This window comes from Macaca nemestrina, chromosome 15 (genome assembly GCF_043159975.1).
Source record: "Macaca nemestrina isolate mMacNem1 chromosome 15, mMacNem.hap1, whole genome shotgun sequence".
Lineage (NCBI taxonomy): Eukaryota > Metazoa > Chordata > Mammalia > Primates > Cercopithecidae > Macaca > Macaca nemestrina.
The window spans coordinates 39,725,380-39,869,558 of NC_092139.1; the positions used below are offsets into that span (position 1 = coordinate 39,725,380).

Below are 144,179 nucleotides of genomic sequence, written 5' to 3' on the forward strand. Positions count from 1 at the left end.
CACCAAATGTATAAATAAAGACCAAAACACTTCTAATGTTAAATATTCAAATAAATGGCCCGGTGCGGTGGCTCACGCCTGTAATTCCAGCACTTTGGGAGGCCAAGGCGGGCAGATCACGAGGTCAGGAGTTTGAGACCAGCCCGGTCAACATAGTGAAACTCCGTCTCTACTAAAAATACAAGAAATTACCTGGGCGTGGTGGCATGCGCCTGTAATCCTGGCTACTTGGGAGGCTGAGGCAGGAGAATCACTTGAACCTGGGAGGCGGAGGTTGCAGTAAGCCAAGATTATGCCATTGCTCTCTAGCCCAGGTGACAGGGCGAGACTCCGTCTCAAAATAATAAATAAAATAAAATAAATGTGAGTTATACATATATTTTATATTTAAGAAAGATTAATAAAAACAAGATAATTATTTACCTGCTTATTCTAGTTCAGGGTAGCAGGTGGCCGGAGCCTATCCTAGCAGCTCAGGGTGCAAGGCTGGAACCAGCCCTGGGCAGGATGCCATCCCATTGCAGGGTGCACTCACACACACATACATGCTCACTCAACCTTGAACCATGTAGACACACCAATGAACTTGATATGCACAGCTTTGAGATGTGGAAGGAAACCAGAATGTGGAAGGAGAAAATCCAGGTAGACCTGGGGACAACCTGCAAACTTCACAGAGACAGTGGACCAATTTTGTTTTCTCATCGACATTATAAGAAAATGATATTGAATAAAACAATATGATTTGAGGACCTGCTGTATTCGATTCCACGATTTTGTGGGTTAGGAATTTGGTTAGCGACCCCCTAGATGATTGTTTTGCTCCATGCAGCATGGACTGGGGTCATTGGTGGTAGTCAGCTGTTGAAAGGGCTGGTTTTGAGGGCTCAAGGTGGCTTCACTCACATGCCTGGCACCTTGATGGGGATGACCAGAAGCCTAGGCTCCACCAGGACTATTGACTGGAGCACAGACATGTGACTTCTCTAGCATGGTGGCCCCAGGGTAATTGAAGTTCTTGCAAAGTGGCCTCAGGGCTCTGCAAGGGAGCTCCAGCAAACGGGACAGATGCTGCTTGGCCTTTCATGACCTATGGGTGGAGGTCACATAGTATCCCTTGTGCTGTACTCTGTTGGTCATTCTCGCCACAAACCCACCCAGATTTAATTAGTGGGGACGTAGATACCTCCTTTTTTTTTTTTTTTTTTTTTGACAAAGTCTTGCTTTGTCACCCAGGCTGGAGTGCATCGTTTTGCTCCATGCGGCATGGACTGGGGTCATTGGTGGTATTCAGCTGTTGAAAGGGCTGGTTTTGAGGGCTCAAGGTGGCTTCACTCACATGCCTGGCACCTTGATGGGGATGCAATCTCAGCTCACTGCAACCTCCGCTTCCTGGGTTCAAATGATTCTCCCACCTAAACCTTCCTAGTAGCTGGGATTACAGGTGCACGCCACCATGCCCAACTAATTTTTTGTATTTTTAGTAGAGACAGGTTTTGCCATGTTGGCGAGGCTGGTCTCGAACTCCTGAACTCAAGTGATCCACCCACCTCGGCTTCCCAAAGTGCTGGCTTTACAGGAGTGAGCCACCGTGCCCGGCCAGATCCTCTCTCTTGATGAGAAGACTGTCAAGGAATTTGCAGCTGTGCTTAAACCCCCCACAGATACAGAACATGTTTACAAATTAGATAAGAAGGCACCAGGGAGCGGGGAGAGGTGAATGATGCAGAAGAGAGAAGAGGAAACTGCAGGAATAAAGTCCTTCAGAGGCCACAAGGGGACAATACTCTGAAGGCACTCCTCACTGGGACAGGAGGAAATAAGATATGGTGAGGACAGGTGCACAGTGAAAAGATGAGGCTGTTCCCATAGGATGACTTCACGCTGCTCGATAATGTGCAGGTGAGCTCAACAGCTGATGGGTGGATGTGAAGGGTTGAGAAGAAAAGAGGGTAGGACAGTAATCTCGGAGAATTGGAACATTAGGTATTTTTTTGAAGCAGATTTTAATAGTGATGACATTTTGTCATTTCTGAAATGATTATAATACATGATTATTAATCCTTAATAATATATTAACACAATCTCTTTACTAGCAATTATTAATTATGTCAAGTATTTATGGAACCCATGAGACATACTCCACATTCTAGGTGTTGCTGACCAACTCTTGTTCACCACACTTCTTTTAGGAGGGAGGCAAATGCTATTATTTCCATTTTATTGCTGCAGAAATTATATTCAATTTCATAAAGCAAACCTGATAAAAGACCCAAGATTAGAACTCTGAGACCATTTTTGAGGGAGGAGTATTGAGAACATGGAGAATACTTGCTTGTTTTACTTGAGAGAATGTTTGGATTGCCAACTCTTAAGGGAGATAAAAAAGATTATCTGGCAAAAGTTAGTGTTCAGCAAAATTGCTTAGTAGGTGAAATCTTCTTGCACATGATGCCTCCAGTGTTAAAAACATGTTTGTAATTCATGTTCTGGAATTGCTTTCAGGAGGAGTCTCTGATACACGCACGCACACACACACTCCACAATTATCAGGATTATGTTTATTTATTAAATCACTCACCCAAATATTTTATTTATCCTAATCTCACAATTCACCTTACTTAGTCTCAGATATTTCAAAAAATCAAACCCTTATGAAAGTACTGAAAAATCATCAACAGTGAGGAAATTATAGAGAAGGTGAATCAGGCTTTGCTGAGAATTTCCAAAGGGGGGTTCCAAGGATGTTCTGAGCAGCTCCATTGCAAAGGTCCACACATACGTCACAGAATCCCATTACGTCAGGCATGACTGAGGTCTTAGAGTCACCCAAATAAAACTTATTTATGTCCTCTGACCTCTCCTCCTTCTGACACTCTTTATATTTATCTACCAATTGGGTTTCCATTCATTCAATTAGTCAAACTAAAGATTGTAGGGTCAAGTTGACCCTCTGCTCCATTACTCTAAAATTCATTTGTTTCATTGCTCATGACGACCAGTTAGAAATAAGTTCAGCTATAAGGTACAGAAACCCCACCTAACAATGGCTTAAATACATTCGTTTATTTTTCTTACATAACAAAAAGTCACATCCACATTCAAGGCAGGAAGAACAGGAAGGTGAAGGGTGAAGCCAGCTGACTTTCCCTTTTGTTAGAATAGAAAAAGCTTTCCAAGAAATCTCCACAGTGTACTTCCCCTTAGGCCTCATTGGTCAGAATTGGATCCCACGGCCCCTCCCTGGCCCCACCAACCTGCAAAGGAAACTGATAAGTTAGGGAATACAATTGTGATAATTGGTATAGACCAGTATAGATCACTGATCTGGACACATTGATTCAGCCCAAATCAAGTTCTGTTAGCAAGGACGATGGGAAGATGGTTTTGGGTAAAAATGGTGTTGGCCACAATTGCAATCTGCTCATTTTAGTTCTGAAGCAGCTGATTTTAGGTATGGCATATTGGCTCATGCCGTATATAAATGGCCAGGTGTGGTGGCTCATGCCTGTAATCCTAGCACCTTGGGAGGCTGAGGCCAGTGGATCGCCTGAGCTCAGGAGTTCAAGACCAGCCTGGGTAACATGGCGAAACCCTGTCTCTACCAAAAATACAAAAAATTAGCCAGGTGTGGTGGTGAGTGCCTGTGGTCTCAGTTACTTGGGAGGCTGAGGTGGGAGGATCGCTTGAGCCTAGGAGGTGGAGGTTGCAGTGAGCTGAGATGGCACTACTCCACTCCAGCCTGGGTGACAGAGTGAGACTCCATCTCAAACAAAACAAAACAAAAACCAAAATCACAAATACTAAGGGCGGGCCTCACAAATCCCTGTGGTCTCATATCTGACCAACTGTGCCCACGTATGTTTCTTACCCCCACTCACAGTAACGTGTGCAGCCCCTTATCTTAAAAGGGTGAACTTTGCTTGAGTTACATGCAATGGATTCAGCAGCTTCTTGCCAAGTGTTGGCTGCCTGTTTGCTCTCCTGATGTCTACCTGATTAAAAGAACCTTATAAAAGGAGGAAAAGGTCAGGGTAAAAGCATTTCATGCAGCCTCTAGAAGCAGATCTCAGTCCCTAAGGAAAAGTCACCTCTCTCTGGTGGGCCTTGGCACCAATGATTGCCATGCACGAGTAACAGTTGGGCCAACCAGTTGTAGGGGTGGAAAGGTCTCTGGTTTGGTGTTGTCTGTTGTCTCTGTCGGGTAAAAGGCAGAACTCTTCCCTCCCCTTCTTAACTCCACCTTTCACCCAGATTTGCAAGCAAATGTCAGAGAGGACCAACCCAGTGGGAATCAGAGAAACTTTTGGCAGAAATTTTCACTATTTTGGCATTTGAAACCTAGTGTAAAGTAATTGGAAGAAAAAAGTGTCTATGGAGTTCTGTAGGTCTTTCTCAAACATGTTCTGAGAAAAACCAACTCAAGGACATTGTCACGAGTAAAGGTTATCTAGGGTCCTTGGCTCGGGAGGCCTTGCCATTCTCATGGGAAATTAAGAGTAGTGCTGAGGAGCATGCTCAAGTCAGAAGATTTTCATACAAATCCTTGATTCCCACATACTAGCTGAGTGACTTTGACAAGTTGCTTGACCTCTCTGTGCACAGTTCCAATGTGTGCTGGAGCTGGTTTATCCCCACTGGAGAGACGGATGTTTGCATCTCTTCCCAACTCTGTGTCCACTGACATCATGTTGGCTGTGGTGGGAATCTTTACACCATGGGAATTGGCAAATCAGTGTTCCCCCAGCCCACAGAGTTGTAAATATTTACTGGTGTACCACTGCATGTTTCCTACTTTGTACAGTGGGCTGATAATACTTACCTCACCTAGGGGATGAATTGAGAGAACTCATAGGAGAAAAAAGTGATAGCCCTTAATACACACGAGCTTTCTAATTCTTTTAGCCATGTAAATGTTTGCTATATTATCGTTGAGACTGCTTTTTGGAGAGGTGGGAGCTAATTTCACTTGCTCTATCATTGGTTTGCAAAGCCACTTACCCTTTTGGTATCCCTGTTGCTCCTGGGGCCTGTTTGACTGCTATGGCAATCTGTCAACCCACGCTGAAATTTGGCAAATTACTTAACTTCATGGCCGGCCGGAATAATGGGGTTGTGTTGGCAGAGAGACACCGCAGTCTCTGAAGAAAACACATGCATGGTACAAAGGTCCCAGATTATTACACCTGAGTGGCGGATATATCTTGACCTGATTGTGGTGCAGATGGACTGTAATCGATGGAGAAGTACAATGGCATGATCTCAGCTCACTGCAACCTCTGCCTCCCGGGTTCAAGTGATTCTCCTGTCTCAGCCTCCTAAGTAGCTGGGATCACAGGCACGCTCTACCTCACCCGGCTAATTTTTGTATTTTTAGTAGAGATGGGGTTTCTCCATGTTGGTCAGGCTGGTCTCGAACTCCTGACCTCAGGTGATCCACCTGCCTTGGCCTCCCAAAGTGCTGGTATTACAGGTGTGCGCCACTGTGCCTGGCCAATTTCCATGAATTTCAAATGGCTTAATAGATAGCTTATTCAAATACAAACACAAAAATAGGAGACAGGATGGTATAAAGATGAGAAAGACACCCTCTGAAATGCCATCACCTGTGTCTTAGGATACTGCTATGCTAGAATGGGATGGATTTCTTATTCTCCTTTTTGGGGATATCTCATCCTGCATTAGTCAGCTATTCCACAATGATGCTGCTTAACACACTACTCCAGAACTCAGTGGCTTACAATAACGAGAATTTGTTCCCACACAAATTGTCTGTGGGCCAACTGATCTAGCTTGGCTTGGCTCCAGGCTGTGGACTCCATTTAGATCTGCTGCGTGGATTCCATTCAGTGGCTCAGGCGATGACCTGGGGAATGCTGTTCTCACAGTGGAGGCAGGAGTACGAAAAGATTGCAAAAGCACAGTGGAGGCCCCTGCTCACATCACGCCCACTAACATCCCATTGGCCAAAGGAAGTCAAACGGCCAAGCCCAACAGCAAGCGGGCAGGTAGTACATGCTACCCACAGTGGAAGAGGAGAGGGGAGCAAATATTTGCTCAACAGTGATCCAAACTGTCACACAAACCATCACACTTATTTGAAAATAAGCTGATAAAGTACTTTTCTAATTAAAAATATGTTGTTAAAAATAACACTTTACATTTGTATTGCATATTATGGTTTTAAAAGCATATTTGCATCATTCTCTCACATATTGCTTCCAGTGACAGAGTGGAAAGGTGGCATCCCCATTTTTAAAGATGTGAAGTTTCTGGCTGCATTATTTTCCTAGAACTGGTGTAACAAATTCCCATAAGCCTTGTGGCTCGAAACAGAAATTTATTCTCTCACAGTTCTGGAGCCTAGAAGTCCAAAATCAAGATGGCGGCAGGGCCATGCTGTCTCTGAAGGGCGCAGGGAGGAATTCTTCCTTGCCTCTTCCTGGCTTCTGGTGTTTGCTGGCAGTCTTTGGGACTCCTTGACCTGCACCTGCATCACCCTGTCTCTGTCTCCATCATCACATGGCCTTTCCTGCTCTGTACCTCTTTTCCTTTTTTTTTTTTTTTTTTTTTTTAGACGGAGTTTTGCTCTTGTCACCCAGGCTGGAGTGCAATGGCACGGTCTTGGCTCACTGCAACCTCTGCCTCCCAGGTTCAAGCGATTCCCCTGCCTCAGCCTCCCAGTAGCTGGGATTACAGGTACCCAACACCACGCCTGGCTAATTTTTGTATTTTTAGTAGAGATGGGGTTTCACCATGTTGATCAGGCTGGCCTGGAACTCCTGACCTCAGGTGCTCCGCCTACCTCGGCCTCCCAAAGTGCTGGGATTACAGGCGGGAGCCACCGCGCCCAGCCTATCTTTTCCTTTTTTTAAGGAAGCCAGTCATACTGAATTTAGGACTCACCCTGATCCAGTATGACCTTATCTTTACTTGATTACATCTGCAAAGACCCTATTTTCAAATAAGGTCACATTCACAGGTTCTGTGTAGATGTGAATTCGGGGGGACACCATTAACTCAGTACACTGGCTGGCAGAATTTATGGCATCTATACTCTTTCTTGACAATTCCTCTGGTGTCTGGCATCCTCCCTGCCAAATCCATGCCACATCTCTAAGGCCAGAGCTTCTTAAACTTCTCTGGGCATACATATCGCTGAGAGTCTTGTTAAAAGGCAGACTCTGACTCAGAAAGGTCTGGGTGGACCTTGGTGCTGGGACTAGGGTGAGCTGAGGAGGTGCCCCGTATGACTGACAGTGAGAGCCTCCTTAAATGCTGTGCCTGGGGTGCTCACCTGTGCCACCCTAGTCCTGGCCCTGTGAGATTCTGCGTTTCTAACAAGTGCTGCTGGGCCAAGGACCACACTTTGAGTTGCAGTCCGCTTGGGTTTAATGCTTGGTGTCTCACCCTCAGTAGTAATGAGGGTGTTTCCATTTTGAAGTTGGATGTCTGTAACTCCTAGAAAGGAAGCAGTGGTTCTGCTACATTTTTGTTTTTTTTAAAAAAAACAACATTGGATCACATGGGCTGGGCTAGTTACCAGTAATGTTGGTTCTGTAGTAGCATTTCAGGAAATTAAGTTGGTAGCACAGAGATTCAGGGCCCCTTTGTAAGCACCTGGTCAGACCTTCATCCCCGACCCTCCTGGGTTCCCAGAATATCTCACCGTTAGTTCTGCCTCCTGACCTCTGTAGCACTGCCTGGAAGTGGTCTTTGGTCTCTTCCAATAGCCTCCCCTACCAGCCAGGGGCTGGGCCCAAACCAGCTACCCCATCACCAGCAATAGAGCCTATAGAGCCTATGCACTGAGCCCTGACCCCAGGCCTTGTTGCAAGTCTTACTCTTTCCTTAAAGACATATATATATATCTTTATAAGTATATATTCCTTAAAGATATATATATATAAAGATATATATATATATCTTTATAAGTATATATTTATATACTTATTTAACTGTTTTATTTTTGGAGACAGAGTTGTGCTTTGTTGCCCAGGCTGGAGTCCAGTGGTGCAGTCATAGGTGTCTATATTTTTGAACCTCATTTGCCTTCCCTGTTACTGGCCCCATTTATGTCCATCAACACATCTCTTGAGTCAGAGGGCACAGGCTTGGGGCATTGGGCCCTCCCTCCTCCAGGTCCTCTGCTTCTCTTACACAGGTCTCTGCCTTCTCTCCACGGTCCACTTTTCCATCCGAGGTATGTCAGAGAGCAGCCAGAGGCCTCCCTGCCCAACTTCCAGGGGTGAAGAAGAGAGACACTCTCCTGTTAAGACCCCACACAGCGTATGTCATTTGCAGTGGCTGGGGAGAAGTGGTTATAGGATTTTTTCCTCTGTAATGACTGAAGATACTGAGGCACATGGGGAATTTTGGGTGTTTTTGGAACTCACACAGTGAGTTGGAGAAAGGGGGTAAATCGTTATAGCGGAAAGTATCTTCCCCACAGGTGTTGGGAGCATTCTCATTCAGGTTTTTAAAAAATTGGGACTCCTCTGAGATAACTGAGCCTTTACAAAAATTACCATGATTATTTTAAATAGAGACAGGGTCTTGGTTTTGCCCAGGCTGGTCTTGAACTCCTAGGCTCAAGCAATCCTCCTGCCTTGGCTTCCCCAAATGCTGGGATTACAGATGTGAGCCACCCCACCCGGCCAATCACTGAGTCTTGATGCAACATGAAATATGTGGGCAAATGTCAGGGTAGCTTTTTCTTTTCTATATTTATTTATTTATTTTTATTTTATTTTTTGAGATGGAGTCTTGCTCTTTCACCCAGGCTGGAGTGCAATGGTGCGATCTCGGCTCACTGTAACCTCTGCCTCCCGGGTTCAAGTGATTCTCCTGCCTCAGCCTCCCGAGTAGCTGGGATTACGGGCATGCCTGGCTAATTTTGTATTTTTAGTAGAGACGGGGTTTCTCCATGTTGGTCAGGCTGGTCTAGAACTCCTGACCTCAGGTGATCCGCTCGCCTCGGCCTCCTAAAGTGCTGGGATTACAGGCATGAACCACTGCGCCCGGCCTTCCCTCTTTCTGATAGCACTCAATATTTCCACACAACTCCAGTGAGGTTCAAGGAATTGGAAAAACTAATGCAAGTGAGGGCCAAGGGCTTCACCTTTTCAGATTTTCCAGTTATGATTTCCTGGACTTCAAGAGTCCTTGGATGTAGGGTGCATGAGAAGGAAAGATGGGTGAAATAACAAAGAGGAATGCTCCCCTTCTTTCTCCTACCACTGAGAGATTCTGGGGTGACAGGGATGGAAGGGGAGGAGGCAGGAAAGTCACGCTATGTGAGAAAATAATAAAAATGAATATAGAGATATTAAATGTAGACGCCAAATTTTTTTTTTTTTTTTTTTTTTGAGACAGGGTCACTGAGGCTGGAGTGTGATGGCATGATCATAGCTCACTGCCACCTTGAACTCCTGGGGCTTAAAGGATCCTCTCATCTCAGCCTCCCAAGTAGCTGGGGCTACAGGCATGTGCCACCATGCCCAGCTAATTTTAAAGTCTTTGTAGAGATGTGGTCTCGCCATGTTGCCCAAGCTGTTCTTGAACTCCTGGGCTCAGGTGAGCCTCTGTCTTGGTCTCCCAAAGTGCTGGGATTACAAGGTGAGCCACTATGCCCAGTCCCAAAAAAAGAAACCTTGTGAGTTAAAAAAAATTTTTTAAGTGATTTTAAAAGACAGATATTACAAAATATCTTGACTTCCTGTATTAAATGAGTTTTCAAATTAAAGCTTCCTCATTTGCTTACTTTTCTGACCTTGGGACTAAAAATGAAACTTTCCCAGAATTAAGTGTGGTGGCTCACGCCTTGTAATCTCAGCACTTTGGGAGGCTGAGGTGGGCGGATCACCTGAGGTCAGGAGTTTGAGACTAGCCTGACCAACATGGAGAAATCCCGCCTTTACTAAAAAATATACAAAATTAGCCAGGTGTGGTGGTGCATGCCTATAGTCCCAGCTATTTGGGAAGCTGAGGCAGGAGAATCGCTTGAACCCGGGAGGTGGAGGTTGCGGTGAGCCAAGATCATGCCACTGCTCTCCAGCCTGGGCAACAAGAGCGAAACTCCATCTCAAAAAATGAAAACAAAAAACAAAACAAAGAAAAAAACCCCAACACTCTAAGCACCTCATTTCTCTGGCTCCCAGACGTTTTCGGTCTAGCCTCTCCTCCCACAGCTAACTGCTGTTAATGCCCTTGGTTCTCTTTTACTGGTGGGAGCCTGAGTTTGGGAACGCCTGCTCTGGAGCTGGGGTAAGGGGCATTTCAAGGCTGGGCAAGGCTGAGGAAGGAAGGCTGGGGTTTGCCGGGTTAAGCTTAGTAGCTTCTGGAGTCAAGACAAACACTGCTCATTATGAGGCGGTGTGACCCTGGGCAAGTTCACCTTCTGAGCCTTTCTCCTTTGTAAAGCAAGCCATTTCTACCCTCTATGGGCTGACATGAGAATTGCACAAAGGGATAAACTGCGTGTCACTAAAGCAAAGTGCCCTCAACATTCAGCCATCAGAATCAGAGGCTTCTGCTGTTCTATTGCCGCTGGGGATATTTCTTTGCTTGCTGGTGTGTGTGTGTGTGTGTGTGTGTGTTTTAATATGGATCTGGAAGGAGACAAAAGCGCACATGATAAGGCAGGATATGCCAGGAAATCTGTGACCAAGTCAGTGAGAAAGGAGTTGAAACCAGCGGGTAAGTGAGGTTTCTAAGTGGCCCTCTGAGGACCCCCGGAATCTGCCACTCCCCACACCACGGGAGGGAATGACCTGGAATCTTGGCGCTGTGAGGAAGACACATGTTAGACCTCAGAGTTGCAATCCCTTTTCATAATAGAGGAAACAGTCACCTTTTTGGAGACAGTAGGTTGGAGAGGACACAACAGGACCACATACTCAAGTCCATACAGATCTTTTCTTAAAAGTCATATAAAATAATAAAAAATGCAGATTTCTCAATCAAGTGTAGATAAGGAAGCAAATGATGTTGAAAAGTGCCCATTAATTTAAAATTTCATCATAGGAAGCTGGGTGACCTTTTGCACTCAATATTAAAAAAACCGTTAAGTTGCTCTTTGGAACAGTAGCATTTAGGGTTTTTTTGTTTTTTTTTTTTTTTGTCACGCTTGTTTATTTCTTTGGGATGTTGCTATGTGTCACAGAAGAAATGCTCCCCTGAAAATTGTAACCAAACAAAGTTTGGTTAAAACCAGTTAGTTCCTTTGTTTTCATGGAAATGTCAGACAACTATGAAAGCTAAGGAAGCGCGTTGAATGGAAGGTCTGGCTTTGGTAAATTAGGCAGAGATGTTCTCAGCAGCAAACAGGTAAAATCTGACATCAAGAAGCATTATTTTAATGTAGGGCCGGTTATAATCTTAAAGAACTGACTAGGTTCTAAAATACTAGAACTGAGAAATAGGACTGAGAAATGACCAACACCAAGTATAACACAGTATACTCAGCACTTGTTTCTATAGAAAACATTTCAAATCAAGTTCTTTATGATGTGAACCAGATTTTCCAAATGCCTAAACCACTTCCGAGCTTTAAGCAAGGCCTCAGAAATTCAGCGGGTTCCTGAGAGGCTTCATTCACATTCACCTCTAAGGAGAGGCTAAAAGAGGAATTTCCAGATGGCAGCTACTGGCTCAGAACCAGGGGGTCCCTTGCCAAGTCTGTCTCTATGTGGCCCCCGGAATTGCTGAGGTCTCATTTCTCAGAGGGCTTTGCTGGAAAATAAAGCAACAACTGACGCTCGTGGGCCTCGGAACTCTGGCCAGGCCCCCTGAGGGGATACATCCTAGGAGAACTGAAAAATGGGATTAGGGCTTTTGCCTTATCCTTGCAACCTGAGTTCTTTGTGTGGCTGAACATCTATGAAAAAAAATCAAATATTGTCTGATATTTCCCTGTACTTCTGGTATTGCTTTTAACCTCAAAACCCACCCCTCCCACCTCTAACAAACCAAAATGGAAAATGACAATTCAGGCAGCTGTTAATTGGCTCACTCGCTCAAGGCAAGCGCTGTCTCAAGGCAGAAATGACACAGCAAAACACAGAGGGGGAGAAAAAGTCTATTATTGGCTCATGATTTACAAAAGCCAAAGGCCTTTAGAGAAAAGGCCAGGAGTCATAGCAACACAGATCCCAAATCCAGGAGAACACAGACCAGCAGTAAGAGGGATGCTTCCCGTCAGACCTTGGACATGGTGGTCTTTGAGAATAGGTCTGCCCTTCTCTCCCTGACCAGTTGGGATAGAGACCTGACTGGAATCCTTGACGCTGACAGGTGTTTCTATGGACAGAGAAGACTGTGCCTGTCTTCCTGAATCCCAACCCAGAGTAGAAGCAGTTGAGACATGGATCTGGGTTGAGAAATGGGTTTTCCTGTCCCCCTGTATCACCCACGTCTTCACAAAGGACTTACAGGTGGCTGAGAGATCTGTAGGAATGGAATGGGGATTGCAGGTGGCCCAAGAAACCTGAGGAGACCAATGACTAAGACCAGATGTGGGTCAGCGGTCATCTTGGCAGGTATCACTGTGGACAGACGACACTGAGGGCCACTGCTCTGACCTTGGGTCGTCAACTGCTACCTGGTAGCCCCACCCCTCCCCTTTCTACCCCTAGACCTTCGCCTCCAGGGAAAAAGTGTGTGTAGGAACTCCCTTTGCCATTTTGAAAAGACAAGAGCTAAAAGCAGTTTCATGAAGGACAGGCATTTAGTTTCATACCTGAGTTTGTGAAATAAGAGTTGTTCTTTCTTCACGTGATTTTTACCTTTCTGTCTTCTCCACTGACTTAGTAATGAGACAGATCAGGACAAGGATACTTGTAGCCATCCACCTGGTAGGTTCTGCAAGTCACAGAACTGTAACCACATACTGGGCCTTAGAGCAACCTTAGGGCACCTCCTTTTCTCCTGCTCACCCATTTTCTAGAAAAAACGAGAGGCTCCTTCCATGGCTGGTAGCACAGAGCAAAGTAAGGAAAGGGATGTGCCAGCAGTGGGTTTGAATGAGGTGAGGACCTGGGTGACCAGCGGTGAACGTATGTTGTCTGTTAGTCCAGTATCTACATGCTGGGCAAGTTACGGATCCCATCCCTCCGGGGAGGGGCGCCTTTGGCTTGCCCTGTTGGTGTGCGCCGAGCACGCATGCTTGCTTCAATCCTGACCGCCGGTCAATTTGTGGAACAAGTCCTCGTCGAGTGTTTCATTCTGGTCCTTGGAGCGGGTAGACAAGAAAATGTAGCCACCAATGTACTCATGTACAATCTTGCAATCTGCACTCAGGCAGGTGAATGCAGTAAAGACGTTTTGGTCAAACTCGATGACCACCTGGAAGAGGAAGGCACAGAGAAGCTTAAACTCTGACAAGGAATGATGAGAAAGAGGCGCTTTGTTGGACTGGCCCCTGGAGCTGAGGGCTGCTGAGGTGGATGACAGATGGATATCCCCCTAAAACGCACAGAAAACCATCACTTCCATTAAACACTTCCAGAAAGCATCTTTGCTCTCTTTTGCGCCCTCTGGTGGCGTCGACTTTGCTGCACATCTGGTTTTAAAAACTCCCAACACATTTTCTGTCTACAGTTTAGATATAAGGATTTTGCCCAAGCACTCCCTATGTTGGGGAGCAGGGTGCTTCGCAGGCACTTTATTTTTATTTATTTTTTTTGAGATGGAGTCTCTCTCTGTCACGTAGGCTGGAGTACAGTGGCACGATCTCAGGCCACTGCAACCTCTGCCTTCCAGGTTCCAGCGATTCTCATGCCTCAGCCTCCCAAGTAGTTGGGATTACAGGTGTGTGCCACTACACCTGGCTAATTTTTGCATTTTCAGTAGAGACGCGGTTTCACCATGTTGGCCAGGCTGGTCTTGAACTCCTGACCTCAAGTGACAGGGTCTCAATATGTTGCCAGGCTGGTCTCGAACTCCCGGCCTCAAGTGATCCTCCCACCTTGGCCTCCCAAAGCACTGGGCAGAATGTTTTAAATTAGCGGCAGGATGCTAAGGTGCCTCTAACTTCATCTAGAATTTTCCATGATACAGGCTTGGCCTGAACTTAGCTCCTAGGATGGGAGATGATGGGAGGCTGTAACACAGGCTAAGGGTTTGAGGGCTCCTGGTTTTAAAAGGTGAAGCTTTTCTCAGTCATCACTATGGACCTCACTTGCTGCTTCAGCAGTTTTTCCCTTTTGAGCCTGGAATGCTCTCCAGGTGAGCAATTGAATCTTCAAGTCCTCAGTCGGGTTTCTTGACAGCGAGTCAGATGAGGGCTTTTTTGGATTTATTTTGCATAGCAGTTACATCTCCAGTAGTTTCTGGTAAGTAATTATCAACCTAAATCCTATATAATCCTATGCTGAGTCAATGAAAATTAATGAAACTGCTCAGTAATTTTAGAACCTGTCTGTATTGACAGTCTGCGTGGAGACTACGCCAACTTACAGTGCTAATGCAAGAGCATTTGGCCTGTGCTTGTTAGGAAGCTGCCCAGAATTGCATATAATTATTTTAGCAGACAGTTACCACATGCTTGTGGTTTCTTAGCTCAAATAGAAGAATACCTTTCAAAAATCAGAATAATCTGCAATTCTGAGGGAACACACATTTATAGGCTCAACACTGAAGAGCAAAACTTTCACTTTACCTGACGGGTTTCCCAGTTTACATTCCACTGTTTGATATTTGTGAATCTCCATGTTGTCACTGGAATCCCGGTGGCTGCATCAATTTTAATCAACCTGTTATATGAAACTCCCAGAATGTCATCTTTTTTGCTTCCTTTAAATCTGAAAAGAATCATAATATTAGTTAAGAGAAGCAACTGCTTCCTATAATACAATGTTCATTCACATATAACTTCTTAAAAATACTACCAGTATTTCTAAATCATTTCAGAGGAATGGAAAATGAAGAATTAGCTTTCTGCAGGGGGGCATTTTTATTGGGATATAGAGAACATGAAAAAAGAATGAAGGTGATCCTGCAGATGGTCTTTAAGTAAAACTGACATCAGAGAAAAATAAAATAAGACGGAATCAAATACATTCATTCAAAATGATTACTGACTCTGTAGGGCACTCTTCTAGGCATGGGAGATATCGTAGTGAACTAAATGGATGGAAAATTTCTGACTGTGGGAGGGAGAAGATCATAAGTAGGAGGTACATATGCCAGATAAGATGAAGGAAAATAAAGTTGGAAGGGCTACAGGGAATACTGGCAATGAGGTGGCTACAGTTTAAAACAGCAAGGTCAGTGAAAAGGTGACATTTGATCAAAAAATGGATATGCATGAGAATGTGAGACACGTGGATATCTGGGGAAAGAGTATTCCAGGCAGAGGGCACAGCCACTTAAAAAAAATTTTTTTTTTTAATGTGCTTAAGGACCGGCCAGGAGGCCCATGTGGCTGACACAGTGAAGGAGGGGAGAGAAATGTGAGTTCAAGAGCAAAGGTCTTGTAGGCCACTGTAAGGATCTGGCTTTTACTCTGAGTGAGATAAGAAATCCTTTGGATTTCGTGTGTGTGTGTGTGTGTGTGTTTTAGAGACAGGGTCTTGTTATGTTGCCCAGGGTAGTCTTGAACTTCCGAACTCAGGCAGTCCTCCTGCCTTTGCCTCCCAAAGTGCTGGGATTACAGGCACGAGCCACCACAGCTGTCCCAGATGGTTTTGAGCAGAGACTTCACAAAATCTGATTTAAGATTTTAAAAGGATCCCTGTGGCTGCTAACTTGAAAACTTAGGGGGACCAGGGTCGAGGCAGGAAGACCAAGAATGCTTTAAGAACTGAGGCCTGGCTGGGTGCGGTGGTTCACACCTGAGATCCCAGCACTCTGGGAGGCCGAGGCAAGAGGATTACTTGAGGCCGAGAGACTGAGAGCAGCCTGGGGAACACAGTGAGATCCCATCTCCTAAAAGAAAGTTAGCTAGGTGTGGTGGCTCACAAGTCACAGCTACTTGGGAGGCTGATGTGAGAGGATCACGTGCGCCCAGGAGTTTGAGGTTATAGTGAGCCATGATTGAGAGAATGGAAGAAAGGAATTGGAGGTAGTGGGTAAGTACAATACATTCAAGAAGTTTTACTGTAAAGTAGGGCAGTGAATGGGGACGGCAGCTGGAGGGGGATGCAAGAAGGGGATACTGATGTGAAAATTGATGTTGCAGGAGACAGAAAAGCATAATTTAAAAAAAAAATCCTAGCTGAATATGTCACTTTTCACATCATTCTTTTCTGCATGTCACCCTTGATTAAAATTTACTCCACTTTTTTCCTTCATTTCACCACCTTAATGCTTAATATCAGAAGTTAACCCACTTCTTACTCCATCTGCTTCTCTCTAACCTATGGGAATTCCCTGGGCTGCTCTCCATTATCCAGGGAGCGGTGAAGCAAAGACCTAGCTTTCTCGGGTGTCAGAAGATCCTGATTCTGCCAGCCATCTTATACATAGCAGGGCTGCTCCAGCCTTTGACTCTGGCCTTGGAAAAAGCAGATCTTTGCCATACCCGGGGCTGCTGCCTCAAAGCCTCACCTCCATAAACAGGTGTTAGAGATAGAGGGAGGCGCAGAGGGGAAATAGCTGGTAAAGGAGGAGTTGTCACCAGAAACTTGTTCAGGCCCACACCACGCTTCACCACGTATCAGGCACTTTGCTTGCAGGCTGCACTGGATTCTCTCAACACAGTAGGTTCGGAATGCCCATCGAACACATGGAGAAGCTGCGGCTTGGGGAGGGCAACAAAAATGCCCAGGCCACAGAACTAGCAAAGGCAGAGGTGCGACTGAAAGCTGGGCCTGGTCAGTTTAAGTATTTTTGTGGTTTTCACTATGCGGGCTTGACTTCAGGGTTACAGGTAGGGGTGTGTGTGTGTGTGTGTGTGTGTGTGTGTGTCTGCACATGGACATGTATGCACACACATAGTGGGGATCCAGTATAACTCTGCCCTTCCTCACTCCTTTGTTGGAGTAAGTAAAGCAGAAAGAGTTGCTTGTTTGGGACAAACATTGGGGACTGATGTTAAATGAGATATTTCAGTGAATAGGAAAGTCCATTTTTTTTTTTTGTTTTGTTTTTGTTTTACAGACAGTCTCACTGTGTCACCTAGGCTGGAGTACAGTGGCACGATCTCAGCTTACTGCAACCTCCACCTCCCAGGTTCAAGTCATTCTAGTGCCTCAGCCTCCTGAGTAGCTGGGACTACAGCTGCACACCACCATGCCCAGCTAATTTGTTTGTGTTTTTAGTAGAGATGGGGTTTCGCCATGTTGCCCCGGGTGGTCTTGAACTCTTGAGCTCAGGCAATCTGCTCACTTTGGCCTCCCAAAGCGTTAGGATTACAGGCGTGAGCCGCCGCGCCCGGCTGGAAATTCTGAATAGACTCCCCTGTTAGAAGTAATGGAGAAATGGAGTCTTTGGAAAGGGCCAAGAAAACAAAAACTGTCAACACTTAAAAATACAAACCAATTTTCCCACCCGCAAATTATAAGACGAGAAAGTGACAGTATTTGCTGTACTGCAGGATTGGGTGTAGATTTTGCTTAAGCATCTGTCTTCTTTACTGAACTGAAAAATGTAATCTGATTTACAAGCATGCTGGTGGATATGTTTTGGGAAACCATCCATTGTATACAGTGGGGCAGAGCCGTAGTGCTGGGCAGGGATAACAAATGAGGACACAGGGCTTTATGCCAAGGTGTGCCCTGGACTAGGGGGTGAACTTGGACAAGTCACTTAAGCTATCTTTCTGGGGGCAATAGATGGGCCTCGTATGCATCCTTCAGATCCAGAAATCTTCAGAGACCAGGGGGAACAGGGTTGCTACCTGATAAAGCTGGGTAGAAATAAGACAGAGCTTGCTGGGGCCTCTCTAAAAACCTAAAAATTCTGCAAAGCCACACTACGAGACACAGTATGAGACACAAAAATGAGAAAGCTGACATGAAAGAAAGTCATAGCCAGGTGTGGTGGCTCATGCCTGTAAACTCAGCGCTTTGGGAGGCTGAGGTGGGAGGACTGCTTGAGATCAGGAGTTCGAGACCAGCCTGGGCGGCAAAGTGAGACACCCCCAACCCTGATCTCTTGGGGGGAAAAAAAAAAAGAAAAGTTACAGATTTCATAAAATCAATATGTGATGTTTACCGTCTGGTTTTGGAAATGTAGTTATCCTAAAAGAACCTCCTTTTAAAATTTCCTTTCCCACATCTAGCTGAGTTTCAGGGGTGTTGGCACTTAGAAGGTATGGAAAATGTTTATGAGCAGCCCAAAGTATCAGGGCTATTTGTAAAAGGGCAATATTCTCAAATAAAAAGCGTTCTGTATTCTACACTAAATGAGAAAACTGGGGCTCCCCAAAAGCCACTTAAAATTGGATGGAAAGTGTGAGAAACAAGTGAACATTGTAATCACCTGACAAGGTAGTAGGTGAGGCCGAACTCAGGCAGTGACTGCCACGCCTGGATGAACCGCAACTTGGCTTCGACCAGGGGCATCTGGGCCACGTTCTGGTGCGCCTCCAGGATCCGGGCAGCCAGCTGAACAGAAACAGGCATCAACCTCTCCTCACAGGCACCAGCTGCTCTGTAATCACCCTGTTAGCTCTGGATCCCCCGTAAGAACAATACACTCAAGGCCCGACTGCGGCTCTACAAAGACAATCCATTCTCATTCATTCATTCTCTCTTTTTCTACAAGATACAACAATCACTGGGAGAAGCAGGAAAAGGATCACCCGACACATAAACTTCTAAAGTTGGTGCAGTTGGAGAGCTCTGGGGTCCCTCTTTCTGAGGTCTGCGGAGCGGCCACAGACAATGGTTCTACATGAATCAGCTCATCTGTGCAACTTTTAACCCACTCCTATAGAAGCATAATTTTAATTATTAATTTGTGAGAACTAAAGCATTAAGTTCAATCTGGGAATACCTGCATGTTTAGTCAGCAGTACAGTCACCTCTAACAAAATTAATAATTTCATAACATCATCTAATATTCTGGACATAGTCAAATTTTACCATCAACTGATTTTTTCATGATGATACTCTTAATCAGATGGAATTACTCTTTTTTTTTTTTTTTTTTTTTGGAGACAGAGTCTTGCTTTGTCACCCTGGCAAGAATGCAGTGGTGCAATCTCAGCTCACTGTAGCCTCCACCTCCTGGGCTAGAGCAATTCTCCTGCCTTAGCCTCCCAAGTAGCTGGGAATACAGGTGTGCACCACTACATCTCACTAATTTTGTATGTTCAGGATAGAGATTTTACCATGTTGGCCAGGCTGGTCTCAAACTCCTGACTTCAAGTGATCCGCCCAACTTGGCCTCCCAAGTGCTGGGATTACAGGTGTGAGCCACCATGCCCAGCCGGAAATCCTCCTTTTATTTTTGTTTGCATAAAGAATTTACTGCAAACAATTGCCCTAACACGATGAACAGTACCTGTTTAGATTTGTGTTTTTTTGCACACCGTGGTGACACAAAACATTCTGGGTTCATATCCATGTTTTCGAGACTGGAAGCCACCTGAGATGCAGAGTTCCTGTTTTTCATCCTCAGAAAGGAAAGGATGTTGAGGACCTCTGGCTGGTAGGAGCTGTCTGCCATGGTTTTGCCCTTCGATGCCAACATGCAGGCAGCCATCCATTGGGCGTATTGATTCTCCTGCAGCAAACAGCAGAAGGTTGAGAAGCGCGCTCAAGTGCAAAGCCCCCCGCTGCACACGGAGGCTGACTTGGACTTTCTTCCCCGTTACATTGCAAAACCATCACCTTCCAAGCAAGAAGTGAAGTGGCACATGTTTTGAATGACTGCTCATCACCTAATGTAACACCTGACAGTAGCTTTTGAGTCCTGCATTAAGTTTCTAGATGCTGGGAGGCTAGAGGATAGGAATGTCAACTTCGATAAATTGCATGCAGGGAATTTTGCATTTAAAGATGATCCAAGAGCCGGGTGTGGTAGTTCATGCCTGTAATCCCAGCACTTTGGGAGGTTGAGGTGGGTGGATCACTTGAGGTCAGGAGTTTGAGACCAGCCTGGCCAACAAGGTGAAACCCTGTGTCTAGTAAAAATACAAAAATTAGCTGTGCGTAATGGCAGATGCCTGTAATCCCAGCTACTCAGGAGGCTGAAGCAGGAGAATCCCCTGAACTCAGGGGATGGAGGTTGCAGTTAGCAGAGATTGCACCAATGTACTCAAGCCTAGGCGACAGAACAATAGTTTGTCTTAAAAAAAAAAAAAAAATGCTGGGCGTGGTGGCTTACACTTGTAATTCCAGCACTTTGGGAGGCCAAGGCAGGTGGATCACGACGTCAGGAGATCAAGACCATCCTGGTTAACACGGTGAAACCCCGTCACTACTAAAAAATACAAAAAATTAGCCAGGCGTGGTGGTGGGCACTTGTAGTCCCAGCTACTCGAGAGGCTGAGGCAGGAGAATCGCTTGAACCCAGGAGGTGGAGGCTGCAGTGAGCCGAGATCGCACCACTGCACTCCAGCCTGGTTTCAGAGTGAGACTCCATCTCAAAAAAAAAAAAAAAGAAAAAAAAAAAAAGATCCAAGGACACAAAGAAATGCCATGGGGCACAGATAGGTGGTGAAACTGTAAACTATCAGAGAACTTTCCTTGATATGTATTTCCATTTTCGTATCACATCTGATCTCTATGACAAAAGAAAATGATGAAAAAAATTAGCTGATTTCCTATATTATTTGTACCCTTGTCTGTCCTTGGTAAAGACTCTAACTCTAAGGTTAGAGTCTAAGGTTAGAATCATGGCCATTATGGGATCTTAACAAGTCAGTGGTGGCTTCTATTGTTGTTTAATGTCTGTGTTTTATTTCTGACTTCAGGGAGTAAACAGGAGTGGTCCTCAGAAGTGCCCGGGATGCAGTTAAAGATGGGCGTTCTTCAGTGCGACAGTAGGTGAGCAACATTGAATTACTGGCCTCAATCTTTACTGCTGCTGATATGGTTTGGTTCTGTGTCCCCATCCAAATCTCATGTTGAATTGTAATTCCCAGTTTTGGGGGAGGGACCTGGTGGGAAGTGATTGGATCATGGGGGCGGATTTACCTCTTGCTGTTCTCGTGATATTGAATGAGTTCTCATGAGATCTGATGGTTTAAAAGTGTGTGGCACTTCCCCCTTCACTCTCTCCCTCTCCTGTCACAATGTGAAGATGTGCTTGCTTCCCCTTCACCTTCTAAGATTGTAAGTTTCCTGAGGCATCCCTAGCCATGCCTCCTGTATAGCCTGTGGAACTAGGACTCAATTAAACCTCTTTTCTCTCCCAGTCTCAGTTAGTTCTTTATGGCAATGTGAGAATGGACTAATACACACCTGCACTGCCATCCACAACCTTCGCTATATAATTTTACAGTTCCTCCCACCAGGGACAGTGCAATTCCCATCCCTTGACTGCCGGCTAGTCATGTCATCTGCTTTGGCCAATGGAATGTGGGTGGAAGTGACAGTGTGCCAACTTCACGCCTAAGCTTTAGGAGGTGCATGTGTTGCCATGTGCCCTCTCACACTTCTGCCCTCATCAACAGGAGATCTTCCCCAGGCAACCTGGGACCCAGAATAAATAAAATCAGCTCAACCAGAGGCACAGTCCTGCCAAACCTGTGTCTCCAAACCCGTATGACGAGCTGACACCACCCTGGATCATCCAATCCCCAGCCTACCTTTCAGCACATCTTTCAGAAAACAATGTTTATTGTTTTTATTTTTTTGGGGGGGGGGAACAGAGTCTTGCTCTGTCACCCAGGCAGGAGTGTAGTGGTGCCATCTTGGCTCACTGCAAACTCTGCATCCCGGGTTCAAGTGATTCTCCTGCCTCAGCCTCCCAAGCAGCTGGGACTACAGATGTGTGCTGCCATACCTGGCTACCACTGCAACCTCCACCTCCCAGGTTCAAGCAATTCTCCTGCCTCAGCCTCCCAAGTAGCTGGGATTACAGGCATCTGCCACCATGCCCGGCTAATTTTTGTATTTTTAGTAGAGATGGGGTTTCACTATGTTGGCCAGGCTGGTCTGGAACTCCTGACCACAGGTGATCTGCCCGCCTTGGCCTCTCAAAGTGCTGAGATTACAGGCATGAGCCACTGCATGGCGAATGTTTACTGTTGAATGTCATTGTGATTTTGTTACATTGTGATTGTTTGTTATAAAGCAATAGCTGACTGACACAATAGTGCTCTAAATTTGTGAAAACATTTTTAGGTTTTGCTCTTAGGCTTAGTAGAGGTGAAGTGACTTAACATTCTTGGGGTTTTACTCACATGGTCACATCTCAAATACATTTCATTCATACCATCGGCAACAGGGATTAGTAACTTGATTCCAAATTTTCTCCCTGCTACATTTACATCGGGCACAACTTCGCAGCCTGAAGGACAAAGATCAGGGAAAAAACTGAGTTCTGAGGCATCTGTTAGATAAACATCAGGTGTGTATCTGAAATAAAGACTTTGAATATAAGCCCCTCAGATTTGGTTCGGTTTTGAAAAATGGAGGAGCAAGCTGATAACATTAATCAATGGATAACTAGATAAATCTTATGAACAATTAACAGATAAAGAAAAATGCTTTTCTTTTATGGTTTTCTTAAATCAAAAAGTCAATTTAGTTCATTTTCAGGTTAATGTTGGCTCTCCAAACTCATAGAAAAAATTATGTAAATGAACTTTAAATCAAAGCAGAAGGAATTCTCTGATTGCCACAATAATGAGAGTTGAGTGTACTGGTTAATTAAATATTTCAATTCATAGATGGTCATCAGGATGCTCACAGTGACCTTCAGAAATTAGAATAGGCATTAAAGTGACACTGAATTAAATATAACTGTTCTGGAATACAGAAGGCTTTTCAGGATCTTGCAGCACCTCATGTGCTATACTCTTGGAGATGAATTACCACCACATCATAAACTCTGGACACACCGGGAAAGATGGAACAGCAAAATGCAAATAACCATGTTTACTAGACTGCATTCAAGGCCTATGCTCTGAAGAGCAGCTGCAGCCAGGCTGTCATTTGGAAAACAGTGACATGGTTATGGTGGTTCCTCTAGAAGTAAACAATGCCTCATTGTGTGGGAATCCTGCCTTTAATCTGCTCCTTTTTTTTTTTTTTGAGATGGAGTCTCACTCTATCACCCAGGCTGGAGTGCAGTGGCACGATCACGGCTCACTGCAACCTTCGCCTCCCAGGTTCAAGTGATCCTCCTGCCTCAGCCTCCCAAGTAGCTGGGACTACAGGCATGCGCCACTATGCCTGGCTAATTTTTGTATTTTTAGTAGAGATAGGGTTTCACCATGTTGGCCAGGCTGGTCTTGAACTCCTGACCTCCGATGATCCGCCCGCCTCGGCCTCCCAAAGTGCTGGGATTACAGGTTTGAGCCACGGCGTCTGCCCTGACTTACGATGAGCCACAGCAAGATATAGGGTACTCTTACCTCTAAGATTTAGTTTTTCTACTGGTTCTCCTTGTTCAAGTTCCTTATTTTTAAAGTAGGCTATGGATGTGTCTTTAAAGACAAACCAGTATTGTTTGAAAGCTTTTAGTAGTAACTTCTTGGGCCTGCAAATTAAAGGATAGTAAACGTTTAAACCACCATCCAGAAATGTAGGACACACTGCAAATTTCAAGCAGATCAGATGCTCTGGAGGTCCTGTCAAACAAAACACACTTTGTTTTTCCAAAAATAATTTTCAAGTTGCTAATTTCTGATTACTAGAAATGAAATGCTGATATGAGATGTAGGTTTTAACACCAAGGCTCCACCTGGGGCCACACCTGGCTCTGCTACTGTCTACACGTGTGCCCTGGGAAAGATCCTGCACTTACCTGGGCTGCATGCACTGCCTCTGTGTGATGGGGACAGCTGTAGTCTGGGAACCCAGGGCTTTTGTGAGGACAGAATGAGGTCATTTACATGAAGAGCTTATCACAGCGCCTGACGCAACTGAAGTGCTAAACTGTGATGGTGTATGTGAGAAACTGACATGAATCTGGTGACATTTGGAATCTCGGCATACTTTTTACATTTGAAAAAGCTGTCCATGTGGACAGCCCAAGCTTCAAGTTATCATACATACAAGTCAGATACAAACATGAGCAGCATTTTCTGTAGTTTCCACTTGACTCTTAAGAGAAACTATGAGAGAATTCTCAGTGAGCCACGGAAATCGGCGATATCTACAGCTAGTCAATATAGACTCTACTGTTATTAAAAACTATTTTGGGGGAAGGTATCCAACAGTGGTATTGGTATCTGTTGGGGCCAGAAAACTTTATACAGTGGACTAGACAATGTTGGTGGTGCCAATGGCAGGCTTAAAGGTTGGGTCCTTCAAAATAGGCAATGTGAGAATGAATGAGGGGCAGGACAGGGGTTGGAGATAGGCAGAGAAAAGAAATGATTAGTATGCGGTTCCATGGAAGAAATCCGGCCTTGGGGGCAGATCAGGGCATCTCATGCCAGAGGGGTGGGTTTCTGCATCAAGAATGAGAGAAGAGAGGAACCTTGGTGTTCCTCTTGGAGAAGAGAGGAACCATTCATATGTAATTTGGGGCAATTTTTTTTTTTTTTTTTGAGACGGAGTCTTGCTCTGTCACCCAGGCTGGAGTGCAGTGGCCGGATCTCAGCTCACTGCAAGCTCCGCCTCCCGGGTTTACACCATTCTCCTGCCTCAGCCTCCCGAGTAGCTGGGACTACAGGCGCCCGCCACCTCGCCCGGCTAGTTTTTTTGTATTTTTTAGTAGAGACGGGGTTTCACCGTGTTAGCCGGGATGGTCTCTCGATCTCCTGACCTCGTGATCCGCCCGTCTCGGCCTCCCAAAGTGCTGGGATTACAGGCTTGAGCCACCGCGCCCGGCCAATTTGGGGCAATTTTTTATAACATGTTAGTACTAGTCTTTCCTTAGCTAAACATATGTTATCCTTAACACAAAGATATGAAAGAAGGTGCACATTAAAAAAAAAAACAAAAAGTATATGCCGGGTGCAGTGTCATCACCTCAGCACTTTGGGAAGCTGAAGTGAGAGAATTGCCTGAGGTCAGGAGTTCAGGACCAGCCTGGGCAACACAGCAAGATCACATGTCTACAAAAAAAGAAAAATTAGCCAGGCGTGGTGGTGTGTCTTTAGTCCCAGCTTTGTGGGAGGATTGCTTAAGCCTGGGAGGTTGAGGCTGCAGTGAGCTATGATCACACTGGGTGACAGAATGAGGACTTGTTTCTAAAAAATAAATAAATAAAAAACCCAACAAAATCCCCTCAGTGTATTACAGAAGAATATTACATACAAGTTATAAAATAATTTCAAAAACCATTTTATGAAGTTAACATTTCCAGGATTAAGAAAAAACACTGTATTAAAATAGCATTTATTTGCTGGGTGTGGTGGCTCATGCCTGTAATCCCAGCACTTTGGGAGGCTGAGGCAGGTGGATCACTTGAGCTCAGGAGTTTGAGACCAGTCTGGCCAACATGATGAAACCCTGGCTCTACTAAAAATACAAAAATTAGCCAGCTGTGGTGGCGTGAGCCTGTAGTCCCAGCTACCTGGGAGGCTGAGGCATGAGGATCACTTGAATCCAGGAGGCAGAGGCTGCAATGAGCCGAGATTGCGCCACTGCACTCCAGCCTGGGTGACAGAGCAAGACTCCCTCTCAAAAAACAAAAAACAAATAACAACAACAACAAAAAACTAGTATTTATCATGTTGTGGGCTGTAGTTAAGACAGCTCTTTTTTTTTTTTTTTTTTTTTTGAGATGGGGTCTTGCTCTGTCACCCAGGTTGGAGTGCAGTGGTACGATCTTGGCTCACTGCAGCCTCCTTCTCCTGGGTTCAAGTGATCCTCATGCCTCAGTCTCCTGGGTAGCTGGGACTACAGGTGTATACCACCATGGCCGGCTAATTTTTGTATTTTTAGTAGAGCCGGGGTTTCATCATATTGGCCAGACTGATCTTGAACTCCTGAGCTCAAGTGATCCACCTGCCTTGGCCTCCCAAAGTGCTGGGATTACAGGGGTGAGCCTCCATGCCCAAGCAGTTCTAAGGAACATATTTAGAAGGTTGTTTAATACTCAGATTCTCCAAAATGAATAGTATTTTCAGAATAATAAAGACACAACCTTTAACCAAAAGATATAGGTAATAAGGTCTTGGTTTAATCTTGGGCAGCTACATATTTTTCTTTAGGCTTAAGAATGAGGCCCTACTTCTCCATTTTACCTGGACCTTAAGAGTATCAAGCGATCTCAAGTTCCTTCTCCTGTCTCCTGCCTGGAATTTTGGTTCATCTTTCAGGATGCTTCTGACACATTAACAAAGCTAATCATTGCTGCTGTTCTATGCATCAAAGCCTGGGCAGGGTAGGGGAAGGGGGAGTGGAGGAGATGCTGAGTGGTGAATGATGTGCTTAAGAACGAGCGAGACAGGCTCTCATTAGAAATTTTCTTTTTGGTTTTTTTTTTTTTGAGACAGGGCTTCACTCTGTTGCCCAGACTAGATGGAGTGCTGTGGTGCAATCTTGGCTCATTGCAACCTCTACTTCCCAGGCTCAAGTGATTCTCCTGCCTCAGCCTCCCCAGTAGCTGGGATAACAGGCGCACGCCACTACCATGTGGCTAATTTTTGTAGTTTGAGTAGAGACAGGTTTCAACATGTTGGCCAGGCTGGTCTCGATCTCCTGACCTCAAATGATCCACTCTCCTCGGCCTCCCAAATTGCTGGGATTACAGGTATGAGCCACTGTGCCCGGCCAGAACTCTTAATTTGGATGATATTTAACACAGAAAAGTTCTGTCTCCAAGTTTTAAAAGTGTGTAGATTTAAAAAAAAAAGCCACTGTATTGAGGTGTGATTGGCATATAAAGAGTTGTACATACTTAATGTGTGTATCTCAATGAGTTTGGGAATAAGTATACACTTGTAAAACCATCACCACCATTAAGACCATAGACAGCCAACACGGCTCTAAGTTTCCTCCCACTTCCTTTCTTCTTATTTTTTGTGATAAGAACACTTAAGATCTACCTGTTTAGTAAACTGCCCTATGCAGTACAGTAGATATCTAGAACTTACTTATCTTTTAAAATTTTATTATAGGCCGGGTGTGGTGGCTCATGCCTGTAATCCCAGCACTTTGGGAGGCTGAGGCAGGTGGATCACGAGGTCAGGAGATCGAGACCATCCTGGCTAACGTGGTGAAACCCTGTCTCTACTAAAAGTACAAAAAATTAGCCAGGTGCAGTGGCGGGCGCCTGTAGGCCTAGCTACTTGGGAGGCCGAGGCAGGAGAATGGTGTGAACCCGGGAGGCGGAGCTTTCAGTGAGACGAGATTGTGCCACTGCACTCCAGCCTGGGCGACAGAGCAAGACTCAAAAAAAAAAAAAAAAAAAAATTTATTATTATGATTTTTTTAGAGACGGGGATCTCACTATGTTGCCCAGGCTGGTCTTAAACTCCTGGCCTCCAGTGATCCTCTTGCCTCAGCCTCCTGAATAGCTGGGATTACAGGTGTAAGCCAGTATGCAGAGCTCAGAGTTCATTTATCTTGCATAACCGAAACTTTCTACCCTTTAAGCATCCCTTCCCCAGAAGGCATGTAACCACAGAAACATTTCCAAATAACTTTTCAAAAGGCTCTCTTCACAGCCTTAGTGTGTGTACAGAATTAATCTTTCAAAAACCAGTTACGTTCTCACTTACTTTATAGTAACCTTTTCTTAAAGGAGAGATTAATGTGTTTATTATTTTGAAAACATCAAGGGTCTTACTACTGATGGCCACATATCATCACAGAAAGGTCATCAATTTGAAACACTTATTTTTTATGTATTTTCTTTTTTTCTTTTCTATTTCCTTCCTTCCTTCTTCCTTTTTCTTTTCCCTCCCCTCCCCTCCCTTCCCCTTCCCTTCCCTTCCCATTCTTTTCCTTTCTGACAGAGTCTCGCCCTGTTGCCCAGGGTGCAGTGCAGTGGAACGATCAGGGTCACTGCAGTCTCAAACTCCTGGGCCTAAGTGATTCTCCCACTTCAGCCTCCCAAATAGCTGGGCCTATAGGCGCGGGTCACCACACAAACTTACAGAAGTAGAGAGTTGAATAGTGGTTACTAGGGGCTAGGGGTAGGGAAACTGGGCTCAGACCAGTCCTGCCTCAGCCTCCCAAAGTGCTGGGGATTAGAGGCATGAGCCACTGCTCCCGGCCTTATTTTTTCGGAAAAACAAAAATGTATAACCCTCCTTACAGGTGATTTTCCATATGAAAACCAGTGATCCTTACTGTGAGGCCAAAGATTTTCATGATCCCTCACCATCTTTTTATTTATTATAAAGATTCTAGTATATTTTAAGACTCTTGTTTCCATAAAATGAATCACTCTGATATCTCCTGTAGCCCACTGTGTAAGTCTGACTGAAACAGTAACTTGTCTATAAATGACTCAATGAATGGACATTATGTGTGGTCTCTCTCTATAACCTTGTGGCGAAGTCATTTTGTTTATTTCAAAGTAGTTTCTCCAATAGTGGTTACCTTACAGTTTTGGCATAAATGATTGTTGATATTAAATATGTAATTTACTAGTAGGATTGTATCTTGTCTGGTTCATACCTAGGGGTGTGCACAAAGCAGACTCTTGGGCGGGTCGCGGTGGCTCACGCCTGTAATCCCAGCACTTGCGAGGCCGAGGCAGGCGGATCACGAGGTCAGGAGATCGAGACCATCGTGGCTAACATGGTGAAACCCTGTCTCTACTAAAAATACAAAAAATTAGCGGGGCGTAGTGGCGGGCGCCTGTAGTCCCAGCTACTCGGAGGCTGAGGCAGGAGAATGGCATGAACCCGGGAGGCGGAACTTGCAGTGAGCCGAGATCGCGCCACTGCACTTCAGCCTGGGCAACAAAGCGAGACTCCGTCTCAAAAAAAAAAAAAAAAGACTCTTGAAAGATCGATTGGGCACAAAATTTTAGATTGACGGTTCTCTTCTCTTAGCACTTTCTGCATATCTCCCAGCCTACATTTATTGCCAATGAGAAGTCTGCTGCTCACAGCATTGTTGCTCCTCTGTAAGAATTTTGTCTTTTTTTTCTTTGTCTTATTAATGGTTGGCATTACCAAGATGCATATTTATAGTAAATTTATTTTGAGATCTGTGATTCCTAAATTTACAGATTTTTATTTTTAACAAATATGGAAAATTCTCTAGCCTTCTCTTCTGAATGCTTACCTCTCCTTCATTTTTTCTTCTGGAACTCCTAGTAGATGTTTGTTGAACCTTCTCCTTCTGTTGAAATCACTTCTGAGTCATCTCTTCAACTGTGCTTTTTAACTTGATGTTTTTAATACACCCCATCAATTTTAAATTTCTGTGATTATATTTTTTATTTCTGGAATTTCTTTTGGTTCCTTTTCAATACTGCCTGTTCTCTTTTATCATAATTTCTACTTTGTAATTTACTTAATGATTCTAAATGTACTCATTTTATGGTTTCTTCAGATTGTTCTATTACCTGAAATTATTGAAACTGCTAATCCTCTTGCCTGTCGGGTCTGTGTCTTTCATGGTGGTTTATTAACTCACATGATTAGTAATTTTTATTAGAGGTTTGTTTATTTTTTAGGAGGTTATTGTTTTGTTTTGTTTTGTTTTGAGGTGGAGTCTCGCTCTGTCGCCCAGCCTGGAGTGCAGTGGCGCGATCTCGGCTCGCTGCAAGCTCCGCCTCCCGAGTTCACGTCATTCTCCTGCCTCAGTCTCCCGAGTAGCTGGGACTACAGGCTACTGCCACCTCTCTCGGCTAATTTTTTTGTATTTTTAGTGGAGACGGGGTTTCACCGTGTTAGCCAGGATGGTCTTGATCTCCTGATCTCGTGGTCCACCCCTCTCGGCCTCTCAAAGTGCTGGATTACAGGTGTGAGCTACCATGCCCGGCCAGGAGGTTGCCGTTTTCTATGGAAGGCCCATGCCTGCTTGGTTGTGGATATTCCCCTCTAGGTATTTTTGCAACTACATGTTAGGGCTTCATAGGTTTTGTCATCCCGGATCTGTTTCTATTTTATGTTTTCAGGATTCCTTTATTACATAAACACATAAAACATTTAAATTTGTATCTAGGCTGGGCATGGTGGCTCATGCCTGTAATCCCAGGACTTTGGGAGGCCAAGAAGGGCAGACCTTGAGTCCAGGAGTTTGAGACCAGCTTGGGCAACATGGTGAAACTCTGTCTCTACAAAAAATACAAAAATTAATCAGACGTGGTGGCACATGCCTGTAGTCCCAGCTACTAAGAGGACTGAGGTGGGAGGATCGCTGGAGCCTGTGAGGTCGAGGCTGCAGTGAGCTGTGATCACGTCACCGCACTCCATCTTGGGTGACAGAGTGAGACTTTGTCTCAAAAAAAAAAAAAAATTATATCTACATCTGTGTGTGACACAGCCTTGGCTCTGATTTCTCAAGAGATACTTTCATTTCCACACAGAAGCCCATGCAAGGATGAACTTCCTTACTGCTTTCTTTGGCTAATGAGTAGTTTTTCTGTTTTTCATTCAACAGAAGGGCAGCCTTTGCACGTTTCCACCTTTAGGCAGGTGCTTCAGTTCTCACTTCCTGCTTTACACAGGACTTCTATCCTGTGTTCATCTTCTGTCCCTACATGGGAATTACAATCCTAGCCTCAAACCATGACAACCTGTCTCTATTCCCTCAATCCCTCTGTGTGGCTGATGCTGCATTTGTAGAACTAGATTCCTGCCTCATTTCCTGTAAGTTGGTGTTTCTGTTTCACTTCATGATTAATTCTGTATTTATAATTCTTTTATTTTATCTAGCATGCATATGTATTCATAGTAAGATTAGAGTTTGCATTAGAGCTGAGAGCCTGTTGCTAGACACTGAAGTCCACTATTTACATAATACATTTCATAGATTTTTTTTTTTTAAAGAGCTTCACTGTAAAAGAAAAAACTTAAAAATCAAAGGATTAGTCCAATACTCTCGTACTGATGAGGAAAGGAGGTCTAGGAAATGAAGGGCCTGTTAGAGGCCCCACCCTACCAGTAATAGATTTCCACTCTCCAATCTCCCTCCCCTCTTCCCTCCTACGAGCTCTCTCTCCTTCCTTCATTTGTTTCTTCCTTCCATGAACTATATTATATATTCAATGCAACATCTTGAGAACTTAGATAGTATCCACTGGCCAAATATGAGGGCAATTTTGAGAGTTTAAGTCACACCAAAAGCCTGTGACAGTTCAGGGTAGCATAGTGATGTGGGTTCAACTCTAGAATTACCACCTTCTTCATCAGAAATGTCCATAGGAAGGCTACAGTCACCATTTGGTTTGTGAAGGGCTTGATTTTCCCTCTACAGAGAATATGGCAACTCATTTTTTTGTGGAACAATTATGAATACTTTGTTAAGATGTATTTGTGGATTCAAATGGTTACTTTTTTCCTGTAGCTCTGACTATAACAATATGAGTGAAATGTGGTTACAACCATTTATGCCAGGGAAGTTGAATGAATGTCCCTGGTTGGGCGTGGTGGCTCACGCCTGTAATCCCAGAACTTTGGGAGGCCGAGGCGGGTGCATTACCTGAGGTCAGGAGTTCAGAACAAGCCTGGCCAACATAGTGAAACCCCGTCTCTACAAAAATGCAAAAATTAGCTGGGCATGATGATGGGCGCCTGTACTCCCAGCTACTCGGGAGGCTGAGGCGGGAGATTCGCTTGAACCCAGGAGGCGGAGGTTGTAGTGAGCCGACATCGCACCGTTGCACTCCAGCTTGGGAGGCAGAGTGAGACTCTGTCTCAAAAAAGGAAGAAAAGAAAAAAAAAAAAAGAATGACCCTATTGTTTGCGACCACACCCTATAATCACAGTAAAAAACCCTGAAAACCAAACCTGCAGAAACCCAGTGACAAATATTGTTACCTTTGGACACTTGTTTTTCATTTATACCTGCTTCACTGTTCATTTTTTCTAAGTCTTTCTTTGCATCATGTGCTATCAAAAGCAACTTATGTTTCCTTTAAAGCCAACTGCCCCAGTGAAGTGCCAGTTGGTAAAGAAAAGTCAACAAACCATAAAGGGAAATAAGGAACTGATAGGACTTCAAAGAGCCTTGTTTCTTTCATACTAACACACCTTGGCATCATCGTAGAGGTGGCAGTCCATTATTTCCATGAAAACAAAAACTCCTTCTCTGCCTTTTTAGCAGTTTCACATCAACCTGAGGTGATGGGGGAGTTTATTAGAAGTACTTAAACAGGTAGATAAACTAAGGTGACTATTCTCTGTAAGCCCAGGATCAAAGTTCTAGAGAGAAATGACTTTTAAACTATAAGAGAGACTTCAAATGGTATGAGTACTGAGCCTCCCAGGTGGATCCTACTAGAAGCTCTTGTATGGCAGATGTGTTTATTATTGCTGATGTGAACCCAGCCATTCACCGAGCGTTACACACCAGCATTCACTGAGCACGTACTATGAACCATGTACCATGCTCAATGCTTCATATGCATTATTTCATCGAATCCTCCCAACAAGCCCAAGGGGAGGTATATTCCCATTTTATAGATTGGAAAATGGAGGCTCAGAGACATAATATATTGCCCAAGGTCACCTAGCTGGTATGTGTGGTAGAGCTAGGACTCAACCCATTGTCTGTCTGATGGCAAAGCCCACATTTTACCTTTGAACCATGAACCTGCCTCAGGGATATACAATTTAAACCCCTGTACTCTTTATCTTCAAGACTTTTATGAGTAACTCCTTTTCTCCATTAAAGGTTACTTACCTAAATAATTTGAGATTATCTGCAAGTTTAGGGATATCAGTAATGTCCTCCTAAGAAAAAACAAATAATGTTTCAAAAGCAGGAACTTCATAAGTGTGCTGAAACTCAACCTGCATTGTCTAACATGGCAGTCCCTTGCTACACGTGGCTATTTAAATTTGAATTAATTCACATTAAATAAAATGAAAAACTCAGTTCTTCAGTTACACTCGCCACATTTCCAATAGTTAACTGGGCGTGGGAGTGAGGAGGGCTGGGAGGTGAATGGGGGCCCTGTTGAGGTCCCCTAGGTGGCTGGCAAAATTGTATTTCTTGATTTCGGTGGTGACTTGGGTGACAATTGAATACTCATTTGTTAAGCTGCACATACGTATATTTTTCACTTTTCTGTTTGTGTCATAGATTACAAAAATGAAAAGCGAGAGATGAAAAAAATGAAAAAAGGATAAAGTACTCCCTATAACTGTCATTCAAGTTAAAAATCTAAATTAGAAATGACTACTTTTATATGCAAACAAAAGACTTTACAATTTTTATATTAGAGTGGGTAACTCCTGCTATACCTAATCACTGATTAAACTTTCAAAGTGAACCTGGTTCAAAGTTCATTCTGGAATGTAGGCTGGTGCCTGTTTTCAAACTGAAAAGCCTATTGTTAGCATTGTGTAAAACTATTAAGGGAGGGAGGACATAACTTTTTATTTATTCTAAAAAGAATTACTTTCCTGTTGTATTTATTCAGTGGAGAAAGTAGACAACAGAGAACTCCAAGTTCATGGGGCCTGTGTCTTCTGTAAGCGTGAGACAGGGCCCTGCATCTCTAAAGAATCTTGGCATTTAGTTTGCATTAAGTATTTGCTCCTGAATGAGACCAATTTCTTATTTTAGGACATTTAATGATAAGAGAACATACATTCAATGCAGAAGAATATAGTAACACAATCTAATCCATGATTACTGTTTACATCCAATTATGGTGGAGCCACCTCTCTGATTCAATGTGATTAATAATTATTCCCATGGCTGAAGTTAAATAAAAGGGTGGCACCTCATGAGTGAATTAAACAGGAGGGGAATTTTCAGTTATAAAGCTGACATTCACCTTTCATGGGTAAGGAGAAAGAGATGACAGAACAGTTATCTTTGTTTTATTGGAGGGTTTTTGTTTATCTCCTGAAGTCAAAAGCATTCAGAAACTTTTTGCAATGTTCCGGAAAAAGGCCGCAACTTCTGTCAAGCTTGTCTAGTTGAAATGGATGACAAAGTAAATAGCAATAAGGTTTTTATCTGTAAAGAATTTTCTTGGCCAGTCACAGTGGCTCATGCCTGTAATCTCAACACTTTGGGAGGCTGAGGCAGGAGAGTCACTTGAGCCCTGGAGTTAGAGACCGGCCTGGGGAATATGGCAAACCTTGTCTCCACAAAAAATACAAAAATTAGCCAGGCCTGGTAGTGTGTGCCTGTAGTCCCAGCTACTCAGGAGGCTGAGATGGGAGGACTGCTTGAGCCCAGGAGGCTGAGGCTGCAGTGAGCCTTGATTGCACTACTTACTTCAGCTTATCTCAGAAGAAAGAAAAAAAGAAACAATTTTCTCTATTCTATTCTCACAGTTGCCCCATGCAATAGACAGGGTGGTATTTTCTAGACTTAAGTTTAGGGACCAATTCCACATTCTATGCTAGTGAAGTGGAGCCCTCGGCAGTGGCTCCTTCACACCATGCCAACTTATCCCTAGGAAGAAATACAACACCAAAGTATTGTCTTTAGTAGAAATGAAAATATAGTCCCTTACAGAGCTAACCCGTGAAAAGTTAGTTAGTTCTTGCTAGGTTGAAGCTTGTTAGGTGAAGAGAATCTTTTTTTTTTTTCAAAATCAGATGAAATATTCTCTTCTAATAAAGAAAAGCTCATTTATACTTGTCAATCAGTTAGAAGAAAGCCACAGTTCCGGGTGATCGGAAAGAGTTCATACCAAAAGGCTGTCTGCTTTTCCACCTTCTAGGGTTACTTCCAAATTAGAAAGGGCTGCTTCTATTTCGTCAACCTCGGACTCGCTTGTAAAATCCTGTGTTTCGGCAGACAACGACAGTTTGCTAATGTGGTACTAAAATGAAAACAGAAATTTTAGAAATGTTGTAAACAGAAATGTTATACATATAAATGAATCCATTAGCCATTTTTTTTCCTTTGAGGACTATTCCCTTGGAATACTGAACATTTTCTAAGAGGAGATCTCCTTCCCGTGTGGGGAAAATGACATTTTAACCTGAGTCATTCTGAGGTCCATGGTTAGTCATGTTACAGCTGGTTCTTTCTCATCACTGAGTGTGCTTACAGTAGGGAAGAGATAATAATTGCAAGACCAGTGTCTTACATAGGATGTGAGCGTGTGTGGATGATGAGGAACATTTTAAATTAAAAATTTGTTCTGCTCTGAAGAAGAAAGCAAAATAAAAAATACAGAAAAAAATTGCTCTCTTTATTTTCAGATATTTCTTCAAAGAAAAAAAAAACTAGTATGAAGCATATGAAACTTTAAGCAGAACAAACTTGGTTTGTCTCCTTCCACAGAAAAGGTACTGAAGTCCCCATACCTGTAGAGCTGCAAAGATCAACATTTCTTCCTCTGTGCAATCAATTTCTTCTAAGAGAATGGCCCACCTGGCTTGTTCGTAGAGTTGGTTTATTCGGACAGCATCGTACTAGAGATAAAAACAGAGGTGTGTGTGTAACGAGGTATATTTACATCCCACAATACAAAAATTCTGAAACAGCTGAGGCCATTCTCTGTTAATCAGATGCAGCAAACTTCAGCTCAGGTAAATGAAAGGAACACTTCTATTGTGCCAAATACTCAGCCTTTTAAAAAAAAATTTTTTTTTAAATTTTTTATTTTTTTTGAGACAGGGTCTCACTCTGTCGCTTAGGCTGGAGTGCAGTGGTGCAATCTTGGCTCACTGCAACATCCGCCTCCTGGGTTCATACAATTCTTGTGCCCCAGCCTCCCAAGTAGCTGGGACTACAGGCGTGTGCCACCACACCTGGCTAATGTTTGTATTTTTTTGTAGAGACAGGGTTTCGCCATGTTGCCCAGGCTGGTCTCAAACTCCTGTGCTCAAACAATCTACCCATCTCAGTCCCACAAAGTGCTGGGATTACCGGTGTGAGCCACTGCGCCTGGCCCTCCAGCCCATTTTACTTCTGAATTCAGAACTGACTTACTTCAAACATTTTCCAGAGCTGCTGCTGCTTCTTCACAACCTAACTTTGATTCCATTATTTTCTCTCTCTTTTATCTACATATTGGTAGTAATAGATAGTAAAAATGGTTCATAGGATAAACAGTACAATAGATAAACAGTGTAACAGAAGGGATCCCCATGCTGATCTGCAAGCCCAGTGCAATCCCAAGCAGAATCTGATGGGAATTTTTTAATGAAACTTTATACAAGCTGATTCTCAAGTTAAGTTGGAAGACACAATGTTCAAATATTGCCAAGAAACGGAAAAAGAACAATGTTGAGTAAAGCACTTGTCCTCCCAGACATTAAAACCTATTATAAAGTTGCAGTAAATAAAATGATATGGTACTAGTGTAGCGATTGGTAAAGTGTCAATAAAACCTCATCTAAAAACAGACTTATGTATGTATATAAATTTAATATAAAATATTAATTTTATATTAAAATATAAAAATGACATTTTATAACAGCAGCGGAAGGAAGAATTCAACACTATAAACAGTGTTGAAAATGCCTAGCCACTTGGAACACAAATCGAAACAAAAAAATAACTTTACACTATCCAAAAATATAAATTACAGATGGATTAAATAATTTAAACATATAAAACCACAATAAGATACTACTTCACACCTACTAGAATGGCTCTTATCTAAAAGACAGGTAATAACCAGTGTTGGTGAGGCTGTGGAGAAATTGGAACCCTTGTGCACTGCTAGGTGTAAAATGATGCAGCCTCTGTAGAAAAGTTTGGCAGTTCTTTAAAAAGTTAAACATAGAATATAATCCATCAGTCCTACTCCTACATGTACACCCAGACAAACTGAAAGTGGCATCCAAACACATACTTGTACAATAATGTTTACAGCAATAATACTCATAATAGCCAAAAGGTAGAAACAGTCCAGATGTACATCAACAGCTGAATGGATAAATAAAATGCTGTACACATACAATAGAACACTATTCAGCCTTAAAAAGGAATGGAATTCTGGCTGGGCACAGTGGCTCACACCTGTAATCCTAGCACTTTGAGAGGCAGAGGTGGGCAGATCACTTGAGGTCATGAGTTTGAGACCCACCTGGCCAACATGGTGAAACCCTGACTTTACTAAAAATACAAAAATTAGCCGGGCATGGTGGCAGGCGCATGTCATCCCACCTACTTGGGAGGCTGAGGTGGGACAATTACTTGAACCTGGGAGGCAGAGGTTGCAGTGAGCTGAGATTGCACCACTGCACTCCAGCCTGGGCAATGAGAGTGAGACTGCCTCAGAAAAAAAAAAAAAAAAAAAAAAGAAGAAGAAAAAAGAAAAAAAAAAGAGGAATGAAATTCTGATACATGATACAATATGAATGAGCTTGAAGATACTGTGCTAAGTGAAATAAACCAAATACAAAAAATCAAATACTGGATGACTTCACTTATAAAACTATCAGAATAGGCAAATTCATAGACAGAAAGTAGAATAGAGGTTACCGGGGCAAGGGAGAGAAGGCAATGAAGAATTACTGTTTAGTGGGTACAGAGTTTCTTTTTGGGATGATAAGAAAGTTTTGAAAATGGACAGTGGCCCAACCTGGGCAACATAGCAAGACTCTTGTCTCTATTTTTTAAAAAAGTGGCTCGTGCCTATAGTCCCAGATACTTGGGAGGTTGAGGCAGGAGGATTGCTTGAGGCCAGGACCCTAGGACCATCACCCTAGGCAACATGATGAGTCTCTGCTGTTTCTACAAAAAATAAAATAAAATAAATTATCCAGGCATGGTGGCATGCACCTGTTCCAGCTACTCAGGAGGCTGAGGTTGGAGGATTGCTTGAGCCTAGGAGTTTGAGGGTGCAGGGAGCTATGATCACAGCCTGGGTGACAGAGAGAGACTCTAGCTCAGGAAAAAAAAAAAAGAGAGAGAGAGAGAAAATAGATAGTGGTGATAGTTTCACAACACTGTGAATATCCTTAATGCTACTAAATTGTGCATCTAAAAATGGTTAAAATGGTAAATATTATGTATATTTTACAATAAAAAATCAAAGAAAAAATTCCAAACGAATACATGAATGTTCATGGCAGTATTATCCATAACAGTCAAACAGTGAAAACAATCCAAATGTTCACTGATTGATGAATGAATGTAGTATACATAAACAAGGAAATATTAGCGTTAAAAAGACATAAAATATAATACATACTATAATAGGAATGAATGAATGAATTCCGAAAATACTATGCTAAGTGAAAAAAATTATTCATAAAGTACCACATTTTGTGTAATTCCACTTATAGGAGGTTTCCAGAATAGGCAAATCCACAGAGATAGAAAATAGACTGATGATTGCCCAGGGCTGGGAGGGTAGGAGAGAACTGGGGAGTGATTGCCACTGGGTATGGAGTTTCTTACTGAGGTGATGAAAATGTTCTGAAATTAGATGGTGGTTAACGGTTGCACAACTCTGTGAATATACTAAAAACCACTGAATTGTACATATCAAACAGGTAAATGTGTGGCATGTAAATTGCATCTCAAAAAGCTATTATAAAACAGCTAAACAGAAAAACCATGACTATTATTAGATGGACACATGAGGGAATACCTTCTGTAATCTTTAAATGGGGAAGTCTATTCCAAGCAAGACAAGAGGCCTAAAAGTTATGATGCAAAGGCTGCCCTGACAACCTAAAATTAAACTTTTTTTTTTTTTTTTTTTGAGACGGAGTCTCGCTCTGTCGCCCAGGCTAGAGTGCAGTGGCCGGATCTCAGCTCACTGCAAGCTCTGCCTCCCGGGTTCGGGCCATTCTCCTGTCTCAGCCTCCTGAGTAGCTGGGACTACAGGTGCCCGCCACCTCGCCCGGCTAGTTTTTTGTATTTTTTAGTAGAGACGGGGTTTCGCCGTGTTAGCCAGGATGGTCTCGATCTCCTGACCTAGTGATCCGCCCGTCTCGGCCTCCCAAAGTGCTGGGATTACAGGCTTGAGCCACCGCGCCCGGCCATTAAACATTTTTAATGGTAAAAAAATCCTAAAGAAGGTTATAGATGTATAAAATGTAGGATAGAGATTGAAAAAATATTTGAAATATTTGAATAATTTAAAAAATTTGTAATAAATATAAAAAATGATGTCCATCATATACAAAGTACTCCTATAAATCATATGAAAAGTATAAATAATTCAATAGAGTTTGTGGCAAATATATAAACAGGCAATTCACAGAAGAAAGCAAAATGGCCATAAAAACATTGGAAAAGATGCTCAATCTCACTAATTACTAGAGAATTCGAACTAAAGCAAGATGACCTAATTTCCATTTTCCTATCACATCTACCTACATTACAAATACTGGTAATGTTTGATGTTGGTGAGGATATGGGGATATCAGCCCTTTCACAGATGCTGTTAGTAGAAAGGTAATTTGGTGATATAAAGCTTTTAGTATCATTTTGCCCTTTGATAAGCACATCCAGTGTTACTGTTCCAAAGAAATGTAAGCACTTGTGAGATACTTCTACAAGAATGTTCAGCACATTTAAGTCCTGATAAACTACAGTTTAGCCTTTCCTTTGATTATTTTTCATTGGTTAAAAAAAGTGAGTCCGACTTATTTATACTGACATAAAAGATAGCCATGATATGTTATGAAGAAACAAGAAACAAGTTACAGAGCAAACAAGTGATCCTACTTATCTAGGGAACACAAAGTCTTGAAAATCTATTCAAAAATATGTTTGTAAACATGTCTACAAAAGTCTGCAAGGATGGTTGGTCATGAAGTTGTTAACTGTGGCTGCCTCTTAGGAGAATGGTCATGGTACAGAACTGTTTTCCATTTTTACTCTAAATAATTTCTTTCTTATTTTGTTTGTTTGTTTATTTATTTTTGATTTTACTCTAATTTCTTTCTTATTATGTTTGTTTGTTTATTTATTTTTGAGATAGAGTCTCACTCTGTTGCCCAGGCTGGAGTGCCATGGCACAATCTCCGCTCACTGCAACCTCTGCCTCCCAGGTTCAAGTGATTCTCCTGCCTCAGCTTCCTGAGTAGCGGGAATTACAGGTGCCCGCCACCATGCTCTGCTAATTTTTTTTTTTTTTTGTATTTTTAGTAGAGACAGGATTTCACCATGCTGGCAAGGCTCGTCTCAAACTCCCAATGTCAGGTGATTCACCCGCCTCGGCCTCCCAAAGTGCTGGGATTACAGGCATGAGCCACTGTGCCCACCCTATGTTTGAGTTTTAAAAAATAATTTAATTGTAGTAAAATATATGAAACATAATATTTACCATCTTAACCATCCCCCCCTGTTTTTTAGAGGCAGGGTCTCACTCTGTCATGCAGGGTGTAATGCAGTGGTGCAATCAGAGCTCACTGCAGCCTTGAACTCCTGGGCTCCAGCAATACTCCTGCTTCAGCCTCCCCAGCAGTTGGGACTACAGGTGTGAGCCACCACACTTGGCTAATTTTTTCTTTTCTTTTTTTTTTGTAGAGACAGGGTCTCACTATGTTGTCCAGGCTGATGTTGAACTCCTGGCCACAAGCCTTCCTTACATGTTGGCCTCCCAATGTGCTGGAATTATAGGTGTGAGCCACCATGCCAGGCCTGATCTTAACCATTTTTAAGTATACAGTTCAGTGGCATTAAGCATATTCACACTGTTGTGCAACCATCATCACCATCTATAGAAGGCTTTTCATCTTGTACAACTGAAACTGTATACCCATTAAAAAAAAGGCCCCCCTTTTTTTTTTTTTTTTTTACCGTGAATATACATTTTAATATGAGGTTGGTACAAAATTAATTGCGGTTTTTGCCATTGAAAGTAATGGCAAAAACCGCAATTAATTTTGCACCAACCTAACCTATCCTTTGGAAAAAAATACTAACGTTGAAGAAAACATGGAAGAGGACTAGAAAGATACTCTGAGTACCTAAGCAGATTTATCATGAGTTGATTAGCATTGGTTTGTTTTTCCTTTCGTATTAACCTTATGCATACTAAGAAAAAGGGTGATAAGCAATGTAAAAATCTAAGGTAAGCCAAAACCAGCCAACAGTGTTGCTATCAGATAAAGGGGAAACATGACCTGTTGCACAGGCATGCTCCTTCTCAGCACTTTTTTTTTTTTTTTTTAAAGACAGAGTCTTGCTCTGTCACCTAGACTGGAGTGCAGTGGCGCGATCTTGGCTTACTGCAACCTCCGCCTCGTGGGTTCAAGTGATTCTTATGCTTTAGCCTCCCGAGTAGCTGGGATTGCAGATGGGCCCCACCACATTCGGCTCATTTTTTTGTATTTTTAGTAGAAATAGAGTTTCACTCTTTGGCCAGGCTGGTCTTGAACTCCTGACCTCAGGTGATCCGCCCGCCTCAGCCTCCCAAAGTGCTGGGATTACAGGCGTGAACCACCACGCCCAGCCCTTCTCAGCACTTCTAAGGCTTCAGGGAAAGGAAGATAAATGCAGAACCAAGTGTGTGGGATTTAGGGCACTTCAATGGTAAAAATCTTAAAGTCTGTCATGTTTTATGAACTTTGCCAGGTGTCACGGAACACCTGAGGAGCTGGTGCAGAATCTTCCAAAAACGAATGAAAACAAAACATACATGAGAATATTCATGGCAGCCTTATTCGTAATAGCCCCAAGCTGTAAACAGTCCAATGTCGCTCAGCTAGTGAACAAATAAACAAAATGTGGTACCATTCATACAACGGGCTACCACTCAGCAATAAAAAGGAATGCACTATGAACGCACACAACAACATAAACAGCACAAAGACATGATGCCTCGTGCAGGAATCCAGACATAAGATTGCATGTGGTATGAGGCCATCTGTATGAAATTTCTAGAAAAGGCAAAATTCAAGACACAAAGCAGACCAGTGGTCATCTGGGGCTGAGGCTGAGGCCAGGGACTGACCAAAAATGGTTCTGGGGAAGAGGTGTTTCATTTTATTTTAATTAATTAATTAATTAGTTAATTTATTTTTATTTGAGACGGAGTCTTGCTCTGTCGCCCAGGCTGGAGGGCAGTGGTGTGATCTCGGCTCACTGCAACCTCCACTGCCCAGGTTCAAGTGATTCTCCTGCCTCAGCCTCCTAAGCAGCTAGGACTATAGGCGACTGCCCACCACACCTGGCTAATTTTTTGTACTTTTAGTAGAGACGGGGTTTTGCTATGTTGGCCAAGCTGGTTTTGAACTCCTGACCTCAGGTGATCTGCCTGCCTTGGCCTCCCAAAGTGCCGGGATTATAGGCGTGAGCCACCACACCCAGCCAGAAGTGGTGTTAAAATTGGATTGGGGTGAAGGTTACACACCCGTATAAACTGATCAAAAATCATTGTAGCGTATACTTAATGGGTGAATTTATGGCATGTAAATTATAGTGCAATCAAGACATAACAACTAAAAAACCACATACCAAAAAACCCATGCAACCAATCTCTCCCCAAAAGACCCCTGCTATAATTCAGTTTACAGATGGAATCTAAATAGCAGGTGGAGCCACTAAAATCTGAATGGAATTGACATACTGTCATATCTAGCTGTCTGTCTGTCAGTCACTCAGTCCCAGTGTTTATAATGCTAATGCTGTAGGAGTCTCAGTGGGAAGTTAAGTTACTCAATAAGGCTTCTCTCAATGCAGTGAAAAAAAATTTAAAAAATTAATAAAATCTTCCATACCTGAACATCCTAACACCTCTCTACAAGCCAAATAAAACAATTCTTTGAAAGAACATGAATTACATAAAAGTTATCTACATTTACAGAAAAACAGGGTCCGGGATGTCTTAACCAGCTACAGGATGAGCTCTGTCTCTTGCCAAGTAACAGGATTTCTCTGACGCATCCAGCAAAGCTCTGGAGTTTGCTCTCTGGAAGCCTGTTCCCATTTCTCTGTCTGTGATGCAGATGATGCTGCATCACAAGGTTCCAGATCTTTCACAGGTCATTAACAGGCATCCTATAGGACTTCCGCCCGACACTCCCGCCCCGAGAACTCTTTCAGTGGGTTCTCCAGTGACTTAGAAACAAATTTTTTTCCTTGGTGGGGTTGGCTACTCATACCCTCTCCTTGGCCCTTTTTTTTGCTTAATTGAAAATAGAGCGGGCATGGTGGCTCATGACTGTAATCCCAGCACTTTGGGAGGCCAAGGCGGGAGGATCTCTTGAGGTCAGGAATTCGAGACCAGCCTGGCCAACATGGTGAAACCCCATCTCTACTAAAAATGCAAAAATTAGCCGGGTGTGGTGGTGCATGCCTGCAGTCCCAGCTACTCGGGAGGCTGAGGCAGGAGAATCGCTTGAACCTGGGAGGCAGAGGTTGCAGTGAGCCGAGATTGTGCCACTGCACCCCAGCCTGGGTGACAGAGTGAAACTGTGTCTCAAAAAACAAAACAAAACAAAACAAAAAAAACAGAAAATAGAAACCCCAAGCTGGAACCACATGGGTTCTGCCACCTCTCCACTCCTTGAATCCCTGTTTCTCCTGGTCTAGTCAGTTCAGTAAACCCTCCACCCTTGTCCGTCATTCCAACAACCAACAAGAAGAGCAAATAATAAAACCTACTTGTCATAGTTTTCCTGCTCTTTCTTAAGAAGGGGTTACTATTTAGATCTAATTACTTAAGATTGTCTATTGGCCCAGGAGCAGCTTTCAGTATCCTCCAGGCCTCTTATTAAAACAGATGTGCTTTTCCTGTACTGAACACTAAAATACTATAAACTATCAGAGTTCTAAAATGTGTGTTTTTTTAATTCACAAATTTTGAACACATTTAAAAAGGGGCAAAAGAGTATATGATAAACGAATTCATTATGAATGAATTTGAAAGGGACAAAATAGTGTTCAATAAAAAGTGAGTCCCCCTCTCTACCTTGTCCCCCAGAAATGGCAGCTTCTCTATGGGCTGTTTTGCATCTTTTAATAATACACCTGGAGTCTGTTTCACATCAAAAAAGAACTGATTCATTCTTTTTAAAAACAATATGGTATGAATGTATCATAATGTATTTAACCAATTCTCTAGCTATGGACATTTAGGTGGTTTCCAATCTTTTCCTAAAACAATATAATAACCGCCCTTGTATACCCACATATCAGTTTGCATGTGTGAGTCTAGCTGTGCTATAAATACCTAGGAGTGGATTTGCTGAATCAAAGCTATGTAGAACTGTAATTCTGATACTGCCAAATTGCACTCCATAGACTAATTTCTACTTTGACCTACAAGCATTCTATGAGAGAGCACATTTCCTGACACTCTTGCCAAGAAAGTATGTGAAACTTTTTGATCTTTGCCACTATAAAGCATTATAGTTCCTTTGCTATGAACTATATATTTACATCCTTTGCTCATTAGTCTACTGGGTTGTTGGTCTTCTTATTATTGATTTTTAGGAGCTCTTTACATATTAGAAATTCGTCTGTTGTTTGTAGCATGTGTTGTAAAGACTTTCACTTTGTTATAGTTTTTTTTTTTTCTTTTTTGGCCAGGTATAAAATTTTCATTTTTTTATTAAAATGTACCACTCTTTTCTTTTCTGGATTTTTCATTTTCTGAGTCTATTATTATTATTGTTATTATTTTATTTATTTATTTTGGGAGACAGAGTTTTGCTCTCGTTGCGCAGGCTGTATGTAGTACAATGGCGTGATCTCGGCTCACTGCAACCTCTGCCTCCCGGGTTCAAGTGATTCTCCTGCCTTGGTCTCCCAAGTAGCTGGGATTACAGGCACATGCCACCATGCCTGGCTATTTTTTGTATTTTTAGTAGAGATGGGGTTTCACCATGTTGGCCAGGCTGGTCTCGAACTTCTAACCTCAGGTGATGCACCCACCTTGGCCTCCCAAAGTACTGTGATTACAGGCATAAGCCCCTGCTCCCGGTGAGTCTATTATTTTTGAAATGTTGAATTCTAGCATTTTATATATCTGAGATTTTAATCAGCACCTGTTACTAAGGACCTGTGGCCACTACGAATCTCTCTGAAAGCCAGAGAAGCTCCCTAGTCCTCACTGTAGATTTTAGTTCCTACTTGTAGGGTGCCTTGTAAATTTGCAGGGGCTTCATGGGTGCTCTTTCCTTTTCTTAGATTTGATTATAGCTGCCACAAGAACCCGAATTACATCTTAAATTTCTATATCCCCCTATATTTATGCAGCACACAGTAGGAGTCTTAAACTTGATTTTATCTATAGTACTCATAATTGTAAGAGACGGGGAAGGGAATATCGCCGTAAGTACTAAAGTGGTTGAGGATCACAGGGTCCCCCAAAACCATGTCCTGCTCTCCTGAGTCTTCCTGTCACCTTTGGGTTGACAGTTTCTGTGTGGCTGTTAGATTCAAATAGGTTTCACTTTTTAGGCTATGAAGAGGGAGCTCCTCACCAATTAAGCAAGCAGAGGCTAGAGGCCAAAGAGCCAGAGACAACAGCTCTTGTGACCCTCAGCTTCGTGTCCTTGTCCCCTTCTGAAGTATAATTCGTTTGATTTCTTCCACTTTTTAGACAAATACATATTTAACCCTGCTCCTCTACATTTATGCTAATAGTCTGCCATTATCTGGCTTATTTGACTGTGAAGTCACTTACATGTTCCCGACAGTTTTTCAGGGGGCAGATGACTCAGCTGCATTCTTTTTAGCTCAAGCTTAGTTCTGAGGCAGGGGATTGAATGGGGGAGTCTCTTGGCAAAGAAACTACTGGAAGGGTCCCCAAGGACCCTATGAGTCCGTGGGCTGAGTGATCCTATCATCGATCAGGTGCCTGAACTGGGAAAACCTGACTCACAGCATGTGGGGTGAGGGGCAAAGAAAGTACCAGATGCGGTCTCTGTCTCCGAGGACTTGGTTGTCTATTTGTAGAAAAAAATCCACAGACATGGCATGAGTACTGAAATTTACGGTATTCAGCTGTGGCTCAGAGAAGGCAAAGGCCCATGTGACCAAGAGTAGAGAAAAGCTCCTTTCTGGAAAGAATGGAACCTGAATGTGGCCTCAGAGCCGGGGTTCTGATTCTGGGGTTCTTGGACTTGGAAGTTTGATTACCAGTGGTCCACAAGCTCGTATGAGGAAACACAACGTCTCCAATTGCACCGACTTCTAATGGAAATGTAGCATTTCCTCTCAGGATGAGCGCGAGCCATAAACCACAGCATTGCAGAGGACTTGTCACTCTGTGACCACCAGAATCAAGATTTTTTTTCCTTCTGTATGCCAGTTGTTGCTTCTGTCTTCAAGCAATGCTCACCCACATCACTACTTTGAAATTATGGTAGTTTTAAGAACTACCACCAGATCTTCTTTATTCAATTAACTAAAAATATGTTACTATATACATTTTCAAAAAGGGTTTGGCCACTGCAGTTTAATATAACTGTTTCATTTTGTAGTCCTATGTGTTTTATCTTATTAATTTGAAAACATCATTTTAATATACAACAGTTTTGAGTTCTCAGTACCCAGCTTAGTTCTTGGCCTACAGTAGTTGCTCAATAAATAAACACATAAACAAACAACAGATGGGGCACAGATTTGAATAGATAAGACAGGACCAAATTACTGACTTAGTAATTGGAAAATGCATGGGCATATTTTATTTATGTATTACCTATTTTCAGAAAAAAATGTAAGGTAGCTTATTAGAACAGATGGCATACAACAGGATAGCTTAAATTAAGAGTTAAGCAAGGAAACACTAAAGTTGAGTCGTGAATGAGGCTTAAAAATAAAATCACGTAAAAGTATGGACTTGGTTTTAGCAGACAATGCAAAAACAAAAACAAAAACAAAAAAACCTGGACAGTTGCATAATTCACAGTACACTTAAAAAAAAGCTAAGCCAATTGAGTAGAAGAAGCAGTACAGTAATTTCTCCTGAAGATTTTATCGAAGGAAAGCCAAAATTTGCGCTTTTGTCATGATTCACTTATGCATTACAGACACAAGCTTGGTCCACGGGATACAAATCAAGGACTGAGCAGGAACTTCTCCTTAGAAATGACAAGGAACAAGGTTTGTTTTGAAGATGCCAGCTGGGGAACCAGTGGAAGCTGAGGTGAGCCTTTGCAGACCAGACCTAAAGTCAGGATGAAGGAGAAGACAGTGCCTCTTATGAGAGGTGGAAACGCTGCTGTAGATGAGAAAGGGTCTGTACAGAAAGGCTGACCGAGGCAAGCTCCTCCAAGTGTCTGGCAGTGAATGGAAAAGAGCAACAAGCACAAAACAGTGATGGGAGCTGTGACATGGGGACCCTGCGCACTCAGAGGACCAGTCATCCAGTTCATATCGTCGACACTGGGCCATTGTACCGCTGACTCTCAGCTCTGCAAGCGGGCTCATCAGGAGCAAGGACGAGGCAGAAGTTCAAAGAACTTATCTCACTCCTCATTAGTTATTCTAATAGCCTCCAGGGGGAGATGTGCAGTGCAAATGGAATTGGCGACCAGCTGGGTGACCAGGTAAGAAAAAGGGATTACATAGATGATCCCTTTTCCTCAATTCCAAAGAGTAAGCAAGCACTGGAGTGCAGTCCTGTGTGCACCATCATGTGATCCCAGCTTGTTCATGGGAACCTGCCTTTAACCCTGACCTCTGACAACTCCTTTCCTTCCTCAGCATTAAGAACTCTGGCCGGATGCAGTGGCTCATGCCTGTAATCCCAGCACTTTGGGAGGCCGAGGCAGGAGGATCGTGTGGTCAGGAGTTCGAGACCAACCTGGCCAATATAGTGAAACCCCATCTTTACTAAAAATACAAAAATTAGCTGGGTGTGGTTGCATGAGCCTGTAGTTCCAGCTACTCGGGAGGCTGAGGCAAAATAATTGCTTGAACCCGGGAGGTGGAGGTTGCAGTGAGCCGAGATCGTGCCACTGCACTCCAACCTGGGTGACAGAGCAAGACTCTGTCTCAATTAAAAAAAAAAAGAACTCCAGCTCTGTGAGTCGCTCTCATCTTGTTTGACCATTCCTGTGAATGGAGGGGGCAGTGCATGCCACGCTAGGTGCAAAGATCCCCAGAGACTCCGGCTAACTCCGTAGCAGCTTGCTGTGCCCAGTAGAAACCAAAGGATAAAAATTCAGAGACCAGGGTCCATGTATCAGTCTCACCCTGCAGGGCTAAACAGGCGATCACACAAATAAATTCATCCTCATTTTCATAACCAAACACCTCAATTTTATACTTCCATGCATTCATATTAAAAAGAGAAAGACAAAACAGAAAAAGTTGCTTACTTTAGGATTCAAGTCGAAGAAAGAGTAGTATTTAAATCGTAACAGCAGCTGCTCATCCTCTTGGATGCCTTGTTCCATAAGGGAGCGCGAGGAGTCTAGCCAACTAGAAAACGACAGCATGAGTTTTAGAAGCCAATCAATTTTACATATATATCCATTATATTATTATGTCATATATTATATTCTACATATATATATATATATCCTTGAACAAAATCAGGGTATGTAATACAGACTGAGTATCCCTAATTTGAAAATCTGAAATGCTCCAAAATCTGACAGTTTCTCAAAGGAGATGCTCAAAGGAAATGCTCACTGAAGCATTTTTGTTTTGTTTTGTTTTTGAGCCAGAGTCTTGCTCTGTCGCCTAGGCTGGAGTGCAGTGGTGCAATCTCGGCTCACTGCAGCCTCTGCCTCCCGGGTTCAAGCGATTCTCTTGCCTCAGCCTCACGAGTAGCTGGGACTACAGATGCCTGCCACCATGCCCAGCTAAGTTTTGTATTTTCAGTAGAGAGGGGGTTTCACCATGTTGGCCAGGCTAGTCTCGAACTCCTGACCTCAGGTGATTTGCCTGCCTTGGCCTCCCAAAAGTGCTGGGATTATAGGCGTGGGCCACTGTGCCTGGCCTTGCTGAAGCATTTTGAATTTCAGGATTTTGGATTAGGTATGCTCAACTGGTGAGTATAATGCAAATATCCCCAAACTTTAAAAAATGTAAAAAATAAATTCTGAAATCCAAAACACTTCTAGTCTCAAGCATTTTGGATAAGGGATACTCAACCTGTATAACCAAAAATCAGTAAGCACATAATAATAGCTTGTATTTGCATTTTGTCTTTTTTTTTTTTTTTTTTTTTTGAGACGGAGTCTCACTTTGTCACCCAGGCTGGAGTGCAGTGGCCGGATCTCAGCTCACTGTAAGCTCCGCCTCCCGGGTTCACGCCATTCTCCTGCCTCAGCCTCCCGAGTAGCTGGGACTACAGGCGCCCGATACCTCGCCCGGCTAGTGTTTTTGTATTTTTTAGTAGAGACGGGGTTTCACCATGTCAGCCAGGATGGTCTCGATCTCGTGACCTCATGATCCGCCCGCCTCAGCCTCCCAAAGTGCTGGGATTATAGGCTTGAGCCACCGCGCCCAGCCAGCATTTTGTCTTATAGTTTTCAAAGTGCTTTATAGATTTTTTTTCTCATGGATACTCTAAAGTAATCCAATGAAGGGGCTGGGGCAGTTCTTACTACCTCATCTTTCTAGACAAAGAGATTTAGTCTGAGTGACATTAGATCATCCTTAAAGGTCACAGGCCTCAGCTGGGTGCAGGGGCTCATACCTGTAATTCCAGCACTTTGGGAGGCCAAGGTGGGCGAATCACCTGAGGTCAAGAGTTTGAGACCAGCCTGGGCAACATGGTGAAATCCCGTCTCTACTGAAAATGCAAAAATTAGCCAGGCGTTGTGGCACATGCCTGTAGTCTCAGCTACTTGGGAGGCTGAGGCAGGCAGGAGAATTGCTTGAACCTGGAAGGTGGAGGCTGCAGTGAGCTGAGATCATGCCATTGCACTCCAGCCTAGGTGACAGAGTGAGACTCTGTCTCAAAAAAACAAAAAACAAACAAACAAACAAAAAAGTTCACAGGCCTGGGGATGGGGCCAGCTTGAGAATCCATATGTCCTGACTGCCCACACCACTTCTCCTTTTACCAGATGGTTCACCCCAATGCCAGCTCTGTATTACTGTCTAGAACTTTCTGCAATGTGGGAAATATTCATATCTGTGCTGTCTGATGCATCGGTCCCAGCTGAATGTGGCTGTTGGTGCCACATTGTAATTTTAATTTTAATTAATTTAAAATCCAGTCCACATTTAGACATCCACATGTGGCTAGGAGTTCCTGTACAATACACAGTAGAGGTCTGGAGTTGAGAAATAAAAACTGGGGAAAGAGGATGACCAACATGAAATCACCATCCTGAAGGAGCTGACAGTCTGTTGGGGGAGACCAAGCCTCATAACAAAGGGACGATGTGATGTTGGAGTGAGCAAAGTGTCAGGACAGAGCTACAAGGAGGGGGCCGATCTTGAAGGTAATACTTGAGCAGGAGACAGTATGTGATTGGGCGGGGGGGACTGACCAGTCAGTAAAGGGGAATGGTCCTGGAGGTGAGGCAGTGACAGAAAGAGTGAGAGTGCACCTGGGCGGCGCGGGGCCATGAGAGCACGGGAGGACACTGAGACACCTGCTGGGGCCATATCTTCTAGGGAGTTGAATGCTGTTGACAAGTTTGACTTTATCTGGTGGGCAATGGGGAACAACAGAAATGGTAGTTTCAGAAATTGTTTGGGTGTATTTTCGAACAGAACTCAAGGACTTGCTCATTAGAATACTTAAAGAGAACAGCAACAGCTGGGCGCGGTGGCTCATGCCTGTAATCCTAGCACTTTGGGAGGCTGAGGCGGGCAGATTACCTGAAGTCGGGAGTTCGAGACCAGCCTGACCAACATGGAGAAACCCAATCTCTACTAAAAAAATACAAATTTAGCCGGGCATAGTGGCGCATGCCTGTAGTCCCAGCTACTTGGAAAGCTGAGGCAGGAGAATTGCTTGAACCTGGGGGGCAGAGGTTGTAGTGAGCTGAGATCGCGCCATTGCACTCCAGCCTGGGCAATAAGAGCAAAACTCCATCTCAAAAAAAAAAAAAAAAAAAAAGAGAGAAAAGAGTGACATTCTACAAAAAACAATGTAAGCCTTGTGGGTCACCTTGGATCTCCCCCACTGGCCCATGGGGACCAACACACTTATTAACTACCCTACATCCCATAAAATATACTTTGCATATCTGTAGTGGCAAAGAATTAGTATTCACAGAGAGTAAATCTACTGAGTTACCCAAACATGTAAATTTAGGCACACTTTAAGTATACTGAAATGACCAAAGGCTGAATTTTTCCCCTTTGTTGCTAAAATCAGCACTAACTTTTGCAAATAAAGTACAATCCCTAGGCCTACCAACTTGAAAATGAAACATGACACCCCATCTCTTACTGTGTCGGCACTAGCTCAGGGAGAACTAAATGGAGCTGTGTCCTTACCCTGCATTGAGCTTGGCTTTATCAACCAGAGACCGAGGCTGGTACATATCCGCAAGTGCTTCCGGAGACTCGGGGGGTTGGCTGAATGCGAGGATGCTGCAGTTTTGTTCCGTCAAAGGGCTGTCACTGAACCAAGTCATGGTGGATGACACTGGTGTTCCATTGATGGGGTCGTATATAGGAGTCATGGTTTTACTGTATAAACCAGGACTTACTGCAAGGCAAGGGGAGTATGAACTATGGTATGAGAATCCAGGGATAGAAATCTTCAGGAAAATATTAACATTACTTACACTAAAATGAGTTTTGACTTTAAATTTGGCACCATTTAAAATAATATAAGTCAAGCTGGGCACTGTGGCCCACATCTAATCCTAGCTACTTGGGAGGCTGAGGTCAGAAGGCTGCTTGAGCCTAGGAGTTTGAGATCAGACAGAGCAACATAGCAAGACTTCATCTCAAAAAACAAACCAAAAAAACCCCGCGAAATAATATGGATCATGATGGTAGAGAGATTAGTAATACACAGGTAATGGTCTTATCTGTAAATTCAGCTCCTCAAAAGCCTTGGAACTCAAATATATAAAAGCCTACAAAAATCAACACAGACAAATCTTGGGGACCACCTCTTTTCTTTCTTTCTTTTTTTTTTTTTTTTGAGATGGGGTCTCACTCTGTCGCCCAGGTTGGAGTGCTGTGGTGTGATCCCGGCTCACTGCAACCTCCACCTCCTGGGTTCAAGTGATTCTCCTGTCTCAGCCTCCTGAGTAGCTGGGGTTACAGGCACCTGCCACCACACCCGGCTAATGGAGACCACCTCTTTTCTAATAATTCAAAGTTTTCCTACTTCAGTAGGAGTCTTGGTACTATTAGAGAACTGGAGGCCTCATAGAATGCACGTACCCAATATGTTTCAGATGGCCCCATAAACAAACAGCAGGACTCGCCACTTTTAACAATCCAGTAGGCTGATGATTTACAAATCAGCTGGCTCTAATTTGTACAATTTGTCCTTTTCATTAGAATATACTATGCAAGAAAGCCCTCAGTCTTGGCCGGGTATGGTGGCTTATGCCTGTAATCCCAGCATTTTGGGAGTCTGAGGCAGGCAGATCACTTGAGGCCAGGAGTTTGAGACTAGCCTGGCCAACATGGCAAAACCCTGTCTCTACTAGAAACACAAAAATTATTCAAGTGTGATGGTGCACAACTGTAATTCCAGCTACTCAGGAGGCTGAGGCACAAGAATCGCTTGAGCCCAGGAGGCAGAGGCTGCAGTGAGCCGAGATTGTGCCACTGCACTCCAGCTTGGGTGACAGAGCGAGACTCTAAAAAAAAAAAAGGAAGAAAGAAAGCCCTCAATCTTGCAAGCAAGCTAGAGATTTGATTGTTTTGATATAAAAAGAAAAGGATACTTCTTCTCCAGCATTTTCACCTGCCCTCCTCTTGCACACCCCATAAAAAAATCGAATTCAGGAAAGAATCACACAATGATAGAATTAGGAAGAGAGAAGTGTATTTAAGTGATTTAACTTTTTTCTTTCTTTTTTTGGGAGAGGGTCTTGCTCTGTCACCCAGGCTGAGTGCAGTGGCACAATCTTGACTCACTGCAACTTCCACCCTCAGGGCTCAAGCAATCCTCCCATCTCAGCCTTCTGAGTAGCTAGGACCACGAGCATGCACCACCATGCCCAGGTTATTTATTTATTTATTTTTTGTATTTTTAATAGAGATGGGATCTCACCATGTTGCCCAGGCTCGTCTCAAACTTCCGAGCTCAAGTGATCCACCCACCTCAGCCTCCCAAAGTGCTGGGATTACAGGCATGAGGCACTGTGACCAGCCACTTACCTTTTTTCTAAATATCACTCTTTTATCCCAAATTTGTGGTCAGTGGTACTAAAATTTTGCATTCATTGGCAACATCAGATATACAATTCAAATAATGAGTTATTAAACATGCTTGAAAAAAAGTGTGAAACACATTTCTGTCAATTCTAAACTTGACTAGATAGCCTTTCCTCATTACATCAGTTCTGCAATTTTATTTCTCCTTTGTTTGGTGGGCGTGGGAGGAGAGGTATATTTCTCTCTTGAGTTTTACTGTACGTTCAAACAACAAAACACCTGTCACAAATCTTACCTGATGAACCTGAGGCTGTTGGAGAACTCTCCAGGTTTAGAACATCTTCAATTATGGGTTCCTTATTATTTTTATCTTTTTTCTTCTTCTTCTTAAAATAGTCACCAGAAGGCTTTAACAAAGAAAGCTCTTCTGATCTTCTAATATCTAGAAATAATTTTTTTTAAATGAAGAAAAAGAAAAAGTAAAAAGAAAAATCCTTCTAAGACTCAGAGTCATTTTGTGCATTTGAAATCATTTCTAAGGAAATTTCTGAAAAGTAAATGGGACTAAACTGCATCCCTTTTGAAGAAATAGAAGGGGAAAGGGGAACGGAGACCTCCAAAGTAGGTGGGGGGAGAAAATAGTGGAGGGAGATTAAGTCTAGTGAAATTTCTAGTTAGAAAAATTATTATAAAAATATTTCAAATGTATCTAAAACAACAGGAATGGTATAATGTCCCCTTCATGTGCTCCCCAGCTTCAGTCATTATTAGTTAGCATTATGCTATTCTTGTTACCTATTTACCACCAACTTTACCTCCCTCTCTCCTTTTTTCCTGATATGGTTTGGACGTGTCTTCACCCAAATCTCATCTTGAATTCCCATGTGTTGTGGGAGGGGCCCAGTGGGAGGTAACTGAACCATGTGGGCAGGTCTTTCCTGTGCTGTTCTCGTGATAGTGAATAAGTCTCATGAGATCTGATGGTTTTATAAGGCGTTTCCCTGCACAAGCTCTCTCTTTGCTTGCTGCCATCCATGTTAAGACGTGACTTGCTCCTCCTTGCCTTCCACCATCATTGTGAGGCCTCCCCAGCCATGTGGAGGGGACTTTAATGTAAGTCCATTAAACCTCTTTCTTTTGTAAATTGCCCAGTCTCAGGTATGTCTTTATCAGCAGCATGAAAACAAACTAATAGACTTGCCTTTGTTGCTCCCTCTCCCTTTCCTTTTTCCAGTTTTTTAAACAACCAACAAGGGTCCTGCTTCCTTTTTTCTTTATAGACCACAGATCTTGAAAGTATTTCTTTTACACACTGCCCATCAGCTCATTTCATCCCTGTGGCGATGCCCTCATGCCCTGCCCATTTCTTCTTGGTCCTCACCATTTCAGCACACCTGGGTTCTGGTGGAATCTAGACCATGCGTCTTTCTGCCAGAGGCTTTGCTCTGATGGCTTGCCAGGGTCTGCACTGCAACAGCCTACATATTCAGGGAATTAACACTCCCCAAGAGCGGCCTTCGGTGACTGTCCAGGATGCTGCATAAGCATCCTTACCCCGAGGCTGTGTCTACACTGTCTCCCAGAGGTCGCCAGCTGCTGCAGTGTAACCTGATTGGTGACACTCTTCTCTTTTCAGTCTTACTTCCCTGTCCCCAACAGTATTTCCTGGCATCACTTCCCAAATGAACTATCTGTACTTGAATCCTTATCTCAGGGTCTGCTTCTGGGAACTGAAACTATGATAATCCCCATTTCCCCCATTAATCAAATATATTTATAATTGCTGATCAGAATTGCTAATAACCTTTAACTGCACTAGTGGCTATCATTCCAGGTAAAAGTCAATTAATTTGGACTTTTAGTCTCTGAGCAGCTTTGTTGAAGGTAAGTGCACTGATTCCATTAAGTTCTGTCATCGTTTCATTCATATACTGCTCGGTGCTGAGACTGAACCTAGCAGTTTAACTTGACTCTCCCCAGTAGCCAAGGACTGTCAGGTTGCAACACACCTGTGACCATTCCAAATGCATAATTTATACACAAACCCGGTCATGAATAAAAAATTTCACTGTGAGCACTAAAAGCAAAACAATGAAACAGAAACACCTTATCTTCAAGGTCAAGATTTGTGTCTTTTCTGTTCTTCAAGGGAAAAACCACTAAACTGCTGCGTTTGATTTCACTTCAATTGATAAGACATAAAATGCAATGATTAGAAATGCCAAGTTGAGCCTTTAAAACTATTACAAAGAGATAATCAGGAAAAGAGAACATCTGATTGCTTCTGTTTATTTGAAAACTTGGCCGGTCGGGGTGGCTCAAGCCTGTAATCCCAGCACTTTGGGAGGCCGAGATGGGCGGATCACGAGGTCAGGAGATCGAGACCATCCTGGCTAACACGTTGAAACCCCGTCTCTACTAAAAAAAATTAAAAAACTAGCCAGGCAACGTGGCGGGCGCCTGTAGTCCCAGCTACTCTGGAGGCTGAGGCAGGAGAATGATATAACCCCGGGAGGCGGAGCTTGCAGTGAGCTGAGATCCAGCCACTGCACTCCAGCCTGGGCGACAGAGCCAGACTCCACCTCAAAAAAAAAAAAAAAAAAAAAAAACTTTACGTTTTTAGTTTCAGCTATGATGTGTGCTTCCAGTCCACTGTGGTGTGTGGAATATAGTATTTTATTTAATCATTTAGTTTGTTTTCAAATCCTCATTAGAATATTATCAAAAACACAAGGTATCCTCATGCTTGCCATTTGCACACCAGGGACAAGATTGCAACTTACATTCTGTAATGAAAGGTTCCATTCATTTGTTCACTCAACAGTTATTGTGTGCCAGGCATTGTGACTGGAGTGAGGAATGCAGAAATGCTCAGGAAATGGTTTCTGCCCTCACCCTATTTCATCTACCATACCAGCCCCCACTGCCCAACCCTGGCATTCCCAATCCTGCTGATGCTTTTTCTCTTTTTTGGGGGGTACTATCCATCCCCTTTTAACCTCTTATATTCTTTTTTAACTTGTTACATTTATATGTTAAAATTTGTTACATTTACATTTATTGGTTAGTGTCTGTCTCTGCCTGCTACAATGCAAGCTCCAGGTAGCAGGGATTTTAGCTCTGTATTGCTACTATATCCCTAGCTCTCACCACAATGCCTGGGACACAGTAGGTGCTCAATAAATATTTGCTGAATGAGTGAATAGTTTATGGTTTAATGGGAAAAATAGATTACTCACTATATATCACTATATATTATCTATTCTGGGTTCAAATGTTGATTTTTGATTTTGGGACCAATGAATATGCCTATAATACTTTCAAAAATTATAAAATGAGAATACCTTTATGGTGTGTTTCCCTCCCTTTATGGAGTTTTATAAAGAAAAATTGGTTTGGGTAGTGTTGTCTTTATGACTATTAAATTATAGGATACCAAATCTGTAAATAATTAGATTTAAGTTCACAATTAAGTATGCTTTTCTGCTTAATCACTTCGTAAGTGATTTTTGTGGACAGAGTTATTTACTTGAGCCAGGTCTTAAGCAATTAAGACTTTGGAACACCATTATCTCAAAAACAATAAAGACACATAACTCTATGGTGATTAAGTATTTAATACAATTCTTTTTAATCTTAAATACTGTACAAAATGTTTGAGTATAGCTTGGATCAATAAATGGGGAGGGCAATCTTAATGGTTTATCTTGTCTATTTACAAATCTCTTTTGGAATAGTTTTAAGCTTTGTGGAGATGCACCTGATTTATGTCAATAATGTTCTACTTGGCTTAACTACACTTAAATGGCTGCAATACCCAGAAGGGCTTAAGCATGTGCTTCCTAATAGGTGAATGTTCTCTAGCCAATTGCTTGAAGTAGGCAGAATGCACACATAATTTTCCTGTCTTCCTTTACAAGAGTCTACAGGGCACAGGGGCCCTTCCTGGGTACTTACTCAGGATTTTGCAGATATCACTGACAGCTTTAAAAACCACAGCTGAGAAGCTGACTCGCAACCTCACCATCTTCAAATTCGGCAGGCGAAGGCGCAGCATTTTATGCTGAGGGGTGAAGAGAAGCTTTGCATCTGCCTGGACCCCATATTTGTCCAGGGTCCAGTGGGTTTTCAGAAGCCAGCAATGCTTCTGTTCCCACCAAAGAGCAAAGTCTGACCAGTCTTGGGATATGTCTGCAAAAATGAAAACACAACTAAGTAAAATGAGAGAGAGCCCAGCTTGGAGGGTTCTGGAGTTGCAGAGTCAATTTCATTGTGTGCGAAAATGTAAACCAACAACTGATCTTCAGTTCCCCATGGCCTTTTACAATCCGAGGCTCAACAACTTTTGGCTTCTTTCCAAAGTCTCTCGGGACAACATAGGGACTGGGATAGCATTAAGAGAAAATACCTAATGTAGATGACAGGGTTGATGGGACAGCAAACCATCATGGCACGCGTATACCTATGTAACAAACCTGTATGTTCTGCACATGTATCCCAGAACTTGAAGTAAAATAAAAAACACTTAAAAAATCAAATAAAATAAAAAATTTAAAGATAAAATAATTTAAAAAGAAAAAAAATGATAGGGCTGGGTGCTGTGGCTCACACCTGTAATCTCAGCACTTTGGGAGGCTGATGCAGGCGATCACCTGAGGTCAGGAGTTCGACACCAGCCTGGCCAACATGGCAAAACCCTGTCTCTACTAAAATTACAAAACTTAGCCAGATGTGGTGGTGGGTGCCTGTAATCCCAGCTACTCCAGAGGCTGAGGCAGGAGAATCACTTGAAACCAGGAGGCGGAGGTTGCAGTGAGCTGAGGTCATACCATTGCACTACAGCCTGGGCAACAAGAGCAAAACTCTGTCACTGTGTCTCAAAAAAAAAAAAAAAGAAAGAAAAATAGGGACTAAACCTTACCATCATTTATGTTTAGCTACTGTGGAGGAAAAGAAAAATAAACGTGTTCACAATGAATGCTCAAGTTCTCTTCGCTAAAATCTCTCTGTGCCATGGCCCTTTCTGAGAAGGCTGAAAGCATCTGACTTTGTTTAATCAAGATTATTTCTGTTATAGAAATGTATCCTTATACCACTGTGTCACAAGGGAGTAGCAATAGCCTCCAATCAAAGTCCACACAGAAGTACGGTACAATTGACATTTCATTCTTCTCAGTAATGTCCAACTCTTTATCAGTACCGCCATATCCAAAGTGTCTAAATTGAAGTCAAAGTATTTTCTCCCTCTCAATGTTAGCATCAATGTCAATCTTTCCCCTCCTTTAACGTTGGTATTAAAATAGAATCTTTCCCCTTCATCAATATTGGAGTCAATTTTTAGTCTTTTATTTTGCAAAATGAAGAGCTACCAGTATCTTTGTTTTCTTATTTTTCTTTAAATGTTTTTTCTTTCTCTTTTCAAATTAGAAACTCTCTCTCTCTCTTTTTTTTTTTTTTTTTGAGATGGAGCCTCCCTCTGTTGCCCAGGCTGGAGTGCAGTGGCATGATCTCAGCCCACAGCAACCTCCGCCTCCTGGGTTCAAGTGATTCTCCTGCCTCAGCCTCCCAAGTAGCTGGGATTACAGACGCGCGCCACTGTGTCAGGCTAATATTTTTTTGAGACGGAGTCTCACTCTGTCACCCAGTCTGGAGTGTAGTGGTGTAATCTCAGCTCACTGCAACCTCTGCCTCCCGGGTTCAAGCGATTCTCCTGCCTCAGCCTCCTGAGTAGCTGGGATTACAGGCATGCACCACCACGCCCAGCTAATTTTTGTATTTTTTGTAGAGACAGGGGTTCACCATGTTGGTCAGGCTGGTCTCGAACTCCTGACCTCGTGATCCACCCGCCTCGGCCTTCCAAAGTGCTGGGATTACAGGAAATTTTTGTATTTTTAGTAGAGATGGGGTTTTACCATGTTGGCCAGGCTGGTCTTGAACTCCTGACCTCAGGTGATTCACCCACCTTGGCCTCCCAAAGTGCTGGGATTACAGGCGTGAGCCACTGTGCCCGGCCAGAAAACGCTCCTCTTAATGCTGTTAGTAGAAGCATAAATTGGCACAACTATTTTGGAAAACCTTATTAATCAGCATTTTTTTCTCTGAGTTATACCACCCAACAGAAATGATCACTGAAAGACAGGTGTTATAGCAGCTCTGTCTGTAAGTGCATGAAAATGGAAACAACCAAATGTCCATTAAGAGGTAAATGGATAAATAATTGTGGCACATCCATACAATGGACTATTATATGGCAATGAAAATGAACCAAAACAATATGCAACAGTATGGATAAATCTCACAGACATAATGTTGAGTGAAAGAAAGTCGATGTGTAAGAGTATATCCTTTGTAATCTCATTTGTCTAAAGTTCAAAATCAAGCAATGATTCCTGTGGTGATAGAAGTCAGGATAGTGGTTATCCTTGGTGGTAGTGACTGGGAGGGGTCAGGGTATGGGGCTTGGGTGGGGAACAGGTGATGTTCTATTTCTTGATCTGAGTGGTTACAAGACTTTGTAAAATCCATTTAACTGTTTATAATAAGTGAAGCCTTGTTTATGATAAGTGAATTTTTCTGTATGTATATTATATGTCAATAAGGACTTACTGAAAAAAACAAACAACAAAAAACTATCTTGCTAGAGCAAATGAAAAGCCAGCATCTAAGGCCTTAAATAGAAGGTAAAAGAAGCACAAAGAAAATAGAATGTTATTAAATTCTAGGTTGACAATATTGACTCCTGATGTGAAGAGTGTAACCCTGAAAATTTCTTTCTTTGTTTAAACAGGGAGCATAGTAAATGGTGGATAAGTGTTAAAAGACTCCTCAGCACCAATTCATCACTAAGCTATCAAGTATTTACAGAGAATTAACACAGTAGTCTAATGCCAAGCTACCTAAAGTCACATTAGATGTCACCAGTGGATTGGTCCCATCCCTGTTGAAGTCCAGCATTGTAGCTACTGGGAACTTTAGCTTGCCACCAAAGACTCAGGTTTTTTTTTCCCCCCCGAGACCGAGTCTTGCTCTGTCACCCAAGCTGGAGTGCAGTGGCGCGATCTTGGCCTACTGCAACCTCTGCCTCCTGGGTTCAAGCAATTGTCCCGCCTCAGGCTTCCAAGTAGCTGGGATTACATGCATCCACCGCCATGCCCGGCTAATTTGTGTATTTTTAGTAGAGATGGGGTTTTGCCATGTTGGCCAGCCTGTTCTCGAACTCCTGACCTCAGGTGATCCTCCCACCTCGGCCTCCCAAAGTGCTGGGATTATAGGTGTGAGCCATGGCACCCGGCCTGGGCTATTTCTTTCTCTCCTCTGGGATGAGGCATGGGGGATTGCTCTCCAGGCCATTATAAGATAAATGATCAGAAAAACCTAGACCAGCCATTAGTGGTGATGCAACAGACAGGGTTTCAAATACAGAGAAATCATAAAGCAAGAGTAACTTACTGATCTGTTCTACTAACTTGAGCATCACTCCCCCGACATGAAGGTCTCCAGATACTCTCAGTGTGACGTCTTTCTGCTGCTCTTCATTGGGATGGTCAACGCGGACCACAAGCTCCCAAGAAGCAGATGTAAAGTCAGTGGATGACAGCATTGTGGCAGACGCTGGTGACTGCTGAACACAAAGACAGACATAGATTGGAATATGGGAAGGAAACGGGACGTGTCAGTAGACTAGCAGAGCCAAATTTCTTTTTTGTTTTGTTTTTTCATTGTAACCTCCTCTTCAAAACACTCTGCAAGGTTCCCGGTGCTCCAGATATTAAATTCAGCACCTTAACTTTAAAGACAAAAAGTTTTATAAAAATGGTCTCAAACCATCTGAATTTATATACTTCATTTTTCCACTCATCCACTCCTCCAAGACTACTTGGCTATGTATTTTCTTTGTCCACTCAATGCTTCAATCTTCATTTTCTCTCTGTTGACTTCTTTTGCCCTTCTCTCAACTATTCTGGCAATAGGCAATCTTCTATGTTACCTTTTAAAAAATCAGTTTTATTAAGGTATAATTTGCATGTAATAAAATGCACAGATTTTATATACTATAGTTCAACATGTTTTGTTGTATGCAAATTATACTTCAATAAAGTTGATGTTTAAAAAGGATGTCGTTAAAGCCTCTTATCTTTAACATCTTTAATACATGTCTATTATTATATTCCTCCTACAAAAATTTATATCTTCTTGTAATAAAGCTCAAAAAATAAAAAAAGCAAAATAATTCCTATTTCAGTCATTATAATATATAGTTTTACTTTAAATGCATATAGATTACAGGTCATTAATAATTATTGCCATGTATTTGATTTACTTATTGTTCTATATCATATAAAAATTGATTATCTAAATTCACCAATTAAGTATTTGGATACATCTTTTTTTTTTCTTTTTTTTGAGATGGAGTCTCGTTCTGTTGCCCAGGCTGGAGTGCAGTGGCGTGATCTTGGCTCACTGCAAGCTTCGCCTCGCAGGTTCACGCCATTCTCCTGCCTCAGCCTCCCAAGTAGCTGGGGCTACAGGCGCCTGCCACCAAGCCAGGCTAATTTTTTTGTATTTTTAGCAGAGACAGGGTTTCACTGTGTTAGCCAGGATGGTCTCGTGATCCGTCCGCCTCGGCCTCCCAAAGTGCTGGGATTACAGGCATGAGCCACCGCGCCAGGCCGTATTCGGATACATCTTTGGCAAAAGATTTAAAAACAGGAGTAACAGATATAAAAAGCTCACTCTTCAAAGTGCAGATGGAGGTGTGAACTTCAAACCCGTAGTTTCCCCCTCATTGGAGAAGCCAGCAGGAAAGAATGTTTACAACTGAAATGTTTCAGGGGGTAACAGGAACACGGGAATCCAAAATTGGCAGAACTGAAATAAAACTTGAGATGTCAGTTCTCTCTTATTTTTAAACAGAAATAATGCTACTGCTCCTGGCCGTTTTAAACATTTAAAGTAAAAATTATTTAAATGATAATGAGTCTTTTTCACTTTACTATGTAAATCCAGTTTATGAGAAATTCATGTTTCCATAAAGCCTATTTTTGAGAAACATCAATGCACTCAAACTCCTAAGAAAGGGCTCTTCTGAGGGTGTATCCCCATTTATCTGCATTTTAATAGGATCCCCTAGGGGGATATTTTTTGAGCTTTATTTTGTATTTTTAGCCATTTGAGTACAAGAGGCTGCAGAAAGAAAGGGGGTAAGGGGGCTCAGGAGCCACTGGTGCCCATCAAAGCCTCCCAACCTCCAGCTCCCCAGCCTTAGCCCTGGAGCACCCACCTCCTTTCCAGGAGCCTGTAGTGTCCTACGGGATCCTATTAAAATGCAGATTCTATTCAGCAGGTCGAGGACAGGCCATACATTTCTTAACAGACTCCAGATGTTGCTGGTCTGTGGCTATACTCAGTTCCTCCCTTCGACCTATTTAGAACAATATTAAACCAGGGATGACGGTAATATCTGAGGAACATTACTTTTAATAATAATTAAACAACCAGTGTCATATCTGTTCTGCGTGTTCATTTGAAACAACTCATTTGTAAGCATAAAAGAATCTCAAAATACGCCACACAGATAAATTGAATACTGCAAATCTGAACAGATTTAGGACAGATTTTATGGGTGAGGATCAAATTTAAGAGTTCAGAAGTAGCTCCTTATGTTTTTGGTTTTTTTTTTGAGATGGTCTTGCTCTGTCGCCTAGGCTGGAGTACAGTGGCACGATCTTGGCTCACTGCAACCTCTGCCTCCTGGGTTCGAGCAATTCTCTGTCTCACCCTCCCAAGTAGTGGGGATTACAGGCGTGTGCCACGATGCCGGGCTAATTTTTGTATTTTTAGTAGAGACGGGGTTTCGCCATGCTGGCCAGGTTGGCCTTGAACTCCTGACCTTGTGATCCACCCGCCTTGGCCTCCCAAAGTGCTGGGATTACAGGCATGAGCCACCATGCCCGGCTGCTCCTTATGTTTTTATAGTCAGAAGCATGCAACGAGGCAATGCGTCTCCTCCCCGTGTACAGAGATACACACAGAACCCTGTGCATGAGGAGTGCCATTTAGTGACTGCATTAGGCCTAACTGCTTGCTTCTGTCATCATCAACTTCAAGTATCATTTATTACCTACTGACTGTATGATGTGCTCTGTGTTAACTCCTGTCTTCTGTTATCCCTTTATCATCCTCCCAGCAATCTCATTTAGAAATGAGGAAACTCAGCCTCAGAGAGATGAAGCAACTTGCCCGAGGTCACAAAGCAAGTTAGATGCTGGAGCCCAGACGGAAATCCAGGTCTTTCTATTTCAAACTCTTATCCACCACAATGGGAAACCATTCTGATAATGTTGCAATGCCAACATGAAAGAAAACTCCTCAAACTACATGAACTCAATTCTCAGTAGCCTTTACTAAGCATTTCTATCAACACAAATCTTGTGCAGTGAAGAGACAAAAAAAGAGACCCTTTCATCGTCAGACTCATAACTTGGCACTGAACTGTTCGACTTTATGATCCTTACAATTTCTCAAATACTATGATTATGAGGTCTAGTTATTTAAAATGTTTTGTATATAAAGAAAATAACTTTTTTTTTTTTTTTTTTGAGACGGAGTCTTGCTCTGTAGCCCGGGCTGGAGTGCAGTGGCCGGATCTCAGCTCACTGCAAGCTCCGCCTCCCGGGTTTGCGCCATTCTCCTGCCTCAGCCTCCTGAGTAGCTGGGACTACAGGCGCCCGCCACCTCGCCCGGCTAGTTTTTTTTTGTATTTTTAGTAGAGACGGGGTTTCACCGTGTTAGCCAGGATGGTCTCGATCTCCTGACCTCGTGATCCGCCCGTCTCGGCCTCCCAAAGTGCTGGGATTACAGGCTTGAGCCACCGCGCCCGGCCAAGAAAATAACTTTTAAAGGTGATTCCTTAAGGGGCAATCCCATATAAGGTCTTTTCTTTTCCTAACCTGGGTGATCAAAACACTACTCATTTAGGCTATAGATGCTGATTCCCCTTACAACAAAATGCAGGCTAAAATTAGCCAAGCAGGTTTTCCTGCATTCCTTTCCTATCTTTCTGCGCCTTCATTTTTGAGTGAATGTCTAGTCTGCAGCAAGCTGTTACTTGTTAAGGATAGCAGCAAACTTCAGCCGGGAAAACGCATCTAAGGAGACCAAAACAAGAAGCAAAGCTACCGGCAGAGTGAAACTCAACAGCCCTTCACCGAAAATCAAAGAAAGGAAAGCAGGGAAGGAGGGCTGGAGGGATGGAGAGCAGGAAGGAGGAAAGATGAGGGGGAAACAGTCCCCGACCCTTCCCCTGGAAGATCTGAAGGTGCTTGGTGTTCGAAGGCCACTGAACCTGTCTTTTGCCAGCTCTGCAGGATCCTGGGGAGGATGTTGGGTGGATAAGCCTGCCCCTTACTCCCATTAAGGCAGCACCTGCGGCTGAACTGAAAGTTTATTTTGCGGCCAGATGCAGAGGGCCGGAGAAGGTGGTCACATCCAGACGAAATTATTTTCAATCAATAGCCATTTGAGTACAAGAGGCTGCAGAAAGAAAGGGGGTAAGGGGGCTCAGAAGCCACTGGTGCCCATCAAAGCCTCCCAACCTCCAGCTCCCCAGCCTTAGCCCCGGAGCACCCACCTCCTTTCCAGGAGCCTGTAGTGTCCAGCCTCGCAGTCGCGCACGTGGAGAGCTGCGTCCCTACAAACTACCCCGGGCCAAACCGAGGAGCTGGCGCTGGCGAAGTGGGGAGCGGGGGGCGCTCGGTGGCGGCGGCTGCTCAGCTAAGGCTGAGGCAGGTGAGGGCTGGAGCCAGGGCGCGCAGGCAAAGCTGCCTTGGGACCGCCCGCGGAGGCTCGGTGCCGGCCCCCAGCCTGGCGCGGCGTGCCCGGTGCACTGCACGGCCCCCAGCGGCCCGGCTGAGGGCAGCGCGCGGCGGGGCAGGCGAGGGCACGCCCAGCGCGGGCCTGCTAGGTCTAGCTCCCGCGGAGAGGAGGCGCAGTCTGCAGATTTTTAAGGGCAAAGGGTGGCCGAAGGGCTGCTCTGAGGTGAGAAGGCGGCGAGAACCCGGGGCGCACGCTCACTATCTGCGGCTCCTCTTGCGATGTCTCATCCTGCCCCTTTAAGGCAGCCTCCAGTTTCCCTGTTCCCCCAGGCCCGCCGGGGACTAGCCCAGATGATTAAAGCCGCGCCACTTCCCCTCCTTTCAGGCATACCCATCCCTCACACCCCGGGGTTTGTCCAGGCGCAGGAGACTCCAGCCTCCCGGCTAGAACAGCTTGTCTCCCTTAGAAAGAGCCCCGGAGCACCTGTGGTCTGCGAGGTGGTGGCAACAACAAAAAGATTCGTCTCTGAGTAAGAGGATGATGTCAGTCTCCAGAAGGCTGAGGCTCCCGACCCGGGAAGACTCCAGGAGACCCAAGGGCAGGCTGCATGCGGAAGTCTGGGCCACACCTGGTGTGGCTCACTTCAGGATCACCACCGGTCCCGCCGGTCGCCTTCCTGTTGTTGGATTTATTTTCAAAGAGGGCTGGGGCCACCCAGGAAGGGTGGGTGACCTGGGCAGTTTACACAACCTCCCCAAGCTTCCTTTGTTCATTTAATGCACATTTGTTGAGTGCTTACTGCTCTACAGGCCTCCGGATGGGCCTGGGCTCCCAGAATACTGTGGTGAATAAAACAGACATGGAAATGTCAGTTTCCTCATCTGTGAAATAGGTAGAGAGATAGAATGCCTGCCATCCCACGGAGGAATTTCACGCAATATAATACAGGCTTCAGCGATTTGCATTAAAAGGCTTGTGAAGACTTAAATTTTAATAAAGAAGTTATAAAATGTAAAAGTTGAATCTCTGTTTTTGCTTAAACATTACCACATTCAGGAATTATTATGGTTTGAAAGTACATTTAAAAAGGTTAGTTGAACACTGTTGGCAAATATAGGATATTATAATTAAAATAAAATCATTAAAAACTTGAAACAGAAAGTCTTCATTTGGTAGAGTTTGTCGACGACGGGAAGTGTCATCTGGTCCCACTTCCCTACCTCTTAACACCATGAGCAAATCTGCTCTCATCTGGGTAGAAAGTATTTAACGTTTGCTCTCTGAAAACTCTGCTCATGGACCATTAGAACTTAGACTGTGGTCAATACATGCACACACACGCACACACACATATGTATATTGTTGTTTTAAGGTGGAGTCTTGCTCTGTCCCCAGGCTGGAGTGCAGTGGCGAGATCTCGGCTCACTGCTGCAACCGCCGCCTCCCAGGTTCCAGTGATTCTCCTGCCTCAGTCTCCCGAGTAGTTGGGACTACAATTTTTGTATTTTTAGTAGAGACAAGGTTTCATCATGTTGGCCAGGATGATCTTGATCTCTTGACCTCATGATCCACCTGCCTCGGCCTCCTAAAGTGTTGAGATTACAGGTGTGAGCCAGCGTGCCCACCCTGTGGTCAAGATTTTATGTGTGACCTTGAATTATGGCTCTATCTATTTATACCAACATGGGCTTTTCTCTTCTCAGTTGAAAATATCTGCATTGTGCTAAAGAATTCAACTGGTTTTAAGCTTTCTTCTTGGCCTAGGTTAATTTTTAAACTTTTAATTATATGTAGTGACTTGTGTGTATATAAATGTGTATTATATATACATACACCCATACATATACACCTTATATATAGATAAGAGCACAAATCATGAATGTATAGTTGATGAGTTTTCGCAAACTGAACACACCTGTATACAGAGTATATAAAGACAGTAGTGTATGAAGAGTGCCCAGTTGAAGAAACAGGACATCACCAGTCCTCAGAAGCCCCTTAGTGACCCCTTTTAGTTATTCCTTTCAGTTTTGATCACCGCTGCCGGCCCATCCCGCTATCCCAGGCCCAGGATAACCATTATCCTATCTTCTAACTCCTTAGAGGGGTTTTGCTGGTCTTTGTACTTTATATAAATGGAATCAGACCATGTGTATTATTTCGTGTCTGGCTTCCTGTGTTCAACATTATGTTTGTGAGTTTCATCCGTATTATGTGTCCTAGGCTTTTTTTTTTGAGAAAGGGTCTTGCTCTCCCCCAGGTCGGAGTGCAGTGGCACTATCATGGCGCACTGCAGCTTTGATGTCTCAGGCTCAAGTGATTCTCAGCCTCCCAAGCTGGAACTATAGGTGTGCACCACCACGCCTGGCTAATTTTAAAATTTATCTTTTGGGGAGACAGAGTCTCACTTTGTTGCCCAGGCCGGTATCGAACTCTTGGGCTCAAGCCATTCTCGCATTTTAGCCTCTTAAAGTGTTGGGATTGCAGGCGTGAGCCACCATGCCCGGCTGTCCTAGGCTTTTAATTTAATTTTATGTTTTACTTATTACACGGTTACTGTTGTTCATATGACACAGGTCCAACCCATCCCCTAAGATCCTGGGTTAGAAGTGGGTTAAAAAGTATATTCCGAACTTCAAAATTTTATACATATATATTAAAAAAATGCACACCCTTTGCCCCCTTAAAAAACAAGCGTTCACTGAGTCTGTTGTTTAATTCATTCATGCATATTAATCACCAATGGATTATTTATTCACTAGTCACTGTATTACTGTGAACTAGACACCATAATACATGTTGAAAATCCTCAGATTAACTGGGCACACACTTTATCTTCGAATGGTAGGAGGGATGCTAAGGAATACTGAAGAAGGTGACTACTTCTGCCAGGTGTTTGGAGTGGTAGGAAATATGAAAAAAGGCTTCAGAAAGGAGATGATGTTTGAGATGGAATTTGAAACATTGGATAAGAGCTTCATAGTTGCTCATAATAACCTGAAGTTTCTAGAGAACTGTTTTAAGGCATTTATATATATATATATATATATATTTAGTTAGCAGATAGTTGTGCTTCAGGAAACAAAAGGGTGGAAGACAAAGAGAAGCTCTGTCTCTTGACTTTGAAATCTTATACATTCAAGGTGCAAATATTGAAGAAAAAGAGACCTGTTTTCAATTACCCATACACTGATACACGCACCTTTGAACTAGTACCTTCAAAAAGGTAAATCAACTGGGTGTGGTGGTTCAGGCCCATAATCCCAACACCTAGGAGGCCAAGACAGGAGGATTGCTTGAGCCCAGGAGTTTAAGACCAGGTCAGGCAGCATAAGGAGATGCACATCTCCACCAAAAATAATAATAATAATAACAATAATAAAAAGTATGCAATGATCTGTGCAGCGAACACCATGGTACATGTTTACTATGTAACAAACCTGCACATCCTGCACATGTACCCCTGAACTTAAAGTAAAAGTTGAAGAAAAAAAATTTAAAAAATAATAGACATTAGCTGGGTGTGGTGGTATACGCCTGTGATCCTAGCTACTTGGGAGGCTGAGGTGGGAGGATCGCTTGAGACTGGGAGATCAAGGCTGCAGTAAGCCATGATTGCACCACTGCACTCTAACCTGGGTAACAGAGCAAGACCCTGTCTCAGTTTAAATAAAAAGAAAGTAAGTCACATCATGTCTGGGATATGGGTAGATTAGACTGAATGAGAGATGTGGCCATATTCCATATTCACTGAACAAAAAAGGGAGATAAATGAGTAAAGGCCTTTGAAAATCTCGGCTACTTTAACTTGTTAAGCACAAGTGATTTTTTCCTCTAGCACCTTTTCACTAAAAATTCTGTAGAGTTAACTTAGGTGGAATAAGAAAGCTGCTTGAGGGAGAAAAGAAGTGAATTTTTTTTCCTGATTGATGGTTTTGATGAACATTTACCCAATATAAAGTTCTCTATTAAGTTTTCAACTTATAAACCTGCTAGATGTCTGATGACTTAGAAATGGCAACAGACACCTAAAATATATCTTTATTTGCATTGAGTCTTTGGCACATACAAAATGGCAGCTGTGTTCACATGTGCAGAGAACACATTTTGCTCAGTGCGAAGAGGCAGAATGTGCCTATTATTGCTACACCCTCCTCCCCAACTGGATGGATAATGAGCACTTTCTATGCCCAGGCAAGTTCTAAAGTTTTCTCCTTGCCAGGGTGAAAAGGGTGTGTCTCAATGTACTTACAGGGCTGAATGAGAAAGAGCAAAGATGAGTAAAAACAGCTTTGCTGGGGGCCGTGCTGGAGCCCACCTGTGAGAATGAGAGAAGCAAGAAACACAGTGCCTCTCTCCTTCCTTCCCTCTTCTCCTCCATCCCCTGTTCTTCCTTACATTGCATCCTTCTTAATCAAAGGGTACAAGGGAGTATACACTGATAATTACATCTTCCTCCCATCCTTGATTACTGAGTTCCCTTCCCTGGAGATAATAGTTACCTGTTTCCTCTGAAACCATCCAGAGATAGTCTGTGCATGTAGACAATTTCTGCTTCTTATGCAAGTGATAGTAGTCTATACATATTGTTCTGCATTTTGCTTTTCTAACTTGAAAGTATCTTGATGATTGTAGCAAATATCAGTCATATTCATGGCTGCCCATCATCCCTGGAATGGCCTCCTTAATATTTGTGGAAATCTTTATGTTTTAATCCCAGTCTAGAAGTCAGAACTCAAATTCCCAACCTTGCTTGCAGCCAGGGCTCAGGCCTATGACCTAGGCTGTGTCATTCAGATACACCTAGGCATGACTTTAATTTGGGAGTGAATGAGGTGCAGAGACGGGATGTACTTGGAGCTTCCATCTTTTCTGGTGTGAGTGGTGTCAGGAATGAGTATGGTGGTGGTGGTGGCAGTGGCGATGGTTTTCTGGAGGCTGCAAGGTTAAAGTCCCAAGGCAGAAGTGATGTCAGTGCTAGTGGGTGGCAGTAGCAGGTGCAGTAAAGTCAAGTTCAGATTCTTCAATGGTGACTCCCTTCTCGTGTTAGTCCTATGGCATCATTTCAGACTCTGTTCTTGGTGCTTAGCTCCAAGCCCCTTTCTCCTGCTGGCCTGTCAGGTTATGTCCACTAGGACGGAGCAAGACCCTGTCATCTGTGATGATGATGATGATGATGACTTGCCTAATTATTTTTCTGTTTAAGCTAGCCATAGTGGATTCTTTGTGCCTAAGAGCTCTTACTGACAAAGAATGTGGTACCAGAAGTGAGATGCTACAAGGAACAACACTAAAAGTAGAATTGACTAAGTGCAGCAGGCAGGGCTTTGAGCAAGGAGGGGACACACATCACAGGCTGGAAAGCTGGTGACTCTTGTTATGCAGTGGCAAAATTTTGCTTCAACTACAAAATTTTGCTTCAACTACTATATACAATTCTTGAAGATGCACACTGCAAGCTGGGTGAGGCTGTGATAAGAGGGGAAATAGTGGGGAGCATTCAGAATGTTGGTTTATGTTGATGATTTCTTGCTCTTTCAGCAGTCTTGATAGAGCAGCTATACCCAGACCAGAGTCTGCCAGCTGACAAGAGAGGTAAGGAGAGAAACTGCTTTGCCAGGAGAGGCCGTCTGCTGTAGCTGGAGGTCCAAGTTGACCGAGAACCCATAATTTGGGCTGAGAAAACAAACTACCACTTTATTCAAACCAAAGCTGGCATAAGTAGCTATTGAAGGCAAATGAAGAAAACCCTTATTATAATAGCAATATTATGAGAGTAAATGAAAGAGCCCGAGTATGTGTAGCATGCCTTCAAAATGCTATTGTGATTTATATTAATACATTATTATAATTATTATGGGTGTCTGCTGCTGTCTATATTTCTACCTGACTACTGGGTTTAGAATATGGATACAACTGCTAGCATGGTTGCTTTGAGGGCAACTCAGGTTTATACTTTTTGTAGCCCAGCAAATAGTTCAGTATGCTTTAAATAAAGGCCGGGAAGTAAGGGCAAAGTGAGAGATTGGAATGTTGTTCCCCACTTTGACATGCCGTCTACACTGGAATTACACATTCATACCTTTCACCATGGGACTCTGTAGCTCCTCCCATTGGAGTGGAGTACACTTCCCTGCACCTTGATTTTGGTCTTGGCCATGTCTTTTGGTTTGGCCAATGAGCAGGTGTGATACAAGCAGAGGCCTGAAGGATTTGCTCGTGGTTTTGGTTTGCTCTTCGATACTCAGCCTTTCACCACGGGAAGATTGCTCTGCCTTGAGGAGATGGTTGATTCTGGAGGTGGGATGGAAAAGCACAAGATGAGTCTGGAACACCTTGTGATGCCAGTCAATGAAGATGCCCTTGAAAACCCACAGGGAGAATGTCAGAAGGACACGGGAGGCACCTGCAAGGAGCTCCTAAGGGCCAGTCTGGGACAATGGGAGCAGCAAAATATTTAATGGTAGTAATGGATTATAGCCCATAGAATAGAATAAATATTCACCAGCCCCCCTAACATACACAAAAATGGGATCCCAGCTAGGTTTTATTTAAACATTTTTTTCCAAGTTTTGAAATGTTAAGTGACTGGTTTGAGGCCACCCCGCTAATAGATGCCAGATTTGAGATTCAAACCCCGCCCTAATGGCTCCTGCGCTGGAGCTGCTCGCACTATGCTGCCCACAGTCTCCATCCTCCGGACATCTCTGTGTGAGAGCAGGAACAAGAAGACGAAATGTTGCCTTGCTCCACCTCTGCTGGGCACAACATTAGAGGTGACTCAGTGTTTTTGCTACCAACTACAGAAGCACAGTGAGTACTGATTTTGGAGCTACAAATAAATTTTACCTAGTAGGTAAATTCACAAATATGAAATTTTGAGTAACGAGGACGGACTTTATGGAGATACAGATTTAACACCCAGAAGAAAGAGCAAAAAGAATTAGAAATAGTTGCCTCCGGGGAATGGGAGGCTGGATGGGAAGGAGAGGGGTATGGGACTGTTTAGAATGAATAATTTTTCAAAAATATTTGATATCCACTCCCTCTCCCAGCCCTCCTCCCCTCCTCCCAGTGGGCTGGTGAGAAATGTAATTTGTCATTATTGGGTCTCGCTTTCCCAATCTCCAGCATCTCAGGAAGATCCCAATTTTACTTTAGAAAAGTCAGAGCTTTCTGGAAGGGGTCTGTGGACTCCAATTCCCACTGGTCTCTGAAAGTCTTCGTCTTTTCTAAGCGCTTACTTGAAGGAAGTGTCTGTTTTTCCTTCTGATCCCAGTTTGGGCCTGAGTCTTGCACTGTGGCTCCCAAGGCCACCTCCCTCTCATCATGGTTCTGGGAAGGAAATGGTTCCTGGCATGGGGCTATATCAACTGTGTAGTAGAAATTGCAGATGGCACAGTTGCTTCCAACTGTGGCATCCCAGGGGGTGGGTGTAGGGGTGGAGGTGGGGGTTGGGGGCAGAGGGGGATGAGCTCAAACCTAGAGTTTTCTAGCTCACCCAGGCAGCGTTCAGCAATTACCGCTTGTAAGCACTCTCTATGTCCCTGGTATAGTGCCTAGTTCTTTGCATACATTATCTCATTTAATCCTCATAACCTAAGAGTCATTCCTCATCTTACAGATGAGGAAACTGAAGCTTAGGGAGTTTAAGGAAATTGCCCAAGGGCACCCAGTTACTAAATGGCAAAGTTAGGATTTGAATTTGCCCCCATTTAACTTCCAAACCATTGCCCTCAATGGCTCACAAGATTGTTTACACACACACAGTCTCGTTTGCATATTTCCAATTCTATTTAGTTTAATAGGTTGAGTTCCCACAGCTTCTGAAACAGTGTTGCTATTGTGAGGGCATCCCTTCCTCTCAGCATCACCAAGGATGGTGTGTCCTTTGTTGTCTTCCTCTTTGTTGGGACTGTTCCTTCCATCTGGACTGCCCTCCCCCTTCCTTTCCTCTTGTAGAATTCCTACCCATCCTTTAGGAACCAGCACTGCAGGGAGGCTATGGCAACAACAGCTGGAGGAAGAAGAAATTTTAACTTTCAGTAAAGATTGACATTTTAATGATTACATTGAACTGGACTAACCATTACCAAACTGAGATTTTTTTCTTTTTTCTTTCTTTTTTTTAACGACCAGCAGTGTCCGGAGCACTTTTCATGATCTAAGAGAGCCCAGATGTCTCATGAAAGCTACCCCTGGTTTTCATCCAAGGAGAGGAAAATAAATACCCCTTCTCCTGTCTCAAAAGGCAGAAGGGTAAGCAAAATAGCTTTTTTTTTTTTTTTTTTAATAACACTGCAGGAGTGTTCCTTGGTCAGTGTACTGGTGATAAATATATTTCCATAATACCTAATGTAATGTGGAGCTTTGTCTTGTTTGGATATAAATGATTTATCTTACTTCCATTGAGCCTATTTTTTTGAATTATCTCCATTTTTTCCTCCAATATAAGGCTGTGCTAAATCTTTGTGCATGTGCTTAATTACTTCCTTAAAACAAATTCTTAGGAGTGGAATTACTTGGTTAAAGATTATGTGTATTTAAGAAGTTTTGGTATAATTGCCACATTTCTTGCCGAAAAGATTGTACCTATTAATATTCTCTCCAGCCACGGGTCAGAGCTCCTCCTCTAAGATCAGTGTATATTGTTAGCAGACACTGCCTTGTATTAAATATTTGGACTGTGCCAAGTGCTCTACCAGGCCCTTGGGATACTGCTTTTGACACGTAAGTGAAATTGGGCAGGAAGACATAGGAAACAATTGAAAATAAAGTATTGATAATGTATGTGGTTATTGCTTTACAGCTTACAAAATATTTTCAGGTACCATAGTTCAAGGCTTTTCAAACTATAATGTGCATATGAAGCCCTGGGGGAGTTTTTTTTTTTTTTTTTTGTAGGTTTATGTGGCCAACTGTGTCTTAAGAGGGTAAAAAAACAAAATGAAAAGGAGCTTATGATAAGGATATGGAGCTATAGCTCACAGAATCAAGGAAAACCTTCCAAGTAGACTTTGGAAAGCACAGGAACCAAGGCAAGTTGAAAATCCAGGGAGTCCCCTCCAGGCACCTCTTTGGAGATGAAGGGGCTCCATATGGTTTCAGGATTCATGTCTGTTATCGGTTGAATTTTGTCCCACAAAAAGATATGTTGAAATCTTAACCCCCAGTACCTGTGAATAAGACCTTATCTGGAAATAGGGTCTGTGCAGATATAATTAGGTTAAGATGAGGTCATACTGGAGTAAGGTGAACCCCAATCCAATATGACTGGCATCCTTATGAGAGGAGAAGAGATTGAGACACACAGGGCAAAGCTGGCCATGTGGTGACAGAGGCAGAGACTAGGGTGATACCTCTGTAACTGAAGTAACTCCAGGGACTGGCTGCAAACATCAGAAGCTACAAGATGGAGGAAGGTGTTTTAGGCAGCTTGGGCTGGTGTAAAAAATATCATAAACTGGATGGCTTATAAACAACAGAAATGTATTTCTCACATTTCTGGAGACTGGGAAGTCCAAGATCAGGGTGCCAGCAGGGCTGGGTTCTGGTGAGGGCCCTCTTCCAGGTTGCAGATACTGCCTTTTTGCTGCATTTTCACACGGTGGAAAGGCAGTGAGTTAGGTCTCTGGATTCTTCTTTTTTGAGATGGAGTCTCCCTCTGTTGCTCAGGCTGGAGTGCAGGGGCGCAATCTCAACTTACTACAATCTCCGCCTCCCAGGTTCAAGTGATTCTCCTGCCTCAGCCTCCTGAGTAGCTGGGACCCGAGGCATGCACTACCATGCTTGGCTGATTTTTGTATTTTTAGTAGAGACGGGGTTTCACCATGTTGGCTAGGCTGGTCTCGAACTCCTGACCTCAGGTGATCCACCCGCCTTGGCCTCTCAAATACCTGGGATTACAGGTGTGAGCCATCACACCCAGCCTGGATTCTTTTTCTAAGGGTGCTGATCCCATTCATAAAGGCTCTGCCCACATTACCTCTCATTTCCAAATACTATCCCATTAGGGATTATATTTCAACACATGACAGCAAACATCCGGTCGCTAAGAGAAGAATTTTCCCCTACAGGTTTCAGAGGGAGCAGGGCCCTGCTGACAACTCCATCTTGCAGTTCCAGCCTCCCGAAGTTTCTGTTGTTTGGAGCCACCCAGTCTGTGGTCTTTGTTACAGCATCTCTGGAGACAAACAGTATCCCTCTGCTCCAGGTTCAAATTCCAAGGAGCAGACATCTGAGGGGCCCAGCTTGTTCTCATGCACGGGATCATATTTGCAGGAGTGAGTGGTTCTCCATAGGGTAAAGAGAGGTTGTGGCCAAGATTAGGGAGAATAGGTGAAGGCAGCAAGAACAGGAGATGCCCCAGCACCAACCCACCAACCCACGTGTGCTGCTGGAGCCTCACGACCTGGAATGATGATTGGGAAATACACAGGCTCTTTCTGCTCCATGGGGTACTCTTTGGTCCAAGTCCCATATGACTGGAAGTGCCAGTGGGTGAGTGGTTGTTCTGTGCCTTTGAAGCCCTTTCTGGCTCCTTTTCAACTGCCCTGACTCAGGCCTGCTCTATAATGAGGAGCTTTCCCTCCCCGACTCCTCGTCCTGACTCCTGGATCCCTCTCTTCCTGCACCTGTGTCACCAACTAAGGTGTCTGAATGAAGAAGATAGTGTGGTGAGGCACCTGCAGGGATACGTGGGCCAGTGTGGCAGACCACGTTCCCATGGCACCCCCGTTCCCTCATGCCCACGGCTGTCAATGGCGAATATTTGCAGCTCTCTGTCTGATGGGCTCTCTAGCTAGGAAGTTTCTTGGCTTAAACGCAGAGCAGGCCAAAATACTGGGGCAATTAACACTCCCAGGAGCGGCCCTTAGCCAATGAGATACAGCAGTTGGTGAATCAATACCTAGCATCCTTGTCCACAGGGGGAACAACTTTGAGACTAATTCTTCACAGTTCCCCAGAGTTTCCTGGAGACTGGACTCCAAGGGTCCACTGCAATAACCTGCTCATGAACACACCTGTGACTGGCTTCTTCCTTTCCCTATCTCAGTTCCCCACCGGCTTCAGGTGCTCCCTGTGATATGGTTAGGCTTTGAGTCCCTATCCCAATCTCCTCTTGAATTGTAATCCTCACAATCCCCACGTGTGTGGGAGAGACCAGGTGGGACGTAACTGAATCATGGGGGCGTTTCCCTCGCTGCTGTTCTCGTGATAGTGAGTGAGTTCTCACGAGATCTGGTGGTTTTATAAGGAGCTTTTCGCCTTCACGCAGCACCTTTCCTGCTGCGTCGTGCGGAAGGAGCCTTGCTTCCCCTTTATCTTCTGAGGTGATGGTAAGTTTGCTGAGGCTTCCCCGGCCATGTTGAACCGTGAGTCAATTAAGCCTCTTTCCTTTGTAAATTACCCAGCCTTCGGCAGTTCTTTATAGCAGTATGAAAATGAACTAATACATCCTGGGATGAGTCACCTCCCAAATACGCTTTGAATTCTTGCCTCAGGGTCTGTGTATGCGTGGTCTACCACCCAGTAACCCTGCAGTGGTGCTGATGTGCTTTGCCACAACTGCTGAAAAGCACAGAGAAAGTACTCGCCTGTATGAATGTGCCCAGTAAGGGCTTCAGAACGCCCTGCCCCCTCCACATCCCTCACACTGACTTTTCCAAGAGATAGGCCAACATAACTATGGTGCTGGATATGAGGTAGCATGGACCCTTTATTTTAACAGCCCCCAGCTAAATTGGGGTTCCAATACCAGAGCAGCTAGCAGCCCTGCCAGGAAATGGAGGGGAGCTGAGCATGGGTGTCTACACGTGCTGTGCACTGGATACTTCTTTTACATGGCCGATAATCTAATGCTTAGTTGTGTTGACTGTGACCAGGGTGTGTTTCACGTGAGAAAGTTGTTTATACTGGCAGGTGTCCTTGCAGCTCTTGCTGACCTGTGTCCAGTTTCTGCCTGACTGACGATTGCTGTGGCCTGGGAGCCTGCCCTCATGTTCTCCCTGGCATCCCAGGAAAAACCCGGCCTGGAGTAGCCCCTGATTCAGATGGAAGATGCAAATTCAGTACACCATCGTGATAGGAAATAAATCCTAAGATTTATTACTTACTGGCCCTGATGGCCCTCCATCCTCGGGTCATGAGAGGCAGAAATGAAGAGGAAGAGTCAGGCAGAAAGAGATAGTGAGTGAGCACACACAGCAATTAACAATATATATTAGGGAATAGGACGTGGCTCACTTGAAATTCACAGGCAAATGTCTGAATGGTCCATTTAATGGAAGTGGCAGGAAAGCGGCGAGTCTATTCTGCTAGGTGGGAAAGACATGGTGAGGTTCGTATCCCCAGCTACTGGCTTGGGCCATCTGGGTGTGGTTTTCTACTTCTAATGCCCAGGCAGCAACCTTTGCTGTATCATTTTGTTACACCCCTCCTGAAAACATCCCGCCTTGGAACAGTTGGTGATGTTGCTCTCACAGGAGAGAGAAATGGGGTCCCTGGTTAGAGCATAAGGAAAGCAACAAAGCCATGAACTTTACTCTATGTCTGGAAAATGTTAACGGGGTTAGAGACTGCCTTAGGTCAGGCTCCCTAGAGGCAGAGCTTGAGACAGGGATCCAAGAGCACGTGTTTTATTGGTGGCTCTCAAGGGAGAGTGGGCAAGGAGAGCAGGACAGGCAGGGGAAGGAACCAAGCCAGGGTGTGACTCCTGTAAAGTCTAGGTTGGGCTTGTGGAGCAATCTCTCCTTGAGATGAACGGGCTGGCCTTCTGGACCCCTGCATCAGTCAGTCAGTGGTTGTGTGCCACCTCCAGGAGAGAGGAAAGTTACAGCCTTCTGGGGGAGGTGGTGCCCATCTGTCAAGGGGTCTTGTTGGAGAAAGGATGCAGCTCTGAAAAGACACAGCTCAGAAAGGACACAGAAGCATATAAAGCGGAAGGGAAGGGCGTGTCATCCTGGTGAAGGGAGCCTGGGCAGGCTGCAGTCGGTGTTTATGACAGTGGGGTGTGTGTGTGATCTGGCAATTGGTGGATTCTTTTTATTTAAAAAGTTTTAATTTTTAAGTTGACATACAATAATTGTACATATTTATGAGGTACATAGCGATGTTTTGATACGTATAATATATAGTGATCAGATCAGCGTAATTAGCATATCCATAATCACAAACACATCATATCTTTGTGTTGGGAACATTCAATATCTGTCTTATAGCTATTTGAAATTATAGAATATATTCTTGTCTTTATAGTTACTTTTTTTGTTTTTAAAAATGTCGCTGAAGACCGTTCTACAGTGCTATATAACACTAACACTTATTCCATCTGTTAGGTGGTGCAAAAGTAATTGCTCATTTTGCCATTACTTTTAATAACAAAACCCACAATTACTTTTGCATCCATCTAATAACTAGCTGCAATTTTGTATTCTCTAACAAATCTCACTATCCTTTCCTTCCCCTTCCCAGCCTCTAGTATCCTCTGTTCTGTGCCTGGCTTATTTCCACTTAACATTATATCCTCCAGTTCTATCCATGTTGCTGTGAATGAGAGGATTTCGTTCTTTTTTTGTGGCCGAATAGTACTCCATTGTGTATACATATCACGTTTTAAAAAACCCATTCATCGGTTGTTAGATACCCAGGTTGATTCCACGTCTTAGCTATTGTGGAAAGCACTGCAATAATCATGAGGGTGCAGCTGGTTGGTGGTTTCTATGATAATCTGCTATTGAGGACACAACTGCCTTAATTATTCCCTTCTCTCCTCCTCAATCTTACTCATAGTTAAGAAAATGGATTAAAGAAGAAACACAAAGAAAAAAGTCTCATGATCCAGCTAATTCTTCATTTATTCATTTGCTCTCATTCACCATTCATTCAGAAAACATTTATTTCATACCTCCTGTGTGCCAGGGACTATGCCATAAATACGTCCAAACCCTGGTGGTGCGTCTGTAATTTCTTTCACTGGAGAAAATTAACATTTCTTTACAAAATGAACATTATCACAAGGATCCAGATCACTAGACTGAGTCTTTCCACTTTTAAAATCACCCCCTCCACACATATCAACCCAACCATCCATCTACTCACCTACCCATTCACCCACCCATTGCCCTATTTACCCTTCTACTCTCCCATTCACAATTCACCCGTCTCTGCTCTTATCCACTTATCTGTTCTATTACCTGTTCATCTACTTAACTATCCACAAATGAACACCTATGGCCTGCCTAGCAATATTCCTAGGCTCATTCACTAATTTGTTCAATCAATCAGTATTTGCTGAGTGTCTTCTAAGTGCCAAACACTTTTCTAGGTGCTGGAGATAAAAGTGATGGATAAAAGTGCGGATAAAATGACAAATTGCCCTCATGAACTTTGCAATGCATGTGTGAAAGCAGACATTAGACCAATAATTAGGAAGATAAAAGGCGAGGCTGCTTCTCCCTCTCTCCTAATGTGCTTTTTCCTGAAATCCCTCTCTATTTGGTGTACTTGAAAGCTTTGATTTTTGGAAAATGTACAAAGCACTTAGCATATAAGGATAACTGGATCGGAGAAAAAGAACATCACTTCCAGAGGTGAGTGGGATTTATGTCCATTAGATTCTAAAATCCTGGAGGGCACGAAGAGTGTATGTTTCAATTCATCACTTTATCCCCAGAGCCCGTTACCCACTAGGCACAAAACAAATGTTTGCTAAATGATCAAGGGGGGTCAGAATCACTCTGTCATTTTCTGAGTTTTGACTCATTGAAATGTTTACGGAAAATCATTTTTAAAAAGAAGTTAAGGACCAGGTGCAGTGGCTCATCCCTATAATCCCAGCACTTTGGGAGGCCAAGGCAGGAGGATCACTTGAAGTCAGGAGTTCGAGACCAGCCTGGCCAACATGGTGAAACCCCGACTCTACTAAAAAAAATAAAAAAATTAGTGGGCATAGTGGAGAGTGTCTGTAGTCTCAGCCACTCAGGAGGTTGAGGCAGGAGAATCGCTTCAATTCTCCCGGGAGACTTCTCACTCCTGGGAAAATTCAAGCCAGAGGTGGAGGCTGCAGTGAGCTGAGTTTGTGTCACTGCACTTCAGCGTGGGTGGCAGAGCGAGACTTGGTCTCAAAAAAGAAAAGAAAAAAAAAAAAAGAAATTAAGACCGTAAGTACTATTTTTACAGATTCTTGCAGCTAGCTGTTCTATGCCAGCCATAGCAGAGGTAGGAAATCATCCCAGGAAACATAGGGGATGTGTGGACTGAAGGATCCAGAATTGGTAATTTAGAACTGATTGAATTTTAAGGACTCCCAAAGAAATATGTACAAATACCAGGAAAGGATATAAGAAATACTAATATATAAGAAACAAATACTAGGAAAAGAATATTCTCAACACCTCCAAGCTTGGCAGGATGGAGACAAACAATTCGGAGTGTATTTTCCAACTATCCACAAATGAACACTTACAACCTGCCTGGCAATGTTTTAAAGCAAGTATTAAATAAATATTTGCTTTACAAATGTTTTTCTTGTATTATAAGATACATGTTGGCTGGATGTGGTGGCTTCTGCCTGAAATCCCAGCACTTTGGGGGGCTGCGGTGGGAGGATCACTTGAGCCCAGGAGTTCGAGACCAGCCTAAGTGATATAGTGAGACCTCCACCTCTACAAAAAAATAAATCAGCCTGGCACAGTAGTGCACACCTATAGTCCCAGCTATCTGGGAGGCTGAGGCAGGAGGATTGCTTGGTCCGGGGAGGGCAAGCAGTGAGCTGTGATGGCACCATTGCACTCTAGCCTGTGAGACAGAGTGAGACCCCGTCTCAAAACAAACTGGTGTGTTGGTGGTGGAAGATGAAGAATACCCAATGAGAGAGCCCTGCGTGGAAACCCATTCCCCTCTCCTCAGGGGACCACATGGGTTCTTCTACCTACTTTTTGGGAGAGCTCCCAAAGGAGCCCCAAGTTGTTTCTACGGCCTTCCAACCATCCTTTATTGAGAAGACACCAGAGGGAAATGAAAGGCAGTTTTAGGACAAGTCTAGAAGGTGAGACGTTCAGTCCAGCAGTTTAGAACCCAACTGAGAGACACTGGGGCAGGTGGGCATGTGTGGAGGATATGAACAAATACCGACTGTAGCTTCAAGAAGATTCCCTCAGTCTCCCCAGGTAATGTGTTGGCTGGGACTCTGACAGCCCTCAGGTAGCAGTGGGGAGGGCGGAGGTCAAAGCAACCTCACACCCCACACTTTCCAGTTGTTGAGTCTTCGGAAGCCTCTTAATTAAAGTCCCTGACATGCAGAAACAAGTTATCCATTTCTCCCTACCCAGAAATGATAACCTTGCTAATATTTTGATATAAATTCTTTCAGTTATTTTTTCCTGTCTACATGTAGACAAACATACATAGAAAAGCATTTTTGACAATAACGGAGTGTCATGTTTATATTGTTTTGTAAACTGCTCTATGTAAAGGATTAATGTACACATTTCTATCCTATTAAATATTATCAGTCAATGGGTATCTGCTTACTCTCTAGTGTTATGGTACTTGCTAAGGAATTTTAAAGATTTTTTTAAAATTTTACTTTAAGTTCTGGGATACATGTACAGAATGTGCAGGTTTGTTACATAGGTATACATGTGCCATGGTGGTTTGCTGCACCCATCAATCCATCATCTAGGCTTTGAGCCCCACATGCGTTAGGTATTTGTCTTAATGCTCTCCCTGCCTTTGCCCCCCAGCCTCTGACGCCCCGGTGTGTGATGTTCCCCTCCCCGTGTCCATGTGTTCTCATCGTTCAACTCCCACTTACGAGTGAGAACATGCGATGTTTGGTTTTCTGTTCCTATGTTAGTTGGTTGAGAATGACGGCTTCCAGCTTCATCCATGTCCCTGAAAAGGACATGGACTCTTTTTTTATGGCTGCATAGTATTCCATGGTGTATATGTGCCATATTTATCCAGTCTATCATTCATGGGCATTTGGGTTGGTTCCAAGTTAAAGACGTGTTTATCAGAGTTCCTGGTGTTAAGATAGTAAGTTAGCTAACAAGAGGGCATACACATTTGAATTAGTATAGCAATAAAATAACACAAGATAGCATAATAAGAGTCTACATATTACAACTTGGGGAAGATTGTTGATAGGGATATAGACTCAGATGACTTGAAATTATCTCAGTGATATTCACTATGTGAGTCTGTCACACAATCATTTTTAGTCTGCTCATCTACAAAATAGGAATGAGGATAAAAATAATAATGCTGATATTGAGGGCTTGTTTTGGGGATAAAATAATAACCATAATGATAGTTATAGTAATAGTGGAACTTGTATAGATCTTACCATGAGCCTGGTAACTGTTCTAAGATTGTAACACATATTAACTAACCTAACATTATGGCAGCCCCATGAGTCAGGAGCCACAATTATCCCCATTTTACAGATGAGGCAGTGCAGGCACAGAGAAGCCAAATAACTGGCTCAACATTGTATAGCTAAGAAGTGTCAGGCTGGCTATAACCAATAATTTAATTGTACTTTAAAAAGTAACTAAAAGAGTATAATTGGATTATTTGTAATAGAGAAGATAAGTGCTTGGGACAGATACTCCATTGTCTATGATGTAATTATTATACATTGCATGCCTTTATTAAAGCATCTCATGCACCCCATAAATATATGGACCTCCTATGTAGCCACAAACATTAAAAAAATTAAAAAGAAGGGGCGAAGATGAAATTTAAACCCAGGAAGCTTAGCTCGTCTGGACTATATATTTGAAAAAGGTTTTGAAACTGGAAAATGCTATGTAAGTGGGGTTATGATTTGTTATTGGTGTAAATGAAAAGTTCCAAACAAGGGGACTAAGTAGCAAGAGGGACCGGCTTCAGTGCAGAAGGCTTACTGCTGATGCGAGGGCTTGGGGAGGCTCCTAGGAATGGTGGACCTTAGAATGGGGGCAGGGAGCTTCTCCACTTGGAAATCAGCTGCCATCCTCATCTTTCATTAGATCAAGAGTGAAATCAGGAAGAATGTTCATTGCAAGTGAAGAGACCCATTTCAAACTAGCTCAGGAAGAAAGGGAGTTTATTGGCCACAGCTGGTAAGTCTGGAGGCGTGGCTGGATCCAGGGATTCACCCAAGACCTGCCTCTTTCTTGCCATCTTTGGTTCTCTTCTCCTCTGTGGTGGCGTCATTCTCAGGCTGGCCCCACCTGGTGGAAAGGATGACCTACAGCAGCTCCAGCCCAGTTAAAACCGCACAGCTGGAGACAATGATTGGTTCTGCAGTGTCCTCGGAAGGCTTCTCACAGCCTGGCCTGAGCACGTGCCCGCTCTTGGGGAGATGGAACCAGCCTCAAATGAGCCACATAGACTGAGTGGACTTTCTGTAGAATAGGAGAGGACTGAGTTCTCCAAAAAAAAAAAAAAAAAACAAAAAAAAAACCCAAAAAAAACAACAACAATGGGATGCTGAGCAGACAAAAATCATGTCTACTGAAGCCTTGCTACTGGTCCCTGAGCAGCATCACCTGGGATCTGTTAGAAATGAAGGTTTTGGTGCTCCATCCCCAGACCCAATGAGCCAGAATCTGCATTCCAAGAAGGTCCCAGGGGATTGCTGTGCATAATGAAGTCTAAGACACGTTGGCTGACAGAGGGCTTTTAGAAAGACGTGTGTGGTTTGTCCGTCTCATTCCACACACACTACGTACATGTTTAAACAGTTGGCTGCCATCATAAAAATGGTCCCAACCAGGAAATGTGCAAAAAGGCAGGACAGATAAGAGCAGTACTACCCTTAGATTTTGGCAACAACCCACAATGTAGAGGCCCCTTTCCATGGCCTTTTTCTGGCCATATCTGTGCCACTGACTAGGGAGACCATCAGGCAGAGGATAGTGTTCACCTGGAGTCTGCCTCTGCTCTTCTAAACCTCACTTTGGGTACCTGGGACTCAGGAATTCCCTGTGCAAATGACCCTGAGCATGTTTCCAGGAACTGCACGGGATCTTCTCCAGCCATTTGACTCTGACCACCCAGATTTCAACCTGCCCTTAGGAGTAGGACACAAATGTGTGTACTTTTGGGTCTGATGGGTGGCCGAGGGGGCCTCACTTTCCTTCAGACACGATCCGTGCTCCTTTCACCTCTCCTCCATTCTCTCACTGCTCTTACACTACCTGCAAAGCACTCTGGATTTGGTGAAGGAAGGAAAAACCAATAATCCAAGAGAAAGAGAACGTGGAAGCAGTTTGTGGAACTGAATGACCCTACCCTGGGTCTCCAATATCATAGCCTACTTCAGTACACATGTTTTTCTTTGTTCTGATGGAAAAATATCCCTTGCCTAGGTTTGGTCATTTAATACCTGCATGACTTTTTACCTTGGCACGGAATCTCCAATTAGTCTGTGTTAAAGAAAAGAGCCAGAATCATTTTCTTTACCTTCTTTCTATCTGGGACTTGGCTGAGGTATGTGTGCATGAGACCACTCATGATGTGGGATGCAGCCCGAGGAGAAAAGAACACGGATGGGCTGCCGGCCAGGGCCTGACTCGATATTAATTTACAATAGGTGTAGTAAATATTTCATGAACGTGGCTGGCTGTGCGTGCTTCTTTGCAGTAAAACACTAGAGGTGCTTTATCAATGGCTCCCACTAGATGTCGCTGTCGTCACGTTTGTAAATCTATAACCCTCCTTACCTTCCACCTTGGCTTAATTTCATTAGATTTAGAACATAAATATGTCCATTTTTAAGTTGGAGGACAGATTTTCCTATATAAATTCTTAGAATCCTTGCTTTATTTTATGTTGTCACCGACTTCCCATTACTTTTGTTTTTTTTCTTGCCCCTTTTGAGCATACAAAGGTCTCTGTACACAGTAGGTGCTTAGTAACGTTTGAATTGAGTTGAAAAAGGGGAGTTTCTATGGATTTGAGAAGGATAATGCCCTTTCATTTTAACTTGCTGGAGTATAAGTTATTTATTTATTGGAGACAGAGTCTCGCTCTGTGGCCCAGACTGGAGTGCAGTGGTGCCATCTCAACTTACTGCAGGCTTAACGTCTCGGGCTCAAGCAATCCTCCTGTCTTGGCCTCCCAAGTAGCTGGGCTCCAGGCATACGCTACCACGCCTGGCTCGCTCTTTCTTTTCTTTCTTTCGAGACAGGGTTTCCCTCTGTTGCCTAGGCTGGTCTCGAACTCCTGGGCTCAAGAGATCCATCCACCTTGGCCTCCCAAAATGCTGGGATTACAGGTGTGAGCCACCACACCTGGCTGTTATGTTTTAAAAATTAAGTAAGTGCCTTGATTACAAGGTTTTACGTCAGGTCTTAAGCCAAACTCAGTGTGAATTCACCTGGGGAAAAATCACTAGCCTCTAACAGAAAATTAGTATTTCCTTTGATTGTAAATGCAGGCAACAAACACAGTAACAGTAGTACCTGGGACTATGCTGCCGATAGAAATCTCAGATTTTTATATTACATAATTGTAAACAATCTTCTAAAAATCTTTTAAGTTCAGGGGTACATGTGCAGGTTCATTATATAGGTAAACTTGTACCATGGGGGTTTGTTGTACAGATTATTTTGTCACCCAAGTATTAAGCCTAGTATCCAGTAGTTATTTTTCCTGATTCTCTCTCTCCTTCTACCCTCCACAGGCCCCAGTGTGTGTTGTTCCCCTCTATGTCCATGTGTTCTCATCATTTAACTCCCATTTATAAGTGAGAACATGCGGTATTGTTTTCTGTTCCTGCATTAGTTTGTGAAGGGTAATGGCCTCTACCTTCACCCATGTTCCTGCAAAGGACATGATCTCATTTGCTTTTATGACTGCATAGTATTCCATGGTATATATGTACCACGTTTTCTTTATCCAGTTTGTCACTGATGGGCATTTAGGTTGATTCCATGTCTTTGCTATTGTAAATTGTGCTGTAGTAAACATACGTGTGCATGTGTCTTTATAATAGAATGATTTATATTCCTTTGAATATATACCCAGTAATGTGATTGCTGGGTCAAATGGTATCTCTGTTTTTAGGTCTTGGAGAAATCCCCACACTGTCTTCCACAATGGTTGAACAAATTTACACTCCCACCAACTCTTTTAGTTCCTTTTTCTCCACAACCTCACCAGCATCTGTTATTTTTTGACTTTTTAGTAATAGCCATTCTGACTGGTGTGAGATGGTATCTCATTGTGGTTTTGATTTGCATTTCTTTAATGATCAGTGACCTGGACCTTTTTTTCATTTGATTGCTGGCCGCACGAATATATTCTTTTGAGAAGTGTCTGTTCATGTCCTTTGCCTGTTTTTTGATGTCTTTCTCTCTCTCTCTTTCTTATTTTCTCCTTCTTTCCTTCTTTCTTTCTTTCTTTCTTTCTTTCTTTCTTTCTTTCTTTCTTTCTTTCTTTCTTTCTTTCTTTCTTTCTTAAGTTTAAGCTCTTTATAGATGCTGGATATCAGACCTTTATCAGATGCCTTGTTTGCAAAAATTTTGTCCCATTCTGTAGGCTGTTTACTCTGTTGATGGTTTCCTTTGATGTGCAGAAATTCTTTAGTTTAATTAGATCCCATTTGTCAATTTTTGCTTTGTTACAATAGCTTTTGGTGTCTTCATCATGAAATCTTTGCCCATTCCTATGTCCTGAATGGTATTGCCTCGGTCATCTTCCAGGGTTTTTATACCTTTTGGTTTTACATCTAAGTCTTTAATGCATCTTGACTTAATTTTTGTATATGGTGTAAGGAAAGGGTCCAGTTTCAGTTTTCTGCATATGGCTAGCCAGTTGTGGCACCATTTATTAAATAGGGAGTCCTATCCCCATTGCTTGCTTTTGTCAGGGTTGTCAAAGGTCAGACAGTTGTAGGTATGCAGCCTTATTTCTGGGTTCTCTATTCTGTTCCATTGGTCTATGTGTCTGTTTTTGTACTAGTATCATGGTGCTTTGGTTACTGTAGCCCTGTAGTATAATTTGAAGTTGAGTAGCGTGATGCCTCCAGCTTTGTTCTTTTTATTGCAGACAATCTTGAATCTTTACATTTATCTCCACTTTGAAATTAAGGTAGTTACCAGTTCAATTATAGATCTTTTAGTATGTTTAAAAAGATGCACATATATTACTATATCACACATTTGTTTTTAAAGTATTTTAATAACTGTATTAGAGTATTTTAGTAACTATTCAGTGGAATTAATTTCCTTTGTAGTCATGTCTGTGATTTTATGCACTTGAAAACCTTATCCTGAAAAAGGGTCCACAGGCTTCACCAAACTGACTGTAGGCAGAATAACGGCTACCCAAAGATGTCCCTGTCCTAATCCCAAGAAACTGTGAAATGTTAATGTTATGTGGCAAGGAGGAATTAGGGTTGCAGATAGAACTAAGGTGGCTAATTAGCTGACCTGAAGATGGAGAGATTAATCCTAGAGCATCAAAGTGTGACCAATGTCACCACAAGGGTCTTTATAAGTGAAAGAGGGAGGCAGGAGACTTGGGGTCAGAGTCAGAGAAGAAGATGTGGTGATGGAAACAGATGGGAATAACGTGATTGCTGGCTTTGAAGACAAAAGGCGGCCATAAGCTGGGGAGTGTGGCAGCCTCTGGAAGCCGTAAAAGGCAAGGAAACACCTGCTGATACCTTGATTTTGGCTCTACAAGACTTGTTTGGACTTCTAGCCTCCAGAACCACAAGATAATGAATCTGTGTTATTCTAAGCCATTGAATTTGTGATCATTTGTTATAGCAGCCATAGGAAACCCATGCATTGACAAAGAAGTCAGTGGCACAAAACAGTTAGAAGCCCCCTGTGTTGAGACTAAAGATCGGAGAAGAAGAATTCCACGTGTGGTGGAGGTAGGGGAGATGGTGAATTAAGGAGTTTCCTATTGCTGCATGGCAAACTGCTCCAACATAGCAGCTCAGTAAACATTTATCATCCTACAGTTTCTGTGGGTCAGGTATTTTGGACTGGCTTTGCTGGCTGGCTCTGGTTCTGGGTCTTTCATGATGTTCCAGACACGATGTCAGCTGGGGCTACCATCATTGGAAGGCTGGACCAGGGCTGAAGAATCTACTTCCAAGTTGGTGCACTCACATGGCATAGGCAGGAGGCTTCTGGTCCATATTGGTGTTTGGCAGGAGGCCTTAGTTCCTCATTACACAGACCTCAGGGTGGCTTGAGTGTCCTCACAACATGGCTTCCTCCACCTCTTAAAGGAAGTAGTATCAAAGAAGCTATGGACATATTTTAAAACTACTACACCACATCCCTGTCTGTTTGCTCCTTTAAAAAACTTTCTGTGAGCAAATTGATGCCAGGAGCAGAAACCAAGATCATTTGGATACAGAATGCAAATGATTGACAAGACTTAGATCTAGAAATTTTCATTTTTATTTAATCTACTGAAAGTCTTAAATAAAATTATTTAATAGTAATTGAAGTCTTAAAGCAAATAAATGAAATTCTTCTTTGTGGAAATTCTGTCTTTACCAACTTGACCTGGAACAGTTTTTTAAAAAATAAACTTTTAATTTCAGAATATTTAATAGTTTCAGGTTAACAGAAAAGTTGCCAAGATAGTATAGAGAGATCTTGTATACTTCACACTTAGTTTCCCCTTATGTTAATGTCTTACATTACTATGGTATATTTGTAACAATGAATGGACCAGTATTGATATACTACTATTGACTAAAGTTTATACTTTATTTGGATTTCATTAATTTTTTTTTCTCGAAACAGAGTCTTGCTCTGTCACCTAGGCTGGAGTGCAGTGGCATGATCTCAGCTCACTGCAACCTCTGCCTCCTGGGTTCAAGTGATTCCCCTGTCTTAGTCTCCCAGGTAGCTGGAATTACAGGCATGCGCCAGCAAGCCCAGCTAATTTTTGTATTTTTAGTAGAGATGGTGTTTCACCATGTTTAACTCCTAGCCTCAAGTGATCTGCCCAGCTTTGCCTCCCGAAGTGTTAGGATTACAGATGTGAGTGACCGCACCTGGCCAGATTTCCTTAATTTTTATCCAATGTCAGAATATTGCATTTTTAGAGTGTAGTTTTTTCCAGGTATGTCTGATATCTTAACAGAATCAGGGCTTTTTGAAAAAGCAACAAAACCAAGACATGCTGTGGCATAGAGGACAACAAACTCTGGGTAGACTTGAATTTGAATCTTGCCTGTTGTTGCCAGCTGAAGGTCCCTAATCAAGTTACTTTTCCTTCCTCACCTCAGTTTCCTCATCTGTAAAATGGGACTGAGGATACACGACAGGAATGTTGTCAAGATTAAACAAATTCATGAGTGTAAAGCAGCTTGGATAATCTTTGACACGTTAGCCGGTTGGGGATAGCTATTACTGTGTGGAACTCAGGGTTTGCTGAGGTAATCTGGCCCAGAACAAGATCCTTCCTATACAATGTGGAAAGTGCAGAGTCCCCATCTGGGCCTGGGGATAATGAATAAGGAAGGTCTCCTGCAGAGGTAGCATGAATTGCATCTAGAAGAGTGGATGAGAGTTGGGTGGAAGAAGGGGCCCATGCAATGGGAAGATGTCTGGGCAGAGGGAGCTGTCTGGCAGAGGTGATGCCGGTAGCTTTGGGGCAGGCAGCTCAGTGATATGTGGTGGTTGTCATTTCTTTCTAACTTGGAGGAGGTCTCTCTAGCCCTGCCCTGACAGGGATCCTGGGGAGGTGGTCGTGGATGTTTAAAGTGTGCCTTTCACAGGATACTTCATCCTAGCGGATGGCCTGGTACCTCCGTGCCCAGTCGTGACCAGGTGTCCCTCCTACCTTGCTTATCCTGCAGTACCTTGTGGCTTTTGTAGGACCTGTGTCCAGTTTATTTCCACCAGGACGCTGCTCTCTAGGAGAGCTCTAACTGGGAGGAGAATTCTGTTTGGGTGTGCCAGTCATGTGAGCCACGGGCAGCACAGCACAACATAATGCTCTAACAGAAGACGTTTTTACTACTTACAGATGCCAGAGAGGAGGGCAGCAGGCCTCTCCAGGCCAGTGGGAAGGGGAGCCAGCCGGGAACCACACCCTCAACCAGAGGGTGGGGAGCGGGTGAGCAAGAGGAATCTGAGGGCTGAAGCCTTTGTTGGGATCCAGGGCATTACTCAGGCAGGTTTCCCATGGGGAATTCTAATTGGTGGGTTTACAGCAAGCAGGCGTGATTTAGGTGGGGTCACCCTGCAGCTGAGAGGCGGTCACTGTGGTCATCTGCATGTGCTGTGGGGTCCTCGGGGAGAGTCAAGTGGGTGGTACCCCGCTGTCCCCCAGGGACGTGCTCACCAGGAAGTGGTTGCATAAGGCAGATATCTGGATCAACTGCACTGAGGAAGTGGGAAGAGAACTGGAGACTGTGTCAAGAGTGACAACCCTGCTCCTTGTATGAGAAAGTTCAACTTATATTTACAGTGGATACCGAGGCAACCAAAAATTGTAAGAATTCACTACAGAGGTGAGTGGCCAGGAGCTGGGTTGAGCAGGGCTTACAGGCTGTGGTGTAATGAACCATCACAAAGGACTTTAGGGCCCAGGTGTTGAAGGTGGCAGAGAGTGAAGGAGCCTGACTCCTCTGCCCACCCCCGCCCCCCATTGTTTGAAGGAGATGCCTAATGAAGGAGAATACTTGTTTGGGATTTTATATGAATGAGATAAACTTGTATTACATTAAGGCGCTGCTGTTTAGGAGCTGTTATGGCCATTAGCCTACCCTGACACAGCCTGTATGGGTTGATGATATGGCAGGGAAGAGTATCAAACACAGATTTTAGGTTTTAAAATTCTGGCCGAAATTTGCAAAACCCTGGGAGATAACTTTGCCAGTCTATAATGAAGGTCTATAAAGCAAACTGCAGTTGCTGCTATGTAACAGAGACCACAGTGGGACGATTCTAAATCATTTCCAAAGCCTAGAAGTAGGGAGAAATGAAATATAGAGGCTTTATGTTCAAGCTTAGTGTACACTACACAAAGGTGAGACTTTAATTACGTTGCTTCCTTGGAAGAAAATTAAATTATAGAAAAAGTAGGTTCTACTTTTTCACAATAGCGTAAACTTAAGAAAGACCAGATAAAGAGACAGACAAAAAAATATTTTTATCAGACCAAGTGCCATCTTAATGCTCAATCCTGCATTAAAAGTGGAGAGACACAGGTGTTTTTTTTTTTCTCCTGAGACAGTTTCAGTCTTGTTGCCCAGGCTGGAGTGCAGTGGCATGATCTCAGCTCACTGCAACCTCCACCTCCCAGGTTCAAGTGATTCTCCTGCCCCAGCCTCCCAAGTAGCTGGGATTACAGGCGTGTGCCACCACGCCCAGCTAATTTTTTTTTTGTATTTTTAGTAGAAATGGGGTTTTGCCAGGTCAGCCAGGCTGGTCTCTAACTCCTGTCCTCAGGTGATCCACCCACTTCGGCCTCCCAAAGTGCTGGATTATAGACGTGAGCTCCCGCTCCCGGCAGAGACAGTTTTACCAAGTATTCTTGAGCAGTCTTTCAAGAGAGCTTATTTGATTACTTATTTTTGAATTTTTTCTCAGAGTAAAGAGACATTTTATTTGTATTTAGAAGTGTCTTAGATCAGCTTAACATTAGATGTGTTAATTTTAATCTTCCCTCTTTTAAATTAAAATACGCCTTTTCCTGTCATGCTTTATCAATTCTACATCTTTCTCCTACAATGAGGAAGCTCACTGTAACCCATCACTTCCTATTTATAAACTTTTCAAAGTAGGGAACAATTTTCCTGAAAAAAACACATCTATAAAACCTACAAAGACCGTATATTACCTTTTTATTCGATGTAATGGATCTTTTAGAATAACATACATAAAAATCAATGACTAGTGTGAAATTAGAACAAAATTCTTTTTAAAAAGTTGCTGCTTATAAACTCTCCTATGTTATTCCCAATCTTTCCAATGCAATTCAAAGTTGTAGTTTCTAATCTTATTGTATAACTTTTTATTTCCTTTCTGAAAATTGATCTTACAAAGAAGGGTTTCAACTAAGCATTCCCTTGAAAAATACTTGGATAAAATGTGTTATTTCCTTTTTAGTATTTTAAACTGTCTGTAATAACTTTAGGGAATATGCTGTAGGAAAAAGCTGGAAAACTAAATAATCAGGCATAATGTTGTTCTATGTCATTTTCTGGAAATTATGCCCACTCTGCCTTTCATTGTTTAAACAAATCTAATTAGGTATTACAGATAACTTATTCAAATGAGACAATACGTGATATTCATGATGTGAAAGTCAAAATAAAAAATAGAGACAGATTGCTAACATTTTATTTTGGAAATGAAGAATTTCAGTTTGGGGCATACACACAGACTAGGTGGCCTTCAGTATGTCTGAAGAACCAAGAGCACATTGGGAGTTTTATTATAAAGGGAAATGTTACATATTGTTTTGGAAGAAAACTCTTTGGCACTACAGAAGCTTTTGGGAGCTGGCAAGCTCTGATTGGTGAGTGTCTGAGTTCATTTAGTATTGCTATGAAGGAATACCAGAGGCTGAGTAATTTATGAAGAAAAGAGGCTTATTTGGCTCATCATTCTATAATCATTCTACAAGAAGCATGACATTGGCATCTGCTTGATGTCATTCTACAAGAAGCATGACATTGGCATCTGCTTGACTTCTGGTGAGGCCTCAGGCTGCATCCACTCATGGCAAAAGGCAAAAGGGAGCTGCTGTGTGTAGAGATCAAATGGTGAGAGAGGAAGCAAGAGAGAAGGGGAGGGGCCAGGGTCTTTTTAGCAACCAGCTCTCAAGGGGTCTGATAGTATGAGAACTCACTCTCTCAAGCCCAGGAAGGGCATTAATCTATTAATGAGGGATCTGCCCTCCTGGCCCGAACACTTCTCATTAGGTTCCACCTCTGGCATTGGGGATCAAGTTTCAACATGAGGTTTGGAGGGGACAAATATCTAAACCACAGCAGTAAGTAGCAGTCTGAGAGTCATGGCAGATTGTTTTAGCAGCTACTAGGTAAAACTGGTCTTAGGGCTGCAGCAGACTGTTTGAGCAGCTGGCCTTGTAGAAAATTTAATTCTTGGTGCAGGTGCTATATCCCCCAAATGCTTTTTTCCCCTGGCCACTCAACTGTGATTTAGTCGAGTATGACAAGGATGACCCAGTTTGTATCATCCACTTTCATATTGAAGACAAACTGAGATGGGACATAGAGGGTGTTATTTTTTTTTTCTGTTTCAACCTTTAATTTAGAATTGGGGTACATGTGCAGATTTGTTACAAAGGTATATTGTGTGAAGCTGAAATTTGGGATATGACTGAACCCATCACCCAGTGAGCACAGTATCCAATAAGTAGTTTTCAACCCTTGTCCCCCTTTCTTTTTCCCCACTCTGTAATTCCCAATGTCTATTGTTACCAACTTTATGTCCATGTGTACCCAATGTTTAGCTCCCACTTATAAATGAGATTATGTAGTATTTTGTTTTCTATTTCTGCATAGTTCGCTTAGGCTAATGGACTGCAGCTGCATCCATGTGGCTGCAAAGGACATTCGTTTGTTCTTTTTTTATGACTGCATAGTACTCCATGGTGTACATATGCCACATTTTCTTTATTTAGTCCACTGTTGATGGGCCCCAGGGTTGATTCCATGTCTTTGCTATTCTGAATAGTGCTGCAATGAACATTCAAGTGCATGTCTTTTTGGTAGAATGATTTGTTTTCTTTTGAATATATATCCAGTAATGGGATTGCTGGGTCAAATGGTAGTTCTCTTTTAAGTTCTTTGAGGAATCTCCAAACTGCTTTCCACAATGACTGGACTAATTTATATTCCTACCAATGGTGTATGAGTGTTCCCTTTTCTTCACAGCCTCACCAACACCTGTTATTTTTTGACTTTTTAGCAACAGCCATTCTGACTGGTATGAGTTGGTATCTCACTGTGGTTTCGATTTGCATTTTTCTGACAATTTGTGCTGATGAGCATTTTTTTCCTATGTTTATTGGCTGCTTGTATGTCTTCTTTTGAGAAGTGTCTGCTCATGTCATTTGACCACTTGTTAATGAGGTTGTTTTTTGCTTATTGATTTAAATTCTTAATATTAGATCTTTGTTGGATGCATTATTTGTGAATATTTTCTCCCATTTTGTGGATTATCTGTTTAATGCCTTGATAATTTCTCTTGCTGTGTGGAAGCTCTTTTGTTTAATTAGGCCCCAATTATCAATTTTTGTTGTTGTTGTTATTGCTTTTGAGGACTTAGCCATACATTATTTCCCAAGGTCAATATTGAGAAGGGTATTTCCTAGATTTTCTTCTAGGATTTTTTATAGTTTTAGGTCTTACGTTTAAATCTTTAATTTATCTTGAGTTAATTTTTCTGTGTGGTGATAGGTAGAGGTCCAGTTTTATTCTTCTGCATATGGCTAACCAGTTATCCCAGCACAATTTACTGAATAAGGAGTCATTTCCCCATTGCTTATTTTTGTCCAGTTCATTGAAGATCTTGTGGTTGTAACTGTGCAGCTCTATTTCTGGGTTCTCTATTTTGTTTCATTGGTCTGTGTGTCTGTTTTCCAGTACCATGTTGTTTTGGTTACTGTAGCTGTATTAGTCCATTTTCACACTGCTTTAAATTACCCAAGACTGGATAATTTATAAACAAAGGAGGCTTAATTGACTCACCATTCTACATGGCTGGAGAGGCCTCAGGAAACTTATAATCATGGCAGAAGGTGAAGGAGAGGCAAATACCTTCTTCACAAGGTGTCAGGAAAGAGATGAGAGAGTGTGTGAAGGAGGAACTGTCAAACACTTGTAAAACCATCAGCTCTCATGAGAACTCACTATCATGAGAATAGCCTGGGGGAACCACCCCCATGATCCAATCACCTCCCATCAGGTCCCTCCCTGGACACATGGGAATTGGGATTACAATTTGATGTGGGATTTTGGTGGGGACACAGCCAAACCATATCAGTAGCCTTATAGTGTAGTTTGAAGTCAGGTAATGTGATGCCTCTGGCTTTGTTCTGCTTAGAATTGCTTTGGCTATTTGGGCTCTTTTTTGATTCCATATACATTTTAGAATGGCTTTTTCTAATTCAGTGAAAAATGATGTTGGTAGTTTGATACAAATAGCATTAAAACTGTAAATTGCTTTAGGCAGTATGGTCATTTTAACAATATTGATTCTTCCAATCCATGAGCATGGAACATTTTTCCATTTTTTGGTGTCATCTGTGATTTCTTTTTTTTTTTCCAGCAGTGTTTTGTAGTTCCCCTCATAGAGATGTTTCACCTCCTTGGTTGTATTCCTAGGTGTTTCATATTTTGGTGGCTATCGTGAATGGAATTGTGTTCTTGATTTGGCACTCACCTAGAATGTTATTGGTGTATAGAAATGCTGCTGATTTTTATGCATGTATTTTGCATCCTGAAACTTGACTGAAGTCACTTATCAGTTCTGGGGGCCTTTTGGCAGAGTCTTCAGGGTTTTCTAGGTATACAATCATATTAAAGAGAGTTTAACATCTTCTTTTCCTATTTAGATGCCTTTATTTCTTTCTTCTGCTTGATTGCTCTGGCTAGGACTTCTAGCACTATGTTAAATAGGTATGGTGAGAGTGGGCATCTTGACTTGTTCCAGTTCTCAAGGGAAATAGTTTCAGCTTTTGCTTATTCAGTATGATGTTGACTGTGGGTTTTTCATCGATGGCTCTTATTGTTTTGAGGTATGTTCCTATGATGTCTTGTTTGTTGAGGGTTTTTGTCATGAAGGGATGTTGGCTTTTATTGAAAGCTTTTTCTGCATCTATTGAGATGATCATATCGTTTTTGTTTTTAATTCTGTTTATGTAGTGAATCACATGTATTGATTTGTGTATGTTGAACCCATCTTGTATCCCAAGAAGAAAGCATACTTGATGATGGTGAATTAACTTTCTGATGTGTTGCTGGATTCAGTTTGCTAGTATTTTGTTGAGGATTTTTGTGTCTATGTTTATCAGGGATATTCACCTGAGGTTTTCTTTTTTCATTGTGTCTCTGCCAGATTTTGGTATCAGGATTATGCTGACTTTGTAGAATGAGCTATGGAGAGTCCTTTCTTTTTGATTTTTTTGGAATAATTTCGGTAGGATTGGTACCAGTTTGTCTTTGTACATCTGGTAGAATTTGACTGTGAATCCATCTGGTCCAGGGCTATTTTTGGTTGGGAGACTTTTTATTACTAATTCAGTTTTGGAACTCATTATAGCGCTGTTCAGGTTTTCGTTTTCTTCCTGATTGAAAGATCAAGATTTCTCCTGATCGAAATCCTGGGAGGTTGTGTTTCCAGAGATTTATCCATTTACTCGATATTTTCTAATCTGTGTGCATAAATGTGTTCATAATGGTCTCTGAGGATCTTTTGTATTTCTGTGGAATTGGTTGTAATGTCCCCTTTGTCATTTCTGATTGTGCTTGTTTGGATCTTTTCTCTTTTTCTTTTTTAATCTAGCTAGCTAGCTCTCCATCTTGTTGATTCTATCAAAGAGCCAAGTTTTGGTTTCATTGATCTTTTGTTTGGATTTTTGGGTCTCTTAGTTCTCCTGTGATTTTGGTTATTTCTCATCTTCTGCTGATTTTGGGGATGATTTGTTCTTATTTTTTCCAGTTCCACCAGATATGCTGTTAGGTTGTTAATTTGAAATCTTTCTGGCTTGTTGATGTAGGCATTAGCACTATAAACTTTTCTCTTAACACTGCTTTAGCTGTATCCCTAAGATTCTGGTGTGTTGTGTCGCTGTTTTCATTAGTTTTAAAGAATTTTTACATTTCTGCCTTAATCTAATTCTTTACCCAAAAGTCATTCAGGAGCAAGTTGTCTAATTTCCATGTAATTGTATGGTTTTGAGAGATCTTCTTGGTATTGATTTCTATTTTTATTGCATTGTGGTCTGAGAATGGTTGGTGTGACTTTGATTTTTTTTGAATTTATCGAGACTTGCTTTATGGCCAGCATATGGTTGATCTTAGAATATGTTCCATGTGCAGATGAGAAAAATGTATATTCTACAGTTGTTGGGTGGAGTATTCTGTAGATGCTTATTAGGTCCAATTGATCAAATATTCAGTTTAAGTCCAGAATTTCTTTGTTAATTTTCTGCCTTGATGATCTGTCTAATGTTGTTTGTGGAGTGTTGAAGCCCCCCACCCCCACTATTATTGTGTGGCTATCTGAAGTTTTTTGTAGGTCAAGAAAAACTTGTTTTATAAATATGGGTGATCCAATGTTGAGTGAGTATATATTTAGAATAGTGATGTCTTCTTATTGAATTGAACTCTTTGTCATTATGTAATGCCCTTCTTTGTTCCTCTTGAGTGTTGTTGGTTTAAAGTCTGTTTTTTGTTTTTTTTTTTTTTTGACACGGAGTTTTGCTCTTGTCATCCAGGCTGGAGTACAATGGCATGATCTCGGCTCACTGTAACCTCCGCCTCCTGGGTTCAAGCGATTCTACTGCCTCAGCCTCCCGAGTAGCTGGGATTACAGGTGTCTGCCACCACACCCAGCTAATTTTTTTGTATTTTTAGTAGAGATGGGGTTTCACTCTGTTGCCCAGCCTGGTCTTGAACTCCTGACCTCAGGTGATCCACCCATCTTGGCCTCCCAAAGTGCTGGGATTACAGGCATGAGCCACTGCGCCTGGCCTAAAGTCTGTTTTATCTTTGGTAAGAATAGTGACTCCTGCTCTTCTTGATTTCTATTTGCATGATAAATCTTTCTCCACCCTTTTACTTTGAGCCTGTGGATCTTGTTATGTGTGAGATGGAGCTCTTGAAGACAGCAGACAGTTGGATCTTGTCTTTTTATCCAATTTGCCACTTTCTGCCTTTTAAGTGGGTGTTTAGACTATTTGTATTCAAGGTTAGTATTGATTTGTGAGATTTTGATCCTGTCATCATGTTATTGGCTGGTTGTTTTGTAGACTTGATTGTGTAGTTGCCTTATGGTGTCTGTGGGATACGTGCCTAAACGTGTTTCTGTGTAGCAAGTATCATTCTTTCGTTTTCTTTTCTTTTTTTCTTTTTTCCTTTTTTTTGAGACAAAGTCTCGCTCTGTTGTCCAGGCTGGAGTGCAGTGGTGCAATCTTGGCTCACTGCAAGCTCTGCCTCCCGGGTTCATGCCATTCTCCTGCCTCAGCCTCCCAAATAGCTGGGACTACAGGTGCCCGCCACCATGCCTGGCTACTTTTTTGTATTTTTAGTAGAGATGGGGTTTCACCCTGTCAGCCAGGATGGTCTCAATCTCTTGACCTTGTGATCCACCCACCTTGGCCTCCCAAAGTGCTGGGATTACAGGTGTGAGCCACTGTGCCCAGCCCATTCTTTCATTTTCATGTTTATCACTCCCTTAAGAATCTCGTCAGGTTGGTCTGGTAGTAACAAATTCCTTTAATAACGTTTGCTTGTTTGAAAAGGGTTTGACAGTATATAAAATTTTTGGTTGGAATTTCTTTTAAGGATGCTGAAAATGGTCTCACCAATCTCTTCTGGTTTGTAAGGTTTCTGCTTAGAGGTGTGCTGCTAGCCTGATGGGGTTCCTTTTGTAAATCATTTGATACTTCTCTAGCTGCTGTTAAGATTTTTTTTTTTTTTTGCATTTTCCTTTGTGAATCTGATGACTATGTGTCTTGGGGGGTGGTCATATTGCATAGTATCTCACAGGGATTCTCTGTATGTATTGAATTTCCATATCAACCTCTCTAGTGAGATTCAGGAAATCTTTGTGAACTGTGTCCTCGAATATGTTTTCCAAATTGCTTACTCTTTGTACTTCTCTCTCAAGAATGTCAGTGGGTTGTAGGTTTGGTCTCTTCACATAATCCCATATTTGTCAGAAGTTTTGTCATTTAAAAAAACTTTTTTCTTGATTTTTATCTGACTGAGTTGATTTGAAGAGCTGTTCTTTGAGCTCTGAGACCCTTTCCTCATCTTTGTGAATTCTGCTGTTAATGCTTTCAACTGTATTATAAAATTTTTGTAGTGAATTTTTCAATTCCAGAAGCTCCATTTGGTTTTATCTAAAAATTGCTAGTTAGTCTTTCCACTTTTTGACTATTTTACTGGATTCCTTGGGTTCCTTGGATTGGGTTTCAACTTCTTCCTGACTCTTGAGGAGTTTCCTTGCCATCCAGATTTTGAATTCTATTTCTGTCATTTCAATCTGGTTAAGAGCCATTGTTGGGGAGTTAGTATGCGTGTTTGGAGGTAAGGGGATACTCTGACTTTTTTGTCAGAGTTCTTGCATTCTTTCTTATCTGAGAAGGCTGGTGTTCCTTTTTAGTTTTGGATTTGCTGATGTTGGATATGGCATTTTGTTTATATATTTTTTGTTGCCTTTGAGGGTTTAATTGTGGTGGAAGTTGAGTATAGTCAATTGGCTTAACTTCTGGGTGCTTTTAGAGGGCCAAGGCTCTGTACAGGACTTTTGTTTGTGGCTAGATTCTTGTCCTAGGTTTTACAGAAGATGTATACTGGCAGAATATTTTTATTTTTAGTGGTGTAATTTGGGCTGTGATCCAGTAGACGGTGCTTAAGAGTAGATGGTGCTTCCGCATGTTCTCACTCATAGGTGGGAACTGAACAATGAGATCACTTGGACTCAGGAAGGGGAACATCTCACACAGGGGCCTGTCATGGGGAGGGGGGAGGGGGGAGGGATTGCATTGGGAGTTATACCTGATGTAAATGACAAGTTGATGGGTGCAGCACACCAACATGGCACAAGTATACATATGTAACAAACCTGCACGTTATGCACATGTACCCTACAACTTAAAGTATAATAATAATAAATAAATAAAAAAAAAAAGAAAAAAAGGCAAATTTCAGAATAATCTGAAAAGTATCATCCTATTTGCATAGAAAAAAGTATTAGCCATATTATGTTTAAATACACATAGATATTTCCTGGAAGGATATCCAATAAACTATTTTAAATGCTTTTTCTCTAGGGTATGAGTACAGTGATATGGAGAAATGGGCTGGATTTTTACTTTTTCACTTACATGTTCTTCAATATTTACATTTTAAAAAACCATGGACATATATTATTTTTATCATTAAAATATGTGATCAGAATTTTTAACTTGCTGTTTAACATGGAAAAAATCAAGTAAATACTCTGGGCACACCTTTAAATGTCTGCTTCTCTTGGATTGCTGCTTGATCTACAAACAACTTTATTTGTACACATATCTCTACTGACTTTTAGAATAAATATTTAATTTCTTTAATTATAATACTCTACTGGAATAAATGAATTGGAATTTTACCTCATCAATAAAATAACTGCTCAGAATAAAAAAAAAAAAAAAAAAGTAGATGATGCTTAAGAGTAATGGCTGGCAGATAGGTTGTTACTCAGGGGGAAGGCTCCTTTGTATTTCTCTGTGTTCACAGCAGTGCTTTGTGGTGAATGATGGTAAGAGATGACTCCCTTGGGCAGGTTCACTCCTGGGCCTCAGCGGAGCCCTCTCTGATTGCTGGTGTAGCACATGCCTTTCCTTTGATATGTGTTCCAGGCTGTGAGGCTCCCTTGGGAAGAATTTGTGGCTGGCAGATAGGCTACACCCTTTCCTGACTGGCCTTGTGGAGAGAGGCATGCTCCACTCTCATACTGGACCATAAACCTGCATCTCACTCGTCTCACTGACCTCAACTCAGCACTTCTGAGCTGTGTGCTGCAACCCTGGGATGTTGGGACTGGGCCCTCAACTCCATCCTCCAGCCCCTTGGGGTCTGGCATTGGCTGCTCTGGGGGATCAAAAGTGCTCCCAGGCCACTGTGAAAGCACTCAGCTGGGGCTACTGGCAAAGCACTCAGGTTAGGCAGTGGAGGCTGTACTATGCACATGCTCCTGTGGGAGCAGCCAGGCAGGGGCCTTGGGAGGGGCTGGCAGGCAGGAGGCCTACATAATAGATGCTTCCCTGTCCTGTGGGGAAGATGGTATTGCTGTCTCCTGGACCAGTGGTCAGCTGGAGTTAGAGCAACTCAGAGGAAGATGGCCCTAGGGGATGGCCATATTCCACTGCAGCTTCCCTGTATGCATACCCCACCCCTGGCTTAATGCTGGAGCTCTGTCTCTGCCTACTCTCTGGTAAGATCCCCTTGCCAATCCAAATGTCTGTGGAGGTTGTGGGGTCTCTTGTTTGTAAGATTTCAGAGGTCCACAGCAAGACTGGGCTGCCCTGCCATCACTTCACTCACTCCTTCCCTAGGAGCTGTTCAGAGCCAGGAACTAGCTGTCATGCTCAGCAACCTTGTGCAGGGTTCTCGGCTTCCTTCCTCTTCAGCCTCGGTGTCTGCATTGTCTGTCAACTCTCAGTGTTTTTTCTCTGAAGACATATTTGAAGTGTGTTGGTTTACTCCATATTTTGGTCTCTCTTGGTGGGAGTGGCACTTCTTGGCTGCGTCTAGCCATCTTGTCCTGCATCCTTAAAAATTACTTACATATTTTTATTTAGAGTCTTCCAGTGAAATTGACACTCCAGAAAGATGTACCAAGGATATTCTGCTCTTTGCATCCTCCCTGCACAGAATTGAGTCTGTGCCCACTCCTGTTTCAGAAGCATGTAGTGGTGGAGTACTGAGTTAATCTGGAAAACTTGCTGGTCTGTGAGAAATCAAACTTGGGGCAGACAAGTCAGGAAGCCACATCTTGTGGGGATGTGTCACTGTTACCAGGGAGAACAGCCACCCTGGCTCCCCACAGGTAGGAGAGATTTAGGAACCTGTTGGATGGCTTTTAAATCATGGTTGTTATCAGGACTTTGGTAGGGGCAGACCCTGACTTACGTCATTCACTGTATTTGAGGATGGTGAGGTGGTATTAAAATAGAGAGTAGTTTCAGTTCGTACTGATCTGCAGAGTTTGACTCAGAGATACCTGGTCAGGTGTATTGAGGTGTCCTCTCTTAGGAAAATGATGAGCACATCAATATATCCCTGTAAATAAATACCCAGGGTCTTTGTTTACCCCGTCCTCCCCACACAGCTCTTGTTTGGAGATGTGCAGCTGAAAATATGGGATGGATCTGACCATAGAAATGATGTCTAAAATGGAAGTTAGGTGTTGGTGAAGATAATGCTTCAGGTTTAACTTCCAGTGAAGTGGATCTGCCACTGATGAGGCTTTTGTAGAACAGCCTGGAGACCATTTTGTTTCTCAATTTCAGTTTTCAATCAATTACACTAGATATTCAACATTTTATTATAAAGTAGGCTTTTTGTTAGATGATTTTGCCCAACTTTAGGCTAATGTAAGTGTTCTGGGCACATTTAAGGTAGGCTAGGTTAAGCTATGATGTTCGGTGTGTTAGGTGTTTTAGATGCATTTTTGACTTACAATATATTCAACTTATAATGAGTTTATTGGGAGAAAGCTCCATTGTAAATTGAGGAGCACCTATATGTACGTGTGTGTGTGCGTGTGTGTGTGTGTGCACATTTCTTATGGGGTATTCTCTGAACTTCTTAGATCTGTGGTTTGGTGTCTGACATTCATTTTAAAAAGTTCTTAGCCATTATTAATTTGAATTTCTTCTGCTCTATTCTTTCTTTTCCTTTTGGTATTTCAATTGTATACATGTAATTTTGAAATTGTCTCATAGTCCTTGGATGCCTTATATTTTTATTATTAATTTATTTTTAGGCCAGGTGCATTGGCACACGCTGTAATACCATCACTTTGGGAGGCTGAGCTGGGCAGATCACTTCAGGTCAGGAGTTGGAGACCAGACTGGTCAACATGGTGAAACCCCAGCTCTACTAAAAATGCAAAAATTAGATGGGCATGGTGGTAAATGCCTATAGTCCCAGCTATTTGGGAGGCTGAGGCAGGAGAATTACTTGAATCCTGGAGGTAGGGGTGGCAGTGAGCTGAGATCACATCACTGCCCTCTAGCCTGGGTGACAAAGTGAGACTCCATCTCAAAAAGAAATATATTATTTTTTCTCTTTGCATTTCAGCTTGAGAAATTTATATCGACTTGTCTTCAAGTTCACTAATTTTTTCTTTGGCTCTGTGAGTCTACTGAGTGTATTATCAAAGGCATCCTTCATTTTGATCACTGGGTTTTTGATTTTCAGCACTTTTGACTTTTTCTTAAGAGTTTCCATCTTTCTGCTTACATTATCCATCTTGCATGTTGTTTGCTTTTTCCATTAGAGTCCTTAACATAGTAATCATAGTTAGTTAAAATTCTGTATCTGATCATCCCAACATTTGTGTTTTATCTGAGTGTCATTCTTGTGATGGCTTTGTCTCTTTAGACAAAGAATATTTCCTTGCGTTTCTTTTGTGTTTTTCCTTGCTTTGCATGCATTATAATTTTTTTTTTTTTTTTTGTTGAAAGCTGGATATGTCGTGTTTGGTAATAAGAACTGAAGTAAATCATTTCTGGTGTGAGATTTTTATGTCAATCTGCATAGCAGTTGGACTGTGCTTAATGTTTGTTGTAACTATAGGTACAAGAGGCTTCACGTTCTTCTGGTGTCTGTTTTTGTCTCTCCTCTTGGCTTTGGAGCTTCTCTGTTTATTCGGAGAGAGTATGTGTCTTAAACTCTTTTCTCTGTCATCCACTCTTTTTATACTGGAACCTTGTGGTGGTAGGTTATGGGGAGGTAAAATTTTCTATAATGTTGTGATTAAGTCTCTTTTAGTGGGTCTGTGTCTATGGGCTGTGACCTTTGCAGGTGTTTCCATCTCTCCCCCCATGGTATAGTTCCTCCACCTACCTACCCCATGGCTGCAACATTACCAATTTATGTTCCTGGAGCCCTGGCCCCTTTGACCATGTTTTTTCCCTCCTTAGGTGATACAGGAGCTAGAGGGCCAGAGTGGGAGGAACTTTATTCAGGTGCCAATGCATGCCTGTATTTTTAGTAGAGCTGGGGTTTCTTGCATTTTTAGTAGAGTTGGGGTTTCACCATGTTGGCCAGTTGGGTCTCGAACTCCTGACCTGAAGTGATCTGCCCAGCTCAGCCTCCCAAAGTGATGGTATTACAGGCATGTGCCAATGCACCTGGCCTAATGGGATGAGGCTCTGGCAAAGTCCTTTGTTCCTGGAGAGTAGGTGCTTGTTATGCAGAAGGCTCTGAGTATATTTCACCATCACTCAGAGCCATCACTCAGGGTCTCTTTCCCCCACCCCTAACCAGGGCCACAAAAAGATCTTTCTCAGGTTCTCAAAAGGAGAACATGGTAGGGTTCCTGGAGGGTAAGTTCATGAAAGTGTGAGGCATATCATGGGTGCAGCCCCAGAAGTTTCTCTCTCCTTGTGCTAGTCCACACTGTCTTCAGCAATTCATCCAAATTACCATTTAAATGTTCCTCTTAGTTTCTGCCTCCAGCGACTTCTGCTTCAGGTAAATAGATCTTAGTTTCTAAGATTTTAGTTTCCAGAGATCTGTATTTCTCTGGATACATCAATCTCTTCATATTTTGAGGTTTTCTCTGACCTGTATTCTGATGGGTCCAAGAAAAGCGTTGATTTTTACTTTGTCCAGCTTTGACTTATAAGGGAGGAAATGATGTATTCTAAACTCTTTACATGTCAGGGCTGAAACTGGAGCCACATTTAGGTTTGTGAAGCACATCAGGTAAGACGTTTATGTCCTAGAATGAGGGTGGTCTAGTGGATCGCACGGGCGTGACATTAGAAGATTTAGATCTGGCTTGAGGGAGCTGTCACTGACTCAGGAGACATCCTTATTTGTTAGATGGGAGTTGCTGAATCCAACACAGAGTGTCGTGAAAGAACAAATGTGACAATGAGAAGTGTTGCAAGGTCTTTCTGTCAGTGTTAAGACAGCCACACTTCACTTTCCTGGAGCCAATGCCTCTGGTGTGGCAGAAAGAAGCTTCAGCTTTCTGTGGCATTTGCTTTCTTGGCTATCCTTCCTGTCTTTTCTGACTTGCTCCCTTGTCAGGTAGTCAGCCCTACATTTATTAAAAAAGCAGTAGCCTGGTACCAGGATTCTTTCAGGCTGCCTCTCTCTTTCTCTCTTTCTCTCTCTCTCTCTCTTTTTCTTTCTCTCTTCCTCTTGCTGTCTCTCTTTCTTATACTCACTCATTCACTCACTCTGTTCAGCATTGGAATCTGGCCATCAGAAACATGCATTCTGTCAGTTTAAAAGGGAGTTGACAGGAAGCATTGTGAAAACACACTTGTTCTGGAATCTGGGCTCGTGGAATTTGCTCCTGCGGACATTCCCTGGACCCGGAGTGATGCCAAAGTAAGGCAAGGCCACAAGCAGCCCCACTTTGCCTGACCTTTCCTCACTCCATGCCTGTGGGCCTTGGAGAGCAGCTGCGGAGGATTGGGTGACTTCCAAAGTCAGCTCCTGAGAGCGGGTTGCCAGGGAATTCTCTTGAACAGGGCTGTCCAAGGGATGGACACATTTCCTGGTCCTGAAGCAGAGAAATTAGAAGCAGAAATAGGCATGGAAAGATGCTCTGCCCAAAATAAGTGCCCTCTCTCTTCCCCAGGAGTTGAATAACAGTTCTCTTTCATTTGGGTGTATTTTACTTCTAAAAGCGTAATTTAGTCATTTTTAACAACAAAGTAGAATAGTTCAGAGATTTATAAAAACAGCAGCAATAACAACAAAAAACTTCGCTGCAGTGTTTGCTTTTCCTGCAGGCCCTCCTGGTGAGGCTGCTCTTTGAAGCACTTACACAGGTTCTCACAACTCTGCTTGGGCCACCTTCCCAAAAGCAATGGCCTTTTAGACCCCCAGGTGACCCAATTGCCCCCACCTTCATTCTCCTGATCGGTGTCATTATCCCACTTACTTCTCCTCAAGGTAGGAAAAGGGCTGTGGGATGAGCTCATTGATGTCATTCAGGTGAGCAGCAGACTCCCTTTGTGTCCATGTGAGGAGTGAGGACATGGGATGGCTCCTTCACGTGTTTTGGGAATAAGTGTGGACTCCTTTTCCACTTTTAGGGAACCCTTGCCTAGTTTCTTGGGAAGAGTTGGGATAAGAACAGATCCTAGGGATGCTGATACAGTCCATCTTCAGTTGGGGTCTTACCAGCTCAGGACTTGTCCCAGATAAAGCCTCCGGGGAAGGAAGTGTGGTTCTTTTGCTCCCTCTGCTTTAAAGCACATGTTCTGAAAATCCCATTGGCATCTTCTTCCTTTTCAGTCCTTTTGCCTCCTGTGGACATGAATTGCCTTTGTGTATTTATGTGATTATTTGTTTAGGGCTTAGGGCTTGCCATTCTCTTGTACTAGGCTCTAACAGGGGCCTTGATCACTAATCATTACTGCATCTTTGGGTCTAGTATACTTTCCAACACATAGTAAATTCCTGAATACCTCAGTGGCATTGTTTTAATTTAATCATCACATAATTTAACAGAGCCTAGGAATAGCTCTATCACTATTCCCATTTTAGAGATGAAGAAATTAAGACTTTAAACAACTCACTCAAGTCCCCCAACTGGAAATATAGATCTGAGAGTTTGATTCTTAAGCCCGTGTTTTCAATGGACACCCGATAAATCCTCCTGCTAGGCGAGGGAGTGAGAGAGAAAATGAACACAACATGTGATCATATGAGAACTCAACAGGAAGAGAAAGACAAAATATACCTGAAGGACCAGGAAAAAGGAGGGCTTAAAAATATATTTCAGGCAAGAACTTTCTGGAAGACCATTTCAAGTGGCAAGCACCTACTCTGAAACACTTTTGGTCAGACTGCTCGCGTTAATATTCATTTTGGCGAATCAGAGTTAGAAACTTTTGTCTTTTGGCAATCACTGGAATTTTGAAAAAAAAGTTGTGTAAGTGGATCTAAAGATTTGATAGTTTATTTCAATGCAATTTTTGGGGGGTAAAAATGTGGGTTAACAGTCTATTTCAAATTTATTTGACATTGCAGTTGTTAAGTGATACTTTACCAGCTAGAATTCAATTTGCTTACCTAGGGGAAGGGTAGGCACTATCATTTTTTGAGCATGCATTGTATGCCAGGCCCTTCACATTGAACCATGTGAGGACATCTTTGAAGACAGATTGTATCTCCTCCCTTGCTTGACTGTCTCCTACAGTGCTCCGTAAGTGGCTGGGGTTGAGAGGTCCAGAAAAAATTCCGACTTCTACCTTTGGTAATACCAGGCAAATCTTGTGATCTTTGCAGGGCACCATTTTATTCTGAAATGAAGGAAGGTGGGGGAGGTAAGGTAGATGGATCTTTAAGGATTCTTCTGGGTTAAAAGTTCAGAAAGTCTATGATTCCAGATGGGTGTTCTCGTCCTTCTTTCACAGTCCTTTCTCTTTAGGAATCATGGAAGGGCCAGAGAGGCAAAAGCACTGTTCAGCTAACACCTGCACAGCCTGGCTGACAGGTGGGCCCTGAGAATGAACAGCGTCTGTGTGCGCTGGCCAAGTGCTGAGCCTGCAGCCTGCAGCTGGCCGCCTTGGCTTCCGTCGACCCCTTGGCTGCCTGAGTCTCCGGCAACTGTTCAGTCGTTTGCTTTTTCCCCTCCGAAGAGACAGTCAAGGGTGCTGGGGGGCTTGTTGCTTTGGGAATTCTGCCACATTTACAAATGCCTTGTAACCCTTATTGAGTGACAGATTTATTTGACAATTTTTGATAAGTGGGTTGTTTGCAACTTGCTGACGGAGGGAATTATTTGTAATTCCAACTTGAAAGGCTGGCCATCTGAAAGCCATGACTAAGCGAGCGCATGTATTAAAAGGTCATTCATAGTTGCTTAACATCTTGTCATATATCATCTTCTGATCTCTGTTTTTATTGTTTTGATCTCAAAAAAGAAACTTTAAAAAATGTGAGATGTGGAAATCGGGAAGTGACAGAACTATTTATGGTCCCCGTAAGCAGCTGACCTACTTCAGTGACAAATGTTATAAACATGTTGTGTTAAAAGCCCAGTCTTTTGCTCTGAATTCTAATTACTTGGAATTCACTGAACTTGAGGAACCCTGGATTTTGTTTCCTGCTGGGATTTGGTAATAGCGACATTCTGACTTGGCAGAGTGAGAGCCACTCTGCTGAGTCACGGTTCTTTTAACTTCGTCCAGGTCTCTACAAATCTAAGAACTAGAATTTGGTCACTTTGCAGGTGTCTGGAACTGTTCCCAGTGCCTATTGCTGAGTTAGGAAACTGACCATAAACTTTTTGCTTTAAGAAATGCAAAGCACGTTCTTGTCTCCCACCAGGGTGCTGCTTCTGAAAATATAAGTGTTTTATGTCCTGTACTGTTAAAGATTGGTTCTGAGGCTAGTTGAGCAGCTGAGCTCTAAGCAGTTTATATGGATTTTTCTCATTTAATCCTCCAAAATACCCTTTGGAGATAATTGCTATTACTGGTCCCATTTTCAGGTGAAGGCTGCTTAGCTAACTTGGCTTAAGTCATTCAGCTAGTAAACAACGGAGCCGAGATGTAAAGCCTGGGAGGTCTGATGCCAGGACTTGTGTTATTATCCATGATTCATTCTAAGTTAAAATGACTCTAGTTCTTGGCCACTTATACCAGGAAGCCACCTGGGTTGTGTGTACAACTGGCCATGGTTAGCGGAGAGGGAGCATGTGGTAAAGACCATCAGATGGAAGAAGGGAGCGACCCAGAGCAGCTTCTTCCGAGTTACTGGAAAACCAACCAATCTACCTACCGACCTAAAAAATCAGGGTGAACTCACCAAGACATAGCATAATTTTTTTGTAGACAAAGTACATTATTTTGGGGTTCAAAGACCCCCAAATAATATGAATATCTTGTCTCCCCCCAAAAAATGGACAGAAGGAAAGAAGAAGATTTCAGAGGTGGAAGCCAGGCTATAGACTAAGAACAAAGCTGTGGGCTAGGCTCATGCCTGTAATCATAGCACTTTGGGAGGCAAAGGTGGGCAAATCACTTGAGGTCAGGAGTTCAAGTTCAAGACCAGCCTGGCCAATGTGGTGAAACCCCATTTCTACTAAAAATATAAAAATTAGCTGACATAGTGGCAGGTGCCTGGAATCCCAGCTACAAAGGATGCTGGAACCCGGGAGGTGGAGGCTGCAGTGACCTGAGATTGTGCCACTGTGCTCCAGCCTGGGTGACAGAGTGAGATTCTCTCTCTCAAAAAAAAAAAAAAAAAAAAAAAAAAAGAACAAAGCTTGAGGGGCCATTGACGTCAATGGCTGATTCTTTTCCCCTGAAAGATAGAAACTTCTATTGAAATATATTTTCAAAGGCCTCAGTCAAACAGTGCCTGAGAAGAGAAAAATGGAAAGGTAATGATGACAAATCAATTAGCACATCAATTCATGGGTTTACCAAAGACAGCTAAAGAATAATGTCGTGTGTGTAAACTTGCTTAAAATGTAAACAATTTAAAAACACAAAAAAGGAGAAATAAAACAATAGAAGGTTTATCAGATATAATTCTTTCATGTGTCATCAAAAGGAATAATGCTTTTTGTAATTAAACCAGGCTTGGATATCTGTTCAGGTTAGCACATATAGATGTAGCTGGTTCCTTTTAACCACTTTTTAATATTCTACAATGTGGATATGTAGTTATTTTGTTACCTCTTTACCACTTGACCATTGAGGTTGTTTACTTCTTTGCTGGTACAACCAATGTTGCAAAGAACATTTTTTTTTCCTGTTTTTTCAGTTTACTAAGTTCTGGGATACATGTGCAGAATGTGCAGGTTCGTTACATAGGTATACATGTGCCATGGTTGTTTGCTGCACCCATCAACCCGTCATCCAGGTTTCAAGCCCTGCATGCATTAGGTATTTGTCCTAATGTTCTCCCTCCCCTTGTCCCCAACCCCCTGACAGGCCCCAGTGTGTGTGATATTCCCCTCCTGTGTTCATGTGTTCTCACTGGCAAAGAAAATTCTTAGTGCATGCCTCCAAGGGTGGCCATTGCCCTTGGAGAGACCCTGCTGTGGGAACAGAGCTGATTGATGTTCCAGCTGCCACACCTCTGGATCCATTACAGCCAGGCCACATTTCTGCCATGCTGCTCCCAGCCAGTGACAGCATGGCAGCGGTATTGTAACTGGGCCCGATATGTGATTCCAGGGCAACTTTGGCTGGACTACCGCCCATCGACCTGGCTTAAATTTTCTCAGAATTGTTCTCTGCTCTGAAGCACTTCCTACTTAATCTTTCCTTCCCTCTCTCATAGATATCAGGTCTTTATCATAGCCTGAAGTGTCTTCCTGCTTTCTTCCACTCCTTTTCCCTTTATTCTTCATAGATATTTCTCCCAATAAATCATTTGCATGTCCAGTTTTATCTTGGCACTTACTTCTCAGAGGACTTGCACTGAGGTACCCCTGGACATGTTGGTCAGCATTTCTCTAGAATAAAACTTGGAGAAAGTTTTGGGGCTATAAAGTATATATGCATATCTGTCCACATGTTTCCTTAACTTTTCATTGATATATGTATATACATACATATATACATATATATATGAAGTGCACATATTAATAAGCAGCTCAACAGATTTCACAAACTGAACATATCCATGAAGCCAGCACCCAGATTATGAAACAGAACATTACCAGCCTCTCAGAATCAGAAACCCCCTTTTACCCCCTTCTGATTCAGGACAGGCAGCCTCCAAACTGGGGGCTTAGCCTGGGAGGGTTCTTGGCTTTGCCCAGGAAAATATTCAAAGGTGAGCCAGTGGTGTTAGGCAGGAATCTTTTGTTGAATGGTACTGCTCCTTGTGGCGTAGAGGTAACTCATAGGCAATGCACCCAGAGTCAGCAATGTATGGGCTCTTGACAACTGTATTTATACCCACTTTTAATTATATGCAAATTAAGGAGTAGTTTAAGGCAAATTGAAAGTATGGGTAGAACTTTCTTGGAAAGGGGCAGTAACTTCAAGATTGTTGCCATGGAAAGGTGTGGTAACTCCCAGGTTGTTGCCATGGTATTTGTAAACTGTCATGGTGCTGGTGGGAGTGTCCTATGCTAATGAACAATGAGGGAAGCTGGGGATTACTGTCATTGCCATCTGCTGATTTTGGCCAGTTTCTTCACATTATCCTGTCTGGACCAGATCCTACTTTGGTCAACACAGTTGTGACTAGAAAACAAGTCTCCTACCTCACTTCCAGTCATTTCCCACCTCCCCAAGGCTACATCTGACTCTTAACACCATAGATTAGTTTTGCCTGTTCTTGAGCAAATTATACAATCATGCAATCTGTTTTAAAATCATACAAGGTATATACTTTAGTGCTGGCTTCTTTTGCTTAACATTATGCTTGTGAGATTAACTCATGTTCATTTATTATCATTGCTGTGTAATATTGTGTGATGCAACTAAACAGTTTATTCATTCATTTTTTACTGTTACTGTAATTTCCAGTTTTTGGCTACTAAAAACAGTGCTGAAATGAACAACCTTGTACAAGTCTTGGTGAACATATGCATGCATTTCTATTGGGTGTGTGCTTAGATGTGGAATTGCAGGCTGTGCTTTAAATCTAGCTGGGTATAGTGGCAAATGCCTGTAATCCCAGCTGCTTGGGAGGCTGAGGTGGGAGGATCACTTGAGCCCAGGAGTTCAAGGCTGTAGTGAGCTGTGATCATACCACTGCAATTCAGCCTGTGTGACAGAGGAAGACGCTATCTCTTAAAAAAAAAAAATCAGAGCCTTACTTGCCCAATGTTTAGTGTTAAATACTTGAAAACCCAAACTATTGTATCAACCAGGGTCCAACCAAGAGATAGAAAGCACACAGTAATTTGAACCCGGAAAGTTTCGCATGAAAAACTATTAACTATAACAGAGGGTTGACATAATGAGGATTGTCTAGTAAAAAGTAAAGAGACCTATAAAGAATGCAAGAATTGGCTGGGCACAGTGGCTCATGCCTGTAATCCCAGCACTTCGGGAGGCCAAGGCGGACGGATCATGAAGTCAGGAGATTGAGACCATCCTGTGAATGGTGAAACCCCGTCTCTACTAAAAATAAAAAAATTAGCTGGGCGTGGTGGCGGGTGCCTGTAGTCCCAGCTACTTGGAAGACTGAGGCGGGAGAATGGCGTGAACCTGGGGGGCAGAGCTTGCAGTGAGTGCCACTGCACTCCAGCCTGGGTGACAGAGTGGACTCCATCTTAAAAAAAAAATGCAAGAATAGCAGATATGAGAAGTAGCTTCTACTTGTAGATAGCACTCCTGAGAATGTTTCCTCCTCCCCTCAGGGAGGATCCAATCTTATTGGCAGACAAGGCCATGGCTTTCTGCATGGTGAGTAAGTTGGCTGAGATGTCATGACAGTGGAATTTACTAGAAATCGTCCCTCTGAGATGCTGGGTGTCCATAGAGAGGTCTCTGGTAGTGTTGAGTAAACTGCCAGCCACTGGGTGCTGCTATTGCTACATGCTGAAGAAATCCTTCACTTCAGAAGCCAGACACTGGAGCTGCCTCACACTGTAGAAGCTGGGTAGGCAAAGCATATAAGACCTGAAAGAGAAAAACCCCTTCCTCTTATATCCCCTTCTCTCCCATTCCCTCTACTGACAAGACTTAATATCATGCCAGCTGATAAAGGAGAAATATTTTCAGGGTCTAGCTCAATTTTTGCAGAGCAGGCAATGAAAGATGAATTTAGAGCTGAGAGACCTCAAACTGATAACTGACACACTATTATCTATGATAAACAGATATACAGTAGAAATGGTATTTCCCATTTCTGTTAAATATTGTCCATTGTCAATAAACACGCTACAGTATGTTTTGAGGGATAGCTTTCTAGAAAGTATTGATGTTGTTGTATGTGGTCTGGGTGTGGGATTGAGATACTGGACAAATGGTTATTATGACTTATTTTGCTTATTTGCTTCACCAGCTTTGAATTTTTTTGCAAATCCTAATGGAAACTCACCTATGTAATGGACCTGAATTTGACTACACAAACTCAGGTGTGCAAGACAGGCATGTCATGTTATTTTTCAAGAATCGATTTAAATCTGTATCTGATTCCTAATATTTCTGAGCTGCTGGGATAGTACATCTCATTCATTATTGGAGTTTCCCATCTGCCCCCATCCTCAGGTATAAGCCTCAGGTCTTATCCATCAGGTATAAGCATTAGAGCAGACATTTGCAGAGAATCCCATGGTATCCATTAACAAGCTCATGGTTTAAGTGCACATTATATTTTAAGAGTAGACATCCTTTCTGTGGAAATGAGAATCTTTGTGGAACCCTGGTGCTTTGGTCCAGTTGTACTGGGGGCACAACGTAGTCATTTCTCATGACATCCTGCCTCCAGCTTGAGGTGTGGCAAAGAAACACCAACTAATTTCTCATTCCAAAGCTTGGATAACCTCACTCCTTTTCTCTCTGCTTCTGCTATACTGTATCAAAGGCACTTATTTCTCCCCCATTTCGCCAGTAACCTCAGGCTTTTAAAAACAGAGGGCAAACAGGGAGATGTTCTTATATACCTTTTTGTGTTGAGTCCAGAAAATACATCCTATCTGATTCTTCTATAAAGAAAACACAATATCTAAATACTTTTTCCTAGCACACTTATTTATATGTTTTGTTCCTCTTACAGGATAGCAGATGTGATATGTGTAACCCCTTACTTCTTTAAGCTTCAACAACATATCAAGAAAGATGAAGAGGTACGAAGAGCCGTTATACCAGGCAGGGTTCTTAGTTGCCATATTAGTTAGTTTAGTTGGTATGTAACAAATTACTCTAAAACTTAGTGGCTTTGCATGACAATAATTTATTATTTAAAAAAAATGTGTTGACTAGCTGAGAGGTTATTCTAGTTTAGCTGAAATCATTCCCATGCCTGAGGTCAGTTATGTTTCTGATGGCCATCTCTTCTGATTTGGGCAGGACTTTCTTTACATGTTTGGGGTCAACTAACTGTAGGCTGGTGTAAGTTGATCTTGGTTGAGCCAACAGGCTATCTTGCTTGCATATGGTCTCTCATCCCCAAGCAGGATAACTTTGGGTAGTTCTCGTGATAGGAGCAGGGATCCAAGAACAAGAGTAGAAGTATGAAAGCCTCTTGAAGCCTAGGCTTTGGAGCAAGCACACCACTACTTTCACCACATTCTACTGGACAAAGCAAGTTACAGGGTGAAGGAAAACAGACTCCCTCTCTTGATGGGAAGAGCTTCAAAATCAAATTGCAAAGGGTATGGATTTAAGAATTAATTGGGGCTACCAGTGCAATCAATGTACCACAGTTGCCCTCAACAGAATTCACTCTGCCTAGTTCAAGCAGAAAAGGGTGTTTGCCTCCATATTTCCTTTTCTTTTTCTTTTCTTTTTTTTTGAGGCAGAGTCTCACTCTGTCGCCCAGGCTGGAGTGCAGTGGTACTATCTTGGCTGACTGCAACCTCTGTTGCCCAGGCTGGAGTGCAGTGGTGCTGTCTTGGCTGACTGCAACCTCTGCCTCCCAGGTTCAAGTGATTCTCCTGCTTCAGCCTCCTGAGTAGCTGGGATTACAGGCGCCTGCCATTGCGCCTGGCTAATTTTGAATTTTTAGTAGAGACGGGGTTTCACCATGTTGGCCAGGCTTGCCTCCATATTTCTAAATATCAAGGATATACAGCTCCATCTTGATTTTTTTTTTTTTTAGTTGTAGGTATTATCTGCTCATTTTCTACTGTAGAATATGATGATTTAAGCTGTCAAAGTCTCACATGCACCCTTTTATACATATGCACATGTGTGCACACACATTTTCCCCTCTCCTTCAAATACATATAACATAATTTTTGGTTAGCTCAAGAGTATTTGTATTATTGATACCCAAGTGTTATGGATTGAACTGTGTCTCTCCTAAAACTCAGATGTTGAATTCCTAACCCTCAGTACTCATAATGTAACCTTCTTTGGAAATAGTCTTAACAGAGGCAATGAAGTTAAAATGAGGTCATTTGGGTGGACCCTAATCCAATCCAGTGTCCTTATGAAAAGGGGAAATTTAGAGACAGGCATGCACACAGGGTGAATGCCATGTGAATGCCTCTACTAAGGCAGAGGTTGGAGTGATGCTTCTACAAGCCAAGGAATGCCAAAGATTGCCAGCGAACATCAGAAGCCAGGAGAGAGGAATGGAACAGATTCTCTCTCATAGTCCTCAGAAGGGACCAGCCCTGCTGACACTTTAATATTAGACGTTTAGCCTCCAGGAATGTGAGATGAGACATTTTTGTTGTTTAAGCTACTCAATTTATGGTACTTTGTTATGGCAGTCCTAGCAAACTAATACATAAAGCCATATAGTATATGCTATTATTATGCTTCCTTTCTTAAACTACTTTTTTTTTTGGTTTTTCTGGATATTAATCATTCTTTCCCTCTCTGTCTCTTCCCTTACTTTTCTATATATCTACTACCAATGCATCCTAAACTGCCACCTTAAGTGTATATCTCTTTTCAATGTATTAGAAAAAAATTAGATCACCACTCAATGTTCTCTTCTTCCCTTGGAGCTGTCCCTTCTGGAGTTCTTTATCTTTGTGCTCCACCTTGACCTTGTTGATTTCTAGAACTGTCACTCAGCTGATGTTCTGGAATCTCCCCCCCTTTTTTTTTTTTGAGACAGAGTCTTACTCTGTCACCCAGGCTGGAGTGCAGTGGTGTGAACTCTGCTCACTGCAAGCTCCGCCTCCCGGGTTCACGCCATTCTCCTGCCTCAGCCTCCCAAGTAGCTGGGACTACAGGCACCTGCCACCATGCCAGGCTAATTTTTTTCTGTATTTTTAGTAGAGACGGGGTTTCACCATGTTAGCTGGGATGGTCTTGATCTCCTGACCTCGTGATCTGCCCAACTTGGCCTCCCAAAGTGCTGGGATTACAGGCATGAGCCACTGTGCCCAGCCAGAATCTCCCCTTTTAAACTCATCTTGGGGATTCCCTTTCCCTACCTCTTGTGTTTGCTCCCATGATTTCCTAATTCCATGTGTTTGTTTCTAAGAAAAAATAGAGCAAGGGAGGTAAATTATTTGAAACCCTGAATATTTGAAAGTGTCTTTATTTTAACTACACATTTGATTGATAGTTGTTTTTTTGTGCATAATAAATTACCCCCCCCAAACTTGAAGTAGCTAAAAATAACAAGCATTTATTAATTTCTAGTTTCTGTGATCAGGAATCTGGCTGTGTTCTCTGGCTGAGAGTGTCACACAGGCTGCAGTCAAAGAGTCAGCAAGGGTTGCAAGCATCTCAAGACTGGATTGAGGGAGGATCTGTTTCCAGGCTCACTCGTGGCGGTTTTCAGGATCCCGTTCTTCGTAGGTGGTTGGTATGAGGGCCTTAGTTTCTCACTGGCTGTTAGCTGGAGGTCTCTCTCCATTCCTTGCCACATGGGCCTCTCCAAAGGGCAGTGACCAACATGGCAGCTGGCGTCCATTGGAGTGAGCAAGTGAGAGAGAGAGGACCAGCAAGAGGAAGCCAGAGCCTTTTTGTAGCCTAATCTCAGAAGTCACAGTCCAACACTTTTGCCGTCCCCAATTCATTAGAAGTGACTCACTAGATGTCACAATAAGCCTAGGCTGCCATACCAAAACACCATATACTGGAAGGTTTAAATAACAGATTTTATTTACTCAAAGTTCTGGAGGCTGGAAGTCCGAGATCAGGGTGCCAGCATAGTTGGGCTCTGGTCTGGGCTCTCTTCCTGGCTTGCAGACAGCTGCCTTCTTGGGAGAGAATTCTCTAGTGTCTCTTATTATAGGGACTTAATCCTATCAGATCAGGGTCTCTTATGCCTTCATTTAAATGTAATTACTTTTTTTTTTTTTTTTTTTTGAGACGGAGTCTTGCCCTATCTCCCAGGTTGGAGTGCAATGGCATAATCTTGGCTCACTGCAACCTCCGCCTCCCAGGCTCAAGCAACTGTTTTGCCTCAGTCTCCTGAGTAGCTAGGTCTACAGGCATGTACCATCACACCAGGCTATTTTTTGTATTTTTTTAGTAGAGATGGGGTTTTGCCATGTTTGCCAGGCTGCTCTTGAACTCGTGACCTCAGGTCATCCACCAGCCTCGGCCTCCCAAAGTGCTGGGATTACAGGCCTGAGCCATGGCACCTGGCCTAAGCTTAATAGTTCTTACTCCAAATATAGCCACACTGGGGGGTTAGAGCTTTAACATGTGAGTTTGTGGGGACACACTTCAGTCCATAGCACTAGGGTCCTGCCTATATTTCAAGGGAAAGAGATTACACATGGTCATGAATACCAGGAGGCAAAGAATAACGAAGGCTATTTTAGAGGATGCCCACCAAAACTGGAGTATAAAATTCTAGATAGAAAAACACCGTTTTCTAGATTTCATTGTTGCTATTGATAAATCTAATGCCATACTGTCTTTAGTCTTTCAATATGACCATCTCTTTTTCTGTTTTGGAGATTTCTTTGTCCACAAAGTTCTGAAAATTTGTGGTGATGCACCTTGGCATGGGTCTATTTTCTTCCATTTTACTTGATGCTCAGGGGACCTTTTCCATGTGGAAACTCATATCTCTATATTCTGAGAAATTTCCTGAATAATCAGGAAATATTTGATTATTTTCTTTCCCCTGAACAGATAAATTTTCTTATTTTTTATCTACATTTTTATATCGTTTTGTTTTGTTTTCTGGGAGATTTCCTTATATACTTATTGATTTTTAAAATTTCTGCTTAGTTTTAATTTCTAAGATATCCTTTATTTTACTCCCAAGTGTTTCTTCTTACAGACTCCTGTCTATTATGGATGCTATAACAGCTTCTTATTTATGAGAATTTTCAAGACAGTTCATAGAAAAACATTTTTTCCTGAACTCCATTCTCCTTTGTCCACGTTTCCTCCAGTGTTCTCTTATTCTGTTAATTTATTTTAATCTCATTTTCATGGTGGAAGTTTCCTTCAAAGGTGATTCTTGGTTATATAGTGAGTGAGGCGGGGCATGGTAAGGATTGTTGATTGGTGGCCTTCACTGTGGGGTGATCTGATTGGGCTGTTTTACTGAAAAATCTGTAATCTCTATGTCTCAGTATCTCTAGGTTTGTTTTTTCTCATTAGTTGGTTTATTTTCTAAAAATTGTGTTGATTTAAAAAAAATCAATACATTTAAATCTGCTATGTTCAGTAAACAAATTTCAATTCTCCTGCTGAAGAGGGTATAGACAGGCCTGCCTGTATCCTTGTTGCTGAGAAGGGAAGTAGGGGAGCCAGGACTTTTACTCTTTCCTCTGTGGACTTTTCACTCACCGACTCTGTTTTCAACATGGCACCTCACCTTTGACTGTGCCTGGGCTCTACCAACTTTATGCTCTTTAGAAACTGAACCACTAATTATGTGCTATAATCTCTTCTGTTTTCTTTGTCCCTTTGGATTTATGCCTTAGAAATCCTGTCACTACTGTTTTAGGGAGGTTCTGGCCAGCAGCCTCATCAGCCTCACTTTCCTGCTAGTAGGCACTTTGACCTCATGCAACCAGCTCTTCTGGAGGCCCATCTTGGTTTTCAGGAGTCTTAAGCTGGGATTTCCATTTCTGTATCAATTAGAGAAACCCTTTATACTTAAGTTTAGCCAAACTGTCCCTCTATATCTCTGCCTCTTGCTAAACTAATGCCAAAACAAGGATGAAAGTGGTTTGGGTGTCTTCAGGTAGTGACTAGAACTAACCCTGGGGCCAAGTGAAACCCACCACAATCAACCATTTGCTTAAACAAGTAGATGACAAATGTTCTTAGGCAGTGTGATCTTTAAGTCACGAACTACTCTAGAAACAACTAAGAATCTCAGGACACAAAGTTTAGTGTTTTCCAAAATTGTATTTATCTTCAGATTCTTTTCCTGTAAGCATTGGAACTCACGTTATGAATAGCTATGTCTTATGCCACAGATCCATTTCACTCTCTGTAACCTGAAAGTCCTTATACAGCATCTAAACATGTAAGAGTCTGTGGAACCCAGGTATGAGATGTTAACTGCTTCTCTTCTGAGACTTGCTCTGGAGCAGTATGAGAACAAAAAAGTCCAAATTTTAGCCTCTCAGCTTCTCATTGCTTGCTGTCCCTGTAAATAAATGTGAAAATGTTTGCCAGATCATTATGGTGGCTAATCAAATACCACCTCCCCTGTAATTTAATGATTTTCTGTATATATGTAATATTTCTTCTACATTGAAAAATGCTTTATTTTTGTTAATTTTATGGGTAATATATCCTTCTCGGAAATATTAAAACAACATACAAACCAGTTTTCTGAGGTCTCACTCACTGCCCTGGGATGATTTCCTGGGAAACTTTGTAAACGTACAAAGGCCAATCCTCTTCTACTTCAGCCAGCCAGGGCCTCTGTGCACTGTGTCAGCTCTCCAGGTGATTCTGATGTACATCATGGTGTGGGAGCCACAGCTTTAGCTCACTGACTTGTATTCTGGTTCTATTTGCAAGACTCTTTCTCCAGGGAGGACACAGCAGACTGTAAGTACAGTTGATTCTGCTAACTCCCTTTATGCTGATTTCAGCCCCAGTAAATAATCTTGATTATGATTCAGCTCCCCACATATATCCAGACAGGTAAAGAATGCAATGATCCTATGGACTCATGCCTTTCCTTTCCCATGACAATGATTTCTCATTGTCAACTGAGAAGACGTCCTTGAGCTTGATTAGTGTATCTCATTGGAAATTAGAACGAGAATCCCATTAGAATGCATTAGAATCACCTGGGAAAGCTTCTAAACATCCAAATGGAAGGCCACCTCCAGACCAATTAAATGAGAATCTCTGATGGTGTGATTCAGATGTCATACTTTTTGGAGCACCCCAAGTGATTCCCAGGTGGATCCATTCCCAGTTTGCTGACAAAACCCAGTACAGACTGAAGGGGCTGAAGGCCAGGCTTCGCTTTAGTATACTCACAAAGGCTATCCGTGTGTCCCTATGAGACTTTTGGATGGACATCCAACTGGCCTTTTCTGGAGAGGAACAATATATTATCCAGATAATCCTATTGACCAGTCCCCAGAAAGGCTCTGTACAATTTTATGCAATGTTAACCCAAACCAGCTGTATTGGTCAGGGTTCTCTAGAGGGACAGAACTAACGAAATATATATGAATGAAGAGGAGTTTAAGAATTAACTCACGCAATCACAGGGTCCCACAATAGGCCATCTATAAGCTGAGAAGCAAGGAGCATCAGTCTAAGTCCCAAAACTGAAGAACTTGGAGTCCAATATTTGAGGGCAGAAAGTGTCCAGCACGAGAGAAAGATGTAGGCTGGGAAGCTAGGCCAGTCTAGTCTTTTCACGTTTTTCTGCTTGCCTTATATTCTAGTTGTGCTGGCAGCTGATTAGATTGTGTCCACCCAAATTAAGGGTGAGTCTGCCTTTCCGAGTCCACTGACTCAAATGTTAACCTCCTCTGGCAACACCCTCACAGACACTCCCAGGATCAATACTTTGCATCCTTCAATCCAATCAAGTTGACACTCAGTGTTAAACATCACACCAGCTTAGCTAAACCAAAATTTGAACACTTTCGCTGTGAGATTTGCAAGCAACTCCGGGGTTTACTTTCCCAAAGAAGTGGACTGAGGGGGCTTGGTGGGTGGGCTGGAGTCAGAGCATCTGCAGGAGGAAGGTTCCGAGGGACAGGAGATGAGAGAGATGGGAGAAAGGGCACTTGAGTTCTTGCATTACAGACCCTCTTTTTTCCTAGAAGGGTATTCCTGAGGCACTATTGCCGTCCTAAAGACTAGCTGACTATTCTTCAGTTATTTGCTCCAAACCAAATTGCAAAGGTGAAAATGAGTTTTGCTGAACCTCAGAACGTGTTTCCAAGTAAGAAATTATCCATTCCAGCCACTTCTGACATGTCCATGTCAGCACTTCCTGTGGTTCCTGTCCCTGACTCTTTTGGTAAGTGCGATGACTGCTGGGCTGTTGGTTTTAACCCTTCATATGCTACTGATGTCAAAGTCTAATAGGAGAGAATTTCTGAGTGTCCTTGCAGAACAGTAAAAGATGAACAGCTTCCCCAAAGGAGGCCTCCTAGAAACATTAATTTATGAGACAAAACATTCAACTAGAATACAGAGACACAGAAGGAGGATGGAGAAGAGAGGGAGAATGAGAAATAAAGGGGCTATCTAGACTTTAAAACTCAACAATTAGTCTGCTTTTAGCATTAGTAAGATCAGGTTGGGCCAGGAAGTGAGCAATCTCCTTTTCAGTTGAAATGTAAGGAAAAATATCAGGATATAATTTCTGTAGACGAAATTCAGCCAAGAGACTGGACTTAGTGCTTCTGATACTAAACAAATCCTGAAAAACAGTCTCAGAAGGCAGCATTGATGGGATAAAATTGAGCACATATGAAATGTTCTGTGAGTGCTAGGACCTGAACACCTTTCTGAAGTTTATCTTTTAAGATTTCTTTCCTCTTGTGCCAGTTTGAAATGACTCTAAAATGAGAACGATGGCATTCTACGATTACTCTTCAGTGTTTACAAGCCTTTTGACACATTGGGGTCTCAGATTTCGGCTCTGTGGGCCTTTTTCTCCTTTGGTAAGGAAATGTGAAGTGTAGGTGAATCCATGAAGCAAGTTTGTCCTTGGTGTTTCATGGAAAAGTGTTTTCCAGCAGAGGGCATCCTTACGTAATGAATTTCTCTACCCTCAGAATTATTTGCAGATATCGAAGTGCGTTAGGGAACAGATTTTGCTTTTAAAGACTTTGCAGTTCAGCTTGTTTTTGACAAGTCATTTATACATAAGGTGCTAAAGTGTTAAGAGGACTTGTTCCAATTTTTTTTTTTAAAGTTGGGTAAGTGATAAGTTGTACTATTAATGATGATGGTAGCAGATCATAAAATGGTTTAACTAAATTTCTGCTGATTTTATTTACTCATAAATTCAACAAATACTAATTGAGTGCCTTCTGTGTGCAAGACACAGGGGTGGGAGTGGGTATATGAGAGTGAGCCTGAATCAAACCTTCCTGGAAAAAAGCTTACAATATATAAAAAGGATAAGACAAATGCAGGAAAATAAATACAAGACTCTCTCTCTATATATATATAGTGTGGCTGTGTGTATTCTTATTAGAAGCACTGACTTCTCTAATATTAATTGTTAGTAGGCTTTCATATTTTTTTCCATTTCCTGTTAGATGGCAGCTAGAATATTCAAGTTGTTTTCAAATGTTTTAACTTCTGCCAAAATTGATTTGTTTAGGCTTCCTTTCTCCCTATTTTCAAACTCCATTTACATTTTAAGAGGAAATTAATCTGTACATTGCAATTCTGCCCACAATTTAAAAAATAGATTATTTGGAAAGACTTGTTCATTGTCTTGGTATTCTCTAATCTCTTTCCATTTCTAGTGAAAAGGAGGAATTATTGTAACTTGGCCCTCTTTGACCCAGAGGAAATCTGGAGTGAAATTTGAAAGTGGCAGACTTGCTTAACCTTTTCCTATCAGATTGCTGGCAGTGGAAAGTTCGTTAAAAGTGTGTGGGTTGAGTAATACACCATAGGTCTCAGAGTGGGCCACAGGCTATGGGAGATGCATCTTGACCTCACTTCAGCCTGACACTACTGGATGAAAGCAAGCAACTCTCCAAGGTCAGTTGCTTTTGTCCCAAGGATGAGACCACTCAGACCCACAAAGGCTCTGTCAGAAGTAGCAGTTTCAGGAGCTTGTTAGTTTGACTGTGTGGCTTGCAGCACCTTCCAGAGGGTGCAGCAGGACAGGTATGAATCTGTGATGCTTTTCATCTCCGGTTCCATGTCTGGTAAAAGCTCTAGAAGCTGTATCTGAAACTCAGGCTGCACCATGGGAACTAACTGCTGGACTTTAGAACATAGTAGTAGATTTGGGCTCCTTCAGAGGAAACACAGATATTTTGCTCAGTGGCCTGGTTTGACCACACTTTCTGTAATTGTCCTGCTATAGGAGAGACCAGAATGGCTCTGTGTGCCAAGCATCTTGGGGAGAGTGCCATTTTAGAAGCCGGTTAAGTTTTTCAGTCCTCAGGTCTATTTTCAGTGAGAATATCTATGGCAGATACTGTTAGCGCTCCATCCAGATCCCTTCTTCTACTGGACCAGGGCACATATCCCCATATGTACAAGTTGATGCCTAATGACTCACAGTTGCTTCTTACTCCAGAGAATGGTCCCTCATTGAAGAAAGTCACCTTGCCTTTTTTTTTTTTTTTTTTTTTTTTAAGGCAGAAACCGAAATTGGGGCATCCAGCAATTCAGACAATGACAGACTGAAAATGGGATACAAAGTGTTGGTCCTTTGCCCAAAGGTAGAAACCAATTTTGTGATATTATGCACACTCCAAGGTTCACCATGAAATTAGGCTGAAGGTAAAGTCCAGCTGAGACCACTTCCTCCTTGCATAACACTATTCCTATTCCATCCTGCTTTTCCCACTCCCGTTTCCCTGAAAGCCCACCTGCAATAGATCATGTCTCAGGCTCTGCTTCTAGAAACCTTACCTGAGACAGCACCTCTTTTTACCTGGTAGGACAAATAGTCCTCTTTACTTTACGTAATGTGTTTGCTGCCTATCAGTAGTTGCCACTTCCTCTCTCTTTTAAGAGAACACACTTTATTAATGTATCAGGTGGCTCTCTGGTCCCCAGGGGTGAATCTCGTTAAATTCAAGCCAATTGTGATAGTTTTATTCTCATTTCTAGTGAGTGAGTTAAGAATAGAATGCAACCCAATTCTTGTCAGTAGTACTGTAGGGAAGTCAGCTGGAGAGCATCTGGACATGTTTCCCTTGATCTTAAAAGGAGAGCAGAGAAAAAGATATGCTTATATTCCTATCTCTGGATATTGTCAAGTGGGAATGTGTTAGCAGAGCTTCAGCAGCCATTTTGTGACTATGAGGGAAATCCAAGATAATCTCAGACTTTGAGGGTTATGATGTGATTGAGCCTTGAATTAACTGATCCTGCAGCTGCTCTACTTTTAGTTATGTAAAATAATGAAAGTTGTATTTGTTTAAACAAGTTAGTTGAGTCTGTTGCTATTTGTTAATGACAGTATACTAGAAATCTACAAAGCTAGCCTCAAGAAAAGTTACTTTCTAAAGGCCAAGCGATATTGAGAATATAGAAGAGAAAAAAGTAAATTTATATTCTCCATTCTATTTTCCTATCATAAAGAGAAGAATGTGCTGGTAAGAATTTGTATGACATTTTGTTTTGGCTTATACAGCTGGTTTATTGAATGGGATTAACTTGATGGAAGCAAAACAGGAAATAGGCTTATTTTCTATCCATGACTGACCTCAAAATTCTCTGTTGCATTTGCCTTGCCTCTCCTTCTCCTAATGACAGCTTTTTGTTCACTTTTAGCTGTAAGAACAATCTCATTTTTGTATTATAAAATGTAGTCTCAGCTAAACCAATATGTTCAATCTTGCATTCAGTTAAAAATGTTACTTTTCTATAGCTCAGGCCTCAAGACTCATGGCTCAGGGTCTAGAAAAGGGGAAGGAATGATGGTTGATCCTTTTAATATCCCATTCCTGTATCCCATTTCCTGAGTCTTTTTTTTTTTTTTTTAATGGGTGCTCAGTGTAGTTCTCTTACCCGTCAGCCACCATTTTCACTGTGATGACTGGTGCCCAAATGCTGACTCTCTTGTGGGACAAATTTATGGGTTCGTCGGGTACCTTCACTGGGGAACTCCTGTGCTTTGCATACCTGAGGCTAGGGATTCACCCTTTGCTTGAGCTTCTGGAACCCCTCCTTATCTCTACTGCGAGGCACATGGATGCCTAAAATTTCCTGTCTTCTTTGAATTAGGCACGGCAATGTGACTGTTTCTGAAATATGAATAATAAACATACATTTCACTTCTGGATGGAAGTATTTAATTGCCAGTGCTTGACTCCCCAGCCCATCTTTTTCCTTAATGGCAAACTGTGAAGACTTGCTTTTGAGATATTGGAGTTGTAAGAAAACAGTCCCTGAGTGACATGGCGCAGAGCCTTCCACAAATCAACCTTAGACATGCTATGTAAGTAAAACCCCAAATCTTTATTTTAAACCACTGAGATTTTGAGGCTGTTTATTACTGCAGATTTACCTTGCCCATCTTGACTGATACGGTTCTTTGCTTTGGGATTTACACTGAAATTTTGAGACATGAGAAAAAGTCTCATTCAACAGGCTGTCACTCCTATAACTGAAGGGTTTTTTTGGGAATATTTTTATATGCTTCCTGAGAGTACCTATGTCTTAATCTCATAATGCTAAAATAGCTTTAACAAATTGATTACTTTTAGCTGTTCTACAAAGAAATCCAATGAGAAAACCTATGAGGATTTCATGGGGGAAGACCGTTGTCATAAAAATCTGGTCTCATGTGGTCTACTTGTTCAGCTTTGACTGCCCCTCTCTCCAGCCTGTAACCTCCAGACCAAGAAAATCTCAGCATCTACTTGCTCATTTTTTCCTCTGGAAATTTATCCTAACATTTATCTTCCTTTCTTGGAGTTTTCTGTTTCTTTTTGGTCTCACCTCTTCCATGAATTTAAGTCATCTAACCAAATGGTGATATTTATTCAGCATTGTCCAAGACTGAATTCCTCTAGACAGACTCCAAAACAAGGATTCCAGAGCAGGTATTTATTTGATAGGTGATTTTGGGAAATGCCAGCAAAAATGTAGAGAAGCAAGAATGAGCTGGGAAGAGGGCCAATACAGGGTTCATTAATGAGCAGGTATTGCTCAAGACAACTAGGGCTCAAATCTGGTGGGGACCTCTCAGAGACTGTAGAACATGCACCTCAGGGCTGTTCTGCCAAAGATACAAGGGAGCTTTGGATCTTAATCCACCAGTTCATGACTACAATTGGCTGAGGGATGTTCCCAGGGGCATTTATTCCATAGTTCTTATTTTTTTCCTGCCAGGGCAAGTACAATCTAGTCACAAGACAAAGCCCCCGAGGCAGGTCCACAGGCACTTACAGTAGAAAGTCTGGATCTGAAGGAGAATGGTGAGTTCAGAGAACCTAGCAGCATCTACTACCAGCCATGTCCTGAGTTCAGAGTGCTAGTTCTTTGCCTCAAGTAACTTAAAATTGAGGCAGGCAGGCAGGCACCTGTTCACCATACCATAAGGCAGGATGTTATATGTTAACAGAATGACTAAAAATATAATAAGCATGAAGGAAGGAGAAATTAATTTTACTTTGAGAAAGCAGAGAAGATGGATTTTGATTTGGCTTTAAAGGGTGGAAAGGATTCAGTAAGAGGAGTTTCTTTCAAGTCAAGGGACTAATGTTAGCACAGGCTTGGGTGCTCAGTGTCCGTTTATGTTTTGGGAAAATCGTAAGCAGTGGGTTTGACTGGACAAAAAGTGGTTAAGACGGAGTAGGAAAGTGAGGTGGAAGAACCATCATAGGGCCAGATGATGAAGGGCCAAGAGTTCAATTTGTGTTATTTTTTGTGATAGAAAGTACAACATTTGTAAAACTTGCAGGTAGATTTAAACTCTTGCCTCTGAATGCTTCAGACAATGCCAGTTCCTTCTATTTGTCTCCTCCACTTCCTCCTCTTAGAGCTCTGGGTTTGCCTTTTCTGGTCCCTCTATCTGAATATTTCTTTCTAAATTCATTTAACTGATTCCCTTTTAGCTCATTCCAGGTCCAAGGTTCTGGGTGTTGATCCTTTGCTGGCTTTGTCTCCTGGAGTTGGAGGCAGCGGTGGCCATCTTGGATCTGTCAGGTCAAGGGTCCCATTGTCTTTCAGCCTGCACTTGTGTTTCATCTTCTTCCTGCTCCTGAATGCTCTGTCCTGACATTCTCATTTTCTTTTCCTGTCATGCCATAGCATGAGATAGTCCTTTTATGCCATAGCATGCCATAGCTTATATTAAACTCTTGTTTAATAATGAGAGTGTATAAGTGATTTTAAAGAACACTTTTGATTCTGTTGTAGCTACAGACTTAGGACAAAATCTGCTTATACTTTCTGGAATATGTTCTTAGTCACAGATTATGTTATTCTCTTATTTTTGAAACAAAGTTTCCTTATCCCCCTTGCAGTGCATGCCATGGGGATGTGGCTCACTTCTTTGGTGCCCTGCTGCTCAAACCTCTAGAGGAAGCATGCAGACGGGTTGTGGGGTATGTGGGCTCTGAACCCAGGGCAGCATCTAGGGGTGATATTTACAGCTCCTGAAGCCCCAGTGGGCATGTGTTACAGGGTGCTCTTTTAGTTTTGCTGTCTTTAGGAGGCTTATGTTAACCAGCTCAATTAGACCCTCTGTCTTATCAAAAGAAAAGAGGGCTTTCTGTATCCCGGTGTTCTTGCCTTAGTGTACCAGAAAAATCAGATCACATGTGAGTTTGGAGAATGAGTGCAAGGTTTTATTGAGTGGAAGTTTTCAGCAGATGGATGGGGAGCCAGAAAGGAGGATGGAGCTGGAAGATGGTTTTCCCCTGGAGTTGGGCAGCTTAGTGGCTGGACTCTCCTCTGACTCCCCCCCCCCCCCCCCCCCGCCAAATTCCCCTCTGTATCCTTGTCATTCTGCTGGTCGATGGCCTGCTGGCACCTGCTGGTGTCGGTCAGTTTGTTCTTCTCCTTCTCTGTTCCTCTTGATGTCCAGCTGCCTGTGTGCCCTTCTGCCAGTGTGTTCCTCTCGACGTCCAGCTGCCTTGTGGTCTGTGCCTACTAGGGTCTTGGGGATTTTTAATAGGCATAGGATGGGGATGTGGTGGGCCAGAGTGGTCTTGGAAAATGCAACATTTGGGCGTGAAGGCAAGAGTGCCTTTCCTCACCTAGGTCTGTGGGCACAGGCCTGAGGGTGGAACCCTCACCAGGGACTGTGCCTTGGTCTCAGCACTTCGCTGCTCATCTCCTGTATCAGTTTGATGGATTATTGTTTTATATGTTTTATATGTAGTATTTGCAAACAAGATTGATAAATGTATTTGCAATAAAATAACTGAAAAAATAAGTAAATAATATGGATTAATTATGCTGGGTGAAGCTAGTACAAAAATAAATTTTTTGTTTTTAACATGCTTTGGTGTTAATAGCTGACATTCAGAGAGCTTTTCTAATTTCCTAAGCACTGTTCTGTGCCATTTAGATAAATTAACCTTTTAAATAATTATGACAATTGTAAGAGCCCTGCTCTTGCCCTCATTTTACAAATAAAGAAATGGAGACAAAGAGATGTGAAGTAACCTGTCTAAGGTTACACATTTTGGAAGAAGCAAAGTTGAGATTTCAACCATGACACTGACTCAAACTTCCAGCTGCTTGACACTAGGCTGTAGTGTTGCTCTTTGTGCTGTACTGCAGTGGTTCTCAACGTGTGGTCCTGGGACCAGCAGCATCTGCATCACCTGGGGATCTTTTAGGAAGGCAAGTTCTCTGGCTACAGCCCAACTTACTAAATCAGAAATTCTGGGGATAGGGGCCAGCAAGCTGTGTTGAAACAAGCCCTCCAGGGAATCAGATGCATGCCATCGTTTGACAATACCTGTTACACTGCCATCTATGTTGCAAGTGTTTTTGGATTTACCTTTTAAGTTATGCATCCTTTTGGGAAAGTAGTAGAAACTTATACTATTCCAGTAGCTACATGGGGAGTAGGTTCTATTACCCTTTTTTGAGGTGAGAAGATGCTACAAGTAGTCTCCCTAGAACTTTATTTTGTCATGTATAGATTGATAGAACACTCTCTTCCCACCTTCCTGGAAGCCTTGTGGAGGATAGAGGAAATGCCATATGTGATTGGCTTTTTAAATAACAGATGGCATGGATAAAATGTAAAATCCATGGGTAAGTCATAAAGCTGGACATCCTTAACTGAGGATTAATTATAATTATACCACTGATAACTGAATAGGGCAAAAGTAAGTTCTGTTCCCTCCCTTTTAAGTTGTTAACTTTTGCTGGCATGTTATTTACTGTAGACAGATAAGGGTAGAATAAAGCAATTTTTCACATTCCTTTCACAAAACCTCCAAAGCCATACAGTGAATATAGAGTTACCCCTGGCCTCAAACTGATGAGAAGCAATTTTGCTGTCTTGTTTGATTTTTTTGTCTTTAAAGGCAGGCCTTTTCTGACACCCTAATTTTTACTGATCACCCCCTGGAGTTCTTTATTTCTCTTTGACACAGAGAAAAGTTATTTGTTCTCTTCTGCTTTTATCACCTGTCTCTTCAAGTTTTCTTTCCTCCTATCTTTTTGGCATTTTGAAGAACTACTGTATAAAATATTAAGCTTAGGTTTTTCTCTATGCACTCAATTTCAGTTCCTGCAGCAAATACCATATGTGCCAACCTGTTTGATGTTCAACTGCTGCCTATTACCAGATACAGCCTGAGGTAGGGATTACAGTAGTACTTCTCAAACTTTAACGTTATAAAAGGTACCTGGGCGATCTTGTTGATGTTGCAGGAAGTCAGGGACCCCAAATGAAGGGACTGACTGAAGCCGTGGCAGAAGAACATAAATTGTGAAGATTTCATGGACATTTATTAGTTCCCCAAATTAATACTTTTATAATTTCTTACACCTGTCTTTACTGTAATCTCTGAACACAAATTATGAAGATTTCATGGACACTTATCACTTCCCCAATCAATACCCTTGTGATTTCCTATGCCTATCTTTAATCTCTTAATCCCATCATCTTCGTAAGCTGAGGAGGATAAATGTTGCCTCAGGACCCTGTGATGATTGTGTTAACGGCACAAATTGTTTGTACAGCATGTGTGTTTGTACAATATGAAATCTGGGCACCTTGAAAAAAGAACAGGATAACAGCAATGATTAGGGAACAAGGGAGATAACCTTAAACTCTGACTTCCAGTGAGCCGGGCGGAACAGAGCCATATTTCTCTTCTTTCAAAAGCAAATAGGAGACATATCACTGAATTCTTTTTCTCAGCAAGGAACATCCTTGAGAAAGAGAATGCATCCCTGAGAGGAGGCCTCTAAAATGGCTGCTTTAGGGGCGGCTGTCTTTTACGGTTGTAGATAAAGGGGTGAAATAAGCCCCCAGTCTCCTGTAGCACTCCCAGGCTTATTAGGACGAGGAAATTCCCACCTAATAAATTTTGGTCAGACCGATAGTCTGCTCTCAAACCCTGTCTCCTGATAAGATGTTATCAATGACAATGAGTGCCCAAAACTTCATTAGCAATTTTAATTTCACCCCATCCTGTGGTCCTGTGATCTCGCCCTGCCTCCATTTGCTTTGTGATATTTTATTACCTTATGAAGCATGTGATCTCTGTGACCCACACTCAATTGGTACACTCCCTCCACTTTTGAAAATTGCTAATAAAAACTGGAAACCCCTACTCATTCTCCAGGACCTCTTCCATGACTTTCCCCTTCACCTAACTCAAGAAGTCATTGCTCCCTCATTTGTATTACTAGAGAACTTTATACGCCTTCCATAAGATTTCCATGATGTAATATAGTTATTTGTGTATGTGGGTTATTTGAGGATTGGGACCACATCTTGATTTTTCTGTTGTATGCACCTAGCATAATGCCTCTTTTATCCAAAACCCTTGAATTTTAGAAACTGCTCATGCGTACTTCCTAACACTGAAACAGAAATCTGCAATCCAATACATGTCTATTTCTATGGAGAAATGTATGGATACTCACACTAAGTGAGCAGTTGGCCTGGTCTCTTCCTAGCTTGTTGACAACTGGATGCCACCATACAACTGTATTGTATGCTCAGACCTGGTGGTGGCTGACAGGAGCATATTGAAGCATTAGCCCTCACTTCTTCAGAAGCTATAGAATTGAGTCACTCGAGAAACAGAATGAGATTTCCCAGGTCAAGGACAAGCTGCATTTTGTCAGATGAATGCCAACATCCAATTCCTTTCTCTTGCCTATCTCCATATGTAGAAAATGTACATTAGTGATGCTTGTGCATCAGGGACAGAAACTGGAGAATTGGGGAGGCCTGAACTGCCAGCCAAGAAACTGGGACCTTACCCAACGCTGACATTGTTCTTCTGAATAAGTTTCCTTTTGAATGAAATCCTGAATCTTCTCTTGTTTAGGAGGCAGGTGGTTGAGATGTTACTTTTGTTTTCACTTGCCTTACAAGGAGACAGCTGACATAGGTAGTTCAAAGTGGAGATTTAATTCCAAGTCTTAGAAACCAGGCAAAGGTAGGAAAGTTGTGTGTTGCTTTTAAACAGAATATCCTTTATTGGTCCCAATTTCCATATAAATAACATCAATTTTAATATTATTTTCATTAACCCTAAAGTATTACCTTTTATTCCTCAAGCACTGTCCCTACAATGCTAGAATTTGCTGAAAAGTTTATATTGGCCCTGCTCTGCTCCAAAATTAATCATGTCCCATTCACTAAATCTTAATCCTGAATGCAAATCAAGTTCTCTTTCCACTACCCCTGTTCTTATTGCATACCAAACAGAGGCCAGAACTTTAAGAATGACATCAAAGTAAGAAGATATAACTTTCTATACTTTGTCAGTTACTGATTTAACCCTATACTGGTCCTGTAATATGCAGGTAGCATAACAGGCTATTTGCAAAAGTCCATAAAATTCTCTTAGAAGGAAATCTGATGTATCTAATGTATGAGATTTTGAATTAGCACACGATAATTAACATACATTGTAGTCTATTTCTCAAGTCATGGGAGTAATATTATTACTATGTTTTTGCGATAGAGTCTCGCTCTGTTGCCCAGGCTGGGGTGTAGTGATGTGATCTCGGCTTACTGCAACCTCTGCCTCCTGGGTTCAAGTGATTCTCCTGCCTCAGCCTGCCGAGTAGCTGGGACTACAGGCATGAACCACCACGCCTGGCTATTTTTTTTTGTATTGTTAGTAGAGATGGGGTTTTGCAATGTTGGCCAGGCTGGTCTTGAACTCCTGACCTCAGGTAATCCACCCGCCTTGGCCTCCCAAAGTGCTGGGATTACAGGCGCAAGTCACTGTGCCTGGCCGAGAGTATTATAAAATTAAATGTTCAAGTCCGAGCACTTGGGGTCGCCTGGTGGTCTAAACCGATGCATGACTCCTTATATCACCCATATCAGAATTCCCAACTTAACCCCAAGCAGGTGAAGCAAGAGTGTTTAAATCAGCAGGAGCCAATAGTGACTTAGCTTAACACCTGTCTTTAAAGATATTGCACATGTGAAACAAATGCATTCTCAGGCATTTAGGCTCATGATCTTCCATTTTATGTTTCCTTCAGCCTACACACTAAAGACCCCAAATCTTCATCCATGGTACAGATATCTTCCCTCAGTTCCAGAAAAATGTTCATACACTTGTTGGTATTGACAGCTCAATGTTCTACAGGTATCTGAAAGCCAGTCTGTCTCATGTTGTCTCAGTCTGTCTCGTTATACTTCCTCTACTCGTTCTTTAACTTGCAGAGAGTTGGAGATCCTGTCAGATGCCCCCATCTCCCTAAGACTCCACAATTATTAACTGATCATAGAAGAATACAGGAAGTAGTTTTGTCGTACTACATTTTGCCAAAATGTTTTCCAAAAATAGTTTTAACAGTTTATATTCCTATCAGCAGTATATACAAATTTCTGTTTTTCTGAATTCTGCTGAACATTTGAAATATTAGGTTGACATTTTTTCCAATTTGACAAGTGTGGAGATGGTAACTTAGTTTGGTTTTATTTTGAATTTACCCAATTATTTTCAGTGAGACTGAGAATACCTTCATATGTTTACTGTATATTTTTTTTCCTTCTGTGAATTGCCTATTAATACCTTTTGCCCATTTTCCATTGGATTGCTTCTCTTTTTTCAGTAAAAATACTACATATATTCTGAGTACTAGTCCTTTGTTGGTGTTATATATGGAAAATAACTTTTTCTAGATTGTGACTTGTCATTTCTTTTCCTATGTTGATTTTCATGAGAGATGAATTAAATTAGTGCAGTAAATTTTTCAATCTTTTATTATCTGTATTTTGCTTTTGTATGTCTTATTTAAAGAGATCCTTCCCTACTTCAAGGTCATAGACATTCTCCTACACATTTTATTCTAATTTTTAAAAACGTTTTGAGTTTTGTATTTGTCTTTAACTCAGCTGGAATTCATTTTGTATGAGGTGAAAATCTAATCTGCTTAAAAAAATGCGTACAACTAATTATCCCAGGAATTGTCAAATAGCCTGTTTCTATAGGTCTGCAATGCCCTTTCTATCAAATATTAAGTGTCTATGTATGTTTGGGTCCATTTTTGGGTTCTCTGTTTTGAGCAATAGTCAGTTTATCCATCTTTATATCAAATACTTTCTAGATTTCTGTAGCTTTAAAATCTTTATATTTGGTAAGGCAAGTTTCTCTAAATATTTCTTGATTTTTTTTGCCTTTTCTATGAAATTAGGATCAGTGTATCAAGTATGACAAAAATTTATAGATTAATTTGAGTGTTAAAAAATCAACTTTTCCCATTAATTAATATTGTATCTTGTTTAAAAAATCCCATTTCCTAACTCTTACAGCCTCATAAAAATACAATTGATTTTATATATTGATTCTGTTTTTGGCAACCTTACTAAACTTTCTAATTTATTATGATAAATTATATGCATATTCTTTTGGATTCTCTACCTCAGTGGTTGTACTGATGTTTAAAAGTCCACAAATTTTTTGATACTTCTCCATTTAAGAGGTTGAGTCTAATCACTCTCCCTTGAGTGTGGGTTAGACTTAGGAACACAATTTTAACAAATAGAAAAAGGTGGAAGTGATGGTGTGTCACTTCTAAGATTAGGTTGTAAAAGACACTGCAGCTTCTGTTTGGCCCTCTGTCTCTCTCTCTCTAATGGCTCAGTCAGCGGGGAGCCAGCTGCCATGTCATGAGGACACTCAGGCAGCCTTGTGGAAAGCCTTATGTGGCGAGGAACTGAAGCCACCTGCCAACAGTGGGAGGAAGTGAGATGTTCTGCCAACAGCCATGGGAGCGAGTGTCCCAGTCAACCTTTTGGGAGACTGCAGCCTCAGCAGACATTTCAACTACAATCTCCTGAGAGACCTGGAACCTTTAAGCTGCTTCTAGATTCCTGACCCTCAGAAACTGTTTGAAGTAATAAAGATCTTTTTTTTGGGCAGGAAAAAATTCAACATATATTTTATTATAACTATATAAATATTATTCACAGCCAAGTCACATAGTGTACTAAGAAGAAACTTATTTTCCTATGTAATCTTTCACTTTTCCTAGAGCTGATAATTGTTTCTTCTCTTTTCTGTTTTATTTGCTTGTTTTCTTTAAAGCTCTTTGCAATTCTTTCATCTTTAATGTTTCAATTACTGTCCATCCCCAGGCCAAGACTTAGATTTGCAAACACAGTAACAACTTTTAACTTTCTTTCAACTTTATAGGAAGCTTGCTTTACACTCAGTGAGATGTAATTCTTGAAAAAAATTATTGACCAAAGAAAGCCTGTTTTTTCCTCATTTGTTTGTTTTTCTCTTATAATAGCTTTATTGGAATATTACTGACATAAAATTTTATCTACTTAAGCTGTACAATTTGATGTACTGATATACATATACATCGTGAAATGATCACCGCCTTCTAGCCAATGAATTTGTCACCTCTACAGTTGCCATTTTTGTTTTGTGTATATGTGTGTTAAGGTTAACTTTAAAAATCTATCAGTTTAGCAAATTTCAAGTATGCAGTACAGTATTACTACCTACTGTCACCATGATGTACATTAAATATCCAAAACTGATTCATCTTGCATAACTGAAACTTTGTACACTTTGGGCAACATAACCCCATTTTGCCCTCCCCCAAGTCTCTGGCAACCACCACCCTACTTTCAGCTTCTATGAGTTTATTTTAGATTCCAAATGTAAATGAGGTCATATAGTATTTCTCTTTCTATATCTCACTTATTTCGCTTGGCATAATGTCCTTCAGTTCCATCTATGTTGTTGCAAATGGCAGGATTTCCTTCTTTTTTCAGGTAGAATCACATTTCATTGTGTATACAAACCACATTTTCCTTATCCACTCATTTGTCAAAGAACATTTAGGTTGTTTCTATGTTATGGTTATTGTAACTAATGCTGCAATGAATGTTGGAGTGCAGATAGCTCTTTGACATACTGATTTTATTTCCTTTAGATATATACCCAGAAGTGGGACTGATGGAACACGTGGCAATTCTACTTTTAATTTTTTGAGGAATTTCCATACTGTTTTTCATAATGGCTGTACTAGTTTACATTCTCATCAACAGTGTACAAGGGTTTCTTTTTCTCCACATCCTCACTAACACTTGTTATCTTTGTTTTTTGAAAACAGATAAGCTAAGAAGTGTTATACAATACCTCATTGTAGTTTTGATTTGCATTTCCATGATGATTAGAGATGTTCAGCACCTTTTCATGTACCTGTTGGCTACTTGAATTTCTTTTTTTTGAGAAATATCTATTTAGGTCCTTTGCCTATTGTTTACTCAGGTTATTTGTATGTTTGCTATTGAGTTGTAGGCGTTCCTTATATATTTTGGACATCAACCCCTTATCAGATATATGGTTTGTAAATATTTCCTCTAATTCTGTAGGTTACCTTTTCACTCTGTTGGTTGTTTCCTTTGCTGTGCAGAAGTTTTTTGGTTTGATGTTGTCCTCCTTGTCTAGTTTGGCTTTTGTTGCCTGTGCTTTAGGTGTCACATTTAAAAAATTATTACCAGGACTAATGTCAAAGTTTCCCCCCGCCTTTTTTTTTTTTTTTGAGACAGAGTTTTGCTTTTGTTGCCCAGGCTGGAGTGCAATGGCATGATCTCGGCTCACTGCAACCTCCACCTCCTGAGTTCAAGTGATTCTCTTGCCTCAGCCTCCTCCCAAATAGCTGGGATTATAGGTGCCCACCACCACACCTGGCTATTTTTTTTTTGTATTTTTAGTAGAAACGGGGTTTCACCATGTTGGCCAGCCTGGTCTCAAACTCCTGACCTCAGGTGATCCTCCTGCGTTGGCCTCCCAAAGTGCTGGGATTACAGGCATGAGCCACTATGCCCGGCCTTTTCCCCATTTTTAAAAAAATAGTTTTATGGTTTCAAGCTTTACACTTAAAGTCTTTAATCCATTGATTTGATCTTTGCATATAGTGTGAGATAAGGGTGCATTGTTATTCTTTTGCATGTGGATATCCAGTTTTCTCAACATTTTGGAAGAGACTTATTTTCCCCATTGTGTGTTCTTGGAACCCTTGTTGAAGATCAGTTGACCATAAATGTGTGGGTTTATTTCTGGGTTCTCTCTTCTGATTCATTAGTCGATATGTCCACTTTATGCCAGTCCCATACTATTTCAGTTACTATAGCTTTGTAATATAATTGACATCAGGAAGTGTGATGCCTCCAGCTTTTTTCTTTCCCCTCAAGATTGCTTTGTGTGTTAGTCTGTTTTTGTTGCCATTAAAGAATGCCTTTGACTGGGTAATTTATTTTTTATTTTTTGATTTTATTTATTTATTTTTTGAGATGGAGTCTTGCTCTGGTGTCCCGGCTGGAGTGCACTGGTGCCATCTCAGCTCACTGCAAGCTCCACCCAGGTTCACACCATTCTCCTGCCTCAGCCTCCCAGGTAGCTGGGACTACAAGTGCCTGCCACCACACCCAGCTAATTTTTAGTAGAGGTGGGGTTTCGCCGTGTTAGCCAGGATGGTCTCGATCTCCTGACCTCGTGATCTGCCTGCCTTGGCCTCCCAAAGTGCTGGGATTACAGGATTGAGCCACTGCACCTGGCCGAGACTGGGTAATTTATAAAGAAAGAAGTTTAATTGGCTCACAGTTCTGCAGGCTGTAGTGGAAGCATAGCAGCATCTGCTGCTGGTGGAGGCCTCAGGAATCCTACAATCATGGTAGAAGGCAAAGTGGGAGCCAGGATATCACATGGCGAGAGTGGGAGTAAGAGAGAAGGGAGCAAGGGGACTGCAGATGTCATACTCTTTTATTATTTTATATTTTTTCCACAATAATGTTGATTTATTATTACTTTATGGACCAGATCTGTGTAAACACACAACCTATGTTCTATGCTCTCCAGAAAAGGGCAAGCATCATTAGGATCGTATAAAACTTGTACAGTCAAAATACAGACAATTTCATGATCAACTGTACCACTGGAAACACATAGGACATATGAGTTGGTGATATAACTGAGGTCACTAGAGCCAGGTGAGATAATCTACATAAGTTCCTCCATATAATTAAATTTTGAGGGAGATTTGCTGGGATTGAAGATAAACAGAAACTGAGGAAGAAGTTTGGGCAATTACCTGGTCCAGCCCCCAACAAATGCAAATAAAGACTGGCTGTCAAGGAAAATCCATACATCAGTTCTCTCTTAGATGTCAAAATCAGAATCTCCAAATGCACTGATTTAATGAAACAGATTTTATCAACCTAATGATCAATATGTTCTCATGTATTCATAAAGTTGCCTTTAAGTCCTTTTTAACTTTTGTGGTACTCTGAAGATGCAAGAAGCTAATTAGTATCATTTCCATAAAATCTAATACACAAGATAGGAGGCTTGTATCGTGAGTGACAGTCAGTATTGTGCCACCTAATGGCCAAAAATAACCCAAATCATTGAACCTTTCACCACATATCCTATTTTGATCCTGATAATCATTTTTAAAAATTGAAATCAACTTTATTTAAGAATTTCCAACATTGACAACTCTTATAAAAAGCATCCAAGCACAGGACACAACTGTAGCAAACAGCATTCTTATGGGTAGCTAACAGACATTAGAACTTCCACCCTTCTTTGAGACAGCTGAGCTCACTGTTGAACTCTGCTTCCAAGTACTTCAAAGCACACCACAAGCTCGATTTATATTCTCAACCCATCAGCTTCAGTTCACATTACCACACTTACATATCAGTAACAGAAGAGAACACACACCATACAGCATTCATAGCAGTTGACAAAAGGGTAGGAAAATACAGGTATCATTTCACTTAACACACGCAACTAACGTGGATTGCCTAAGAACAAAGCTCATTGAAAGTCTTCCAACACATGTGGATGTCCTTTGACTGCAAAAGACTTTCATACATTGTTTATTATTGCTGTCTGTATACTGTCACCAAAATTACAGGATTGAGAGACACATCTCACCAAGTTAAAAAAATACTCATGATGCCTCATCAACTGTCTATCTGCACTCTTTCCTTCTCTCGCTCGTTCTAGCCTTCCGTGCCTTGGCAGCACCACCAATCCCACACAAAGTTTCAGAAGTTCAGACAGCCTTCTGGTTCCGTATCACAGCCTTGTGTTCGTGACGTCGATATGACTCCATGAAATAGAGTAGTGAATCAAAATGGGAACACCCACTGTCAAAGACAGCCTGTGAAGTGTGATGATGAATTCTTGAATGAGACAGCATGTAGATGGAAGTATTTCTATGGCAGGATATTTACAGTACTACTTTCAATGAAATGCTTCTGTAAACATTTGAAATGAGATGCACTGCAGAGATTAAATGAAGGCTTCATATTGTACTTTTATATATGAGGTGGAGGGGGACAAGTGTTAAAAAAACAAAAGAATCAAACACTGACACCATGATCTCCCAAAAGGAGATTTTATTAAGGAAAAAATCATATGGTGGGATTCAAATTAAGACAAGGAGAAAAGATTGTAGTTCTAATCAATGATTTCCATTTTGAGCACTCAAAGAATTCACTTGATGAGTCCAGGGATACAATATTACAGATATCAATTGTAATGTATTGATTTTCCAACAGACAAACAGCCAGTCACTTTCAACTACTCAATATTTCAACTCTTTATTTATTCAACTCTTTATGTAACTCAACTCTTAATATATTCCAACTCTTTATGTAACAAAACTTATACAATTCCTTTATCTCTTCATCTTTTTCTAAAGAAAATTGTCAAAAATACTGCTGAATATACGCCACACTGAACAAACCAGTTTTGAAAATTTTTGTATCTTACCATATACTTACCACGAGTTTAGAAAAATTTGAATTCCCACTATTCCGTACTATAACCAACTATAACTCAATGTCTACATTTCCCAGCCAGAAGATTTAGAATCCATGCTTGAGCCAAAGCCTCCATTAAAACCATTGCCTGATCCTGCATTTGATGCTGATTCCCAACCAATTGCTGCACCAGAGTTCGAACCACTGTAAGAGTTATTTCTAGACCCAAAGACCTGGTTTGGCTCCCTCTGCATGTTGCCTTTACTTTGGTTATGACTTGGTGGGCCTGACTGGTTCTGCTGGCTGGCTAACATACTCATTGTACCCCAACTGCTCTGTAGCCATCATGACTGGATTAATGCTGAGCACACCAAAGTTCATCTACCACCTATATTAGTATCTTGGTTGTTTTCCAAGCCAGATGCACCCCTCTACTATTACCAAATACACTCATATTCCCAAATCTTCCACTTCTTTCTATTGCTATTGTATGATTAGGCTTGGCATTGGATATGTGTATGCTGAGTCCTTTAATGATCAAGTCCTCTCTACAAGGAGATTGGGCAATCTGATCATCTGCAAATGTAACAAAGGCAAAGGCCCTGAATGGCTTGGGGATGAAGACATCTACCACTTCTTTGTACTGACAGAAAAACCTGCCATAGCTCATCTGCAGTCATGTCCTCTGTACAGCACCCCACAAACACTTTTCTGCTTCTCAAAGGCTCATCTGGGGTTTGCTTAGAGTTGGGAAATTTAGTCATACCATCATCCATCTATCATATGTCACTGTGGCATTACTTTCACGTGTGTTTCATACTCCGTAAAAAGAATAAAGCCAAACCCCTTTGACCGGTTTTAATATCTATCTTTTTTTTTTTTTTTTTTTTTTTTTTTTGAGACGGAGTCTCGCTCTGTCGCCCAGGCTGGAGTGCAGTGGCCGGGTCTCGGCTCACTGCAAGCTCCGCCTCCCGGGTTCACGCCATTCTCCTGCCTCAGCCTCCAGAGTAGCTGGGACTACAGGCGCCCGCCACCTCGCCCGGCTAGTTTTTTTTTTTGTATTTTTAGTAGAGACGGGGTTTCACCATGTTAGCCAGGATGGTCTCGATCTCCTGACCTTGTGATCCGCCCGTCTCGGCCTCCCAAAGTGCTGGGATTACAGGCTTGAGCCACCGCGCCCGGCCTAATATCTATCTTTACCTGGACTTCTCCAAAGGTACTAAAATATTCTTTCAGATTCTGTCTCCATAGGAGGAAAAACAAACTCAGAGCACAAACTCACTAATTACCAGTACTATTAAGTAAGATATTTTCTGGACTGCTCTTCACTTTCACTGCTGTCTCACCCATTTTTCTTTTGTTATCTTTGGGACAGTTGACAACATATACCAGATTTCCACTGTCAGCATCAGGGGCATGCAGAATTCCTTCTACCAGCAGGATACCTTTCATACATTGAGACACTGGATTCTTGTGGTGGAGCTCACGTGCCCCTGGAAACTGGGCTGTAACTGTGGACAGCAGCACTACCCCATTGTATTCTGATATTTCCATGAGCTCCTTATTCTCATCTTCACTTACCCAAGTGTATTCAAACATCTTTTACTTCTCCACTTAGGCCACTGCTAGAAAGCCCAACAGGGACACGGAAGCAGTGACGGATCCAAGCACAGCTTAGTTTATTCTCCTTGATAATCATTTTTATTGTTCTTCTTGGGACTCATTCAAGACTTTCTAGAATTCATATTAACTCATGGCCAAACATGAAAATAAGTTGTAACAAGGCGGTACATAATGTAGAACATTTGGAGGAGCTGTCTCTTGGTTCTTGCCAGCCACGCTCCTTTGGATGTTTACCTTGTCAGCAGTGATCATCATGGCCAACTACTTGATCTGTATCATCATCCCACATAAGCAATTGTTATGTCTTCAGTGATGACCTGAGAGGAAAATACACTCCAATGGCAAGGTAAATGCCCTTTCTGCAGGAGGGACAAGTAAGAAAGATTCAGGATGCTGCAATTGAGGAGGCTGAGTTCTGACCCTTAGCCCCTAAACCCACTGTCCTCATATGAGAAGCCATGCTGAAATTTAGACAGCAGCACATCACAGACCTGTGCAGGCACTGAGCTGGCAGGGAATTGCTCATTGATGGTAGATGCAGTGTTTACAGAAGTGTGTAATGTGAAGTGCTAGTGCACAAGAAGGGCCTGTGGTTAAATGTGTTTGAGAAACACTGCATAATATATCCATTGGCCACACTTCGAAACAACCAGATCTTGCACAAACTCAGAGCACAAACTCACTAATTACCATGAGGATGGCACCAAACCATTCAAGAGGGATCAGTCGTCATGACACAAACATCTCCCATCAGGCTCCACCTCCAGCATTGGGGATTGCATTTCAACATGAGATTTGGAGGGAACAAATGTCCAAACCATGGCACTTTGGCTATTTGGGATACATATAAATTTAAGGATTTTTTTTTTCTATTTCTGCCCTTGGGATTTTGATATGGATTGTACTAAATCTGTAGATAGCTTAGGGTAATGTGTACATTTTTAACAATATTAAGTCTTTTCATCTATGAACATGAGATATCTTTCTGTGTCTTTTAAAACTTCATCAAGGTTTTATAATTTTCAGTGTACAGGTCTTTTACCTGCTTAAGTTAATTATTAGATATTTCATTTTGTTGCTAATGTAAATGAGATTGTTTTCTTAATTTTCTTTTTGGCTACTTCATTGTTGGTGTATGGAAATGCCACTAATTTTTGTATGTTGATTTTGTACCCTGCAACTTTACTGAATATGCTTATTGGTTGTTCCAACAGTGTTTTTTTTTTTTTTTTTTCGGTGAGAGTGTTTAGAATTTTCTATGTTTATGATCATGTCATCTTTAAACAGAGATAATTTTATTTCTTCCTTTCTGATTTGTATACCTTTTTATTTCATTTTCTTGCCTGATTGCTCCAGCCAGGACTTCCAATACTATGTTGAATAGCAGTGGCAAGATTGGGCATCCTTATCTTGCTCTGGATCTTAGAGGAAAAGCTTTGTTTTCCTCAGTGATTATGACTTTAACTGTAGGTTTTTCATATGTAGTTTTTATTACGTTAAAGAAAGCGCCTTCTATACCTATTTGGTTGAGAGTGTTTACCATGAAAAGATGTTGAATTTTGTCAAATGCTTTTTGTGTATCTATGAGGTAATTATGTGGTTTGTCTTTCATTTTGTAAACATGGTGCGTCACATTGGTTGAATTTCATGTTAAACCAGCTTTGCATACCAGGAATAGATCCCACTTCATTTTAGTGTGTGATCCTTTTAATGTGCTGTTAAATTCAGTTTGCTAGCAGTTTATTAAATATTTTTACATGTATATTCACCAGGGATAGTGGCCTGCAGTTTTGTTTTCTTGTGTTGTTGTTGTTGATTTTTCTGGCTTTGGAATCAGGGTGATGTTGTCCTTATAAAATGAGTTTGGGAGTGTTCCATCTTCTATTTTTGGAATAGTTTGTATTAGCTTTTTAAAAATGTTTGATAGGAGGCGGAGCAAGATGGCCGAACAGGAACAGCTCCAGTCTCCAGCTCCCAGTGCAAGCGACACAGAAGACGGGTGATTTCTGCATTGTCAGCAGAGGTACCGGGTTCATCTCACTAAGGAGTGCTGGACAATTGGTGCTGGTCAGCTGCTGCAGCCCGACCAGTGAGGGCTGAAGCAGGGCAAGGCATTGACTCACCTGGGAAGTGCAAGGGGGAAGGGAATCCCTTTTCCTAGCCAGGGGAACTGAGACACACAACACCTGGAAAATCGGGTAACTCCCACCCCAATACTGCCCTTTACCAAGGGTCTTACCAAGCGGCACACCAGGATATTATATCCCACACCTGGCCGGGAGGGTCCCACGCCCATGGAGCCTCCCTCATTGCTAGCACAGCAGTCTGCCATGTAACTGCAAGGCAGCAGCAAGGCTGGGTGAGGGGCACCCACCATTGCTGAGGCTTAAGTAGGTAAACAAAGCCACTGGGAAGCTCGAACTGGGTGGAGCCCACAGCAGCTCAAGGAGGCCTGCCTGTCTCTGTAGACTCCACCAATGGGGACAGGGCACAGCTAAACAAAAAGCAGCAGAAACCTCTGCAGACGCAAACGACCCTGTCTGACAGCTTTGAAGAGAGCAGTGGATCTCCCAACACGGAGGTTGAGATCTGAGAATGGACAGACTGCCTGCTCAAGTGGGTCCCTGACCCCTGAGTAGCCTAACTGGGAGACATCCCCCACTAGGTGCAGACTGAAACCCCACACCTCACATGGCGGGGTACACCCTGAGACGAAGCTTCCAAAGCAAGAATCAGACAGGTACACTCACTGTTCAGCAATATTCTATCTTCTGCAGCTTCTGCTGCTGATACCCAGGCAAACAGGGTCTGGAGTGGACCTCAAGCAATCTCCAACAGACCTACAGCTGAGGGTCCTGACTGTTAGAAGGAAAACTAACAAACAGGAAGGACACCCACACCAAAACCCCATCAGTACGTTACCATCATCAGAGACCAAAGGCAGATAAAACCACAAAGATGGGGAAAAAGCGGGGCAGAAAAGCTGGAAATTCAAAAAATAAGAGCGCATCTCCCCCTCCAGAGGAACGCAGCTCATCACCAGCAATGGATCAAAGCTGGACGGAGAATGACTTTGACGAGATGAGAGAAGAAGGCTTCAGTCCATCAGACTTCTCAGAGCGGAATTACGTACCCAGTGCAAAGAAAGTAAAAATCTTGAAAAAAGAATGGTAGAATGGATAACTAGAATAATCAATGCAGAGAAGGTCATAAACAAACTGACAGAGATGAAAACCATGACACGAGAAATATGTGACAAATGCACAAGCTTCAGTAACCGACTTGATCAACTGGAAGAAAGTATCAGTGATTGAGGATCAAATGAATGAAATAAAGCGAGAAGAGAAGTCTAAAGAAAAAAGGAAAAAGAAATGAACAAAGCCTTCAAGAAGTATGGGATTATGTGAAAAGACCAAATCTACGTCTGATTGGGGTGCCCGAAAGTGAGGGGGAAAATGGAACCAAGTTGGAAAACACTC

At 42.3% G+C, this 144,179-nt stretch overlaps 1 protein-coding gene and 1 pseudogene across 8 annotated transcripts; both read right to left on the bottom strand.

Annotated features, from left to right (window-relative positions):
* Nucleotides 1-12,064: 12,064 nt before the first annotated feature.
* On the bottom strand, nt 12,065-76,239 carry LOC105481544 (FERM domain containing kindlin 1). 8 transcript variants are annotated; one of them, XM_071079650.1, is made up of 16 exons: nt 76,070-76,239; nt 71,128-71,339; nt 60,681-60,852; nt 57,189-57,422; nt 53,527-53,673; nt 51,384-51,597; nt 48,296-48,398; nt 35,417-35,524; nt 34,795-34,926; nt 32,823-32,872; nt 23,474-23,598; nt 22,298-22,404; nt 19,450-19,671; nt 18,424-18,548; nt 14,660-14,801; nt 12,065-13,344 (listed from the first exon to the last, which is right to left on the bottom strand). In XM_071079650.1, exons 3-16 carry the CDS (start codon nt 60,829-60,831, stop codon nt 13,171-13,173), a joined length of 2,034 nt encoding a protein of 677 aa, XP_070935751.1. In that variant the 5' UTR covers nt 60,832-60,852; nt 71,128-71,339; nt 76,070-76,239; the 3' UTR covers nt 12,065-13,170. The 8 variants fall into 8 exon arrangements, with proteins under 8 accessions (XP_070935751.1, XP_024648556.2, XP_011739491.2 ...); XM_024792788.2 differs by lacking the exons at nt 71,128-71,339; nt 76,070-76,239 and adding exons at nt 62,512-62,652; nt 64,861-65,074 and having other exon boundaries at nt 60,681-60,849; XM_011741189.3 differs by lacking the exons at nt 71,128-71,339; nt 76,070-76,239 and adding exons at nt 62,512-62,652; nt 64,861-65,074.
* A 62,921-nt stretch (nt 76,240-139,160) lies between these two features.
* On the bottom strand, nt 139,161-140,676 carry LOC105481645 (TAR DNA-binding protein 43-like; annotated as a pseudogene).
* Nucleotides 140,677-144,179: the final 3,503 nt, after the last annotated feature.

Excerpts from the sequence above, each read along its gene's own strand:
- LOC105481544 (XM_071079650.1), bottom strand. The coding sequence starts at position 60,831 with ATGCTGTCATCCACTGACTTTACATCTGCTTCTTGGGAGCTTGTGGTC. Across the intron at positions 23,599-32,822 it reads GATAATCTCAAATTATTTAG|GCCCAAGAAGTTACTACTAA; the intron begins GTAAGTAACCTT and ends TTTAATTTGCAG. Across the intron at positions 19,672-22,297 it reads TGTATTTGAGATGTGACCAT|GAGAATCAATACGCCCAATG; the intron begins GTGAGTAAAACC and ends TGTTTGCTGCAG.